Source organism: Pipistrellus kuhlii, unplaced genomic scaffold, assembly GCF_014108245.1.
Source record: "Pipistrellus kuhlii isolate mPipKuh1 unplaced genomic scaffold, mPipKuh1.p scaffold_m20_p_12, whole genome shotgun sequence".
Lineage (NCBI taxonomy): Eukaryota > Metazoa > Chordata > Mammalia > Chiroptera > Vespertilionidae > Pipistrellus > Pipistrellus kuhlii.
In genome coordinates, this window is record NW_023425427.1 from 21,000,602 (window position 1) to 21,144,780 (window position 144,179).

General features: G+C 41.1%; 1 protein-coding gene, 1 non-coding gene and 1 pseudogene across 2 annotated transcripts; 2 read left to right on the forward strand and 1 right to left on the reverse strand.

Annotated features, from left to right (window-relative positions):
* Positions 1–7,767: 7,767 nt before the first annotated feature.
* Positions 7,768–8,509, forward strand: LOC118716703 (annotated as a pseudogene).
* A 2,707-nt stretch (positions 8,510–11,216) lies between these two features.
* Positions 11,217–70,195, forward strand: SLC28A3 (solute carrier family 28 member 3). Its single transcript, XM_045580294.1, has 19 exons — positions 11,217–11,312; positions 14,376–14,648; positions 38,520–38,615; positions 43,048–43,130; positions 46,291–46,382; positions 48,405–48,594; positions 49,724–49,868; positions 51,567–51,680; positions 52,559–52,636; positions 54,879–54,959; positions 56,539–56,619; positions 58,558–58,683; positions 60,206–60,336; positions 61,978–62,146; positions 62,545–62,742; positions 67,063–67,144; positions 67,856–67,954; positions 68,186–68,306; positions 69,144–70,195. The coding sequence occupies exons 1-19, from the start codon at positions 11,217–11,219 to the stop codon at positions 69,268–69,270; spliced, it is 2,382 nt and encodes a 793-aa protein (XP_045436250.1). The 3' UTR covers positions 69,271–70,195.
* A 3,901-nt stretch (positions 70,196–74,096) lies between these two features.
* LOC118716817 lies at positions 74,097–74,203 on the reverse strand. The gene has a single exon (XR_004987275.1). It is a non-coding gene; the product is annotated as a U6 spliceosomal RNA (small nuclear RNA).
* Between the last annotated feature and the right edge of the window lie 69,976 nt (positions 74,204–144,179).

A 144,179-nucleotide genomic window follows, 5' to 3' on the forward strand; every position in this document is an offset into this window, starting at 1 on the left:
AACTTAGTAATGAGACATTTATATAACTTACCAAGGGATCACCCCAATAAACCCATCTGACAATCACACATAGTTATTACATTATGATTGACTATGTTCCCTATGTTGAATTTACATCCCATAACTTTGTATAACTGCCAATTTGTACTTCTTAATTGGATCAGAGAGAATTCAAAATTTTGTTTTTATTTTTCTTTTTTATGAAAGTAAGGTGCTAGAGAATTCTCTGGCATACTGACTCACTAACAATATAAACCACAAGAGAGCAAGGCCTTTGTTGTGTCTATAACAGAGTGACTAAGACCCAGGGCTCAGCAGAAATAAACCCATGCATACACAGCCGACTAATACTGACAAGGAAGGAAGCCAAGAATATTCCATGGGGAAAGGATAGTCTCTTCAATAAATGGCACTAGGAAACTGGACACTATCGCAAAAGCATGCAACTGGACTCCTATCCTACCCTACTCACAAAAATTAACTCAAGATGAATTAAAATACTTAAATGTAAGACATGAAATTGTAAAACTCCCAGAAGAAAACATAAGGGAAAAACTCCGAGACATTGGTCTTGGCAATGATTTTATGGATATGATACCAAAGGCACAAGCAATAAAAGCAAAAATAAACAAATGGACTACATCAAATTTGAGAGCTTCTATACAGCAAAAGAAACAATCCAAAAATATGAAAAGGCAACGTAGGAATGGGGGAAATATTTGTAAGCCATATATCTGATAAGGGGTTAAGATCCCAAATATAAAAAGAACACATATATCTCAGTGGCCACCACAAAAAAAAAAAAAAAAAAAAAAAAAAAAAAATTCAATTTAAAAAATAGGCAAAGGACTTAGATAGTTTTTGAATGTTTCCAAAAAGACATTCAAAAGACCAGTAAGCCCCAGCCTATACCTTCTTTAGTGAAAGGTTGTAAGCAAGCCCTGTCCATTATTCTTGTGCATCTAGGTTATACACCTTTTAAATGTAATTCCTTTAAAATCAATGCCCCCATCTCACACCTGTCAGAATGGCCAACATCAACAAATCAACAAACGACAAGTGTTGGCGAGGTTGTGGAGAAAAAGGAACCCTCGTGCACTGCTGGTGGGAATGCAGACTGGTGCAACCACTGTGGAAAACAGTGTGGAGTTTCCTCAAAAAGCTGAAAATGGAACTCCCATTTGACCCAATGATTACACTTCTAGGAATATATCCTAAGAAACCAGAAACACCAATCAGAAAGGAAATATGCACCCCTATGTTCATAGCAGCACAATTTACAATAGCTAGGATTTGGAAACAGCCTAGATGCCCATCAGCAGAAACTATGGTACATCTACACATATGCTGCCATAAAAAAGAAGGAATTCTTATCATTTACAGCAACCTGGATGGAATTGGAGAACATCATGCTGAGTGAAATAAGCCAGTCAATGAAAGAGAAACACCACATGACCTCACTCATTTATGGATAATAAAGAACATTATAAACTGATGAACAAAAAGATAGATACAGAGACAGTATATCAACAAGTAGACTGTCAAATTACAGCGGGGAGGGGAGGAAGATCTGGAGGAGATAAGAGATCAACCGAAGGACTTGCATGCATGCATATAAGCAAAACCACTGGACGAAAAACTGTGGGTGGGGGGGAGGAGGGGCAATGGAAAGATATGTACACATATAATACCTTAATAAAAAATAAATAAATAAATAATAAAATAAATAAAATCAATGCCCCTTTAAGGGAGTATTAACCCTCAAGAGAGCACAGAATCTTAACTCTGCTATAATCCAATCCCCACCATGCTTTCTCCAATCTTCCTTACATCCCCGCCTTAATTTCAAATGCATAAAAGAAATTGCAAAACTGCTATTCTCTGGAACATTTGAGATCTTGTTCCCTGGCATATGTCATCAATTTGACCTAAATAAACTCATGAAAATTCTCTACAACTTTGTATGTTTCTTACATGACCCACCATTTCCCTATAAGTTATTCTAAGATTTTTCTTTTCTGACACTGCAATGAACATCCTTGCACCTGTCCCTGAGGATTTGTGTTGTTTCCATAAAAAAAGAGTGGTACAAGTCAAATGTGGGGTCATGTGAAATGTGCATTGTTTTAAATGTTCGCCTGTTTGCCCTAGCCAGTTTGGCTCAGTGGATAGAGTGCCAGCCTGCAGACCAAAGGGTTCCGAGTTCAATTTCGGTCAAGGGCACCTACTTTGGTTGCAGGCTCCTCTTCGGCCCGGGCCATGGTCGGAGTTGTTCAGGAAGCAATCAATCGATGTGTTTCTCTCACATCGATGTTTCTCTTGGTCTTTCCCTCTCTCTTCCACTCTCTCTAAAAGATCAATGGAAAATAAATAAATAAGTTAATCTGTAAAATAAAATAAAAAATAAAAAATAAATTCATCTGCTTTATCTGGCTGCCCTGAGCCTTTTGGTGATAGAAGTGCAGAGTAACTGCAGCCTAGGAGGGCCAAGATTCAGCATCAGAATCAAGACTGCCCAGGGTCTGCCGAAACCGGTTTGGCTCAGCGGACTGAAAGGTCCTGGGTTCAATTCCGGTCAAGAGCATGTACCTTGGTTGCGGGCACATCCCCAGTAGGGGGTGTGCAAGAGGCAGCTGGTCGATGTTTCTCTCTCGTTGACGTTTCTAGCTCTCTATCTCTGTCCCTTCCTCTCTGTAAAAAATCAATATATATATATATATATATATATATATATATATATATATATATATATATATTAAAAAAAAAAAGACTGCCCAGGGTGTTTGGATTTGTAAAGAGAGGAGTCAGTGGTGACCTCAGTGGGTGAGGATTCTGTGGAGGGGTCAGGCACAGGCGCAGGGAGGTAACCTGCAGGTGATGGGGTGGATTCAGCCAGTGTAGCCCCTTCTCTCAGTAACAGCCCACTTAGATCGGAGGTCCTTATTCACTATAGGCACTGAGCCCTGCACATGGTAGTTGCCTCTACCCGAGACAAATAACCAGTCACTGCTATCTATATTTAGAAATGGAAGTCAGATTTGCGATAAGAGGACTCTGAAGAAAGAGTGAGGAGATCTGAGAGGACAGAGAGTGAAGAAGAAAAACAGAAGACACAGAGATCTGCATCACAGAGAATCATGACTTGGTCCACATGGATTCATGATTTTTTTTTTCCTTTAATGACTGAAATCTGAGTTGTTTTCCTGTTATGTGTGAAATCAGAACTTAATAAACTTGTTGGGGAGGAGGGGGTTGTTTCACTTAGAGGCAGTATACAGATAAGAAATCATTTCCTCTCAGCAAAGAGAGCAGGAGTGCCTTTGATTTATAAGCTAATAAAAGCAGGAAAAAATCCCTCATCTTAAAAATATGCATGTGTTGAAATAACTTACATTCACAATGAGGTCAGAGTGCACACACAAGTAGCAAGGGTTAAATAGAAAGATGGATGATAAGGGCAGCAAGGAAACTATCATTTAAAAATTGGTTTAGTTCAGTGGATAGAGCATCAGCCTGCAGACTGAAAGGTCCCAGGTTGGATTCCAGTCAAGGGCATGTACCTTGGTTGCGGGCACATCCCCAGTAGGAAGTGTGCAGGAGGCAGCTGATCAATGTTTCTCTATCATCAATGTTTCTAACTTTCTATCCATCTCCCTTCCTCTCTGTAAAAAAATCAAATATATATATAAAATAAAAAGTCTGATTGGATGGAAAGGTATGAAAACAGCCTTGTGTCTTGCTTTGTGGGATTCATGCTTCCTGTACATATATTATGAATTCTTTCGGAAACCTTCCTCCCCCTCCCCACCCCCCAGGATGCATGCAAGCAAATGCTCTGGACATCATGGCTTCAGGGCTTCCCTCCACTCCTCACTCGGGATCTGATTCTCCAAGGCGAACTCCACACACCAGGTCAGCTTCCAGGAAGACTCTGAGCCTTGACGGAACTTCTTGGATCAAAACTGTGGAGTTTCTTTACCGTTAGAAAACCCCACAAATCCTTTTGTTTGTTGGTTACTATAAGAATACAGTAACCATATTCTTAGTACTAAGAACAGCAGCTGCTACTGCTTCAATACTTGTTACTATGTGCCCAGCATAAATGTTTTCTATATAAACTCATTCCATCTTTGTAACCACAAGAAAGGGGAGGTTGGCTGAGTCATTGCCCAGGGTCACACAAGTAATAAGTGACAAAGCAGGAAATGATCCCAAGTTATCTATCCCTACCTACCACCACTTCGTTCTAATCCATATGCTCAACACACACAAAACCCAAGAATCAAATCATAAACAAATCACGTTGCCACCAGCCAGAACTGATGATTACCATTCCATCCAAGTTGCTTGACAACATTTCCTTCTTAAAAGAGTGCTACACATGGGTGAACAACTCTGTCGTCAAGGACCCACGGCCACCGGCCCAGCCTTCCCTCTTTTTCTCTAAAGAGGCAATCAGTGTCGGAGTTAATTCCTATTCTCCCAATCTGATCGGTAGTGATACCATAGACAGTGTCCGGGAACATGGCCTCCTGTCTGTTTCAACCCACGACACTGAAACCCATCTTTTTTCTGAACCACAGACTGTGTGTGACACAGCCCACCCTGAGGTGTAAGGGCTGCATCTGGAGAGCAGGTCCCAACGCTGAGGCCAGGGCGTGTGGAAGGTTGTTCAGGTGGGACAGGGGAGAAGCAAGAAGTTTAAAGAGCTGGACTTCTGTCTCTGAGCCCCAACACTGGCCATCATAGAGGCCCCCGCCTCTCTCAGAAGACAGCAGCTCCATCCAGGAGCTCAAGGCACAATTTTTAATGTGATCTTTGGCTTTTTCCAAGATCAGAATAGGGATCTTTGTTCGCTGATGATGTCTAGAACAGTGGCTAGCTCATGACAGGTGCTCAGTAAATAATTGCTTGGAAGCTGGAGATGGCAAAAGCAGATAAGGGGATGGGGGGTGGGGGAGAGAGAGTACAAGCCTACAAGGCAGACAGCCTGGGTGGGGTGGTCTCCCTCCAGCAGGTTCTAGCTGTGTGACCCAGGGCAGTGTTTAACGTTTGGGGCCTGGACAGAGTGCTCCATCACGGTTCATTGGGTGAGGCACCCCTTTTGACCAGGCAGTTCTGCCTACAACAATGGTTGGCAAACTGCGACTTGAGAGCCACATGCGGCTCTTTGGCCTCTTGAGTGTGGCTCTTCCACAAAATACCCCAGGCTGGGCTAGTTTATTTTGAAGAAGTGGTGTTAGAAGAAGTTTAAGTTTTAAAATGTTGGCTCTCAAAAGAAATTCCAGTCATTGTACTGTTGATATTTGGCTCTGCTGACTAATGAGTTTGCCAACCACTGGCCTAGGATACACCCTGCGCCATCTCTTGCCAAGGCTGTGCTAAGCAGTCTCCACTCCCTGACCCCTTCCTCGCCCTCAGTCCTGAGGACTTGAGATTGACAGCTTTAATAGGCTTCTTGTGGTTAGTCACACACATTTGGAGGAAACCAAGAGAGAGAGGGCTGGGAATCGGAATTTCTACTCACTCGGTGACTAACACAATAGAGGGAGAGTTATGGGGAAACCCCCAAGCTATTGTGTGCAAGGGCACATATCACACCTACCTAGCTCAGGCCTCTCACCCAAGCTCCACAACAGCTCTGGCAAACATTTGCTATGTGTCAGATGCTGTCCTCCATGCCAGGGATATGTTAATGAAGAAAACAAACACCTCTGCCTTCCGGAGCTCACAGTCTAGCAGGAGAACTGGCCAATCAGTGTAGTGATGAGCACACTGTACTGTGTATAAGGAGATAATGCTATAGAACTTCTATTCTGGAATAAGAATTATGATCATAAAAGATGTAAACGATTTAGTAAAACCATGTTATGGAAGGAGTGGACTTTATTTTGGAAAATTTAAGGAAAAATAGGGTCAGTGTGCTGCCTCCTGTTGGGGGTCAGGGGGCACCACATTTTATCCCATATATCTTGTGCACTGGGATTTTTAGAGCATGGTCATGCTGAATAACACCTTCCTGCCCGGGTCTGTCTCATCTGTCTTCCCCATGTGCCACACATGTGAGGTCCCTCCACCCTCTTCACCTCTCTTACAGGTTCATGATGAGGAAACAGAGGCCTTAAGGGACTAACTCAGGTCCTGTAGATGGATTAATTATGGAAGAATCTGGAACCTGGGTCCTGATACCTTTATGGGTTCTCAAGTTTCCCCTGCTGGAAGGCTATGGATAAGGGAGTGGGGAGGACTATCATATTTATTTATTCAAGGAATAACTGGATATTTACAACAATAATAGCTTATTTATTGAGTGTTGAAAGTGCCAGGCTTTGGTCCAACAATTTTACAAATATTCCTATTAGGTCCTCACAGAACCCTAAGAGTCTAGGGAGTGCATACACTACTCAAAATCTCAACCTCAAAGTGGGGGGATTCAGATTAGAATCAAACAGTCTAACTTCAGAACTCTTGAGAAAAGAAACCAAAACATTACAAATGCAAAAAAAAAAAAAAAAAAAAAAAAAAAAGGAAGTGATTATATGTGCTTCATATTGTCCCACATCAGAAGCTCCTAATACCTTGTGCATGTATTGAAGCAAATTGTGCATTTGGATCGGGAGAGTCCTGGATAGCTATTCTCTGTGTTGCCTCCAGGACTCTAGTTTTTTGAGACAGTCAATCCTTCACTAGAGGTGGGCTGGCAAGAGGACTGTGCGATCTGGGAACAAAGCAATGAGAAAGAGCCAGTGCAGAGGCCAGTCAAGCTAAGTGAAAATGCTCTGAGGCAGAACAGAGACCTGAGGGCCTGAAAGACTTGCAAGCCAAGAAGAGACTTGGATACCATGAGGCAAAGGCAGGCCTCTGCCTTGTTCAGAGAACAAAGGTGCACCGTATCCCAGCGCCTGACACCTCAGAAGAGGAAGCTTGGCCTGGGATCTTTTTTTCCTCTTAATAATTGTAATTTGAACTGAGTGAATGAATGAATGAATGAATGGAGTTCTAAATCCTGCTAATGAATACTAACAAAGCAAATGATAAAGTAACAAAATGAAGTAAACAGAAAATTCAGAAACGGGGGTTTCTTCCTTAATTCTACATAGTTTTGTGTACTAGTGATTGTTACATTGCATTTGTAGGACATGGCCTTTTTCTTCTCATAAATTGTTTGTATTATAGCTCAGTTTTTTTTTAATAGAATTAAATATCAATATTTCCCAAATATACTACATCTTGCAGATGTTCTATCATCTGGTTTAAGGGCCCTGACACCTTCTCAAGCTTTCACCAGTGTGTGAAATAACAGGGTAGAGATGAGTGAAGCTGAAAATATAAGCTTCAAGATGTGATTTATACATTTACTTTTAGACTTAAAGCAACTTTTAAGACCAACTTAGAACATTTGGGGTACATCTTAAAGTTCTTTAAATTTAACATCACTCATAATTACTAGGCATCCCTATAATTTTGAGCCAGTAATGGAAAATTTTACCTTTTTATGAATCTGTGAGAGGTAACCTCTGTACTGTACTAGAAACATTAACCCCATCAATAGCAGAATTGTTGTTATTGTTGTTAATGAATCCATCCCAATTCTAACTGAAATAATAAAATTTGCATGAAATCTGTATTTAATTACATTGGGGGAAATGTGTGGGATAATATACTGTTTCAGAGATTTATAAAAGTATGGAATAGGGCTTCTGAGGTGTTGAGGAGCCTGCTCAGGTTGGGCACTGAGCATACGGGGTGGCCTGAAATCTTTCGGGTCACATCTACTTCCTCAAAGGAGATTATGAGCCTTTTACTCAGAACATCCTAAGTGTAGCATGGACAGAAAGCCCATTTCACAAGAGAAGTTGATACCTGAGAGAGCCTTCTTTAGCCAGGGTGAGAAACCGGTGCTCAACATCAGCTGCAGGCCATCTTCTGAGCCCTCCCATTCCTCAACCTTGGACATGGCAACCATGCATCCAGGTTTGAGACCCTCACCAGCCTGCTCCTCGTGGTCCTGCTAAGTGTCTCACCGAGGACCTCTGAGGCCTGCCTGGCCTATCCACACTACAAGTGGATCATCGAGGCTGACATTAGCTTCCACTTTTAAGCAGCAATAGGCACGGTCCTGGCCCACTGTGAAGCTGGGATCTCCCGTTTGCCCACCACCTGCATGACTTACCTCCTAAAGACTAAGCAGCTCCCCCTGAAGGAGGCATTCAATGACATTAAGCAGAGGAGGCATGTGATCTCACCCAGCTTTGGCTTTCTGGACCAGTTCCTGCAACATGAATCTAAGATCCTGCCTTCCACGCCCACCTGCAGGCTCCATACTGCCCAGGGGAGGCAGCCAGCTCTTCATTCACAGCCCACATACAGACACTGAGCCCCAGAGGGCAGGGCTCCTACTAAACATGCACAACTGCCCTACCTCCATGTGGGCACCAGTGCCAGCCCATCCACAGTCTCAGAGCTCAGTCGGAGCCCCAAGGCCATGGTGGTATCCTGCAAAAACTAGGGTGGGGAACCAGGCCAGGCCCAAGAGCAACAGCAATTTTGTTTTTTAAACTGGTGGACATTTCATACTAGTGTAAGACTATGCCAGTGTGACTGAGTAGTCACCAGGCTTACAGACAAATTTCAGGCTGACCTTGGGGGCAAGTCTGGGGACCGAAGGAAGGTCAAGCCTGTGAGAGCACTTGGAAGGCTGACTCATGTACTTGCAAACTTCCTGCCCATTCAAGCTGCCCAGGCTGGCACCTCAGAATTCACCTTTTCACTTCTAGTGTGAGGCAATGCATACCTGCAGCAACAGGAGAGAAACTCTTGCTAGGTTTGAAGAAAGGCTATTACAAAGCCAATTTATTTGGAAGAAAGCACTATTTCCACCTTATTTGTTTTTTACTTTGGCAATCCCAGTATCTGTCTCTGCTTCAGGGCCTAAGCTGATCACCAACATCTGAGGCAAGTAACCCTGCAGGGTTCGTCGGGACACCAGATATGTTCTGATTTGACCCCTAAAATGTTTTTGGAGATTCCCTCTTGGATCCAATGGAGGCAGTTGGTTGAAGTAGGGAGACGCTGGCCCTTCTGGGTGGCCTTTTCACTGTGGGCTCTTCCTTGGACTTCATGATTCTTATTCACATTGAACCTTTCTCTCTGCACATCTCCTTCCAGCAACTTTTGGGTCATTTGAAAGGAGTTCTTCAGACCTTAGATTCCCAATCACCCCTTCAAGGTGGTGGCAGTGTGTAGGGGGAGCTTGTCGGGGGGCAGGAAAAAGAGGTCCCTGCTGTGTATTCTGGAATGAAAACTATGGATTTCCCCAGCTTTCAGTCCTTACTCGTGCTTGTCTGTCTCCTGTGAGACTTGTTTCCTTCCCACCCCCAGGGTTGTCTATAAGCTGTTGACTTCTGGGATTTGCAGGTTTCATAATGTGGCACTACTTCTTTTTTGTCTGCAGGTATTTCTCCAGAGGAAAAGGCAGTAATTTCCTCAAATCCATACAAATGTGAAGAAAAGCACCACTACTGGTTGTTGTTCTTTATAGTACAAATTAAAGATAGTAAGAGGAAATATATCTTATATAAATTAACCATTTCATTGTCTACATGCATAACTGACAAAGAGTCTAAATTTATACATTTGCATAAATGTGACTAATTCAGAAAACATTGTTGTAATTTTTCACTCTGATATAATTTCAAACTTGGAGGAAAGTTACAAAAATAACAAAACTCTCATAATTTAATCAGATTCACAAGTAACAAGCTGCCTCGTTTGCTTTCTTTATTCTCTCAGAGTTATTTACATTTACATGGCATTGCTTTTCTTTCTGAACCATTTGGGAATAAATTGCAGACATCATATCCCTTTATTCCTAAATTCTCCAATGTCTAACTAAGGACATTCTCTTACATGACTGAGAAAAGAAAGGATGCTTCAGTTTAATAACCGAGGGAAAACAACGAGCTGCCCTAACATTTCTTTCTAAGACACAAACCATGTGGGTGGTTATATCTTTTATAGTTTCTCTTTTTTTATTAACTTTTTAAATTGAATTTATGGAGGTGACATTGGTTAATAAAATTATATAGGTTTCGGGTGTACAAATCTATAACACATCATTTGTATATTCTGTTGTGTGTTCACCACCCCAATCTTTTACAGTTTCAACCCAAAAGACCTATAAGTATGGAAATCAGTGCCCTGTTTTTGGTAAATCCTGATAAAAATTCACCTGACAGGGGAAAAAGCAACTTAAATGTATATCTGAAATAAAAGTACTTTGCGATTTGTTTTTGTTTTGTTGTTGTTGTTGTGTGTGTTTAATTAGACATATTAATTTATTTTATTTTAATTTCTTTACTAATTAGGGTATTACATCTGTCCTTATTCCCCCATTATCTCCCCCAGCTCTCCCATTCATGCCCTCACCCTCCTGTTGTATGTGTCCATTGGTTAGGCTCATATGCATGCATACAAGTCCTTCTGTTGATCTCTTCCCCCTTACCCCCATCCTCCCCTACCTTCCCTTAGATTTGACATTCTATTGATGTTTCTCTGTCTCTGGATCTGTTTTTGCTCATCAGTTTATGTTGTTGGGATTTGTTTTTCTAACAAAATGACCTTTGTGGCTAAATTTTGCTTTTCCATACTCCTCAATTAATATTGATATTTAATTCCATTCAATTTACTGTGCTCTGTGGTCTGGAAATACCAGTAAACTAGTTTCAATGCAGTTTAATTACTTTCAGACACTATCCCTGGACTCCCTGACACAAGGGGACACCTCATCTTTCTTATACTGTACATTCCTTCGATTTGCTGTAAAACTGTTAATCATGGAAATGTATGCACCGTAATTGAAATTTCTGACACAACAGATGTACTTTTTGCTTACTCCTCTGCCTAGATAAGCACCCCCCTCCCCACTTTTCCAAAGTTGGGGCACTGCTTACAATTTATTGAAGTTATTCTCTTGGGCCATAGTCCTTAGCAAGGCCTAAAAAAATATTTCTAATACTTTCAGAGATTCAGATTCTTTTTATTGACATAACCATTGTACAATTATCATGATGAGGAGACTTGATATTGAGACATTACTCTGTGCAAAATTTAAATTTGGTCAGTTGTCCCTACATGGTCCTTTATAACAATGGACCCACTCCAGGAGCGTGTGTTGCACTTACTGGTCATGTATCTTTGGTATCTTGCGATCTGGGATGGTGTTTGTCTTCTTTGTCTTCCATGACTTTAACAATTTTGAAAACTACTTACATTGTATTTTGGGCAAGAATACCACAGAAGGTGTCTTTTGGGCAAGAATACCACAGAAGCTATGTGTCCCCGTCAAAGCATCATATCAAGAGGCACATTCTTGGTAGCCTTTGGTTAAGATGGTATATCATAAAGCTGAAAGGGTCTTTCACCCCATTGTGCTTGTACTCTTCAAATTTACTGTCTACAGCCAAGAGGCAGAAAAATCAATGAGTTGTTGCATTTTTATATTTAATCCTCACCTGGAATGTATTTTTATTGATTTTGAGAGAGGGAGTTGAGAGAGAGAGAGAGAGAGGAAGAGGGAGGGAAGGAGATAAGAGAGATCTGTTGCCTCCCACACACACCCTGATTTGTCACTTTTTGGTGTACGTGACACCACTGTAATCAGCTGGGCCACTTGGCCAGGGGGGTTGTTGGTTATAAAAGGTTCATGTGACAGTATCTACAAGAATGTTAGGCATCTGAGTCATGTTTCTGCAATTACAAATAACCATAAGTGGCAGAATGAAGATTTTCCTTTTCCTCCAGAGACTAAGTTTCCACTATAATCTTAAAGTAGACTGAGTCTTGAGTTCCTCTAACTGGTTGCAACAACAGGGTCTGCTCTAATAATGTTACCAAGTAGTTTCCCACATGGTTTGCCCTCTGTTTCTCTGCCTCTCTCTTGATCACTTCCACGCTGACGTTTTGTATTTGGTAACACAGGGACTACTTATTTTGGAAAACCACAATATGGGAACAGAACTGAAAAAAATTCCCAAGTCTTTCTTCATCAGAGAATCCATAAAGAACCAATACAGAGAGAAAGCATAAAGAAAGCACAGATAGTGTTGATAAATGGGTAGCGCTGGGAACAGGGGTCCCGGAACTCAAAGTAAACAAGAAGTCAGGGGTCATCTTTCCCACAGTGCCAATAGGGATTTGGGGGAGATAGTGACCTGACCCAATTCAGCCGGGGGTGCTACGCTTTCTTGTGTGAATGCAGCATAACACTTGGTATACCAGGCTTCAACTAAAAACTGCACCTAGCCTTGGCAGGGTAGCTCAACTGCTTAAAGTACCATCCCCATACACCAAGGTTACAGGTTCCATCTTCAGGTTGGGCACATACAAGAATCAACCAATGAATGTGTAAATAAGTGGAACAACAAAACAAGTTCCTCTCTCTCTCTCTCTGTCTCTCTCTCTCTCTCTCTCCCTCCCTCCCTCTCTGAAATCAATAAAAAAAATAAAAAGATGTACCTAAAACACATGCAAATCACTTTGTAGAGATCACTTTGCCTTTGTAGCATTTTAAGGTATTAATATTATCTTACAACAAATTTACTATATGCCAGGCATTATTCCACTTGTTTTTAAGTATATTAACACATTTGCCATCTCAATAATGGTTCCTGTTATTCCCATTTTGTAGATGAATAATCTGAGGCCCAGAGAATACAGTGACTTGTCCAGGTTCACATGACTATTAAGCACAGAATTTCTGTAAAAGGCCAGGAAGTGAACATTTTAGCCTTGAGCCATGCGGTCTCTGTCGCAACTACCCAGCCCTACGTTTGTGGAGCAATAGCCATTAAAGATAATATATAAATGAGTGAGTATGTTTATGTTCTAACAAAATTTTATTTATGGACACTGGAATGTGAATTTCATATCATTTGCATGTGTCATGAAATATTTACCCTTTTGATTTTTTTCAACCATTTAAAAATCTAAAAAAGGCATTCTTTTTTTTTAAAAAAGGGGATATGCATCTTATTTTTTATCATAATTATTAGTATTTAATTCTCATCCAATCACAGTCTTAGAGAGAGAAAGATCAATTGGTGGCCTTCTGCAGGTGAACCCGCAACCTAAATATGTGCTCATCCAATCACAGTCTTAGAGAGAGAAAGATCAATTGGTGGCCTTCTGCAGGTGAACCCGCAACCTAAATATGTGCTCATCCAATCACAGTCTTAGAGAGAGAAAGATCAATTGGTGGCCTTCTGCAGGTGAACCCGCAACCTAAATATGTGCCCTGACCAGGAATTAAACCAGTTGGGCAACCTTTCAATGCACAGAACTACGGTCCAACAACTGAGCAACTCTGGCCAGGCTAAAAAGCATTCTTAACTCCCAGGTGGTATAAAAATGTCAGCAGTCTGGGTTTAGCTCTTGAGCTGTAGTTTCCTTCAGTAAGTGGCAGGGCCAGGACTTGAACCCAGGCAATGTGAGTCCAGCAAGCTCTTAGCCATTGTGTGTGTGTATGCACATGTGCACATGTGCATATACAAGCTATGTCATGATGATAATATACAGTGCTCTTTATTTAAAAAAAAAACACACGAAAAAACAAAAAACAGCCAAGTATAAAGTATATAGGAGAAACTAACAACCATCCATAAAATCACAGCTCAGTAATATTGGATAGTTTCTTTTATTCTTTTGTCCCCTGTATGTAGTATTCAATTTATTAATTCTAGTTTTTCACTTCTCATAAGCGTTTTCTACATTTCCACACAGGCCACATAATCATCATAGTTAATAGATTTATAATCATTCATTTTATTATAAATGTATTATTTTGAAAGTATCCTACAGCTAATAATTTCATAAAGCCAAGGATCCTTTCATTAAGTGAGCCATTGGTCACATTTCATTTATCTCCCACATAGTTGCGTTTCTAGGAGTGGATTTTTAAAAGCAACCGGTCTAGAGACAGAGATGGAGGAAAAAAGGCTTTGAACTCCACCAAACCTGGATTTGGCTTTTCTTCGTGCCTTGATTAGCCAAATGATCCTGAGTACATTGTTAACGTCCCACACCTCCGTTTTGCCTTGCTTTGAAAAATAAACCAAGACCACCATATACCAAGTCCTGAGCATCTTCCCAGCACAGCACGATAGTCGCTTGGTTGCAGCCAGCCCTTAGGTTCCCTGCCACCCCCACCACTCCTACTCCCCAACACCGCCCACAGGAAACAGACTATTTCATTCATGGATGTAAAGAGAGTGTCCTTTTCTGTTTCGTGCAGGACATGTGAGCTTTCTCCCCGAGGGAAAATGGGCTGGCAATCCTGGGGAAATAGGGAGGGTTAATGAGGTGGGTGGGGACCTGAGTTGACAGCTCCACCCCACCCACCTTTCCTGCCCCGCCCCAGGGAGGAGGCTACTCTTGAAATTTTCAAACTGAAGCGGTGCCCGGGTTTCTACAACAGCAGGTGGCATTCTGACAGCAGAGACGGTGCTCCTTTTCCCAGGTACAGAGGGCCTCCAACCAGACATCTGGAAGGACTGCAGAGACCAGCCAACTCCATGAGCAGCAAGGAGCCCATAGAGCTGAGGGCTGTGACCGCCTCTGAAGCCGAGGGCCACAGAAACACTGCCTTCCAGGTGAGCAGAACTTCCATCTATTTTTTAAGACCAAGTTAGTGGCAATAATCCTCTTTCCATGCCTCTTTGGCAAGTTTCTTAACTAAAGCTATGTAGTTATTGGGACCCAGTAAGATTTTTTTTAAGTGGCACTTTTTAAACCCATTGCTTTTCCTTCTTGCGTGGACAAACCTGAAAAGTCTCTTTCAATTGGAACCTGTTTTGATCCCTGGCTTGGCTTATCACTTGGAAACAAGATTATTCTCCTGCTTTTGTCCAACTAGCTCCAGGCAGGGACACAGTATATGCCTGCAGGCTGGGTGAGAGAGGAAGAATAGAGAAAATTCAGATCCTGAATGTAGTTCACACTTCAAAGTTTCTTTCTCTTAAACCAGGTCCACAACTCTCTGAGAAAAGGTGGCCTGGGTGCCTACACCAGTGCAGCCAGGTTATACAAACCAGTCTCATGTCATCAACCAAAACTCACTGAGTGATTAATGCTGCTTGGCCCAGGAAGTCCCATCATTGGGAAACTCCAGGCTGCTCCGACTGGGTCTGGCCTGGGGATTTTTCAGGGCTGTTCCTAAATGTGCTTCCCGGGAGCCTGCAATTCCTTGGACTTCAGAGTCTTCAGAGACACTACACAGGCAAAACAAACTTCTAGGCATTAGCAAAAGAGGAACAAGGAAGGTAAAAGGGCTGTGACACAAATTCTGCCTCTTTCACCAGTTATTAAAATTTTCCTGAGCCTCAGTCCAGTTGCCTGCACAGAGATCACAGTGACGCTCATCCCATAAGTTATAGTGTAGGGGAGGAAAAAAATATTTTCTCTACCCTCTTAGATTCAGTGCCTGGGGTCTGTGAATTAAACTGATAAATGATAGATTTACAGGAAAAGTTATACAAATTTTATTAATATTTTTAATTTTACCTGCACTGGGATTTATAGAAAAGACCTAAGATTCAGGGGCTTATATACTTTTTTAAAAATACATATATATGTGTGTTTTTATTGATTTATTTTTTAGAGAGAGAGGTAGAGGAAGAGAGAGATAGCAACATCCATAGAGAAACAGGGCATCATATATCTTTTTAACAAAGAACAGGTAAATGTGAAGAAGTGTCTATACGAAGGAAAGAGGTTGGGCTTTTAGGGCCAATATGTTGTGGGGAACTGACTGGGAAGTAAATGGTGGGGGGGACCAGTGGAAGATATGATTTGTTAGTGAGGTTTGTTTATGCAATCTTACCTCAATGTCATCTCTGTTTCCAGTGATAAGGGTTGTTCACCTCTTTCTGGTTTGGGAGAGGGGGACACATGTACAGGGGAATGTATGCCCTGCTTTAGGGCAGATAGGGGAAAAGAAAGAGCTCTTTCTGTGTTTCTGTGTCTGCTTTTTGTCAATTGCCTTTAGTTCAAAAAATTCTTATGCCCAAGTGTCATCTTTGGGGTGGCTTTTTTTTGTTTGTTTGTTTCAAAGAGGAAGGGAGAGGAAGAGAGAGGAAAAAACATCAATGATGAGAGATTCATTGAATGGCTGCCTCCTGCACTCCCCCCACCAGGGTCCCAGCCTGCAACCCTGGGCATGTGCTCTTGACAGGAATAGAACCTGGGACCCTTTAGTCACAAGGCAACGCTCTATCACCTGAGCCAAACCAGCTGGGGCTGGGGTGGCATATCTTTATCACCTTCAGAAGAGCTAAGTGAGAAGAAAAGCAGAGAGCAAAGGGCCTATTATAATCCAAGAGAATTAAGGGGATGCAATGGGATAAAGAGGCAATGTGAACACAGCGGCCAGACGGAAGTGTCTGCTAAGGAGAAAGGTCCATGCTATAGCAACTGGCTGCTCCGTCAGCGAGGAGGACACACCAACGGTGGCCCTGCTGTTTTTTTCTTTGTGTTGTTTGTTGTTGGAGGTGGTGGTACTAATGACTGAATGCCCTGTTTTCTATCCCTCACCTTCTTCTATCAAAGCAGAGCATCTATAGTCTTCAGGGTGCAGAGCAGGGCAGCTCAAACCTAGCACACAAACACCAATCAATGGTGACCAGGCTATTACTTCCCATGCTTGCTTTTCCACAAAAATTTCCAGGGACAGGTACTTACTCAGCAAAACCATTGACTACCCTCTAGACATGGCCACCACTAGGAAGAGATCCCAGCTCAAGAAGCAATAATACGCTATATTGGCCCTCAAGGAATAGGGCAAGCAGAAACAAAAGAGCAATTGTAATTATAATATAACTTGTGGCCTATTGCAGGAAGATTCCTGCAAGTGATCGCTGCTCCACCGGCTTCCCTCCCTTCTCCCCCAGCCCCTCCTGCTTTCCTTCTCCCCGGGCCCCGCCTGCCTGCTTCTCCGCAGCTTGGCTCCCTTCTGCAGCGCTTGGCTTCTTTCTACGCTGTCTTCAATCTTTGCTCTGGCCTGGATATGCAGATTAACCACCATATTGGTTGGGTTAATTTGCATAATTGCCCTGATTGGCTGGTGGGCGTGGCTTGTACTGTCAATTTGCATGTTTCTCTTTTATTAGGTAGGATGTGATGGAAAATAAAAACAAACAAAAAAATATAACCCTGGAGGTTGACACCAAATACCTTGTATATAAATGTAGGTGGAGCTGGGTGACTGAGTGTGTGACAGCATCACAGAGGGAGAGAGAATATCAGATCGGGCCTATAGGGTAGGCAGGGGTCCCCAATTGAACAGGGCATCGCAAGCAAAAAGAACTGTTTGTGCACAGGCCCAGGGGTCTGAAAGAGCATGTGTGCCAGGACAAGAGGGTAGGCTGACACTAGATCACATGGCTTCTGTGTGCGATAAGGTATTTCTGAAGGAGCCAATCAGAATTAATACTATCAATTTTTTTAAAATATATTTTATTGATTTTTTACAGAGAGGAAGGGAGAGAGAGAGAGAGCTAGAAATGTCGATGAGAGAGAAACACCGACCAGCTGCCTCTTGCACACCCCCTACCGGGGATGTGCTCACAACCAATGTACATGCCCTTTACGGGAATCAAACCTGGGACCTTTCAGTCCGCAGACCGACGCTCTACCACTGAGCCAAACCGGTTTTGGCTCAAATTTTTTTAAATATATGTTTTATTGATTTCAGAGAGGAAAGGAGAGAGAGAGAGAGAGAGAGGCTAGGGGGTTGACAGTTCTCTACTGTAAGAGAGAGAGAAACATCAATGATTAGAGATAATCATTGATTGGTTGCCTCCTGCACACCCCCTACTGGGGATCAAGCCCACAATCTGGGCATGCGCCCTTGACCAGAATCAAACCCCATACCCTTCAGTCCACAGTCCAATGCTCTATCCACTGGACCAAACCAGCCAGGACTATACTATCAAATTTTAAGAGTACTTTACTACCCCTGTTGAAGGTGGGCAGAAACAGAAAGAGATGTGTGTGTACATATGTGCAGTGGGACACCAGTTAGGAGAGGAGTATAATAATCTAAACTAGGTTCGAGGCAGTGGAAACCTATGTCAGGTGGGGAAGCACAATTGCTGATAGAGGGCCTTCAGCAATAGAACTTTTTAAAATTAAATTTATTGGGGTGACATTGGTCAATATAAACATACATGTTTCGGGTGTGGATTTCTATGTTACAAGATCTATATATTGCACCATGTGCTCACTACCCAAAGTCAAATCTTCTCCTCTCACCATGAATAATGAACATAGGGCATTTGCATATATCTTTGCAAATACATGATTTTGAGGTTTTCGAGTATATGTCCAGGAGAGGAATCAGCACTGGAATTGACAGTAATCTGGAATAAGAGCTGTTGGCTCTGAAGATTTCAGTTTTCTCCTCTGTAAGGAAGGATAATAATATCCTATATTAGGGTTGTTGAGAAAATTAAGTGAGCTAAATAAGTTTTTTAAATATATTTTATTGATTTTTTACAGAGAGGAAGGGAGAGAGATAGAGAGCTAGAAACATCAATGAGAGAGAAACATCGATCAGCTGCCTCTTGCACACCCCTTACTGGGGATGTGCCTGCAACCAACGTACATGCCCCTGACCGGAATCGAACCTGGGACCTTTCAGTCCACAGACAGACGCTCTACCACTGAGCCAAACCAGTTTCGGCTAAATAAGTTTTTTAAATGTATATCATAAATATGTCATATATATAAAAAACAAAACAGTTCTGTCTTATACTATTCAAACTGTATAACAAAATATCTGTGTGGCTTATAAACAGAAATTTACTTCTCACAATTCTGAAGTCCAAGATTAAGGCAACAGCAGATTCTGGGTCTGGTGAGGACCCACTGACACTGAACTCAAGTTTGACTGCCGCTTCTATAGCCAATACTCAAGAGTCAGATGCTGGTGCAAGGAAGGACACAGTTTATTCAGGTGCCAGCAGCCTGGGAGAGGGCAGACTCCCATCCCAAAGACCACCTTAACATCTCAGTGCACGCCGGGGTTTTTATTAGGAGGGAGAGAGAAAGCAGAACAAATAAATGAGTGACTAGGGGGTTGACAGTTCTCTACTGTAAGTTAGCACAGTCCATTCTGATGATTATCTCAAAACTGGTCAAGGGAAGATCCAGTTTTTATGGTTGAGAGTCAGCAAGTCTCCCGGAGCCAGAACATCCAGTTGCTGGAGTCAGCCTCCTCCCTGAAGCTAGTTCCAGCAACTCTTACACACATATGCTTGCTCATCCGTGGGGTACATGTTAGTTAACAATTCACCTTTCACAAAAGCGCTTTTAACAGGAACAGTATTAAAAGAATAGAGGGGTGAGTTACCCTATCTCCTCAGAGACAGCGGTCTTCTTCGTGTGTCCTCACATGGAAGAGCGCTCTCCGGGGTTCTTGCAGGCGTCTTCAAACTACGGCCCGCGGGCCACATGCAGCCCGCAGAGGAGTCTGATCCGGCCCGCCAGGTTTTTTGGGCAGTGAGCGCAGCCAAGGTGTTACAGTAGGAATTAGTAGTTCATATAGTCCGGCCCTCCAGCTCTCTGAGGGACCGTGATCTGGCCCCCACTTTAAAAAGTTTGAGGACGCCTGTAAGGGCACTTGTCCTATTCAAAAGGGCTCTTCCCTCAGGATGCAATCACCTCCTACATCACATTGGGAATGAGGGCCTCAATATATGGATTTGCGGGGGACAGAAACATAAGACCATAGCAAGAACCTAGTATACAGAATGAACTTAATCATAGTGGCCTTTGGTGCTGGGGCAGGGTAAGGAGAGTGGGGAGTAACCATTTCTAGCTTCAGATGTCAACGTGGCAGTTTATTTAGTTAGGAAATCCGGCAGTAGGGTTGGAGTGAGGAAGAGAGTGAATTGTTTTTGAGGCCAGCTTTGAAATCCAGGTGGATAAAGAAGGAGATGAAGCAGGAAACGGATGCACAGCTGTCTCTGGAGCCTAGAAGGGGACATCAGCCATCTGGGGGCCATGAGCACCGAGATGGGCCACAGGTGTGGATGTGAGCCCTCCAGGAGGGAAAGCTGGGAGGCTCCTGTGTTGAGTGAGCGAGCAGAAAAATTGGAGAAGTCAGATGGAAGGGTCAGAAGATTCGGGGGAGCCAAGGGAAAAGAGAGCTACCAGGTCAACAGCAAAACCTCCTCTGGGGAACAGAGGAGCACATCGAATGAGATCAGGTCATTGATTTGCCAATTGCTCATGACCTGGGAGAGAGGGGAGGGGCAGTTTATGTTATGAGTGGCAGTTAAGAGATGAGACAATGAGGGCAGAAGGGACATTCCTGAGGGGACTGAGAGAACAAGGGAGGAAGAGAGAGAGGGAGAGAGAGAGAGAGAGAGAGAGAGAGAGAGAGAGAGAGAGAGAGAGAGAGAGAGAGAGAGAGAGAGAGGGAGAGGGAGAGGGAGAGGGAGAGGGAGAGAGAGAGACGGGCTCAGGGGAGACAAGACTAGGCATGTAGGCAGGGAGAGATTTTATTTAATAAAATTATTTCATTGTGAAATTGACATGCCGAAATACACAGCGCCAAAGAGACAACTTATTATAAAGTGCCACCCAGGTTAAGAAACAGGATGTTGCCATGCCTCCGCTCTGAGGCCCCAACAACGAGCCTTCTGTCATAACTGGCGCCCTCCCCCAGGGTCCAGCTGCCCCAGCTTTATGGTCATTGCTTCCCTGCTTAACTGCTAGTTATGAAGCACTGCCTTTTCCTGTGTGTGTGTGTTTTTTGTTTTTGTTTTTTTACCTTTTTTGCAAGTAGAAACATACAAGAAAAATGCTTTGCTCACTGTAAACTGTTTCTATGGAAGTAAGCAAGCCGAATCATTTTGTAACTGGCTTATTTGGTTCAGGTTAAAATGTCTAAGATTCAGCTGCCGCAGTGTTGCATGTAACTGGAGTTCATCCAATTCCACTGATGTACTGTATTCTCCATAAATATTACAGTTTATTTTTACTGTCAGTGGACAGTTAAATTTGGAGGTTTTGGGAGCTTTTACAAACAACAAAGCTATGGATACTTTTGCATATGTCTCCTGATGCATATGTAACACATTTATTCTGGAGTTATGTCTAAGAAGTAGAATTGCTAGGTTATTGGAAATGCATATGTATGTTTTCAACTTTAGTAATAAGACCAAACTGGTTTCCTAAGTGGTTTTACCAAGTTACACTCCCATCCACCGAGGGGAGTTCCTATTACTCCATAGCCTCACCAATATTTATCTGGCTTTTTCATTTCAGTGATTCTGGTAGGTGTGTGTATAGAGGTATATCACTGTTAAACAAAATTATAATTAAACTTTAATTCCCGTATGTTATTGGCCATGAGATGCCTCTTTTATGAAATACTTGTTCAAGTCTCTTGCCCATTTTCCTTACTGGATTTTGTCCCTTTTTTTATTGTTTTAAAAGAGTTCTTTAAATATTTCAAATACAAACTCTCAGTGATATGGTTTGCAAATGTCTTCTATCACTGAAGCTGTCTTCCACTGGAATATTCTGATGAACAAAGTGAAATACATTGTGTCCCATTTATCAGGTGTTTTCTGTTTTGTATATCCTGTTTAAGAAATCTTTTCCTTGGCCCTGGTGGATAGCTCAGTTGGTTAGGGTATCATCCCAATATGCCAAGGTTGCAGGTTTAATCCCCAGCCAGGCACATTACAACAATCAACCAATGAATGTCTAAGTACGTGGAACATCAAGTCGATGTTTTCTTTCTCTAAATATCAACAGATTTTTAAAAATATGTTTTGCTCAGAGAGAAAAAACTAATAGTTGCCAGATGGGAGGGATTGTTGGAGGACTAGATGAAAAAGGTAAAAGGGCAGAAACTGGTTTGGCTCAGTGGTAGAGCGTTGGTCTGCGGACTGAAGGGTCCCGGGTTCGATTCCGGTAAAGGGCATGTACATTGGTTGTGGGCACATCCCCGGTGGGGGGTGTGCAGGAGGCAGCTGGTCGATGTTTCTCTCTGATCAACGTTTCTAGCTCTCTATCTCTCTCCCTTCCTCTCTGTAAAAAATCAATAAAATATATATTTTTTTAAAAAGTAAAAGAAAGAAGAACAAATTGGCAGTTACAAAATAGTCACAGGCATGTCAAGGACAGCCTAGGGAATGTAGTTAATAATATTGTAATAACCATGTATAGTGCTAGGTGGGTATTAGATTTATCTGGGGATTACTTTATAAATGTTATAAATGTCTAACCACTCTGATGTATATCTGAAACTAATTTAAAACAATATTCCATGTGAAGTGTAATTGGAAAATTTACAGATTTCTTAACCCGCAAGATCATGAAGCTCCCCTCCCACATTTTCTGAAAGCTTATCCTTGCTTCTACATTAAGGCTTCTAGTCCCCTGGAATTAATTTTTATGTACAGTGTAAGAGGAGTCAAGTTTTTTGTGTTTTTTTTCTACCTGGATACCCAATCTTTTCCCCATTTGAAAAATACCACATTTGCCAAGTGTTCATATTTGGGGCATGACTTTTTAGAATACAGTGACTAAAAGATTTTTTTCAAACTCAATGGAGGTGGACGGGAGAGAAGAGAAGAGAGAGGACAGCAAGAGAGGTCAGATAAAGTTCCGAATTTCCAAGGGTGAAAATTCAGGCAGATTTTTGAAAGAACACCTTTACTGAAGGTGTCCCTCAGAATCCCCAATCAGGTTGCTTTATGCTCATGAGGAAGTCAGTTGGGTGGAAACCACTTGGGAAAGTCTGGGGGCAAGACCAGACGGGAAATGTGCCTCCACCCTGCTCACACACAGAGGAAGGCTGGCCTGCTCTGTGAATTGTCTGGTATGGCAGTCAGGTATGGTGTTTGTTCAATGGAGGTTAAAATTTGAGAGGTCATATAAGTGCTAGAACATTGGCATGGGCTTCTAACCCAGATTCTTTGAATATAATAGTTCTGAGGTTGGAAGAAATTATGCAAAGTGAAGAGGAAGAGTATTGTTTCTCCAACACACTAGTCAGAGAGGTCAACGTAATTACACTCAGGTTATTAAGTAGGTTTTCACATAGGTCAGGACAAGCTTGGCTGGAACTCTCCAGATGCTTTTTCCCCATCAGTGAATTAAAACACAGAAAAACCATGGCAATACAGTACTTTGCTTTTGTGAAGGATGTTTTAAAAAAAATTGCATTCTCTATTTTTCCCCTCAGATATGTATGATCATCACTAGACCTACTTAATTCTAAAGGGAAAATAACCTAGATGACTATAACCCATGTCATTTCCATGACATCTCAAAAGGGATGTGTTTAATGATTTTGTTTTTTCCTCATTCAAGCATTCCTGAAATGATTCCCTTCACAAAAGGTGTGTGTGTTGTGGGGAGGAAAGGGACTTACTCATTAGTAATTAAGGCATTGGAATGTGGCATAATAATGTGGATAACAGAAGATATTAACTGAAGATCAACTAGGGCAGATCTGTCCAATATGTATGTACAAGCCACATATGTAATTTTACATTTTTCTACAAATTCATTAAATATGTAAAATGAGCTCTAGTCATTTTGGCTCAGTGAATAGAGTGTTGGCCTGTGGACTGAAGGGTCCTGATTTCAATTCCAGTCAAAGACATGTACCTCAGTTGCAGGCTTCTGACCTTCATAGAGGACATGCAGGAGGCAACCAATTGATGTGTCTCTCACATTGGTGTTTCTCTCTGTTTCTACCTCTCCCTTCCACTCTCTCTAAAAATCAATGGAAAAAATATCCTTGGTTGAGGATTAAAAAAAATAGTAATTAAAAAAAAGTAAAATGAAACAAGTTTAATTAATTTTAGCAATATAGATTATTTAACCTGAAATAATGAAAATATTATCATTGCAACCTGTGATTAATGTAAAGTTATTGAGATGCTTTCTTTACATCCTTTGTTTCATACTAACTCTTTAAAATCCAGTGTGTTTTTATACTTAACAGTACATGCCAATTTTAATGCTAACTTTTTTATCAGAAATACTAAATCTGCCGGAACCGATTTGGCTCAATGGTAGAGTGTCGGTCTGTGGACTGAAAGGTCCCAGGTTCGATTCCAGTCAAGGGCATGTACGTTGGTTGCTGGCACATCCCTGGTAGGGGGTGTGCAAGAGGCAGCTGGTCGATGTTACTCTCTCATCGATGTTTCTAGCTCTCTATCTCTCTCCCTTCCTCCTCTTTGTAAAATATCAATAAAATATATTTTTTTAAAAAGAAATACTTAATCTGTATTTACATTTCATAAAATGTATAGTTGCAAAAGTAGATTCATATCCAAGTTTCAAACATACTTAAATATTTTCCAATGAGTGAATCTCTCATGTTCATTTAAACATTTAAATTAGTTAAAATTTAAATAAAATTGGCCTTAGTTGGCTTGGCTCAGTGGATAGAGCATCAGCCTTCGGACTGAAGGGTCCCAGGTTCGATTCCGGCCAAGGGCACATGCCTGGGTTTCAGGCTTGATCCCCAGTAGGGGGTGTGCAGGAGGCAGCCGATCAATGATTCTCTCTCATCATTGATGTTTCTATCTCTCCTTCTCCTTTCCTCTCTGAAATCAATAAAAAATATATATATTTTATTAGAATTTTAAATAAAATTGACTTTCAGGTTCTCAGTGGCACTGTTACCTTTCAAATACTTGGTAGACACATGTATTGATGACTTAGGTAATGTACATATTTTTTGGTTTGGGAGGATACAAAAAAAACAATCTGATACTATTTACCACTTGATCCTACAGATTCTCCCTTGTGACATATCTGACTTTTCTATTTAAATCTGAGGTTGTTGGTGACATTAACAGGATGGTGGAGTAATGACCTTCAAAGGTCTCATTCATAAAAGCAACAAGAATGCTGGGAAATTGTCCAAATCACTTTTTTAAAACTCTCGAAATTAATCAAAGCCTCACAGCAATGTAGAGAGTGTCTTGTGTGTGTTGTTTTTTTCACGTAAAACAACTAAATTCCAATCAGAACAGCAAGCATTCCAGTGTCTTAATTCCCTAGTCCTATTCCAATCTCCCCTGATTCACGATAGTCTGGAAAAACAACTCTGAAATCAGAGTGAAAACCAGAAGCCTAACAACAGCCTATGGAGGGGGCAAAATTCCCAGGTAACCGCCGTTATTTGACTTGTCTTGCAGTTCCTTTGGTAAATCCCACAAGGCTTGTCTGTCTTTGATCTGACTTACAACTCACCCACCACGATTTCCCTGGAGCCAACCATTATAAAGGCGTTTACCTGAAGCAGTGATAACAGTTGTGGGGGAAAAGCCTATAACAAGTAAAAAGACTGGCTTATTAATCACACACTTCCCAACATAGCAAGGTCCAGAAAATTTTTTTAAAAGACCAAAGTGAAAAAAAAGAGAGAGAGACAGAGAGAGAGAGAGAGAGAGAGAGAGAGAGAGAGAGAGAGAGAGAGAGAGAGGGAGAGAGAGAGAGAGAAAAGATAAATTACTAAAAGCAGGCAAATCTGAACTTGTTATTTTACTTTTGGTAACCTAAACTTAGTGGCCAGGTCCTTAAAGGGCAGGACTAAAGCTTTTGTTCCACAGTCTCTTAATTTAAAATGAGGATGGTGGTGCTTGCTGACTCATCTCATCCAGACACTGCTGATTTTGATGGTATTGAGCCTTGTGTGCTAGCCAAACTGTTATTTGTCAAATTAATAAATAAATAAATAAATAAAAGGAGGGAGTATTTGGAATTTTATATAGAACAGATTATTGTGAGCATGAACCTGAACTCCCTATTGTGCCATAGAGTATAGAATTCTTTCTTCAAATTGCAGATTTAGGCAGACAGAGTGCAGCATGATTTTCATTCTTAAGCTGGGATCTGGATCTGAAGGCATCTAACTGGACTCTACACATGGGCTAACGTGTTTGACCCAGAAGCCACTTATAGCCTTGGCATGTCTAATTGTTCTTTCTTCTTCCTTTGAGAGAGAGAGAGAGAGAGAGAGAGAGAGAGAGAAGATGCACACCATGTGTCCTTTGGCAGGAAATAGAGATAGATGTTTCTTAAGAAAACCCTCTGAGTCACATGGTTAAGGAGCCTCCCAGGGTGTTCAGGAACAAGATAGATGATTACTAGAAAAGGTTAAATCAGGAAGCGGGGAAACTTCTTACTATTCATTCCAGTTTCCTGGTTTTGCAAAGTCACGGTTCTGTTTTGCTTTTTCCCCCCCAAAAGCCAACATTCTTGATATAAACCATGACATTTATTGATTCAACAACTATTTATTGAGCTCTGACATAGTGCCAGGCATTATGCATGGAGACAGAAACAGAGAGCCACTGTTTGGTTAAAAGCAGTTAGTAGTGGCCAAGTCATACAATGCAGAGTGAAGGTGAGCTCACCTAGGTTGGGGGTTGGGGAATATTTCCCCACTATTCCAAATGAACCCTTACAGGTCTTCATTAGTTCCCACATTTATTCCAAATATACATTGAGCATTCACTGTGTGGTAGGTGGAAGAAAATACTCAGTAAAGCAGAAAGAACTCCCCAAGCTACCATGTCAAGAACCATTTTTTCCATATTGTATCATATGGAGAAGGCAAGGCCCTGGCTGGGAAGGCATGAGAGACAGAGCTGGTGAAGACAGGCACACAGGAGTAGAGAGGCCAGGCAGGACTGATTTATGTCAAAATCCTGGTCCAAAGGATCCAAAACCAATGATATGTTTAGGTGTAAAACTAAATTTCTATACTGTGTGAACTCAGGGACATTTCAGGAAAAAAAAAACAAAAAAAACAAAAAAAAAAACCTAGCCTGCCATATTATAAGGGGTTGTAACTCCTCCATGAAACATGATCAGAAAGTAATTCATTAATGTGAGGCAAGGCTCACCATGATGAAATGTCAGTCATAATCCAGAAGGGCCAGCACCAATATATCTGCTCTTCTGCCCCACTCTCCAGTCGCCTGACCCCCCTGACCTGCTCATCTTCGGGAGCATACCAAAGTCCCTCATATATATAACTTTTTAAAAAAATAAAGATTGCTTAATTGGGGGCCAGACCCATGCAGATAAAGGAGGTGGAGAACAAAGACCCAGTTACATGGTATATTGGATCTAGCAAAGAGGGGAAAGAGACAAAGGGACACACATAGCCAACAAAATGTTAGGCTTCCTGTTGGCCCACATGTCCACTTCCTCATTCCCCTGTGGACCATGAGGTCTTTAGGTCAGAGAGTGGGAACAAAGAAATAGAGGAGGAAGAATGTAGTAAGCACAGGTGGGAATAGGAGGTAGTCTGTCATGTTCTAAGCACTGATTCTACTGTATGTGGAAATGACGAGGCGGCTCTCATTAAAGAGGAAGTAGGAGAGCGAGGATAAGGGTGAACCAGATGGGAGGCCGAGAGTGTGAGAGGGGAAGGGGAAGGGTGACAGGCCTGCACAGATGCTGAGGCTAAAAGCCACATACAGAATGAATCATGAGGACAGTGAAATTTTGATCCCTTCAGACTATTAGAGATTTGCCTTTAAAAACAAATCAGAGAAGGAAATAAGGCTAAGGAGAATTAATATTGTGTGCAGGAAGAGACTGAACAAAAATCATACACCTACGGATGAGGACAGTGGGGGGGGGGGGCAGCAGTAAGGGCAGAAGGTGGGTGGGAACTGGTGTAGGGGATCTATTGCGGGGGGGGGGGGGGGGGGGGGGTGGAGAGAAACAATTGCAATAATCTAAATAAAGATTTATTTTTTAAAAAAATAAAAGAGGAAACTAGCAAAACATGTTATCACAGAAATCAGGGACAAAAGTATTTTAAGAAACACTTAATACAATGAAAATTGGATTCAGGGAAGTGGAAACCATTGATGACTTTGACAAGGGTGATCTCCATAGCATGGTAGGGGTGAGAGCCATACTGGATGGGTTGAAGAATGAATATGAGGCAAGATATCGACCCAGTGTCTTAGCCCATTTAGGCTACTACAGATGAGGAAGCTAGAAATCTAAGATCAAGGGCACCATGGTGGCAGTCTTGTGAGGGCTCTCTTCCTAATCCACAGCCAGAACCTTCTCACACTGTGCCCTCACATGATAGACAGGACTAGGGGTCTCTGTAGGGTCTCTTTTATGAGGGCACTAATCCTATTTATGAGGGTTCCACTCATAACTTAAGCCATGCCCAAAAGCCTAACCATCTAATACTATCATCTTTGGGGGTTAGAATTTCAACATAATGAATTTTGAAGGAACACAACATTTAGATCACAGCAAGCAGTAAGGGTAGAAAGAAGACTGATTTTTTAAAAAATATATTTTTATTGATTTTTTACAGAGAGGAAGGGAGAGAGATAGAGAGCCAGAAACATCGATGAGAGAGAAATATTGACCAGCTGCCTCTCACCCCCCCACCACCGGGGATGTGCCTACAACCAAGGTACATGCCCATGACCGGAATCGAGCCAGGGACCCTTTAGTCCGCAAACTGATGTTCCACCACTGAGCCAAACCGGTTTCGGCAGAAGACTGATTTTTAATGGGAGGAGAAAGGATCCTTATCTATGAATTCTTGGCTTCAGGGTAATAAAAATTTAATAATGATGCAAATAGCCGAAACCGGTTTGGCTCAGTGGTAGAGCATCGGTCTGCAGACTGAAAGGTCCCGGTTCAATTCCTGTCAAGGGCATGTACCTTGGTTGCGGGCACATCCCTGGTAGGGGGTGTGCAAGAGGCAGCTGGTCGATGTTACTCTCTCATCGACGTTTCTAACTCTCTATCTCTCTCCCCTCCTCTCTGTAAAAAATCAATAAAATATATATTTTTTAAAAATAATAATGATGCAAATATCAGGAAACAAGGGAAGCTAGTGCATAGAAAAGCACAGAGTACTTTGCCTATGCCTGGCTCAGAGTAAAAAGTCCAGGCACTTCCATATTGTTCTTGGGATTAGCTTCTCATTGGGTATCTTGAGATTTAGTTCTGGTCTTCTCCCTCTTGAATATATAGTAGAAATCCTTACGGGAGTATTTTTCTTTATTCAAACAAATCGGACTAAGTCAAAGGAACAATAGCAGAAAATTAGAACAAAGCTTAAAGGAACAGACCTTATCAAACACAAATTATCAACACAAATACCAAAAGCATAGTGAGAGTGAAAGGCAATCCAGCAGAATAAGGTCAATGATGTCTTGGAGTGTACAATTCTATTTTTATGTGACTTTTAGCTAGCTCCAAGCTCTAAAAACTCCAAATGTAAAAAAGAAATAAATACACATACATGCATTTGGAGGAACTTAACTCCCCTCTTGATGATGACTGAGATAGGGTGTGATGAGCCAAGCACTTTATTATAAAGGTATACAACTCTCTTTCTAATCAATAAGCAATTTGAGGGGTGATACTTCAAGGCTATGTGAATATCCAGTTTCCCACACACTTCATTTTATGATTTTAGCCACCATGGATGACCTTTCTCTGAATCAGTTATTACTTGGGATCTGTAAAATGATGATTTTTCACTTCTTCAATATTCCTTACTTCACATTCTCCTGAAAAGAATAGATTTCCCTTTTTTGTCTCACTCTCACTTTTTGAGTGTCATTAGAGACTAACATTCCCTTTTATTCAATATTATATAATCAATTATCAATATTTGTTTCTTTTAATATCTATACTAATAAAAGAGTAAGATGCAAATTGACCATACCTTCACGACACCCACCGGCCAATCATGAGTGAGTATGCAAATTAACCCAACAATGATGGTGGGTTATATGCACGCACAGAGTGTTTCACACCACCCCAGCCGCTCTGGGCCTCTGGGCAGCATGGAAAGGCGGAAAGGTGGCTCCGGGCTGGAGCGAAGGTGATGCCAGCAGCCAGGGTAAGGAAGGCCCATTCTTGCACAAATCTTCATGCATCAGGCCTCTAGTTTTATTATAAAAAATTTAAAACATACAGAAAAATTAAAGGATTTCATAGTGGGCACCCATATAGCCATTACCCTCATTCTATAATTAATATTTTGCTATATTTGCTTTTCATATATTTATTCATCTATGCTACCCTTTATGCACCCATCAATCCATCTATTTTAGACACAAGTTGCAGATACTTTACTCATATTTTTTTACTTTCGGTGCTCAATTTGTACCAAACTTGGCCAGCAATCTCAGAACGCCTTTTGAAAGGACTGAATTTACTAGATATATCCATCCTAGACAATATATGAAATAAACATTTATAGTATATAAAATTGAGACCATGACTTAGCATATTAATGCTTTTTATTGTTGTTGTTATTGTTAACCCTCACCAGAGGATATCTTTTCCATTGATTTTTAGAGAGAGTGCAAGGGAGAACGGTTGAGAGGGAGGAGAGAGAAACACTGATATGAGATAGACACATCGATTGGTTGCCTCCCAACCAGGGTTGAGGATCGAACCTGCAACCCAGGTACATGCCTTTGACATGAAATCAAACCTGACACCCTTCCCTGCTCGGGCCAATGCTTTAACCATTGGGCAACATCGACCAGGGTGCATATTAATGCTTTTAATCAGGTACCTGCTTCCAACATACTGCTGCAATCAGAAATGGGGCCAACCATTGGCCTTCATGGTAGCTGAATCTTACAGCATTGGTGGAATGGTGCCATCCAGTGGAGATTTTTTGCAGCGACCACTTGGGTCCAGCCTACATGACCCTGTCTGGTCTGGCACCTGAATTACATTGGTTAACTTGCATTTCATCTTCTACATGGAACTTGGGACTCTGATGAAGTCAATGGAAGTCAGCCTTACACACAATTAAGCAAAATGCTTAAACATTACTCATTTGCTGTCTACTTCAAGATTCTATGTGAAGATAATACCTTTACTTCTGGGTATTATTTTATTTCCCCCACTTACATTTATGAACAGATCCATAAGTGAAACCAAGATATCCAATTACAAATAAGAAAAAAGATCTATATTGTTACCTCATAACTAACAGATTCTTTGAGTGAAGAAAGGGTGGGACTTCCACATAAGTCTGAGGGGGAAAAGGACACACCAAGAGGAGGTAGAATCCCTAGTTTGAAATGAATGTTCAAGGTGCAAAAGCACCCTCACTCCATGGAGTTAACACATACAGGTAGTAGAAAGCATTCATATCTGTTGCAGATATGTCGAAATAATGAAATTATCACTTTATTATTTTAATATTTTAAAATTATGTAAAGGCATTGAAATTAAGGTAGTTATTAAAACTTCCCACTGGGCCTTGTTGGGATTTTTCCTTGTTTTTAAATGTGTTGATAAAGACTCATATACACTATTCTATCACAAATTTTAGTAACTACTTCAATATAACTGGTTTTCTTTGACTCCTATATATTTAACTTTGTGTATTTTAAATCGCCTAGAAAAAGGTCTAGAGGCTCCACTGCCTATCCTACATGAGAACATTTCCCAAAAGTTGTCCCCAGCATCAACCACACTGGCAGAACAACACTGAAGCCACAGGGAGCCTGAGAAATGTATCTTTATTCTGGGAAATCTTACGCTCCGTAAAACTCAGAGTTCTGTTTTTAAAGGAAATTGGGAAGAATAGATTTGAGGATAACTAGAGGTCTTGGCCAGAATATATTTTCTATCCAGGTTATGGAGTTCAATAGATGTTAACTATTTCTATTATTATTTGTGATTTCTATTATTCATTGTGATTTTGTCTTCCTTATCTTTACCTTTGTCCACTTGATCTGTCATAGACGGAAGTCTTTCTAAATGCATTTCTAGATATTTCTCTGTGTTTCCTTTATGCTAATCTATACCATTTGTATCAAAATGTGAGATTGTATCTCGCCCCCTTCCCCCAATCCCACCCTTGCTTCTTTTTGAACATGTTTATTGGTTGGGAGGTTTTTGTCCTGTATTCAGCTTTGGTGGCTTAAAGTCATACCACTGCATGTTTCTCTTCTTGGATCATCTTCAGTATATGCTTGTGGTGTGTTTGCTATATGACTCAATCAAATCTGATGATTAATTTTCCAGATATATTTGTTTGCTCTTAGCTGCTCTCATCATATTTTATGTTGTGCTTTTAAAAAAAAAAATCTTTTCACTGTATAGTTTGTGTTCTTTATTTTTGTTTGGTTTCTACTGAAGATTGGTGTGGTTTTTGTTTGTTTTGTCTTAATGGTTCCTTTCATAACCAGCTTAAGACTAATACAAAATTGGTAGGTTTTCCACCTTCCATAATTTTTCTTCCTCTTTCACCACTTGATTTTAACTGACTATATATCTTGTAGTGTTTACCTTTCTTTCTTAAACAGAGCTATTTATAATCTCTTTCAGCTCCCAGAAATTAACAGATGAGGAAATGGTGTTTTACCTGTGTACTTCACTTTCTCCCCCTTCTTTCCTTCTCCTTCAAGTAGTGTTCATCTTTCTACATTGTCAGAGGTAGAATGTTTAAAATTTGTTCTGAAAACTCTGGAAATGTGTGTGTGTGTTTTTTTAATTTTACTTCACTAATTAGATCCAAAATACACTGAGTGGCCAGATTATTATGATCTCTGAATGCATAATAATCTGGCCACTCAGCGTGTGAGTGTGTGTGTGGGGGGGGGTGTATGTTTATAAAATTACTTTTTGCCATAATTTCTCCATCTTCCTCCATTTGTTTGGCTGAAGTTCTCCCTCTAATATTTTTTTTTAAGAAAGGTCATAGAAACCATATTCTATGAGTATATGAATACTTAAAGCTATTTATATATTTTTTTTTAATTTTTCAATTACAGTTGCCATTTGCAACAACATGGGTGAACCTAGAGGGAATTTTGCTGAGTGAAATAAGTCAGAGAAAGACAAATATAATACAGTTTCACTTACATGTAGAATCTAAAAAAACAAAATAAATGAATAAATAAACTTATAGGTTACATTTATTTTTTAAGCTGATGATTGTAAACCTTTCATTTTTCTACTTTTGGGACAGAACTCTGCTATTTTCCCTTTTTCTTACATGGTTTTGTTTGCCCTAGCTCACAAAGAGCACAAGGGGAGAATGTTGCATCCAGTTCAAAGCTCCCTTCAGAGCATTCAGAGATGACAGGGAGCTGTGGCCAGGCAAGTGTGACAGTGCATCCCAGGCTTACCAGGTGGTTTCCGCCCACAGCACTGCTGCTCCTTACCAGTCTTCAGACCTCACTGGCTTCCAAGAACAGGAGGAAACGCAGGGAGGAATGGTCCAGCCAGTGCCCATAACTCACATTTAAGATTGCATAAACCCCAGACCTGTGCCAGAAGGTTACATGAGCCAGAGGCCAGGAGCAATAGATAAAGATGAAAGGCCTCTGGAATATTTCTCTATATTGCCTTTGAAGGTGCAATCCTTCAAGATACAGGCCATGCAATCAATTTAGAGGACAACGTTATAGAAAAATTAATTGCCTTAAAATATTTGACATTTGTAGCTTTGGGAAACAAACAAACAAACAAATAAGGAGGGGAAGGAATGATCTCAAATAATTTGGAGATCAGATTTACAAAACAGATGTTGACTTTTACAGGCCAAATCTTAAAAGAGAACAAAACGACTATACTAGTACATGTCACAGAGCAAGCAAGCAAGTACCAAACTAAGCTATAAAATTATATAACCTACCAGTCAATGACCTCTGACTATGTGTGGCTCTGCAACAGCCACATAGCCTCACAGCCCCACAGACAAGTAATGAGTGCTATATTCCCATCTAACAGGGCACAGGGTCTCAAAATACTAAGGCTGGATTTGAACCCAGGTATGACCATGGAACCAAGCTTTATATTGCAATGCAGCATAAATTAATATAGTAATTAATCAATATTCCAAACAGCAGTCATCTTAAGGCATATATTGAGCCACTCCCTACAATCTATATGGCATTTTGGAATTAAGTATTATTTGAGGCAGTTGCTGTAGTCCAATCTCATTCAATGTTCAGAGAAATGAACACAGAGAGGTTACATCAGAAAAACAACAGAAATTAGAGATGTATTTCTAACACTTTTATTTAGATACCTAAGGCTTAGAATATTAGAACATACCATTTGGTGTCTACTTAATTGTAGAGACATTGTTTCAGCTGCTACTATAATCAGCTCAACAGCCCCTGAGAATATCTTCTCCATTCATTCAAAACCAGTATTGAGCATTTCTGTGTCGGGGCACATGCTATTCAGCAGAGAACAGGGGACAAAGTAAAGTATCTGGCTTCTTAGTTTAATAGGCGAGTGAGTGAACTATATAGAAGTAAACAGTCCCAAGTTCAATTGACATCATATTCCCATTTTTGTTCTGAGGATTGAGACTTTGACATCCATGGAAATATTTAAGGCATCATTCCCTCTCAGAATGTTCCACATTGACTGTTTCTAGGGAGATTGCTTTAAAGGTATACAGAGAAGTGTAAATGATAGCTAGACAGATACATATATACATACATATACACATACATGCATAATACAACTTTAACCACCAATCTAAATCTGTTCTGGTGATATGCCTTTCAGCTAAGTTATATTATCAAACACCTCATAGAATTCACTGTGAAGTATCAAGTGCTAAAATCAGTTGAAGATCTTTATAGCAACTCCTCAGGTTCCATGTCCACATTACACTTGCCCACTGGAATCCCCATATTCCATAAAGTCTCCCTATGTTATGGAATTCCCATATTCCATAAACTTACATGATCTATGTTCCAACAAAGGTCAGGATGAAAGTCTCCCTGGGGTATCAGTTGCCATTCTTGCCCCAATCCTCAAGCCCAGCTGTATCCCCTCAGCCATTCATACATTCAGACAACACCAGGCCGTAGCACTTTCTATAGAGAAGGGGAAACAGAGGCTCTCCTGTCACAGTAGAAAAACCCTGGTCACAAAACTGAGAAACGGAAGTCAGCTTGTGAATTCAGGGTCACCGTGGTAGGAGAGACTGAGTGAGTGCAGCAGACATGTTGGAAGGAAAAATAATGTCAAGCTAATCACAGAGACATGACATGTCCACAAATGCAAGAGTGTCCACTCACATCGTTTAAAGATAGAATCTACTTAAAATCAGACTGTATGGTGGGGCTTGAAAATTTTTGGCTTGAGGAATGACTTCCAGAGCCCAAATTTGTTCAAAAGGGGCCACGACCAATTCTGGAATCTTTCACCACCTCTCTCATTTCTATTCTTGTCTTTTAGGTCTAGAATTCAAATCAAGTTTCCTAATCAGAAGGGAATTTACTTAGTCGGTATATTTACATATCTCCAAACCAAAGGGCCTTGGCCCAAGGGCAAAACTCTGCAGACACAATGTGGCCTGAGATCTCATCACAGCTATTTCTGGTTGTGCAAACCAAGTCAAGTGATTTACTTATTTTTGTTTTAGTTTCCTGATCTGTAAAAAGAAGAAAATTTATACAGACCAGGAAACCTATATCACAGGCCTCTTAGGGTCAAATAACAAAACCTTTAAAGGGTTTAACCTAGTATATTAGTCTAGGTGCAAATAAAAGCAAAACCCAAAAGAGACAAAAGGAGACATTTGTTTTCTGCAGATATAAGTCAGGAAGTGGGTAGTACAGAGCTGGGGTGGGAGCACTGCTCAAAGCTCTCAGGGACCCAAGTCCTCCCCTCTGCCCCACCTCACCTATCAGCTATCACTTGGATGGGCCCTTGTGTTCTTGGTCCAGACGGAACCATCCACACACCAGGCAGCAGGACAGAAGACAAGAAGACAAAGGGTACCTCCCACTTTTCCTTGGCCAGAATCTAGTGAAATGGGACTCTAGGAAATGTAGCCTTTATTCTGGGTGACCATGTGTTCAGCTAAAATTCTATATAAGAGGGTATCACAAATAAGTTAGCGGAGGGAATGATTTCAATAATTTCCTATATTCTAGAGGTTATAATATGCTTTGGAAACTGAGTAAAAGAAGAAATCAATAAAAAGGTCTTTGTCCATCTGAACTCCCCGTAACATCCACTGTGGATCTGTAGTTGCTCCAGCACCATGGAGAATGCAACATCAAAGAGAAAATCCTGCCCTAACTGGTTTGGCTCAGTGGGGAGAGTGATGGCCTGCGGACCCAAGGGTCCCAGGTTCAATTTCTGTCAAGGATATATACCTTGGTTGTGGGCACATTCCCAATAGAGAGTGTGCAGGGGGCAGTTGATCTGTTTCTCTCTCATCGATGTTTCTCTCTACCCCTCTCCCTTCTTCTCTGTTAAAAATCAATTAAAAAAAAAAATTTTTTTTAAGAGAGAGAAAAACCCCAGGCACATGTTCTCCTTGGTCAAGGATCTGCCCTTCAGAGGGGGCTCTATCCAGAATCATCAACCTCAGAATTCCAGCAGCAAACATTGATTTGAAAAATTAAAAGTGTCATGCTGCAAACTGTTTAGAAATGCACATACACCCACCGTGTTGTAACTCATTCTGTGCAGTGGCAGGTTTGCACTTAGAACACAGTCAGAATTGTAGGAGTCCAGGGGACTAAAAACTGCTAGTAATCTGAATTGCTAAGTAGATGGAAAAAACAATGGGCTCAGAAGTAATTATGAGCCACCTATTACAGCCTCCTGAGTCCAGTTTGAAAAGAAGCTGAGAAGCATGTGTTTTAAGGGTCATTTTTCAGGCACCAATCAACACCCACACAACACTCCCATTATTTGTTGGAAATCCTCAAATAGGATGCATTTTTCTTCCTGAAAATGCTAAAAAGCTAAGGTGTGCACTCTACTGGGGGTAAAACAACCCCATTACATGTTGCAAAATACATTCAAAGGTACCCTTGTCATCATTCATGACCACTCTGCACCCCCACCTCATACACCACCACCACCACCACCACCACCACCACCACCACCTCCACCCCCCAACACACACACACACACACACACACACACACACACACACACACTTCCACACCGCTTCCTCTCTTTTAACTCTGAAAAGGCAGGCTCCACCCTTGTGTTTCACAAGGAAGCTTCAGATTCTGCCACCAGGTGGCAGGAATAATCAGCATCAAGAAGCTGAAACTCCTCATGGAACAGGAAAATGTCAGGATTCTGGAAGAAACCATGAAAACACCGAATCGAAACTGTTGTATAGATGGGTGAAATGAGGCTCACAAAGATATGACCTGCCCAGGATCACACTTGTAATTAGGGACCCTGAGGACCAGGCCCTTCTATTACCCATGTCCCATTTTTCTACCAACTCCTGCTGGATTTTATGTTTAATGTTTTGTTAAAGCAAATTTCAGCATCCATGAAAGTAAAAATAGTAAAATGAGTCCCTAAGTACACATCAGCCAGCTTCAGCAATTAGCAATATTTTATCATCTTTCTATATTATACATATTGTCCCCACACAACTATCAGATTTGATAGGAAATACCAAGAGACACTACATTGCTGTACCAGTTAGTGCAACATTAAAATCACTGAGGCTTATTAACGTAACAAATAATTGTTCTTGTCTGCTAAGCACTGGGAATTTTGCTAAAGTAAAATATAAACATCTAACACAAAAGAGCATTTTGGCAATAAGACTTATGCATAAGTCATGTATGTGCTAGAAGTTAGATTTTATTCATGTTTATATACTCTTACGTTTCAATCAATGGAAAATGCAACACAAGTTGGAAATGCAATATTCTTTAGATCCTTGGGGCCATCCAGAGATCGAAAGTTAAAATCAAAGTTGGGGACTTGTTCTTTTTTCAAAGATAAGCTCTCAGCCAACAGAGCTAGACATAGGGACCTATCTGGCACTATTTATCTATCATTTGCCTTGTTTGGAATGAAGTACCATATAAAAAGGCAAGTTAGGATGAGATGAAAAAATGATTGGACGCTCAAAAAAGGTAAAAGAGAAACAAGCCAGGTGTTTGTCACATCTGGAAACAGCACTAAAGGATCAGGAGATCCCTCCAAGAGCAAATTATACTCAGTTCCTTAAAATAAAATCAAAAGGGCCTCATAGAAGGCATTTTCTAATTCTCATTTCTACCATAGATTGCTTTAAACCAAACAAGACACATTTTTAATATCTCATAAATCCAATGTCTATGAATAAAATTATCTAAAACAAAATACTATATTTTGCTTTAGAAGTTGAAAGCCTGTGGGATATGATAGAAAACAAACAAAAACATATATACTCAGACAGACAACAGTGAAGTGGTTATCAGAGTGTAGGGGATGGAGGCGGTAGGAAGGGGTAGAGGGTATCAAATAAATGGTGATGGGAGATGGTTGACTTTGGGTAATGGGCATACAATGCAATATGAAGATAATGTATCATAGAAATATACACTTTCTACTCTTAACCAATCTCATCCCAATTTTTAATTTAAAAAAAAAAGTCTTCTAGGCACCACCCACTGAAAGAACATATATTTATTTGGCTCTGAAATTTTATCTTGCAAACTGTACTTTGTTTTCAGAATGAAGAAGACATTCATGAAAACCAGAACACATCAGGAAACAACTCCGTAAGGAATAGAGTTGTGCAAAACAGAGAACATGTAAATTCCAAACAGGTATGGCCCGAGATTGGTGAGTGAGTATGTTACCATGGTAACCACTGTGTGACAGGCACCTGAGAGCTACGGGGACAGAAAGCATGGTGCTCAGCTGGCACTCAGAGGAATGAGTTAAGTGGTACTCAGAGTGTGTAAAACCAAGTCACGAAGAAGACATTCGTGCCCAAACAAAGGTCTTGTTTACACACCTGTCCTCAGAGTTCTCTGATGGGCAGCGTACATGTCACTACTACAGAGTTCAAGCTCCATCCTGTGCAGAAATCACGGGCTCAAATAAAAGCATTTTAATTTTAAGGTAAAGAAGGCAGGCAAGAAAGATTCTAAGAGGTGGTTCTAAAACTGTGTCCATCAAGCCCTAGGGCTCCTCAATGACACCTCCGTTACATAGCAGTCCAAGGAGCTCCATCACAATGCCACTTTTGTTTCTCTTATATGTTGGATCTGGGTAGGAGCTCATTTGAAGAAAGCCTTCTGCTATTAAAAGTGAGCAAATTCTGGAGAACATATTTGCAAATGATACCACTGATAAAGGTTTAATCTCCAACATCTACAAACAGCTTATACAACTAAATAAAAGGAAGATAAATAATCCAATTAAAAAATGGGCAATGGACCTAAATAGAACATTTTCAAAAGAAGACAGAAGGAAGGCCAAAAGGCACATGAAAACATGCTCAAAGTCACTAATTGTCCGAGAGATGCAAATCAAAACAACAATGCGGTACCATCTCACACCTGTCAGAATGGCCAACATCAACAAATCAACAAACGACAAGTGTTGGTGAGGTTGCGGAGAAAAAGGAACCCTCGTGCACTGCTGGTGGGAATGCAGACTGGTGCAACCACTGTGGAGAAGAGTGTGGAGTTTCCTCAAAAAACTGAAAATGGAACTCCCATTTGACCCAGTAATCTCACTTCTAGGAATATATCCCAAGAAACTAGAAACACCAATCAGAAAGGATATATGCACCCCTATGTTCATAGCAGCACAATCTACAATAGCCAGAATTTGGAAACAGCCTAAGTGTCCGTCAGCAGATGATTGGATCCAAAAACTGTGGTACATCTACACAATGGAATTCTATGCTGCCATAAAAAAAGAAGGAATTCTCATCATTTGCAGCAACCTGGATGGAATTAGAGAACATCATGCTGAGTGAAATAAGCCAATCAATGAAAGAGAAACACTACATGACCTCACTCATTTATGGATAATAAAGAGCATTATAAACTGATGAACCAAAAGATAGATATAGAGACAGTATATCAACAAGTAGACTGTCAAATTACAGCGGGGAGGGGAGGAAGATCTGGGGGAGATAATAGATCAACCGAAGGAATTTTATACATGCATATAAGTACAACCAATGGACACAAAACTCTGGGGAGGGAGGGGATGTGTGGGAGGGAGGGAGGGAGGGGGGCAAAAAAAAAAATCAATAAAATATATTTAAAAAAAAAAAAAAAGAAAGAAAGAAATGGGGGCAGGAATGGGGACAAAGGAGCATGTAGCGTTTGCCGATTAGTGTTGTGTAAATACTGCCATCAAGGTTGATGACACCACTGAATGCAGAGTTGGGAACAGATGTGCGCAATCAGCTCCATAATTGGTATAAGGCCGCTCCAGCACACCGTGGATGTTCCACACTTAGGCTTATGCTACCTTATTATTTGTTTTTTTATTATATCAAGTGTGCCTATAAGTCAGCCATTGTGCTAGACACTGGGGATAAATAGGGAGGAAAAGGAAACGTGGTCCTCATTCTGTTCAAGCTCATGGTCTAGAAGTGAGATAAGCATTTAATCATAAAAGCATGAAAGAAATGTAAACTCATAACTGTAATCAATATTAAGGAAAAGAAGTACCATATTTTTTCATGTAAAAAAATGCTATTTTTTTTCTAAAATCATTAGACTGAAAATCGAAGGGCGTCTTGTACATGGAAGTCAGCCGAGGAGGGAGCCTTTTGGGTGCATAGCTGCCCATACTTTGTCAAACAGGCTTCCTCCAATCACGAGCCTTACTGTTATTGGCATCAGCTGATGCTGTAATTGGAGGTGGAAGTGGAGAGTGCTGCAGATCCAACAGGGACCTGAGCGTTCTGAGCCCAGAAAGATGTCAAAAAATAAAAAGATAAATACCGGTAAGCGATTGTCTTACTCTGCAAAATTCAAACTGAATGTAATCAGCTATGCAAGAGAGCATGGAAATAGAGCAGCAGAGAGACCATTTGGACCTCCTCCCACTGAGTGTATGATCAAACAGTAGAGAAAACTAGAAGAACAACTCCTTAAGATGCCAAAAAAGAATAATGCCGTAAGAGGAAAACCAGCAAAATGGGAAAACTTGGAGCATAAGCTTAAGACTTGGATTATGGAGCAGTGCCAGAGTGGCTTATGTGTGTCAACCAAGCCTATTCAATGTCAGGCAAGAATGTTTGCAAGTGAAATGAACATTGTTGATTTTACAGGAAAGGCAAAATGCTGCTTCAATTTCATGGGGAAGAAGGGTTGACCATGAGAACACAAACAAAGTTAACTCAGAAAATGCTACCAGTTTATGAGGATGATTTCACATGTATAGACAGTGACTCAAAAGACAGGAGTGGTACAACAGAAGTTGAAGAAATTGATATGTCTGCAACTAAAAGTGATGAAGAAGAGAGCAATGATGTAACAGAGACTGAATAAAGTGATATGCTGCATAATATCATAGTACTGGTATGTGAACATTACCTGCAGTGATTACAAAATAAAAATGTGTTCTGTTTTATGTTTAAAAAAAAAAAAAAAAGTGAGCAAATTCTTCCTGTCAGTCATCCTTTTTGTTGTTGTTATTGTTCTTTTTAGTAATTCTGGCTCTATAGTAATTGCCTACTATGGAGCCATTTCTTTTCTTTTTTTTAATATATTTTATTGATTTTTTACAGAGAGGAAGAGAGAGGGTTAGAGAGTTAGAAACATCGATGAGAGAGAATCATTGATCAGCTGCCTCTTGCACGCCCCCTACTGGGGATGTGCCCGCAACCAAGGTACATGCCCTTGACCGGAATCGAACCTGGAACCTTTCAGGCCAACACTCTATCCACTGTGCCAAACCGGTTCCAGCTGGAGCCATTTCTTAGGGGATAGTTATTTTTATGATAAAAAATAACTTGTTTGAAATAGGGAAACAAAAGGAAAATTATTGCAGCAAAAGTTAGAAGACAAAAAAATAATCTGTAATTAAAAAAAGATCAGTGCATGGCTTAAACAAAAGCATTTCCATCTTAAGAAAAATCATGTAATAAGGCAAATACTCTATATACACCCACATGCACATGTTACCTAATTGGGTTCATGTTATACATATTATTACTGTCTATTTTATTTACTATATAATAAAAAGTATAATTTCACTAAATATTATTCAACAAAAAAAAGAGAAAACAAGACTTCTGTCCACATAAAACCTGCATATGGATGTTTATAGCAGCTTTCTTCATAATCACCAAAACTTGGAAACAACCAACATGTCCTTCAGTAGGTGAATGGTTCAATGAATTGTGGTCCACCCAGACAATAAAATATTCTTCAGCACTAAAAACAAATGATTTGTCAAGCCATGAAATGACATGTGGAAGGGGGGGACACACTGAATGCATATTACGAAAGAGGCCAATCTTAAATGGCTACATAGTGTATGATCCCAACTATATGACATTCTGGAAAAGGGAAACTGTGGAGACGGTGAAAAGATCAGTGGTTTTGAAGAGGGGAGGGAGGATGAATAGGAACAGGATTTTTTAAGGCAGTGAAATGACTATTTATGATGGTTGATACATGCTATTATATTAAACACTTGTCTAAACCCATTCTATATAATAAAAGTGTAGCATGCAAATTGTCCCCTTGATCGGGAGTTCCTCCATAAGTTCGACCAGGGGGCAGGGCTGGCCAGGGGAAGGGAGAGAGTACCCGGCCAGCAGCCCCTAGGACCTTACCAGTGCACAAATTTCATACACTGGGCCTCTAATAAAATATAAAACACTGTTAAACAAATACCTTTTGGCCAAAAGATTTTCTGAAAGAAAGTGTCTATTAAGCCACATGCCAGCCCAAAAAAGACTGGGTCTGGGGCACGCAGACCAAACTACCACCAGCAGAGCTAGATGGACAGGACAACATGAGCACCATCCTGAGGCCAAGAGGGCTCTTTTGTACAATGAGTTTAAAAAGAAAGATGTAAGTTGTTTTAAAAGAATTTACATTGGCTAGAGACAGGGAGGGGCAGGAGAAGGGGAAGCAAAGAAAGTTCTGGAATAGGTGCATAGTCCATAAGGAAGAAGTGTTTGCTGCCTTTGGACTGATTGTAGGCAACAGTCCAGAAAGGTTTCATTATGCCCAAGATTCTCTTTATAGCATCTCTGTTCCAATGCTTGATTTCCAGGGTGAAGAGCAAGTCACCATTGAGCAGAATTCTCTAAAAGGCGAAGAAGATGAGGAGGAGGATCAAGTGATTCGTCCAAAAGGGTACAGGCTTAAACCAGAGAAATGACTACACATAACTTCTAAATAAATGGTTTTGCTCCTTTGTGGGGGGGTTTTTGGGAGAAGGGTGGGGAGCAATATGTTTTTATTGATTTTAGAGAGAGAGAGTGAGAGAAAACCATCTATGTGAGAAAGAAACATCAATCAGCTGCCTCCTGCACACTCCCTTCTGGGGATCAAGGCTAAAACTAGGGCATGTGCCCTGACTGGGAATCAAACCAGCGATATTTGGGTGCATTGAACAATGTCCAACCAACTGAGCCACACTGGCCAGGGTACTCCTTTGTTTATCCTCACCTATTTTTTTTTTTAAATGTTTTTATTTATTTCAGAGAGAGGAAGGGAGAGGGAAAGAGGAATAGAAATATTAGTGATAAGAGAATCTTTTTTTCTTTCTTTTTTTTTTTACAGAGAGGAAGGAGAGGAGAGATAGAGAGAGCTAGAAACATCGATGAGAGCGAGGCATCGACCAGCTGCCTCCTGCACACCCTGCACCAGGGATGTGCCGGCAACCAATGGACATGCCTTTGACCGGAATCGAACCTGGGACCTTTCAGTCCGCAGACCAATGCTCTATCCACTGAGCCAAACCGATTTCGGCCTCACCTAATTTTTTAACATTTATTATTTATTATTAGAGATGGTCACCATCACCAATTCTATTTTCTACCATTTTCAAAAAAAATGAATGGAGTTCTACAATAATCAATGTGGCAAATTCAAATTGCTGGTGTCCTGGAAACTGAATATCCAGGACGGTCTTTTAATTACAGGTGTAAATTACCCACAAATTGCTCCAATCCACACAAAAGCAGTTAATTCGTCTTTTCAATGTTAATCAATAAGCAATTGATTTATCAAAACCCAATCTACTTGCTATTACTTTGAGATATCCTGAAGGTATTCCAAGTCTTTATCATCCTGTGAGTAGGAGAGGCAAATTGTATATTGGGGGGGAGGGGGGAAAGGGGGATATGAAGGGGGATAGAGCAGAAAATGAAGCTCAGAGAAGTGATTTACTCAAGGTTAGTCAACTAGAGAGGAACAAAGCTAACTTACAATTTCAGCCTCTGATTCCTAGTCCAGGATTATCTGGCACTCTATCATAAGACTCAAATATTTGTCAATTTTCTAAATTCTGATTTAAAGTTCATTTAAATTCCTAAGTATCTGAGGAACTTTGCTTTGATGTATCAGAGGATATCTCTGGAGTTGTTCAGAATTAGGGTTGAAAGATCTTGTCACATATACTCCATCAAAAAATATTTACCACCTGAGAAACCTGAGCCTAGTTCCATTCTTCCTTGCACTTCATGAATCTCTGACCCTGGGAGCTGAGAAAGTCTCCTGGGTGGTCAGATAACTCAGGTTTCACTAATGTTAATGGGACAGAAACAACCATGGGATGGTTAGAAGTGGCTTAACCCAGATAACCAAATGGCAGAAGCATCTATTTCTAGCTAATTTGTGCAGTGTCAGATTGCTTTAATGGGCTACCCACATTCCATGCAATTAAAAAACCTGATAAATCCAACCTAAAGCAGATAGATGTTCCCTGTGAAATGTTGCCCTCTACCATTGCTACTTTTTAACACTATATCCACAGCTGAGGATAATGCATTATCCTCAATTAGATGTAAAAACTTAGACTTTACTGCACTTCTATTACCTCAACATCTTCTAAAATAGTGTTTTTAATTCTCAGTGCACACATTCACACATATACATAACGACAGAAGTCTCATGAAATAAGACCTGTCATCACTAAAGGTGATCCACTCTGACATGTCTTATTTCTTTCAGTGATGGTTATCATTCACTAGTGGGTCCCCACCCACAGCTATAAAATACTGCTCCAGAAAAGCAATATACACTCCCATTTCATTTCTCCAGTAATGTATTATAACAATGCCAATGCCTAATGTCCAAGATGCTGGCGCTATAGGCTCACAGAGGAGTATTCCCCAGGAAGTCAGTCAGATCAAAGCTTCATAACAAATGCAATAAAAAACAAAAAGACAGTAGGGCGAAGTGCAGAAGAATGCCTCTGTCTGAGCTTATACAAGAAGGACTTGTAGAAGAAAAGAACCTGAGCTGTGTTCTGAAACATGAAGGGGGCCCAGGCTTGGATATGTGGGCATTACTGCTGGAAGGAAGGGAACTCGAGGCACCAACCAAGGGGAGAGATGTCCCAGCGGGGATCTGTATCCTTTGAAGTCCTAGGTATCGTCTACATGGACAAGAAGTGCTTGTTTTAGAAATGCTATCCAGTGGCCTGGAAGTGGCAATGGTTAGACGTGTGAGTAAATTCCTTCTGCCCAGCCTCAGGTGGGAGGAGAGGGCTCCGTTAGATGTGGCATTGAAGAAAAGAGGCACCTGTAGGGAAGCTAGATTTCAGAGCAGGTGTGAAGGGACCAGCAGCAGCCCAGGAGAAGGAGAGGACAGTTGTTCTGGGCCTCACCTGTGGCCTCTCCAATCTCACTCCCTGGTGGTCATGATCTTCCCAAAGAAGTGATCACATGCACACGTTGCTCACACACTACCCACCACTCCACAACAAAGCCCTGAACGGAAACACACAATTCTAGAACTGTTTGAGGAAGCTTCAAAACAATCTACTGGTTAAAGTTCTCCAATCCACAGAATCCTGCTTTATATTTCGAGCGCTCAATGAAGTCTGAGTGTCGTGAGTGAGGACAGGGAACCACCACATTACTCAAACTTTGTAGAAACAGAGAGATGAGAGTTCATTGGGTTTTTTTTAAAATCAACATTTCATAACGGTGGCTTAAAAGCTACTGGAGTCCCTCAAGGTCCAGTGAGAAACAGTCTCGTCCCATGTATTATTTCCAGCTTTTGGTTAGTTATCAATCTTCCCCGCTTTATTTCCAGGAACATGTTTTCTGTATCTCTGGGATCTCTCAGTGCTTGGCACATCCATTCAGCAAAGGTGGATCCAAATCATGGCTGTGTTTAGCCTACCATAAAATTAGTTTTCCATTTCCATTTTGTAGGGCATACATGCTTTGTGAATTTGTTCGCTTGCTTTATTTACAAAGGCTCATCTAGCCGTAGCATATGGGTTTACTTCATTTTTTGGCATATACTTCTTGCCTGTCATTTTGTTTTTGTGTTGTTGCAGGTGTCTGGCAAGGAAGTATGCTACAGTTTGTGATTTTTGTAGAAAACATAGAACTACCATTCGGTATATCATCTGGGGCATCTTATTAGCAGGTAAATAACAAAAGGAGGTGGGATATCAGTGTCTCCCTTGGAGGGTCCCCCAAATATTATGCTGAGATTTCTGTGGAAAGGGAGTAAATCCTTCCTTTGCTCTGGATCTCATGAATCATTTAGAGAAGCATATCAAGAAGGCCCTGAGCCAGAACTGGTTTGGCTCAGTGGATAGAGCCTTTGGACTGGAAGGTCCTGGGTTCAATTCCGGTCAAGGGCATGTACCTTGGTTGCGGGCACGTCCCCAGTGGGGGCTGTGCAGGAGGCAGCTGGTCGATATTTCTCTCTCATCAATGTTTCTAGCTCTCTATCCTTCTCCCTTCCTCTCTGTAAAAAATCAATAAAATATATTTTTTTTAAAGAAGAAGGCCCTGAATTTCAGGTCTCAGCATGGAGTACCTATCTATCATAGATAGGCTCCCTTGTCTGGTTAGCTTAATTTATGTCACCTACTCTGTGGCCTTTGTTAATGTGATGTGGATGTGAAAGTTGGTTAACCCAAATCCAGGTAACTGGAAAATATGGTAATCAAAGGTAGGACTCTACTTGCAGGAGGAAAAGTAAGCAATGGATACTTTATGTAGATACAATGCTAGGTGCTGCCTAGGGCCATGTAGCCAGCCCACTCCTCTTGCTTGAAGGCAGAGCCATAACTGTTTACAGTTGACTCTTCTTTAAAAAAAAAAAAATGTTTTGTTTTGTTTTCTTTTTCTTTTATTTTCATGTGCGCATTTTTTCTACCTTTTACAGTTGACCCTTGAACACAACAGGGGTTCAAGGAATGAATACTCCTCATCCTCTACCACATGGTCAAAAAATCTACATCTAACTTTGACTCCTCAGAAACTGTACTAATTGCCTCCTGACGAACCAAGGTCTTACCAATAACATAAACAGTCGATTAGCACATATCTGTATGCTATATGTATTACATACTGTAAGCTAGAGGAATGAAAATGTTATTAATATCTTAAAGAAAAGAAACTATATTTAAAGTTTATTTTTAAAAATCCATGGATAAGTGGCCTCACGCAGTTCAAACCTGTTGTTCAAGGGGCAATGTACACAGAAGAGCAGGTTTTTTGTTTTCACTCCCTCCAAGCAAAGGGTTCCACCCATTTAAAGAATACCCTATCTATAAAACATGAACTCTACTGCCCAAGTCTATAGATATTAATCCAAGAATGCTGTACCCTCAAGGGCAGTGGTTTTGCTGGTGCTCACACAGCCTCAACAGGGAAGAGCAGGGTTGTAAGTTTCCTCTGAACTGGGTGGGCCAGGTAGTATTTTACAAAACCACACATCTCTGCCTTCAGAGTATGAAAGCAAACAGACACGCATGGCTGTGTTCCCAGGTGACTTTATTTATAGAATACAAATACAAATATACAAATACAATGGTACTTGCTACCTGCAAAAAGAAGCAGCAGGCTAAATTTTAACCTTGCAAACAAAACGGTGTTTGCTGACCGTCAATGGGTAACCTTGTTGTTCTTATTTTAGAATATTCTTTACAAAAACAAAAACAAAAACAAAAACAAATGGCTACCTGATTACCACCTCCACAACTTTCCTTTAGAGATTCTGTGGCACTTAGCCATTTTCCTCCTCAAGCTGAGGCCAAATCTGAGCTGCAAAACAGGTGAATCAATATCTTTTTGCCAGTAGTTGCTTCAACACCTGGGTTTTCTCTGATAAAAGTTCACCTGCTGAGTCTGGATGGATACCAGAAAAAAAGATGGTTAGTACTAAGTGGGAGACCCAATGACCAAGCAACAAGATTCAAGAATTCAGAAGGTTACATAAGGAAAAGAGACCTAGGACCCTGGTCTCATGGCATTCAAGGGGAGATAGTTAGGGACTTATCAGAGGAGACAATAGCCATATCAAAAATCTGAGGAGCACTCTTGTGTTCGGTGGTCTGTTCCCTGAACCTGCCCTTGGCTGAGCCAGGTCAGCGCCAGAGGCTGGTCTCCAGCCAATGTTGGTGATGTTCACTGTCTGCCTTTGCTTCCTGGACAGGCTTCCTGGCCATGGTGATTGCAGCCTGTGTGCTGAATTTTCACAGAGCCCTTCCTCTCTTTGTGATCACTGTGGCTGTTATCTTCTTTGTGATCTGGGATTACTTTATGGCCAAATATGAACATCAAATTGATGAGTTCCTATCTCCTGGCAGAAGACTTCTGGATCGCCATTGGTTCTGGCTGAAGTGGTAAATGCATTTGGTTCTCTTATTACAGTTGAGAGGGAGTTAGTTGTTCTGAAATTGCCTTCTCACTTATGAGATATTGCAGCTAGAAACAATCTAGGGGGTATCTGTTAAAATGCCTTCATTTTACAAATAGGAAATCAAAGTTTTGATAAGACAATGACTCATTTGAGATGTGTTCAAATGTTTCTATAAACTGTCGTAATTTCAAGTGCTACTATATAAAAAAAACATATGTATAAATATATATGTGTGTGTGTGTGCACATATATATGCACATAAATTTTCCATATATATATATATATATATATATATATATATATATATATATATATTCTAATATATGGGATGATTCTACTTAGGAAGGTGGCTGCCTGCTCTGGCCTCCTTGGGAGGAAAATCCTGTAAATTCCTAAAGCCAACTTTTCATCTATAGGACCCTGTGTCCTGCAGGTGACCCCTCAGGGCTCTTCCCTCAGTCTCTGTCTCTGGGACCTCCTCTCCCTCCAAGTGGCCCTACAGGATAGGATCCAGGACCAGTTTTCCACAGCATAGCCCACATAGGATCTACTAGAAAACTTCACATATCCTTGGCCTAATAAACCAGGATTGTGCAATACCAACACAGTACCCTTTCTGGCTCTGCCACCCAAGTCATGAATCAGACTTGTCATACCTGCCAGATTTCCCCAGGGACTCATAACCCAGTCTAAACCTATCTCTCTGAGGCTCAGATAAGTTCTCTCCACTGCAGAGAACACATTTCAAGTTCTCCCTTAAAAGGTATCGCCTCATTCATCTCCCACAACAGAAGTGAGGACTTCCAGGAGATCTCTCAAAGAAATCACCAGACTTCCTGCTCCAAACATTCTTTCTCCTCTCTGACCCCTTTATAGAGCCTTGAACCAGCAAAGAGCCCAAGACTTGTGGAGTGAGGGAGACATGTTGCTTAATATTTTGGCTATTTGCCTGTATAGCCACAACCAAAAAGGATCTGTTGCAATGTCTAGAAGCACTACTTCCTGGTGCCAGGGTTTGTTACTCTTGTTTTTGTTTAGTAGTTTTAGCCTGACTTGAGATTTTCAAGTTAGCACAGAAAATGAAGCCAATGCCTCTTTGCTGGTTCTCTTAGGGTGATTTGGAGCTTGCTGATTCTGGCGGTTATTTTCTGGCTGATCTTTGACACTGCCAAACTGGGCCAGCAGCAGCTGGTGTCCTTCGGGGGGCTCATCATGTACATTATCCTGCTATTTCTATTTTCCAAATACCCAACCAAAGTAAGTACAAAATCGGTCTTTTTTGTTTGTTTTTTTCCTTTTTCCCCCTCATGTGTAAATTGTTCAGATTAATGAGTGTGAGTGAATTAAACTGTTATTCAATATTTATCTCACCTTACTATTATATTTTAAGTGGCTAGGGCACCCTTCTCCCCGAACTTACATTGTACAGTTGCGCTCTCATTTTTCACTTTCAGAGATTTTTCAGATACACAACCAAAGAGATGTTCTCTCCTGTCAAGTCCAATTGCTACTCATGTACCCCACTTCCCCCTGTGAAACACACATATAAAGAAAACTTACCTATTTTCATTCAGATTCCCCAGACCAGCAATTAATCTAATAGTCTACCACTGAATTCCACATTTTCTCAAATTTCCATTTGCAATTTAGGCTGTTATATCCCATAACTTGTCCTTGAACAGTTTTGTTCTTATGGAATTCAATTCTCATCCTTGCCTGTTAATGCATTCAATGGGCAAGAATTCTGAGACATTGAAACTTTTGCATATGACTCATATGTGCCAATTCTGGAAGGTTTTACTGGCTGAAAGATTGACCAAAGGAATAAAAAAGCCATCTAATATCATCCCACTCCTTTGTCATGTTCTGGTGGACTCCTCCTCTGTGTTCTATGCCTCCAATCCCATGGTTCTTTGCAAGCCACTCATCTCTGCACCAAAAATGAAAGCAGATCATTGTCCATTACCGCTGCACTCTCTGGGCCTGCATTAGAGTTAATTGGTGCCTTTTACGGTGAAATGAGAGCCCCTCAACAGGGTGGAATTTCACTGAATTCACTTACAAATTGTCAGATCAACAAACCTTGGGCACACAGAGAAGTCATGTTCTGCCTTTCCATTTCCCAGGCAGAGAAATAATGGCACATGTCTAATATGAACAGCATGATAGGAAGGCCAGGTCTTTCCTCCTTTAATGATCCTTCTAAGCCTGCTCTTGTGTCTAAGTTAATTTAGCATGACATGATACACTGTTTCCCCAAAAATAAGACAGTGTCTTATATTAATTTTTGCTCCCAAAGATGCGCTAGGTCTTATTTTCAGGGGATGTTTTATTTTTCCATGGAGAAAAATACGGTACACATTTATTGTTAAATGAAAATAAAGGAAATTTATTACCTGTATATGGTACAGTAGTACGGTAGTTGTCAACACAAACCAGACAAACTGTGAATCCTACAGTATCAAGAATTTACTCATTTATTCAATGACAATCATGTCATCATCTTCTGGAACATCATCATAACAATCCAATTCCTGAATTTCCTGGTGAATTTCTTGTGACTCCATTTCTTTCAGAATCAGTGGACCAAATCTCTCATGTTTAGCTTAGGGGGGCCTTTTTTTCGGGGGATGCCTTATATTTCACTCAGAAGGAAACCTGTAAGTAGGTCTTATTTTCGAAGGATGTCTTATTTTTGGGGAAACATGGTAATTACATACTCTCCCAAGACTAAAGGCTTTAAACTCAGGATTAGGAAGAGAGAATGCAACCCTGAGATGTTTAGGTCTGATTCGATCATGGGATTCTCTGCTCGGGACCACTTTGGCCTCCCACAGAAAGCTGGTCATAGGCTGTATGAGAGAAGCTTCCAAGGAAACAGTGATCCTTTGGTCATTGACGCTGAGTTCAGTTTTCACTTTCTAATGAGTTCTTTCTCTTTATCTTCCTGCGTAGGTTTACTGGAGGCCTGTCTTTTGGGGAATTGGGTTACAGTTTCTACTTGGGCTCATAATACTAAGGACTGAGCCTGGATTTATAGCCTTTGATTGGTTGGGCAAACAAGTTCAGGTAAGTTGGGTTCAACTGAACACCTTGCATTTAGAATGCTTTTAACATGTGGATACAATTTTCAAGACATGTCAGAAATAGATTTATTTGTCTGCATTAGTTGACCCAAATTTTAATTCTGTAGCATGAGTAAGACAAATAATTTGGCTTATGTAGAATATTAACAACTGCCTAGTTTATTATTAGTATGGGTGTCCCTTACCCATATCATCCACTACATCACACCCTATCCTAATTGCCTCGTTTATTCTGCCCAGAGGGGTTCACATTTTTAAAATGGTTCCACAGGTAGTGAAGAAACAGGCTTTCTTTGCATCTAGTGATAACTAGTGCCATCTGTGACTTGCTGGAACAATTTACCACACCTGACTCATTCTTGAGCATTCTGAAGCCAGATTGAATGTCAGAAATGACAGAAAATCTGTATGCATGTAGAGTTCAAAAATACACTTCCAGCCCTAGCTGGTTTGGCTCAGTGACTAGAGCATTGGCCTGCATACCAAAGGGTCCTGGGTCCAATTCTGGTCAAGGGCTTTGTACTTTGGATGCAGGCTCCTCCCCAGGCCAGGCCCTGGTCGGGGCTTGTGCAAGAGGCAATCAATTGATATGTTTCTCTCTCTTTGTCTTTCCCTCTATCTTCCAACCGCCCTAAAAATCAATGGGAAAATATCCTTGGGTGAGGATTAACAACAACAAAATACACTTCTATGCCATCTACTGGAGAAGGGGAGAAGCTGAGAGATTAACTTTCCAAGTCTATCCACCAAATCCAACAAACGTGCTGGGCCCCAGCCTCTGCAGCGCCTGGTAGGTCCTGTGAATTGTAACCGCCTCTTCAGTAGTTATAATGACCTTCTCTTTTCCTTTCTTCAACTCAGACGTTCTTGGGGTACACGGATGCCGGTGCTTCATTTGTCTTTGGTGAGAAATACACAGACCACTTCTTTGCATTCAAGGTAAAGCCAAGCTCCTTTTCTATATAACCACTTTCTGTTCAATGACTTCTGTCTGTGTAGCTGTTCAGATAGAACCTAACCTGCCATAAGCCAGGTATAAGTTATAGGTGTACAGCATATTGCCCTTCTTCATTTACAATGATTTCTGAAGTCAGTGGACTGTAAACATTTTACTTTGTAACCATAGCATTAAGGAGAACAAGAGGAAGTCAGAAATATTTTTTTTAAATCCTTTGGGGAGTGGGCTTGTAGAATGCCTCCGATACTTATGAAAATCATATGGGGTAAAAGTATCTGAGATTTCAGAGTAGAAGCTTCTCCCTGATCTGTGTAGCCACTATGAATAAGGATCTAAGGGTGCTCACACTTAATCTCCACCACTGCTGAATGGTGGCACCCATATCTGCTAAATATCAGAACAAGTATATCTCCCAGTAGCACCTTCAGTATTACAAATTCCTCTCAAACTTCATTCCTTTTCCAAGAAACTAGAGTAAGAAGAGCTCATTGTAGCAGAGGGAAAAAAAAATGTCAATTTTCCTATGAAATATACTCATTAGGTACCTGGCAGTGAATAGGCCACTCATGGTTCCAGGTCCAGGATCGGTGCTCTGTGCTCAGGAAACCCCTCAGTCCACATCAACCTGGTCTTCTGGAACCATCCCCATGCTAATGCTTTCCCATCTTTCCTCGAGTACAGCTTTTGCCTATGCAGGCCTAGAGGCAGGGCCTTCTCCCAACCAAAAGAGGGATGTTATTCTACAAGAGAAAGGCCAGCTTGCCCCATGGCTAGGCCTAATGGGTTCCCTCCTAAGGCTCCCACAAGCCCCTGGAAGCTCCCCTTCCTTGGGGGTATCCCTATAAATCCTTGTTGATGAGCCAGAAAGATGCAGGTGGCTTTTCATTCCACTCTATTTTTTTGTGGTATGTTTTTGTTCCTACACTTCTAAATTGTTTGCTCACTTAGTGACTCCAAATTTACCTCCAAAGAACCTCAGCATCAGTTAGGCCAACTGTTAACAGTGAATCTTTTTTCAACTGCTGATTTTTTAAACCACTGATTTGACGCTTTGGTGCTGAGATACCTAAGCCATCTTGGAAAGGTCAATTGTTTATAAATTGAGACTGAAGTGTGCTCATATCATGAATTTAATTCAGAACTGGAAAAAACAAAGCCACAAGGAAGGTGAAATTTGCTGTCCAGACTGTCTGAGTGTCTTCAGATCTTGTTCTCCCGGGGCAGCAATATCTATCCTTTCCACCGAAGCAGAATCCCTGTGGGAACACTGGAGAGATGAACCCCTCCAGGTCCCTGGAGCTTTCAGAAAGGCTCTGCCTTTCCATTAAAGCCAATAAAAGGACTTGAGTGAGCTCTCAAGAATGGCACAGAATGTCTTTTAATATATATTATTAATAGATTTTTCTAAATTAGATCTTGTACAAATTGTCTTCAGTCATTCTGTGCCTCTGGCGGAGGCTTTTCTCCAGCCATTTAGCTGGGGAGCAGAAGGCTTGGAGTGGTGCGATGGGGTAGGGGTGGGTGCGGAGGTCATAGAGCACAGTTCTTTGTGATCTCCGCAGGGTAGAAGCGGCTCCCTGTAGACACATAGGCTGCATTGAAGGCACCCAAAGAGCGTCAGGAAAATAGGATCCAGAAAAAAGACAACATTTTGTTGACATAGACGTTAACTAGTTTCCCAAGTTTAATCATTTCAGTGATTCAAAAATCTATAAGTAAAATAATTATTACCTTCAAAGCCAAATGAATGAGCGTTTATTCTATAGGAGGTACAGTGTGTAAGCACTATCACGCTGTAGCTGATCTGGGTAGCCACTATGAATAAGGATCTAAGGGTGCTCACACTTAATCTCCACCACTCCTGAATGGTGGCACCCATATCTGCTAAATACAGAACAAGTATATCTCCCAGTAGCACCTTCGGTATTTACAGATTCCTCTCAAACTTCATTCCTTCTCCGAGAAACTAAAGTAAGAAGAGCTCATTGTATTATAACAGAGAAGAAAAAAAAAAGTTAATTTTCCTATGAAATATACTCAAGCTTACCCGGAACCAATTAGAATAAGAGACAGTCAATGGGGCAGCTGCCCAATAAAATTGTTGTTTTGTTCAAGAGGAGTTCCTAGTATTGTTATGATGCCTCAGAGGGAGGCAGGAAGGAAATCTACTAACACCAGGAGGGCCAACATTAACCCGTGATCACTTTCATCTCCACCCACCAGATCCTGCCCATCGTGATTTTCTTCAGCACTGTGATGTCCATGCTCTACTACCTCGGGCTGATGCAGTGGATCATTAGAAAGGTACCTGGACTGGGAAGGATTGGGTGACAGGTGCTGGATTAGTTCAGGGACAAAGTCTTACCTGCCTTTTATTCAGGTTTTTCCAAGTACTTTTCTCTTTGTACCAAGATGCACCACCACCACCCATATTATTTTATTGAAATGCCCCAAATCACATATTTCCATGGAGGGAAGACTATCTCAGGGACTTCTATTAGCCATTACTTCTTTAAGTCAGACTTGATGCCAACAGGTCAGATACCTGCTGGGAAAGGAGCATTGTTCCTTCATCCTGGCTCCCCATCTGGCACCTTACACAGAGTAGGTCTATGTAAGAAGGTCACAAAAGTGGGCGCTCCTGGTCTAGGAGCTGCTAGAGAATCAAAGCAAGACGGAGGCAGGGAAAGCTGCTTTTCGCTCCTGGGGGAGTTTTATAAGCACACAATGTTTGCTTTAGATCTGAAAAGTTTATCTCCTTCATTCTGCCTCAGTAACTGTCAGTCCCACACTCATGTTTGATTTTAAAAAGTAGGAAATTTGTAACAGCTTGAATGCACACAAGAGTGAAGCAGTCCATACAGGGCCTTGGCACAGTCATGGCCCTCCTTTTATTTCTGTAAATAAATAAAATTGATAAAGGGTGGAAGGGAGAGAGGGAGGGGAGGAAAGAGGTGGGAAGGAGAGAGAGAGAAAAAAAACCAGAATGAATACCAGCAGATTCAGAATTCAACAAGAGAGCCAGGGCCCATAATTATCTGCTTGTTAATTTAAACATTCAGAATTACTGTGTCTAAACAGAAAGGAGAGAGAATGAAATTCGAAGTCTTCATCCTGAGGTTGTCCCACAAGCTCTGGTTGGAAGGACAGAACAAAAACAGGACCATAAGCTATGTTCATTGAGTTAAGTAGGAAAGGCCAAACCTCAACTACATGCCACTACTTAGTACTTGGGTGATCTTTGACAAAACAACTAAACTGCCTGTGCCTTGGTTTCCCCTTCTATAAAATAGGTGTGGCACAGGTTCAATTCCAAGTCAAGAGCATGTACCTGGGTTGCAGGTTTGATCCCCAGCTCTGGGATCTGGGCACATGGGGAAAGCAACCAGTGTGTCTCTCTGACATTGATTTCTTCTGTCTCTCTCCCCACCATCTCTCTCTCTCCATTCTGCTCTCTCTAAAAAAATAAAGGAAAAAATATACTTGGGTGAGGATTAACAAAATAATAAAATAAAAATAAATAAAATGGGTATAATTATGGGACCTCCCTTAAAGGGTTATTATGAGGATTAAATGCATTACTCGGACAAAGAGTTTAACATAGTCCTTGGAACACAATAAAGCTGGCATGACTGTTTACACTATTTCAACAGAAATTCATTTGTATAATGTTCAAAGTATATACAATGACTCAGACTTATGGCTCAAACAGGAGGATCTGATCAGCCTACCCTAGACTAGATAGGATATATTCACATGCAGCACCATTACAGGGTGCCCACAATTGAAGGTCACAGCATTTTCCTCCAGCTTGAAGATTCTTATCCCTACTTTTAAGTTTTGTGCATATGCAAATAGTTCTGCGTTGACTTTTCCCATGTAGGTTGGATGGATCATGCTAGTTACTATGGGATCATCTCCTATTGAATCTGTCGTTGCTGCTGGCAATATATTTGTCGGACAGGTAAGTTGTAATGTTAAAAAATAAAACATCTGCTTAAATGGACACTCTCTTCCCAGAAAGTAGGATTTTAAAATAACTTATGTTTATCTTTCAGTGTAAGGGGAAGGGTGTCAAAATAGAAAACAGTCAGTATTGACAATGTCCAGGATTCCAGAGAAAGAGGGAAAAAAAAGTGGGAGCAAGATAGGGAGGGGGGATTGAAATCCATTCCAAGAGTCTGGGAGCACTAATATAGTATTTCGGTTCTTGAGCGTTCATGGACAGGAAGAAAGATTGACTCATTTACCAAATATAGCTTCTCAGTACATCTTTTCTGAATTTTTGAACTGGTGAGGTCTCTGGCTCACCCTCCCAAGGCTAGCCGCTCATCCTCTGGATGGGAGCTCACCGTGTGTCTCGAAGCTGCAAACATGCACAGCCATCCCTCATATAGTGCCCGTGGCAATGAAAGAGACCAAGAAAGGCTTTCAGCCAACAACCAGGCAGCTGTATGAATACTCAAACTCATGCTCCCTTTTCTGAACTGGCCAACACGCTATCTTTGCAGAGCCTAAAGAAACATGCTGATGAACAAAAGCATTTTCATCTCTCTGACCCATCCAGCAAAGTGTCCTTTTGCTTGAAGTCCATTTAAGAAAGAAAGGGGGGGAAAAAGTGCCAACAGATATCCCTCAAAACATCAGCATTCCTGAGGGGTGGACACGTAACAAATGGTACTGATCGTGTCTTCACTCAGATATGTAGCTCCGGGCAGAATGACATCATATACCACAGAAGCCTCGTATGAATGCTTGCCGCCAGGGCTGCCCAAGGAAACTGGATTTGAAGTGAAAATGAAGTCAGCCAGGAAAGCACATGGCCCACATCCTAGGCTTGCCACTGCCCCAGGCAGGCTGGGCCTTCTTGGTAAGCCCAGCTTGCTAGCCTGGAGCAGAGTCTTTAGAGCGGGGCCCATATTCCTTCCGTAGAAACTGAAATTATTATAATTATAGTCATAAACTCTCTCAGGACTAATTAGGGCACCATCTTGAGTTGATTACTCCTACCTGCAGGGTAAGAGGGCTCATGTACTGAGTTTCAATTTAGTCCATAAATTGGAGCTCAACACATTCAATCTTTTAGAACAATTAGAAATAATGAGGGGAAAATTGTAAAATTGCACACATGCCTCTGTGGTGCTCAATTTGGCACTTAACATGCTAAAAGTACAGCTATTATTTATGGAGAGCCCCGCGCTGCAGGCACCGGCTCTCCTTAATGGGACTCAAGCCTTTACAACTGCATCCTCTCCAATTCCTTTCTGCCCAAGAGGAAGAGCGGTATCTCTGATTCTCAATGAGAAAAGGGCCTGTGGGCCCCTGACCTTGTTATTGCTGGTATTTTTTTTTATACTTGTGTTTCTACCTCCCTGTGGTATTAGCAAAGTGACTTGGGGCCTGTCTCAAGAAGCTGGAAGACGGGGAAGCTACAGAAGCTTGGGAATCACAATTCACAAGGCCAGGCCACTGGGCGAGTTATTTGGCCAATGATGTTCCCACCTTTGATAAGTGTACACAGCCATCAGAATTCAATCCTAGGTTAGGTGGGGGGGCCTTAGGTGAATTGGCCTTGCAAACTTTGCAAACAATACATGACTCTATACTGTAAGTGCACTGCCCTAGAGTTCAAATGAACCAGACACCTATGGTGGGGGTCCTCAAACTCAGTATGCATCAGAGCCACCGGGAAGGCTTATTAAAACAGGCTGCTGCCCCCCCCCCCCTCGCCCCCCGAGTCTCTGATTCAGCATGTCTACAAAGTTCCCATGTGCTGCTGATAGAGCTGGTCTGAGGTCCACTCTTAGAAATACTGCATTTAGACAATGGAAATTTCAGAAGGTTGTCATAAATGCCCAAAATTTAAAAGGGAATGTTTAATCTGGTCACACTTTCTTTCCAGTCAGAGTCCCCACTGCTGGTCCGACCTTACTTACCATACATCACCAAGTCTGAACTCCACGCAATTATGACAGCTGGGTTCGCTACCATTGCCGGAAGTGTCTTGGGTGCATACATTTCTTTCGGGGTAAGAATATTTTGGGATTGACTTATGGAAATACGACCTTGTCTTTCTTTGCTATTATTTCTTTTTCTTTTCTTCCCCATTGCTGCTGGATAAGGAGACAAAAAGAATATCCTTTTTGCTGGATAGTTGGTCACAGTTCCTTTAGCATTTGAACAGAATGACCTTTTGAGAGCTTCACTTTCATATCCCTGTCACTTAAATGAGGATTATATCCACCCATAATAAAATGAAATCATATTATGAGGTTACTTTTGCTGAAAATTTAAATTTTATTAAAAATTAAAGTATTATTGACATTAGTAGAGGCGATCTAGACCAGGGTCAGCAAACTAGGACTCATGAGCCAAATCTAAATCATTCCCTTTTTTCCCTAATAATGCTACTTGCATTCATCTCTGTACAGCAGCTTTCATGCTATAGCATTGAATAGTTGTGGCCCCCAAGGCCAAACTTATTTACTTCATCACCCTTTACAGAAAATGCTGTCTGACCCCTGGCCTAGAGCAATGGTTCTCAAACCTTACCATACATTAGAATCACCAGGGAGCTTTTAGAAGCCCTCATGCCCAAACCCATAACCCAGAGTAATTAAACCAGAATTTCTTGGGAGGAGACCCAGGAATAAAAAATTTTTTTAAAGCTCTCCAGATTCCAATGTGCAGCCCAGTTGAGAGCTGGTGGCCTATGGTATGGGGCTGGAGAATGTTATGAGAGCTGGTGCACAGAGCTGCACATAGATGGAATCCCATATTGGAGAAATGGAATAAGACATCAGCTGTGTGAACCAGTGTTTCATTCCAGGACTTCGCCTGGGCCTTGGAAAGCCAGCCAATAAAAAGAAGGAAGAAGAAAAGGAGCAAAGAGACCTCCCTCAGGAATAGCAGTTTAACAAGATCCCCAGATGGGAGTAGGGAGAGAGATGCTGATTCTAGAATTCTGAAACTATAAATGAGAATGCAAAAAAAAAAAAATAAAATAAGGGTAAGGGGAAGGAAAGGGGAAAGAGTTTAAGTAGACCTGCAGTGAGGAAAACAAATAGTTTACAGATTAAAGGGATTCTGGGTAAATGAATATTATGTAAAGACTCAAAAGGATAGCAGAAGAAAGATGGAGAGGGGTACATCCATGTCTGTACCCCCAGGTAGCCCCTATCTAAATTGATGACATAATGAAGTATGGGCTTTAGGGACTATTTGAACATTCCAAAGGAAAACAGAGAGGTGGAGGAACTTCTGTGAAAGTTTCTACAGCACAAGATAAATTATCTTCTGAAATGATCTGAGTCATTTGTACTTCTCCCCAAGGATGTGATTAATTCACATAAATTCCTCTCTTCTCCCTCTGAATCTCAAGATGATGCCGACTTGGCTAAGTGAGCTTTCCAAGCCTCCAAAGAAACATTGTTTTTTGGTATAGAATCAATTCCTGTCCATCTTCTCCCTTGGAAGACTTTTGGGTCATTTATTCTGAACACCACAGAAGAGATATACCTAAGTTAGTCTTTTTCCCCCCGAAATCACAGGTTTCGTCCACCCACTTGTTGACGGCTTCAGTTATGTCAGCACCCGCATCACTGGCTGTTGCTAAACTCTTTTGGCCTGAGACAGAAACACCTAAAATAACCCTCAAGAATGCCATGAAAATGGAAAGCGGGTAAGTGGAACACATGCACCTAGTTCATCACTACACAGCCAGAGGGGTTGGGATATCCAAATTCAAAGTGATCATCAGAGAGCACAGTGAATTATGACAGTAAACCGAATTTAATTTCCCAGTGACTTGTTAGACTTCACCCAAAAAATCTTGTTTTCACAAGAGAGGAAAACCTTTCTAAATATCTGAATGTCAGTACAATTCCTTGAATGTTAAAATGTAGAGATTTCACTTTAAATATAGTATGGTGTTCGTTGAGCTTAAGACCATTGGAAAGCCATGGGATAATCATTTCTAGAAGTTTATTATATAACTAGAGGCCCAGTGCACAAATTCGTTGCATGGGTGTGGTCCCTAGGCCTGGCTGGCAAACAGGGCTCATCAAGGCCAGCAGGCCAGGGGAGGGACCACAGGAGGTTGGCAGGCCAAAGAGGTTGGTTATGAGAGCACACTGACCACCAGGGGGAAGTTCCTGCATTGAGCACCTGCCCCCTGGTGGTCAATGCGTGTCACAGCAACCAGTCGACTGGCTGTTCAGTCTTTCAGTCACTTAGGCTTTTATATATATAAAAATATATATATAAAAGCCTAAGTGATAGGGCAGAGACAGTGTGATATAATAACCCTTAGCCCCTCATTGGTTCATTTTCATTGGCTCTGTGGAAAAGAAAAAATAGGTGGAAGAAACTAAGGGATTTAGTATGTTTAAGAGTGTTTCATGAAATCACAAAAATTAACCAACATGTTTTTGAGATTCATCCTTTATTTGTATTATAGGGAAAGTCCTAACCATGAGTGAAAAGCAAGTTGTTGAATGTATATATAAAATATGTGTGGTTCCACTTATAAAGTTAGCAAATGTGTAAAGCTATACAGCATATTATTAAAGGAAACAGACAAGTAGGGAAATTGAAAAGAAAGGCAATGATAAGCTTATTTTAAGGGAGAAAGATACTTCTGAGATTAGAGAGAAGAGGACGAGACTAAGAAAGAGCACTGTGGGGAGGGGGGTAGGAAGGTGGGACTCAAAGATGATAGTCATGTTCCATTTCTTAAGTGAGGTTAGGGATATTCAGACCTTCCTTGAACTGATAATTGTTATATAATGAATATTTTCTAAATATTTTCTGATAGCTATTTTTAATTACATATAATTTTTAGAAAGTTTTAAAAAAATATTTCTATTGATTTTTTACAGAGAGGAAGGGAGAGGGATAGAGAGTTAGAAACATCAATGAGAGAGAAACATCAATCAGCTGCCTCCTGCACACCTCTTACTGGGGATGTGCCCACAACCAAAGTATATGCCCTTGACCAGAATTGAACCTGGGACCTTTCAATCCACAGGCCAATGCTCTATCCACTTAGCCAAATGGTTTAAGGCTAGATGTAATTTGTAAGACCTAAAGTTTTATATTTTCCTAATTTTTATATTATAATGAAAAGAGTAATATAACACATACCCACCACCTATTCTCTGCCACCATGATTTCATAGAATTCAGGTGAGTGTTTTGACTCAGATATGGGCCTGAGAGCTGGTCTCTCCATCCAAATGAGCTTTGATTAGGCCATTCCTTTGCATGTGGTATCCATCCATGGAAAACTCGTTGGTAATTCTGGGATCACTATTTTTTGATAGTGATTCAAGGAATCTCCTAGAAGCTGCATCACAGGGAGCCTCCTCATCCATCTCCCTGGTGGCAAACATTGCTGTGAATCTGATTGCCTTCATAGCCCTGTTGTCTTTTATGAACGCGGCGCTGTCCTGGTTTGGAAACATGCTAGACTACCCACAACTAAGTTTTGAGGTATAATTCTACCATGTTTCTCCTCCGTTTTATTTCTGCCTATCTTTCTTAAAAACAAGAAAAAGTTTCTGAACAACTTTCCCTAACGGCCTATAGCACACTCTTACCTAATGTATGCACTTACTGGGTAACCCCCATCTTCTCACCCTCACTTCCCTCTCTTAACATCCTCCTACCTCCAACATTCAGTCATTCTCTCCTGACCTCATCCCAAGAATCAAGATTACTTCAAATGACCAATTCTAACTTTGATTCCTAATGGATAAAGATGGGCAAGGGTGTGTGAAGGGATTTTTATGCCTCAAGGAAGCACAGAAGGGACAGGAACAATCTTGTCCAGTGGGTAAATCAGAAGCTAATCGCCACTCTAATTAAGTATCTGTTTTTTGTTTCTATAGATAATATGCTCCTACATCTTCATGCCCTTCTCCTTCATGATGGGAGTGGACTGGCAGGACAGCTTTATGGTTGCCAAACTCTTAGGTTATAAGACATTCTTTAATGAATTTGTGGCTTATGAACAGCTCTCAAAATTGATCAATTTAAGGAAAAAGGCTGGACCCAAATTTGTGAATGGTGTGCAGCAATATATGTCGGTGAGTAAATATTTTGATGTTCAGTGCACCATTTCATCACGTACATACATTCATCAGATAATTACTGGTGCCGCTGTGTGTTAGCATGGCAGGCACTTGAGAGGCATCAAGAAAACAAAACATATCAAAATCCCTGGTCTCTTGGAGCTCTTTGTGTACTTAGCACCTCATAATTTTCAGTTATGCTGATTTAATCAGTGTGTGTGTGCAAGCAAGTGTGTGTGTACAGAGAAACACAACTAATCCTTTCACTGTGATCATTTACTTTTGAGCACTATGGAGCTGGGACAGAAATTAATCAATCAACAGATACTTATTGAATACATGTACAGCATACAGTACTTAGCTATTGAGGCCACAGCACTGAACAAGTGATGAGGCCTAAGCCCTAATGGGGCTCATGGTCTAATGATCTTCAAGGTCCCTTCCTTCCAACTTAAGCCATTCTATGAACACTGAGAAACCACAACATAGTGCCTGGACATCCGAAGCACAGTCGCCATCCTCCAAGTGGATGAGAGAAGAGGAGGTCAGAGCCTGTGGTTGGAACCTCTGAGACAAGCATCCCATAACTATGTCAGAATTCAAGGTCAATAGGCTGCAAGGAGATGCTCATTTCTGCTAGATGGGATAATAGAACTCAGGAGAGGCCATTATTCAGGCCCTTTTTGCAGATGAGTCTCCAACTTTTACTTCCTAGAAGGACAGAATTGTCGCACAAGGAAGCTCTTAGGGAAATGGTGAACATTTCTGACCATTACTCATTGAAACAATCCATTTGGCATTAATGTCCTAGGCCAGTGATTGGCAAACTCATTAGTCAACAGAGCCAAATATCAACAGTGCAACGATTGAAATTTTTTTGAGAGCTAAATTTTTTAAACATAAACTTCTAACCACTTCTTCAAAATAGACTCACCCAGGCCGTGGTATTTTGTGGAAGAGCCATACTCAAGGGGCCAAAGAGCTGCATGTGGCTCACGAGCCACAGTTTGCCCACCACGGTCCTAGGCTTTTAAAGGAAAGGGGGGGAAAGCATGCTGCCCAAGGTTCTAATGGAGACAGACAACCCACCTGAATAACACCACCATCTCTCCCAGGCCCCCAAAGACCAAACATGCAAATTTACTCCCACATATTACACACATGTAACAGTATAACCCAGGAGAGTACTTTGCTATTTTAGGTTTGGAGCATTTTGACCCACATGTTTGGTATATGGGCCTGTAAGTCTCCTGTTTCTCAAATATTCATTCTTCAACTGGCAGCACAGTGGTGCTTGGCCCAGTGGTCTCATTGGTTAGATGCCACCACTAACCAGGTTGCTCCCCTGCCAAAAGTAAACAATAAGCTAGATTAGGGGTGTCGAACTCAATCAGAGAAGGTGCCAAAATCTAAAATCCAGCCTAAATCGCAGGCCGAATGGTTTACTGAACAGTCATAAACTATCATTGTGATGGAAACGCAGCGGAGTGCAGTGAAGACAGCGCGGTGCGGGCCACATTGCAAGGCCTGGCAGGACGGATTTGGCCCGCGGGCCTTGTGTTTGACACATGTGAGCTAGATGAAGAGAAATGTTTTCCATCCCCAGCTGCCAGCTGCCAGGAGAAAGTGGTTTTGTTCATGAGCACAGCAAGCTCACAGTTCTGGCAATGCTGGGCAGGTTTGCCAACAGGTTATGAAGGGGATGGAGGAAAGAACAGTAGAGCTGATTTGGGTTGGTGGTGAGTCCAACCAGAGGCAGGCGCACAAAGGACATTTGAGCTCAATGTCTCTACTAATGTTGAGTCGTAATGGAGAAAAGCGATTTTTTTTATTTTCCAGAGCTTATTTCCAATCAACAAAATGGGGATGGGTCCCTGCAAATTCTTGCTTACTGACCAAGAAGTGTGTGTTGGGGAAGGGGGAGGGGGCCAACAGGAAAGGTACTGTGTAACTGAAACTGGAGTGTAAGATCTGAGTGCAAGAGGCAAAAACCCAATGTCACCCGTTGAATTATGACCACTGCTGATCTCCATTTTAAGAGATCAGAGCATGTATGCAGCACCCACATACACAGAATGAGCTCTTTATTTCTCAGTCATGTTCGCTTTCTTAGCCATAATATCTTGCATGTTTGGTTACATGTAATACAAACTATGGTACAGAGTTCAAAGGGTACAAAATGATATAGAGGGAAAAGTAAGGCATGCTCCCTATTTCTCTGCCCCCAGCCCCTCTCCCTGTAACATATTAGGCTCTCTGTTCTTTTTTTTTTTTTTTTTTTTTTTTTTTTTAAACAGAGAGGAAGAGAGAGAGCTAGAGAGGGGGATGTGCCCACAACCAAAGTACATGCCCATGACAGGAATCAAACCTGGGACCTTTCAGTCCACAGGCCGACACTCTATCCACTAAGCCAAACCAGTTTTGGCAGGCTCTCTGTTCTTAACCTTGCTCATCCCATCTAATGACATATTTCAGATGCCTTTCCATATTGTTGTCTGTGACATGGTATTCTATTGTACAAGCACACTGCAATTTATTTTAACCAGTCCCTTGCTGATGAACAATATTAACAATTTTTTGCTGTTAGAGGTAATGCTGCAATGAATGTCCTTGTACATATGGCATGTTTGCAAGGAGAGCCATAGGATCTATTGATATTATTGCTTCCCTAGTACATGCAGCTCATTTCATCATATAATCTTGCACATTTATAAGAAAAGGCAAAATGCAATCATCCCAGCCTCCTTTTCCTCTTATTATAAAACCCTCCATGGCCACATCTGTGTACCCCGTTCCCATCACTCCTCAGAAGGGGGAAAGAGGAATCTCAGTCCTTTATGCCATTTCCCTCTCTATGGTCTCTTAATAGGCTTGCCTGTTTTTTACGAGGACTGAACTAAATGAAAAGCACTAGAGAAAGCAGGGGATGAGAATGAGCTTGTCCAGAAACATTGGACTGCTCCAATCCTTGAAATATTTTTTCCTGCCTGCTATAAGCACACTGATTGAAAACCAACAAGGGAGTTCTCAGAAACCATGAACATGAAGAGGGGCCTTATAATTAACAAAAATTGCAATGACCACTTGAGTCTTAAATGTGAGCTTTTAAAAATTTCAGTTGCCCTGACCGATTTGGCTCAGTGGATAGAGCATAGACCTACGAACTGAAGGTTGCCAGGTTCAATTCCAGTCAAGGGCATGTTCCAGTAGGGGGTGTACAGGAGGCAGCTGATCGATGTTTCTAACTCTCTATCCCTTCCTCTCTGTAAAAAACCAATAAAATATATTTTCTTAAAAAAAAGTAGAAGAAGAAAAATTCCAGTTAGTGCCCTGGCCAGTGTCCTTCAGTTGGTTAAGCATTGTCCCATGCACCAAAAGGTTGCTGGTTCAATTGCAGTCAGAGCACAGGGCTGAGTTGCAAGCTCAATCCTGCAGTTGGGGTGCATGCAGTGGACAACTGATTGATGCTTCCAATTGCTCCACATCTTCACCAACATTTGCTATTGTCCATCTTTTTAGCCATTTTAGTGGACTCAGTGGTATCTCATTGTTTTAATTTGCATTTCCTGGTGAGTAAGGATGCACATCTTTTCGTGTGCTTATTGGCCATTCATAGGTCTTTTGTGAAATCTCTATCTGTGTTTTTTTTAATTGGGAGCTTGTTTTCTTACTAACGAGTTGTAATAGTTCTTTATACATTCTGAATAAGTCCTTTGTCAAATAAATGACATGTGGATATTTTCTGGGATCAATTTTGTATCTTTAGTAGTTAGTACTGTGCCTGGCACATAATAATAAGTGGCCTGCTCACATGGATGTTAGAAGCTATCATTGTAGGGAGAAAGTAGCAATTTGTAGAGGCCACAACCACCAACCTCAAATATTTCTTTTTCTTAAACAACTTTTTAAAATCTCTATTGATTTTGAGAGAGAAAATATTGACGTGAAAGAGAAACATCGATCGGTCGCCTCCCATATACACCCTGACCGGGGATCAAACCCACAACCTGGATATGTGTCCTGACCTGGAATTGAACTGGCTACCTTTCAGTGCATGGGATTATGCTCAACCAACTGAGCCACACCAGCCAGGGCAGACCTCAGGTATTTTATAGAGACTCTCTGAATCCACATAGTCCCTATCCCTCCCTCAAAATTCAAGAGGAGTTGGGAGGGGGGGAAGTGTCCAGGAAGCAACAAGTGTTGGACACCATGCACTGCACATTTAGTTGTCAATCCTGTTCCCATAGTCACACTAGGAAGCCTGGTTAGGAAGTCATATTTATAAGCTGGGCCATACCTTATAGACACCTGTGTGTTTATGCTTATTTACAGATTCGTTCGGAGACCATTGCAACTTACGCTCTCTGTGGTTTTGCCAATATTGGTTCCCTAGGAATAGTGATTGGTGCACTCAGTAAGTGGAAAGAATATTATTCAACAATAGATGTGATATAAACATGTTTCGGCTCTCCGTTTTGTTCTGTGACATTATTCGTGTTAGAAAAAAGAAAAAAGCCCTGCCACAACAGTAAATCTTTTGGAGTCTATTTTTTATCCCTGCTCTGCAGTGTAGTTTTCCTGTTATACCCAAGCGAACTTGAGCAAGAATTTGCTCCAGTGGACAGGGTCTTTCCCACCTGAGGATGACACATAGGTTTCACTTTGCGTGCCAGCTCCCAGAGATTTATAATGGCCACCTGGAGAAGGATGCAGGGTTCAGTGAAGTTCAGTGGGAAAATGCTATGATTAAATTGTGAGTTCTCTCATGGGCATAGAAGTAGATGATGATGAATGGATTGCAAATATTTGCAATGCATCCTTGCAATGCAATTTCTCCATGCCCCCACATACCAGGAGCCTTCTGGATGAAACTGAGGACTTGTGTCTTTGTGTGGACAAACGTAGTCTCTTCCTCACACACCAGAGAACTTCTCTGGTTGTGGAGCTCATCACTAAGTTCTTGAATCTTGAATTTCCCAGCTTAGTATTTTGTTTTGTTTTGTTTTGTGTTTTAAGTTAGCTGACCTGAGACCCCACCCCAGAACGATTCTCAGAGGCTGGGAATTTGGAATTCTACTCAGTAGTCTCGACATTAATCTCTAATTCTTGTTTCTATGTTTCCCAGCATCCATGGCTCCTTCTAGAAAGCGTGACATCACCTCAGTGGCAATGAGATCTTTGATTTCAGGGACCATCGCTTGTTTCATGACAGCCTGTGTCGCAGGTACGGCCTCCTGTCCTCTGTGTCCTGTCTCCCTGTGCCCATAGGATGGCAGCTTTCAGGAGGGCAGTGCTTCCAAGCTGCATATGCTGCTGCAGAAAGTTGAGAAGCAGAGCTGCCTATAAGCGGGTTGTAAAGTGAAATGTGTGGGGCACGGTGGAGAAGCTAAGGAACCAAGGAGAGTTCCGGGGATTTGTTAATGAACACACTGAATGGCATCTGTTCCACTTCCAGGCATTCTCTCTGGCACTCCTGTAGACGTCAACTGTTACCACATTTTAGAGAATGTCTTCAACTCCAGTTTACCTAGAAACACTACCAATGTGGTATCTTGCTGCCAGAGTGTAATAAGCAGGTATTGCATTCTTGATTATTATTTCTTTAGACCTCATTCACTTATCTTTATGTCTTCATAAATCTTACTTATTTAAATATAAGAATGTGTGTGATGATTCTAACCACCTTTCACTTTGACTTTTCTCAGCTAAGCCTAGGAATCATAATATTAAACAGTGCTGCTCAAGCATTTTATATGGCCCCAGTTATATATTAGGCACTGTGTCTGAATTAGCTCTCCTGAACTTCGAAACCACTGTTTAAGTTAGGCACTCTTGCTTGGGTAAGCTTCGGGTAAAAATGTGGCTTGGAGAGGCTATGTCACCTGCCTAAGAAAAACGAATTCATGCACAATCAAGACAGAAAGACCTAAGAAAAATTGGGTACTTCTGCCACACAACCCACACCCTTAACTAGTATCCTAGTTTCATTACTTGGTACTGCCTCCCTTTGAAGGAGATCATGCAACGCAGGTTAACCTGACAACATGGTGATGAGCTACAGTGCATGAGGGCCCACCAGTGGTCCATGCCAGCCACCCCCATCCAGTACAGTTTCTATTTACAAAATCAATATCCCCACTCATCTGCCCTTCTTAATATGTAAATGTTCTAGAAGGATTGATTTCATTCTCCCTTTGTTTATTCTGGAGGAATTAGGGGAAGTCCTTGAGGCCAAATAGGATTTGAGAGTTAAAACTAATTCTATGGGGCCTCCGTCCTTAACCTGCCCTAACCAGAATGTGAGAGGAAATCAGCTTCCTCCCCTATGCATTTTTTTGATGTGTCATCTTCTGATCATCTACTGTTTCTGTTTTCTAAGGCTCAACTAACTATTTCATTCCACTTTCCACTAGCACTGTTGTCAACGGTCCCAGCAAGATCATTCCAGGAGGAAACCACAGCCTGTATTCTCTGAAGAATTGCTGTCAATTGTTGAATCCATCATCACTGAACTGCAGTTGGATCCCTAATGCATTCTGAGTTCAGTTACTTCTCCAATGGAACTCTAAGTACGGGTGCTGAATTTTATACATTGGAGAGAGAGAGAGAGAAAAAAAAAAAGCTATTCTCCACAGATTGATACATCCATCATTAAATCAGCTTTAATTGGAAAGAAGAACAGGGGTGAACCCTGGCATGTGTCCTGACTTGGAATCGAAACGTGACCTTTGATTCCTGAGTCAACGCTCAATCACTGAGCCACACCAGCCGGGCCATCACGAATGCTCTTCGTACCACAAAGACCATTTTTTGTGAGAAACACAAACACTAATGTCTGAACTCACAAAAAAAAAAAAAAAAAAAAAGGAATGTGAAAAAGGTTTTGAAATACTTTAAGTAATTTATTTATATTTTCCTTTTTGTTAATGTACAAGAATAATTTTTTAAAGTCTATGTGTAAATAGTTGATTTTCTTTTGTGTTGGTGTTGATGATGAAAGAGCAAGCTAAATACCCAAAAAACTCTTTGTCAGAAACATAATATGCCAGGATATTTCTAGTTATTGATCATTTGTATCAAAATTTTCTTGGAACTCATTGCGCCCTTTTGGTATATAGACTTAATTTTAGGGAAACATATTTATGTGTCTTTTCCCTCTGTTCTTATGTTCTGGGGTCAACCTTCATAAAAGCCTTTGGCTTACTGTGTCATGGATGCCAATTATTCACATGTTGGTTCTCCTTTGTCTGCTATGTCTATTGTTTTTTTTCTCCCTTTTTAACTCTTTGCATTTTGTTTCTATTCTGCTTTATTTTAAGGAATCTCTAAGAGAATCTCTTAGCTGTTTCTAGGGTCTTTCTCTGACCAACTAATTTTTAAATTATGTCTGTTACCATTACTATTCCTTGGATGTTTGTAGCTCTTAGTTCTTCTCTGAACTCCTTTTTAAAATTATTATTTCAAGGAAAATAATTACTGCCCTGTTTTTTTGTTAAGCATTTTTTTTCAAATTACAAATAATAATACCAATTTTAAAATGATGTAATTTTAAAATGGTGATGTTACAATGGTGTTACATCCCAATAAACTTATTATAAGTTGAAAATGTAAATCAGCCAAAACCGGTTTGGCTCAGCGGATAGAGTGTTGGCCTGTGGACTGAAAGTTTCCGGGTTCAATTCCGGTCAAGGGCATGTACCTTGGTTGTGGGCACATCCCCAGTAGGGGGTGTGCAAGAGACAGCTGATCAATGTTTCTCTCTCATCAATGTTTCCAGTTTTCTCTCCCTCTCCCTTCCTCTCTGTAAAAACTCAATAGAACATATATATTTTTTTTAAAAAAATTTTAAATGTAAATCAAAAATGCATTTAATACACCTAACATCATAGCTTAGCTTAACCTACCATAGATGTGCTTAGAACACCTACATTAGCCTATAGTTGGACAATCATCTTTTGTTTCATCTCAAGAGTAATTGCCTTCCCCTTCTCGCCAGACTTGAAGACACAGATGGGTATTTTGTAGACATGATAGGATGGGAAAATACAAAACACAGTATCTAAAAATGCTAACAACACAGTACACTGTAGAGTATCAGTTGTTTACCCTTGAGATTGTGTGACTGACCAGGAGCTGTGGTTCACTATCACTACCCCACATCAAGAGAGAGTATCTTAACATATATTATTAGCTCACGAAAAGGTCAAAATTCAAAATTTGCAGTATGGTTTCTACTGGATGTAAGTTGCTTTCACACCATTATAAAGTTTTAAAAATCGTATGTTTAGGACTATCTGAATACACACACACACACACACACACACACACACCTTTCTCCTCACCCTATTGACTCCAGCTCTTTCCAGTACCATACCCCTGAGACTAATATTGTTAATTGACTGCCATATGCAGCTTTCTCCAAACACATAAGAATGTTGAAGATCGTTGGTTCTATGCAAATAGAGTCAATTTGCATATCACCTTCAACTTCTTTTCGCTTGGTAATATAACCTTGCAAATTTCTTTTTCCCCCCCCAAATATGTTTTATTGATTTTTTACAGAGAGGAAGTGAGAGGGATAGAGAGTTAGAAACATCGATGAGAGAGAATCACTGATCAGCTGCCTCCTGCACACCCCCTACTGGGGATGTGCCTGCAACCAAGGTACATGCCCTTGATCGGAATCGAACTTGGGACTTTCCAGTCCGCAGACCGACGCTCTACCACTGAGCCAAACTGGTTTTGGTAACCTTGCAAATTTCTATAAGTCATTATGTATAGTTTTAGCTTTATCCTTCCCTTCCCACCATTATGTGTGTGTGTGTGTGTGTGTGTGTGTGTGTGTGTGTACAATTCTACATAAATGAGATAACAAACTACATGCTCCCAGTAAAACCTCTTAATGGAGGTTTTTGGTGCATGGTAAAGTCTACACTCTTTTTTTTTTTTTTTTTTAAATATATTTTTATTGATTTCTGAGAGGAAGGGAGAGGAATAGTTAGAAACATCAATGATGAGAAAGAATCATTGGTTGGCTGCCTCCTGCATGCCTTCTACTAAGAATCAAGTCCGCCACCTGGGCATGTGCCCTTGACTAGAATCGAACCCAAGTCACTTCAATCTGCAGACCGACACTCTATCCACTGAACTAAAGCAGCCAGGGCGTCTTCACTCTTCTTTAGCAAACATAGAAGCTGAAGGGATGTTTGCACACACACCCAGTTTATCTTTCACCCTGCTCCCCAGTGTTCTAAGATGGTATGTCCATGTGTTTCCTATGTGCTTGCTCAGTTGTTATCTGAGGTCACTCAGTTCTGACAACATGTTGCTGTCAGCCTAGGTACCTGGACCCGGTTTTAAGCCAAAGCTGTGATATCTATAGCGTGTCCCCAAAATATTTATACACACTTTAACACCTGACAGCTCAATTTTGAAAACAAAATGTGTTTTAATAGACACTGCTTTGTAATTATTCAAAATTTGTGTATACACTTTTTGGGGCAACCTATATTTTGAAAAACTCTGCACTCTGTCTTATTGGCCCATGAAATTTGAAGCCCCCAGCCTTTTCTCTGAGTCTGTGTTTATACTAATACAGTTTTCACTACTCTGAAAGCCCTTTTCAAACACAGTATTATAAGTCCAGATATGAATGTCTCCTAACTTCAATAAAGATGGAAGTTTGCTCTACTGCTTATTATTCTCCTTATTGTTTTCCATTGTTTGCCAAAGGAGAAGGGGGTAGAGATGGCATTTCTTTCCCCAGTGCAGAAATTATGGTTCTAAACAAATTTTCTGACCCTGTGGGAGCCTTAGGACCTCAGCCAAAAATAAACTGGAATCATGTACTATGGAGAATTTTCTTTGACTCCTCCCAACCCCCATTGGTAAAATCAGAACATCCAAGCAGTTAGACCTGAGTGGCAAATTCTTTGCAACTACACTGATTACTAACATGCATTCATTTTGCAATTGCTCACAACTAATTGTTTTTATATTTCTGTAGTTTATTTAAGCTGATAAGCTACTGTGAAGGGCTTAAGATGTGCACTTGCCCAGTGAAGCTGACTTCCAATTACAGAACAATTACAGAATTGGGCATGCTTTTAAAGAAGGTACTGAAGGACACAGCGTACCAGGAAGGATTCAACTCCCCTGAATGTCCTGGAGTGGAGAAGGGGAGGCAATCATTCACATTTAAACAGGCGGGAGCACAGGACTTAAGGAAGAGATGTCTGGTACAGGCACCGCCATATGGAGCTAATGAACCACCTGGTCCTGAGAATAGCTACTTTCTACAACCATTACTTATTTTTTTTTAATTGTTTTAAGCTCAAGCAGGAAGGAAAGTATACATTTACCAATTCTTTTTCTGGGTCTAAAGACAACACAAGCTTGTAACAATTGTTTGTCTTTAGGTCACAAAAACAATGTGACTGCCTCCTGGATGTAGAGTGAGTATTTTCAACTGTGGTCATTAGTGGGACTACGTGGCGTTTTCATTTCAAAAGAGTCTAGAAAATAAACAAAGAATCTGCACCAAGTCAGCCCCTCTTACTCATTATATCTTTTGCAAAATGGGAAGACAGTGACTGGTGTTGAGGAGGATATAGCCAGTAACCATGCAACGGAGGAAAGCATTCAAATGACAACCTTAAGATTTAGTCCTCCGGCAACTGACAGCAACTACTTGACCAAGAGAAATCAGGATTGGAATGAAACGTATGTCTTACAAGCCATATTAACATGTAAAATCAGCCCTACATCTTCCATGTATGAACATGCTTCTGGTAATACTCATCAAATAAGAGAATTGTAGAACTCTACATCATTCAGAAATGTTTCAACTCCCCTCAGCCCCCTTACTCCCTCCCCGAGATGTGTAGAGCCACCAAACCCATAGCTAAGAGCAGAGTTGGGGCAGTATTCCTGGTCTAATCTAAATCTCTTCAACTGCAGAGTAACCACCTCATTCTTTAATTGTTTATACACATGTCTGTCTGACCACTAGACTACTAATTCCTATGTATCTCCAGTAGCTAGGATCTGGCATCGAGTAGACATTTGGTAAATTTCTATTTAATGAATAAATGAAGATTGCAAAATGGATAACCCTCACATAAGCAGTTAATTGGATCACTATTGAAAACTTTTAAAATCTCATCAAAATTACCCACTCATAAAAATTGCAAAGGTTATACAAGCGTATAATTGAGAAGTTGGACACTGCCTCCTACTTCAATCTCATTTCTAATCATAAGTCAGCCACAGTTAACACTTTGATGTCACCGCTAATTTTTCTCTATATATAATAAACAGTACTATAAGTGATACCTAGTAAATGGAGTGGTGAGTCGTCTTTATTTCTAAATATGGAACATTTCACAAATTTGCATGTCATCCTCGCACAGGGGCCTTGCTAATCTTCTCTGTATCCTTCCAGTTTTAGTATGTGTGCTGCCAAAGAGAGCACAGGTGAGTCTTCTTTCAAGCTCAATGCCAGAAACACTTCACCTTCCACCTCTTAGCAATGTCAGGATTTTGCTTGTCTTACAGGAACTGTGTTGTACATAATGAGCAAACAAAATTCAGGAGACTAGCCTTCCTCATAATCTATCTGCAAGGCCAGCCTGCAACTTAGTAGTGTTGTCTTTGTTGAAGCTAAATGGAATCATTACAAATATCCCAACACCCAGCATAAATAAGTGTATTTACCATAACCAGATTCCTTTGGCTTATATGAGCCATTGTCCTATCACATTTAGAAAAGCTCTTTCAAGAAATGGAAAACAACCATCCAGTTGCTACTTCAGCAGCTAAGATTTCAGCTCTGGAGTGGAACTACCAGTGTTCAAATCCTGGCCCCTTTACCTTTGATATAACCTCTCTACCTACTCAGTGTCTCCATCTGTAAAATGCAAATAAACATAAATTCTCTCCCATATTTTTGTGATAATTAAATAAGTTAAATTAATGTAAAGCACTTAGAAGCATGCCTCACACAGGAAAACTATATAATATACTTTTTTTTTCATTGAGGTATAACTTACATTCAGCAACTACACAGAACTGCAGTGTACAGTCTGATGACTTTTGACAAATGTATACACCAGTGTACGTGACTTCACCCCAGTTGAGATGAGTGCATTTCCTTCATTTTAGAAAGGTCCCCAGTGCCCCTTCCCAGTCAATCTCACCCCTGTCCTCCCAGTTTAGCGTGATTTATTCTCTTTCCCCTGGAGACTAGCTCTGGTGGATTCAGATGGAACTTCATATCAATGGAATCATACAGCACATGCTCTTTTGACTCTTGCTTTTCTCATTCAGCATAGTGTATTCATTTTTTATCCAGTAGGTCTTTCAGCTTTTATTCCTGAGTGTTATTTCCTTGTATGAATATAATACCATTTATGTATCCGTTCCACTCTTAATGAACATTTAGATTCTTTTCAGTTTTTGCAAAATTATTTTTTGAAAAATAACTTCTATTTACCACAATTTGCTGAGGTGTTTCAGAACATCTTAAGTTTAGGAAACGTGAATTGGAAGGTAAAGAAGGTGTGGCTTACCCACATTGGGGTTTGCTCCTTCACGCCCTTACTCTCCCTCCACATCAAACTGAATCTCTTTATTCACATGTTGTTTTTCACAGGTATTTTCAAAATCATTGGCTTCGGGCCACAAACTGGAAGGTCAGTGATAACTGAGCCTTTAAAGAGAATAACAGGGTATAAGGTTTGAGGTGCAGGAAACTGACCACCAAGGAGTTTTAAAGTAAAGTTTATTCCCCAGTAATGAGTGGGACTCATTACAGAGGTAGGGAAATCAGAAGTGAAGGAGTTGGGAGGGGGGATGGACCCAGCCGGGCTACCATCTGGACATGGAGGATCAGCAGCACGTGGCTGGTCTGGGGGTCCTTTTAAGGGGAGGAACAGGAGAGGGTTGGACCCAGGGCAGAACAGGAAGGGGTGGGCTCCAGGACAATTTGGCATGCGCTGATTGATGGCTCAATGTCTTGGAGATGTCTCTGTGAGAGATGCCAATAATGTCATAACTCCGCCCACCAGTTGGGAGGAGGGAGAACCTTATACAGGGAAGCTGGAGTACCTGTAAGGTCATTCTTGGTTGAAAAGGATGGTGATTGATCTGTTCCTACACACTATATAACAGCACTTTCACTGTATTGTGTTTTTAAAAAATTCACTTGGCTTTCCTAACTCTCCAATAGATCTACTTTACATTAGCATTTGACGTCATTGGGCTGTAGTGCAGAAACTTGAATTTTTAAAAAGATAAGTAATGTAAGAAAACACTTTGTACTTTGAAAGTATTGTGGGCAAACCTGGAGTGCACGCGAAATGAGCTCTAATCATATCATAATATTTTGGCTCCAGCATCTCGCAAGATACAAAAGCATCCATCAGCTGAAAATGTTGTTACTTGGGAGCTACAAAAAATGTAATCCCATTTATGGGGATGGCTGGCCGGTTCTTAAAAGCACCTGTGTGAAACAAAAGACTAATCCTCAAACAGAAGGAAACACGGTGTTCTTGGGGGCTCAGGGGAAATTCTCCTGTCAGTGTGACTTGACTATTGTTTCCATAGCAACAGACTCTGGGATTCTCAAAAGCTGCCATGTGCTCACAGGAGGCTGCAGCTGGACACTCAAAAAACTTCTTTCTCAGGTTACTGAAGTATTCAGAAAGAATTCAATCAAAATTTCATTTAAAATTGGCCTTCTAGATGACTTGAAAGTATTTCTTAAATATTCTCTCTACCTTCTTACCAGTAATATCAGGAATGTGCTTGATGGGAATTGTATTCCGGGCTTAGGTATTTACCCTGAAGTGAGGACAGAGCAGAGATCCAGATAGTTCCTGCAGCAACTGGCCAGAGCCCGGATGGCCATGGGGGACAAGGCAGAGATCCCGGTTCTAGGGGTGACTCTGCGTTAGCCGCTGTAACTGGATTGGGAAAGGCACTCAGAGGCATTTCTGTCTCTACCACTTATATTAGAGGCTTCATTGCAAAAGTAATCAATCCTTTGTTATAGAAAAATATTCATAATGTTAAGGACAAAATAAAAATTTTCCAGTACCCCCTTACAAAAAATATACCTAATACTAATAATCTATAACATATAGTCATTCAATGTGCACGTGTGAGTGTGTGTGTGTGTGTGTAACACCATTGTGATATATTTTGAGATCAGCTTCCTTCCCATCTCCAATGTATCATGACCACTTTTCCATGTTGTTAAATATTCTTTTCTTTTCTTTTTTTTAATATATTTTTTATTGATTTTTTTACAGAGAGGAAGAGAGATGGACAGAGAGTTAGAAACATCGATGAGAATCATTGATCAGCGGCCTCTTGCACACCCCCTACTGGTGGGGATGTGCCCGCAACCACGGCACATGCCCTTGACCGGAATCGAACCTGGGACCCTTCAGTCTGCAGGCTGATGCTCTGAGCCAAAACGGTCCCGGCCATGTTGTTAAATATTCTTGTATGCCGGAAACCAATCATTGTCTCACTAATAGAAAGAGGCTGGTCAACCTTGAAGCTCTGAAAGGTCAGAGCCAACCACTCCCTATCTAATTGAGACAATGGTAACTGAGGCAACTTCCCCATCTTGTAATCATGTAAATCCTTACTGATATGATAATCTGCTTATTACCTGCCTAAGGGCTATGGGTGTTTCCCAAAGCTGCTTAAAGGTAATGGGTGTATCCCATAGCCTCAATAAAAGGGATAGCAAGGTCTTCCCACTAGAAGTTGACTCGCCTGGCCCCCCATTTGTCCCAAATTAACTCTTTTCTAGTCTCTCTTCATTTTAGTGTGTGGCCTCCTCCAGAAACCGAACCCTGAGTGGGCCCTGAATCACGCGGGTCTTGTTAAGGATTCCCACACCTGTACATTGTTTTTAAATGGCTGCAAAGCATTCCATTATATGACTTTACTATAATTTAACCTACCTCCCATGGCTGGCCACTATGGATGTTTCCCCTTTTCTTTCATTAGTTTCTCCCATATATTTACCTTCCCACAATTTACTGTGCCTAGAAGCAGTTTACTTCCTACAATTTATCCCACTCCCTTTGTCTTGTTATTTCACAATCTTTGTTAGAATGAGATAGGAGTCTCCACATCTAACCACTTCTTTGGGTTTTTACTTCTTTCTTTTTCTTTCTTTCTTTCTTTCTTTCTTTCTTTCTTTCTTTCTTTCTTTCTTTCTAATATATTTTATTGATTTTTCACAGAGAGGAAGACAGAGGGATAGAGAGCCAGAAAAATCGATAAGAGAGAATCATCGATCAGCTGCCTCCTGCACACCCCCCACCGGGGATGTGCCCACAACCAAGGCACATGCCCTTGACCGGAATCGAATCCAGGACCCTTCAGTCCACAGGCCAACGCTCTATCTACTGAGCCAAACTGGTGCCGGCTTTCACTTCTTTCTTGTGAAGTCCCCATATGCATGTCATATAAATGTTTCTTTTGTTAATCTCTTTTGTTAATTTAACCTGTGGGCCCCAGTCCCAGAACCTAACAGGGTAAGAAGAAAAGATCCTTTTTCTTCCCCTATAATATCTAAAATGGAGATCATCATATCCAACCCCGAAAATTAGCCTTAAACATTAAATAAATGTGGACTGTCTGGCCCATAGAAAAATTTGATAAGTTTCAGCAATGATGACAAAGAAAAGGAATGTCGCCTGCTTCACCCTTGTGCAAAGAAAAGCAGATACCCCGAGGGTTCACAGCTAAGGATAGCCTTTCCACTGGATCTGAACTAAAGACGTCATTACATGTGGAAAATTGTATCATCGATGATCTGGATAATAGGTTTGAGATTATATTAGTGAATTTTTTCACTAATTCAGTTTGAAAGTGAAACTCAAGGGCTGTTATTTCTCCTGAGGTTGGCCGGCCAAGGCAAAATGTCAGGTACGACCAGATTTGAATTCTAGCTTAGCCATTCATCTCTAAGACTCCATTTCCTTCTCATTAAAAGAGGGATAATTTTACCTCTTCTCATTCTGACAAATAATGTGATAATAATATAAGAAAAGTGGCTAGCACTATGCTTATCATATATGTTCAATAAATGATAATTATTTTTATTATTATCACGTTCTTCACTGTATCATTAAGAATTATGGCTATGGATGGATGAGAACAAATAAAAGGTGGGGAATAAATGAAGAACTGGAAGGAAAGAAAGAAAAAAAAATAATTAGAATATTAAAATCAAAACTATCCAAAAAAAATAAGATATATTGATGGAGGAACAGAGGGATATACAGATGGATAAAATGTGATCAAGTAGCTAAAAAAAAATATTAATGATAGAATCTAACCAGTATGTTTCACTATAAATTCTTTCAAGTTTGCTATATATTTGAATATTTTTTTATATTAAAATGTTGGAAGAAACTCAAGGCTACCATGCTTCTCTCCCCTCTAGTTCTAATTTTACCACACCTCCCCCACCCCTCACATATACTCAAAAGTAAAGGGTGATGGGTTTTCTTTGTGTCTTGATCTTTCAGGAAGAGTGCAGAACTTATAATTCACCTCCTGGCCTAAATTTCCAGCTGTCTTTGTGAATGTGATTCATTCCCTTCCCCTGAGATTCATACTTATTTCCTGCTGGTCCAGCTGACAGCTCCAATTTACACATCTCTGCCACCAATTTTGCTCATGTCCCAAAATCCCGCTCTGACCCTGTTTCTCTCAGGCCCCAATTCCCAGAGTCCAAACAGCTTCTCACCCAGAAAGTGCAGAGAAGAAGCTGGAAAGCCCTGTTTCCAGGACAGTTGGACCACCAAAGCCGGCTGCAGCTTCCTCCTGCCGCTGTGGCTCAGGCGACCCTGTAGAGTTGTCAGCCTGGAAACTGACAGAGATCAGTGCGCACTGGTTGCCATGGTGAGGAGGAACCTAAGGATGATTTCTCCATGCACACTGCTGCCTGGCATGTCTGGTGCCCAGAGTTGCAAGAGAGTGCTAAAAGCCCCTCATCAAATCATTGACCTTTAGGCAGGAATTCAATTGTAGGCAATGGGTCTGAGGGTCAGGCTTCACAAAAGAGATTGGGAGGCGGAGGAAAACTGGACCCTTCAGAAACCTAGAAAATTTAGTACTCAAAGCAAATTCTGTATTTTTTCTTACTGTTTCTATACCTTTTTGTGTCTTTTAGACTTTTTTCAATTACAGTTCATATTTAATGTTTTAGGTATACAGCATAGTGGTCAGACATTTATATAATTTTCTAAGTGAGCAAATTCTGTATATTTTTAATGACATGTTCTTTTTTGAAAAAACAGAAGTTTAACTCCATTCAGGAATGTTAAACTTTGAGCAATCAGCATCCTCCAGTCCAGTATTTGTCAACAATGCTGACCCCCAAACTATAGAATTATCGATAGAATCTCTGGGGATGGGTCCCAGGTAACTGCAATTGTAACAATGTCCCTACGGTCTTCCATACAGTTTGAGAAATATTGCTCTAGGGTAGCTGTATAACCTGAAAGTCTCATGACAAAACAATTCTAGTCAGTAGCACCCAAACTTTTCACTATTCTGGATCCTTTCTGTCATGTTCTTCCATCCTATGGCACCACAAGAGTCACACTCTTTGAAGGATATTTTTCTACCAAACAAACTGCATGATTCACTTAGCTACAGACCCAAATCTCTAACTTTATCATACTGATCTAGTTGTTACTAGCAGTGGTCCAAAGTCATCTTTTCATTCATATATTCAATTTATTTCCAAAAGGAATCACTTATTAAAATCAGCTTTGTTTGAAATTATACAGCAAATGAGGAAATTAGAGGACATCAGTAATAGCAACTGCAAATAGCTTTTAAATCATCTGGATATTTCTCTCCAAGAAGTCACTGTTCTCTTCCATTTAGGAAATAGAAACATTTTGCCTGCATTGGCAACAATCTCAACAGCATGCATAACAACAGTAACAATGATAATTTTTAAAATATCAATTAACATCTGGGTAGATCTTTTTCAATACAAAACACTTTAGTTGCATATGTATCTCCCTTGTGTGCAGTAAAGTAGGTGTTTTTTCATTATTTCACAGACACAGGACAGGGGTTCATAGTGGGAGCTCACGTCACTGGGGTTTGGAACTCAGTTCTAACACATATCATCTCAGTAACCTTGGATAAGTTACATAATGTCTCTGACCCTCAATAACCCTATAAAATGAGAATAAAAATAGAATTTACCACAGGCAGATGCTGTGATATGCAGTACAGACATGCAGTAACCCTGGTAAAATGCTGTAACTATTCGTTGAGGACAGAGAAGTAAGTTGGTCTTCCCAAGGCAGAACCAGGTCTGGCCTTACCTGAAGCAGAGGGGGTACAATGCAAACATGTGGTGATCAGTGGAAGAGTCTGTAATGAATAGAACCCACAGAATCTCCAAGCCTAGAAATGCCTGTCACAGACTACTTCACCGCCAGGCTCACTTAGGGGACAATGCACCATGCTAAAGTCCACAGCTGGCCACAAGGTGGCAGGATGTCACCAGCAAGGGCGCTCAAACCCAAAGTTCACTGCAGAACAAATCTCCATTGCTTAAGCCCCAGCTTCACCATCGGACCCGGCAGATTGATGTCTGATGTCCAAGATGACAAACTGAAATACCCCAATTAAATCAGCCCTAAACCTAAATTAGTGACAAAATTTCTGAAAATGTCATTATTCTGCCTTAATGCTCAGCTCTTTTAAAAAATACATATTTTAATTGATTTTTCACAGAGAGGAAGAGAGAGGGATAGTTAGAAACATTGATGAAAGAGAATCATCGATTAGCTGCCTCTTGCACACCTCCTACTGGGGATGTGCCCGCAACCAAGGTATTATACATGCCCTTGATCAGAATCGAATCTGGGACCCTTCAGTCTGCAGGCCAACGCTCTATCCACTGAGCCAAACCAATTTCGGCAATGCTTCAGCTCTTATTTGAGCCAGTACCATAGGTACCTCATCAGTCTACACAAAAAGTACCACAGACACCTCATCAGTCTACACCTTAAGGTGACCAGGAACTTATTCCAACACAAATGACCACTTCTGTTTGCATGAATTCCAAGCATCAAATGAATAAAGGAATTGAGAAACTTTAGATATCAGCAGCAACCCTCTAGAATCTCTAGAACCTTCTTATTAAAGCATTTTTTAAAAAATATATTTTTATTGATATTTATAGAGAAAGAAACATTCATGTGAGAGCGAAACATCTATTAGGTGCCTCCTGCGTGCCCTCTACAGGGGATGGAGCCCACCACCTGGGCATGTGCCTAACTAGGAATTAAATTGGCAACCGTTTGGTGCACAGGACAATGCCCAACCAACTGAGCCACACTAGTCAGGGCATAGAACATTTTCTTATAAAGATGAAAATGTCTTCTAAAATAGTCAAATTATTTTCATATAACTCAATTACCATAAACATTTTAAAACCTGGATTTTCCTATTTCTGAGCTATCTTTTCTTTTACTCGTTACAAAAAAAATGAATGTCTAAGGATAATAGAATAACTTAAATAGAGCCTAATGACATACAAGTTTTTACATAGACTCATAATGTTTTACAGTCAGATGGTAACTGGGAGATTATCTACTTTAATGGCTTCATTTTCCCAAAGAAATGAAATTTCTTCAATTTCCAGAAGTTAGAACTTGCCTAAGATAACACAGAAAGCCAGTTCAGATCTGAGGCCCAAACTTGTGTTACCTGAATCTCAGGATAGTTTGGACTAATGTGGATCTTCTATTTAACTATGCCAGGAAAGCCATGATTTTCCTTTACCCTATAGTGTAGAGAACCACTAACAAGAAGAGAATATCAGTCCAGCTCTGTATCAGAAATTCAGTGGCAGTTAGGACAAAAACTATCTGAGAAGCATCATGATTATCCCAATAGCAAGGCCTTAAAAACCACAACAACAAACCCTGATGATCCAGGGCTAATCTCTTTGGAACCTGAAAAAGAACTTGCCAGGCAACAGCCACTCAACTAGGACGTGTGATGGAATAAAATCCAGATGGAAGGAACAAAGTCACTTTCCCTGGACCCTGGAGACCCTGAGCCAGTATCACAAGGTGTGACAATAAAGTAATGGGTCTGATGATAAAAGAAACACCGCCAGCGCTTTCCAAGTGGGCCCTGTGTCCTCTGAGGCAGAGCTTGGGAAGCTGTGTGTTAGTGCCAGATACACTGCAGCAGCTCAGATGTTAACTCCCCTGCGGGTCTTGCCCTCAGAGCTTCAGCACGTTCCCCAAATCTCTACCCCAGCATAAAGCTTGGTCACGTGAGCGTGCAGTTGTTTCTGGGAAATGTGCAGAATCAACTCTTGGGAAAAATGTGGGTGGTCGAGGCAGATAATGACATTTTCAGATAAAACTGAATTGCATGTAGTCATTGGGTAGATTTCCCCTGTGACTTATAAACTGAACCATATGGTCCATCAAGTGAGAAATAGATTCACCTTCATGGAGGTGGTCAGGAAAAAACCTTACAGTATTCCTATCACCGTATGCATTACTGGCTTCAAAATAAAAGCCTCTGAATTCCAGGTCTTAATCATATGTATCCATTGATAAGTTAAACTTCTGTCTCGCAACTCATATCTAAACTCCTCTCAGGGAAAGACCACTTACTAGCTGGAGTTCTATGAAATTGCGGCCATTTCACCATATTGACCTACAAAAATCATATGGTTAATTTGACATCTTAATATCTTACACTTGACACCTTATTATTTTAGCATGATAGTGAAAAGGAGTCCAACAGTGTTGATTAATAACACTGTGCTGACATGGACAATCCTGACTGTCCATATTGACCTGCCAGAGAATGGGTGAGGGATGATACTTCAAAACTGAGTAACAACCTGCAGATCACGGTCATGATCCACATGTCTGAGAGCAGGTTTGCTGGCCTGGTTTTTCTAGGTCCTGGGACTCAGCTAGATAGGCCAGATAATCTGATTTGCCCTTAACCAATTTCACTAAAAAACAAAGTGTGCTCTCTGTCTTCCCACCTCTCTCCCTCGGGACAGATATGACCCGGCAAGTCAGGGCTGAAGTCACTGTGCTGCAAGCCATCGTCTTCTTTTTTTTATTTTTTTAAATTGACTTCAGAGAGAAAAGGAGAGGGAAAGAGAGAGACATCAATGTTGAGAGAGAATCATTAATCGGCTGCCTCCTGCACACCCCACACTGGGGATCCAGCTCACAACCAGGCATGTACCCTGACCTGGAATCCAACAGTAACCTGATGCTCAACCACTGAACCACACCAGCTGGGCTACAAAAGCCATCTTTTCCCTCTAGTTCTTCTTGCTTTTGTTTCTCCTTATTCTAAATTTACCACCAAAGCACAATGAGAGCAGCTGCCCCGCCATCCAGGTGTCAACCAGCATCTCTAACCTACCTGGGAGAAAGGACTCCTGGATTCGAACACAGAACCTTCTGGCTATTATTTCAGTGTAAAATGTCATCTAATGTTTGCATGGAAAACTGTGTGTCATCTATCTGCCTCTTAGAGAGTACTCTTCTAAGAGAAGGCATTGACCAAGGAAAAATGTCACTGATCAAACCTGGCCTGAGGCATTTACCAGGTGAAAGGCAACGCCATCTAGATGTTTGAAGAAATGCTTCCCATCTAGAACACAGCCTGGCCCAAGCAGAAACAGGCTGGCAGCACAGCCACCGCCCACCTCTTCCTGCGAGCATGCCCTGCAACTCCACCTCCATGCCTCCACGCCTCCAAAGTCATCATCGTGGGGAAGTCACTGCACATTCCCCTTACATTGTGACAGATTTTACACTGTTCACCCACGCCTCAAAAAGAAGCACGTAGGGTTTCATGGTTGTAAGATCATGGTCTCCCTGAGAAATCCCAGGCTCAGGGGGAGGTAGTCACGCGTTCTTTGCGGTAGCCCACGAGCAGCTGGGCTGACTGGCTTCCAGGACCCCTGACATTGTTGCTGTCCCGAAAGATAGGTCTTATTATTTTTAAATAATGTTTTGTGACTGCAAAAGCAATATTTTTTCAATATTAAAAAGTGAAAACATTTTCCAATATATCTGTCAAGTCATCACACTGTACACTTTAAACGTACACAATGTTATATGGCAATTACATCTTCATAAAACAGCTTCAGCCGCAATCCCATGGGCTGGGTGTTATCACAGCAAGTTTGCAACAGCAGGGGCCTGATCCCACCTCCCACCAGCCACTTCAGTCTCGCTCTCCATCCTGGGGGCAGCGACTCTGTGACAATAGCCCCCATGCACTGAGGTTGGTTATTGAGTTATGGTTGCTGAGTTTACTGCTACATAGGATGTGTGGAATGAGTATAGGCACCATCAGGCACCAAGGGGCAGGGATCCAGAGGTGATCTGCTGGTCTTGATAGCCATGCCCAGTACAGATGTACTGCTTGCTCTTTCAAGATGAGAGTGGCACAATATTGAAGACGGCAGTAAGGGGAAAAACAAAACAAAACAGGATTTGTCAATCCTATGAGCCAGTACAACTGGAAAGCCTCAGAAGGAAGAAAGATGCCTCTGCAGACATTTGACCCTGAGCAAAACATTCCTGCAAATCCTCAGAGCCAAGGTGGCTGTGTCTGAGACTGCCAGGATGGCCTGGTTTCCAGAATAACAACAAAGGTGTAATTAACCTGGATACAGCACATTGGCTTAGAGTAGGGGTGTCGAACTCAATCAGAGAAGGGGCCAAAATCTAAAATCCAGCCTAAATCGCGGGCCGAATGGTTTACTGAACAGTCATAAACTGTCATTGTGATGGAAACGCAGCGAGTGCAGTGATGACAGCGCGGTGCGGGCCACATTGCAAGGCCTGGCGGGACGGATTTGGCCCTCGGGCCTTGTGTTTGACACATGTGGCTTAGAGCATGGAAGAAAAATAAATAGATACTACCCAGGCAAAGCCCACTGCCCCCCTCACCCCACCACACACACCCAGCCTGAACTTGGCCTCCAGCCAACATAATATAGATTTAGACAGTCTGCTTCAAGTGAAATTCATAAGTCATCGCAGGGGTAACTTCCCTGACGTATAGAAAGAAGACTTGAAACGGCTCCCGGGACCTCTTGGTGAACATCAGACTGCAGGAGCCTTCTGAGTGCTCAGTTAACGGGGAGTCCTTGGCATGCCTGGTGGACACACGGCTGTCAGCCAAATGGAAACTCGATAACTCTGACTAAACGATCCAACCAGGTAAATTTCCCCCTAATGGACATCAAGTTGAAAAGTTAAAGAAAAAGAGCACGACATTTAGAAAAATGGGTCCTGGAGGCTGTTCTACCTGCTGCTTCCACGCTGGGAGGGCTCCTCCAGCCTCTGCTTTTAGTACAAGAAGCTTGTGCAACCAGTTGGGCTGGAAGCGTGCCTGCCGCCCCCGCCAACAGCCCTCATTAGCTGCCTCTGGCCTGCGGGAATGCTGAAAATAGAACCTTGGGCCATTTTCTCTGCAGCTCAACTCTTAGATTCCCCGTCTTTCTAAATACTAGCAGCAGCCCAGTAATACCATCATTTTTCAAAAGTACTGACACCCCCCGACCACCACATACACAGCTTTACTTTAGAAAAAAAGCTCTTACATGTGAAGTGCCTTTCTTTTGTTTGTTTGTGTGTGTTTTTCCCTATGTACCTAGAGATGCCACTTTTTTTTTTCTTCTTCTTGATGGCTTTTATATCTGGTTAAAATCACCTGGAAAAATTAGTAGAGAAAAATTGGTTATTTCCTTAGTTACCCAGTGGCCATAGTAACTAAAGTCTATAGAAATCCACTTCCTATTTCCTATTTAAATTTATAAACATTTAAAATATTCATTTGGATGCCATGTTTTCTTTTACATCCCAGCTGAGCTTCTTTCCAACTCTTATGTCTAAAGGCTGGCTGATTTCCCTCTGTTGATTTACTCACTATATATATATATATATATATATATATATATATATATATATATATATATATATATATTTACTAATAAGTAAACACCCAATTCTGTTCATTAAATCAGTATCCTTTGGCTTTTCTGACATGGTTCTCCTCCTAAACTGGAGCCAGTTCTTAACAGCCCTGATGGGCACACACAAATTAAACCCTCTGCCCAGGATGTATTTTTTCTCCCTGACTTAGGGGGAGAGGGCATGACTATGTCGAGAGATGGCATATACATTAAACCTGAAAGAATGTGTAGTAATTCAGACACATGGAGGGAGAAAAGAGAAGGCAACCTGAGACATAGCAGATGTGAGTAATGGTACAGAATGAAGAAGCATGGGGCTGTGTGGGGAAGAGGGAGACATATAATTGGCTGGGAGCCCAGGGGACAAGAAGGAGCATAAAAGCAAATGAGCTTATAGAAGAGACTTGTAGCCAATCCTGGAGGGTTTGAATGCCAAGCACAATGCCATGGTCCCCAGAAATGCGTTGGGGTGCACCTGGCAAAGGAGTGGACTATGAGCAGAGTTTCAATAGCCCCAAGCTGCCCTAAGCATGTGGCATCACGGTGGCCTGGGAGATGGGAAGAAAGTCTACTGAGCTCTTCTCTGTAAGGATCCCTCACCCCTGCATCCAGTCAAAAGCTTCAGACCTTATTCCTCTGACTAAGATGTTCATTGTAAGCTCACACCTTGCCTCTCAGCAGCCCATTACTGTTAGAAAAGGGCTAGAACTTTTATCAGTGGGTTTTACCGCCACAGAACCTACAAGTGCCCCTTGTGATGAAAGGATGAGGGAAAATGCAGCGTGTTCTCTAATGCTGTCACACTTTTATCCTCTTGAGAACACTGCTGCCTCTCCAGCTATGCTCCAACACACACACACACACACACACACACACACACACACACATACACACACTGTGCAAAATTGAAGGGAGCCTGAGATAGGCTCTCCTGCAGGTTAAAAAGTCAGAACACAATGGCACTAATATTAGACTTTCCCTAGCAAAATTTCCACCCCCCGTTTAATGAATAGGTTTTACTTCTGTGTAGAACACTTTATAGACTTGCAAGGCTTTGCAGCCTGCCTGGCAGCCCACCCCGGAAAAAGGTGCGCCATAGCTATTAAAGGTATCGTGCTCTCTGCAGTCATAATAGGTTCCCCTCAGCGATACCGCCATCCTCAGCTAGAGTTCCTCCATCAGAGGCCGACTCATCATCTGCATATCAAAGAATCCCGTGGAAACACATCATTTCAAAGCTAATGCCCCAGAATGTATTTCTGAATCACCAACAGCATAGATTACAAGAGTAAATTGTACCAATAAATTAGCTGCCACCCTACTTTTCACCTTAGTCTAATCAGAAATACAAAACAATACGTGCCAGAGAGAAATGAATGCAGACAATCAGAAGCAGGAATGCAGAAGCAAATGGGCACCAGGATTACGTGCCCAGGCAATGGGTCATTTCTTCCGGGAAACCCAATCAGAGGTGAGGGTAACGTACTTTTTCTTACTTGCTTCATGACAGCAGCACATCCTTTAACAGGTGCAGCAGGTCCCTTGAATTTCTTTTGCACATCAAGAATCACAGAGAGCCATTCTAATAAGAGTTAAGGATACAGCTCCCGCTGCTCTCTGCTGGTTTTGCCAACACATCAATGGATCGGCTGCCTGGTTCTGCATCCGGGCTGGCCCATTTCTGTGTATCCAACTTCTGGAGAGGCCAAGAAGATCTGAAGACTCATGTCCCCCTTTGTATGAGTGTGCACTGACATACATATCCTCAACCATCTCTGTCCACCGGAGTGTCAACCACACTGTGGTGTTCCCCCACAACTTAATGAGGAACTGGCAGAAAATGCAACTTCTCAGTGCAAATCAGACCTGACAAAAATACAGTTCCCTGCCCTGACCCAGTGAAACATCACTGTGCCGTCATTCTCCTCACTGTCCTACTCAGCAACTGTCACCACAGTGGTGCATGATGCTGGGGTGGCTCCCATGCAGGTGCCAGTGAAAGCATATCAAAACAGAATGTGGGACGACAGTCAACCATACTGTACTGTACACTTCAAAGATGCTATGAGGGTAGAGCTAACGTTCTCACCATAACAACAACAAAATGGTAATTACATGAGGGAGTGGGTATGTTAACTAACCTTATAGTGGTAAACATGGATAACATATACGTCTGTCAAATCATGGTACACCTTTTTTTTTTTTTTTTTTAATATATATATTTTATTGATTTTTTACAGAGAGGAAGGGAGAGAGATAGAGAGCTAGAAACGTCGATGAGAGAGAAACATCGACCAGCTGCCTCTTGCACACCCCCTACTGGGGATGTGCCCGCAACCAATGTACATGCCCTTGACCGGAATCGAACCTGGGACCTTTCAGTCCGCAGACCGACGCTCTACCACTGAGCCAAACCGGCTTCGGCTCATGGTACACCTTAAACTTACACAATGTTATACGTCAATTATAATCTCAATAAAGCTAGAATTTTAAAGCATCTTACCTAATAATAGACAAACATGTAAATTGACCGTATCTCTGCTATGACCACAGCCAATCAGAGTAAGTATGCAAATTAGAAGGCCAAAGATGGCGGCCACCCAGCTGCTCCAGACATGGAGTGGCCAGAAGGAACAGGATGCCTGCTATGAGAGGGAGAGCAGGGGCTGCAAAGACAAGACTGCAGCTCCAGAATCTGCAATGAAGACAAAGATGGCAGACTCTGGCCTAAGCAAAGGCCTAGGTCTCAGGTGCCGGAGGACCAGTGCTGGAAGCCAAGGGAAGGAAAGCCTATTGCACGAATCTCTGTGCAATGAGCCTCTAGTATATTAATAAAATGGAATGTGGACCTCTACAAGTAGACACTGGCTTCTTTGCAGATCGGGAATAGCTGCCTGCCAACATTGGCAGGACTGGGGGCAGTGACGATGGATCTGTAGCAGGAGATCAGTTTGCAAGCTGGCTCCTATGAGATGACCTCTAGGATCTGCAAAAACTGTCCCTTTCTCCCTGGGCATCTGGGATGTCTGCCAAAGCTGCTGGCCCTGCCCCATTGCCCACAGACACAGCATAAAAGCTCATGGAGGCAACCCACTCACACACACACACTTCCTCACACATATGCAAACTGCCCAGCTATTTGCAGATGCCTTGAGCTGAGATTAGTCAATCCTGAGCACCTCAGATTTCAGAATCCTGGGGCAATGGATCTAGAACGATGCCTTTCAGTATGGTAGTCATCAGTCACATGTGGCTTCCGAGCCCTTAAACTGGGGCTAACCTTCAGATCTCAGAATCGAGATCTGAGCTATACTTTAAGTGTAAAATACATGTGAGACTTTGAAGACTTAGCATGAAATAAAAAACATAAAATATCTCACTGATAAGTTCTATATGTTCAAATGTTGAAATGAGAATGTATTGGATTGCGTTGGTTTCTTATTGCTAGTGTAATAAATTGTGACTAAGTATAGTGGCTCGAAGCAATACCACTTTTTATATTATAGTCATGGAGGTCAGAAATCTGAAATGGGTCTCATTGGACTAAAATCAAGGTGTGGACAGGGCTGTGTTCCTTCCAGAGGCTCTAGAAAAGATCTGTTTTCCTGCCTTTCTACCTTCCAGAGGCTGCCATTCCTTGACTCGAGCCCCTTCCTCCATCGTCAAAGCCAGCAACCCTTCATCTGTCTGACCATTCTCCTCTAGTCACGTCCTCCTCTGACCCCAGCCAGGAAAGGCTCTCAACTTTAAGTATCAATGCGATTAGATCAGGCCCAGATAATTCAGAATTATCTCCCCATCTCAAGGTCCTTAACTTATTCATATCTGAAAAGTCCCTTTTGTCAAGTAGGATACAGACCGTGAAAATTAAGATGTGGGCCTCTTTGGAAGCCATTGTTCTACCTACCACATGGAATGTTGGATTAAATATAATGTATTAAGGTGAATTTCACCAGTTTCTTGTTTACTTTTTAATAAGCCTACTTAGAGAAAACGTTCAGTTACATGTGTAGTTGGCATTGCATTTCTATTGGACAGCATTCCGTAATCTAGGGCCTTTCTAATCACCGAAATTCACTAGATGGACCATTTTATGGGATAGCCCTGAAGAGACCACTCCTAGAATACAGGCACATGGCATGTACTCAGGGCTGTGTGAGTTTCCTATGCTTAAGACTGACCATATGCCTGTTTGCCAAGACAGGCCTTATTTACACTGAAGTCCCAGCAGAATAACTAATGTTCCCATTTGCTCAGAATGGACTGCCTTGGCCAATACATTAAATGTTAGCCCTCCTCCTGTGTTACATGTGACGATTAAGCTGCTCCCTCACCATCAGTCAAGGAGAGGTTCCAATCGATTTGCTAGTGGTGGTAATGGGATGGCATTGATCTGCACGTCCTGCCCCACTGGCCTTTCCCAGCCCTCTGTGTGAGCCATGGCCTATCAGCAAGCACAGCTGACCCACACATGCACCTCTGAAGGCCACGTCAAACTGATTCGCTAGAAGCTAATCGACTTCTGGGTTTTTTAATTATACTTTGTTGTCAATTCATAATTACAAAAAAATAGCACACTGATTATGAAAGTAAATCATTACAATAATCCATCATGTAGAAAACAGAGGCATCCTATAATTCTACTCACACACACACACACACACACACACACACACACACATGCACACAGGCACATGCACACACACCATAGATCACCTCTGTTAACAGCCTACTGAATTTTCCTTCAGGTATTCTCCTCTCTGTGCAATAGGTTGGGTTATGTGAGGCTTGCTTTACTGTTCTTTGATGGGTTTTCCACGCCTGTTCCACATCAGGAAGACTGAACATAGCTCAATCAGTCAAACTCAATCATCCAGTAATGATTAAATCACATCCATCTTAAACTTTATCTCTCTCTCTAGCTAACATGTAGTGAATTTCTCCAAAACTTCTCATGCATCCTTTTTAAGGACTTTAATGAGGATGAATCCTAACAAAATAATAGCTGATATATAACCAAAATTTTATTGTTAATTTTCAAATATATACAGAGAAAAAAAGATGACTAATGAGAAGTATGGAAAAAGACTATTAACTCAAATATATGGGGTCTGACCCATTCTGCATTTCTAGAATTCAGATATGTTAAATGATTTTTTGTATATATGGTATAATATAGAATATTAAATATGATGATATTTAATAAGTTTAAAATATATAGTCATTAAGGACCTTTCATTTACTATAAAAATATCAAGTAAATCAATTGTTCAACCCTATGTTTGTATCTCATGGCTTTAAAATTAAAAGACTAAAGAAAAATATAACCTGATGAGCAAAAAGATAGATACAGAGGCAGTAAAGCATCGAACAGACTGTCAAATTACAGTGGGAAGGCTGGGGAGTGTTGGGGAGGGGAGGAAGGGGAGAGATCAATCGAAGGACTTGTATGTATGCATATAAGCACAACCAATGGACACAAGACACTGAGGGGTGAAGGTAGGAGAGGCTGGTGGAAAGTCAATGGGAAAAAAGAAAGGAGATATATGTACTACTATAAGTAATACTTTAAACAATCTAAAAATAAAAAATGAAGTTATCATTTGGATGTCAGGCCTAAAATTTTTCATTTAGACTTTTTTTGAATTTTCTAAATTTGCTTCAATTAAAATACATTGCTTTTCCAACTTAAAAAAAAGTTTCAAAGAGAGAGGGAGATGTTTTTAAGACCTTTGTTAATGCATTTGAGTTTTAAAACTAGATTCAGAAACTACTCTGATAAAAACAAAAATTTAATTAGAAAGAATTAAACTGGAGAAATTTCTTTTTTAAAGAATAGAAAGGAAAATGTTCTTGTATCATACAAGGATATTTCATTTTTCTAAGTGACTCAAACCCACCATAACACACACCAGAAGATTTTCTTCCACAAGTTTTATTGTATGGGACTCTCACCAATGTTGCTCAAAATGACAGGCAGTAGTTGAGGATTGGAAATCCTCCATTACCTAAATAGACACTGCTCATTGTACTAAAAAATGGAAAGAAACCCTGGCTGCCTCCTGCCAATGTATAATTCCAAGAAGGAAGGGAAAGAGAAGAGAGTGAAGTGATGGACAAACTCCCTGCCCTTCATACGCCTCCCCAGGCATGAATCTAAGAAACCCAGAAGCCCCCCAAATGCCTCCTTCTCCTTCTCTAGCCCGAGGCAGGGCTGTTACACAGAGGGCTGCAGGGAGTTTCAGGTCAGAAGGTGACAGGATGGAACCCTCTTCCCTCACCAGTAATTCACTTAAATGTCAAAAATCTTAACGCAGCCCGTCAACAACTCCATATAGCATTTAACACGTGTGGCCTCAATTGAGTCTCTAACTCTCCTTAAGTACTTTAAAAACACATTATCATCTCATCTCAATTTATAGCAGGGCCTTAAAGAAGTGCCATTTCTTGGAATAAAATGTTACATGAATCATGGCCGCAAAGTGCTGTGGCAAAGCCAACCTGAGTGCCGGCATCCCTCGGCACACACAAAGGCAAGAAGCCTGCTCTCAAGACAAAGAGATGTCTGTCTGTCTGTTACAGAATGCCCTACATCAGGGAGTAGCCTCAAAAGGATACAAAAGATTCCTGTTCAAAATAGAATGCAGTTCCTGGGTAATCCTGCTATGTTCCTGAAATCACCACACAGCCATTCTGTGGCAGCCAGTCTGTGACAGGATATAGTAAGGAGCTGGGGAAATTCCTTGACACGTGGAATAAGGGAAACTAAGACAATATAATTAAACAAGGCCAAATATTTGAGCAGTTTACAGCCGGTTAATGATTCACAAGTTTATCTTCCTTAACCAAGGACACTTAGGGGCAAATGGTTTACATATTCCAGACCTTCCCAGGACAGAAGGGCCTCAGGCCCAGTCCCTCTTCAATGATGTTCTTTGAAAATAAAACTATCCAGAAAATAACCCTGACTCCTCTATGCACACTTTTTGATGAATCGACATAGTGAAGGGCACACCTGGAAAGTTAATGAATATTCTGTTAAGCTCTCCCCTGAGATTTCTCTTGGGATTCCAGCCAGCCCGAGAAAGATGAAGAAGCCTCAAGACAAAGGACCCAAGGAGAGTTCTTGCCAGAGCCCACCCACGCCTTACATCTTTGTTCTTTTTATCCTCCAATCTAAGGGTTCCCATGAGACTAGCAATGAGGGGAGCAGTGGGCAGCAGCAGCTCCTCCCGGGCTCACCCCCTGAACCTGTCCCCCTGGGCCCCCTTTTCTCTGACTCCCCAGTGAGCCAAAGCAGCCCCGCCTAGGCTCTCTGCTGCTGCTCCTTCTACCTTCTCTGTTCCAGCTTTAATAAACACTCTCAAAATCACCTGGACTCAAGTTGTGACATCTTTCCTGCACAAAGTCAGGAACCCACACACGACTGGCCGGCCCAAGACAGGCCCACTCTGGGGCCAGTCCCCGTTTGGTAACAGCTCGAAGTGTGGGGAACCCTTGGAGAATGGCCCTGGGATTTGGGATGCCTTCCAAGGCCAGGAGACGGCCTGGAATAGAGGAATGGGGCTTAAAATGTCCCTAGAAAATCTGGTCCAATACTAAGAGCACTGATCTCAGAGCACCTTGGGATAAAGTTCTGAAGAAATGACTGAACGAACCTTGAAGAAGATCCTCTAGTACCTTCCGGTAAGCGTGTGCCCAGAAGGCCTGCCGTGATAACCTGCAGCTCCCAGGGTGAGCACAGGCTCTGAGGAACCCCCAAAGGCAATGGGAGCATCCGAGCAGAGCAGCACCAGCCCTCATGACAGAAAACCATACCAGATGGTTTATGGCATCTGTTATGACAGGCCTAGAATAACCTGACACTTCTTAGAGTCCATACTCAGCTTTTGAACTTGTTCTTCCAGTGACTACTTTCTGACCGGTCAGCATCTTCCCCCAAGTCCTGCCGATGTCCTGGGTGAAATTCAAATGTTTTCCACGGGCTTCACTGTCCCCCTATGCCTTCCAGTTAGGAAACTGTAATTTCTCACTTGTTTTAAATTTATAATTTCTTGGGTTCTATTTTCTCACTTTAAACTTCTGGAAAGTTTTTATCCTTTTCCTTATATAAGCACCCCAAAATTGTACAAGTTCCAAATAAACTGTTTGCCCATCTGGTGGCCCCACAGCCCTGTGTTTGCTCAGCAAAGGGGGAAGGAGAGGTGTCACAGTGTCCTGGGGCACAAAGAAGGCAGCTGTCAGCCACTGCAGAAATCATCCTTTACCTCACTCACCCAAAAGGGAAACCTATAGGTAGGTGTGGTGGCTCAGTGATGAAGCCACTGGTTTGATTCCCAGTGAGTCCCAGTCAGTGCACATGCCTGGGTTGTAGGCTCATTCTCCAGTAGGAGGTGTGCAGGAGGTAGCCAATCAATGTCTTTCTCTCATTGATGTTTCTATTTCTTTCCCTCTTCCTTTCTCTTGCTCTAAAATCAATAAAAATGTTTTAATAAGAATAAATATAAATAAAATCAAACAAATAACACTTAAATTTAATTTTTTTAAAAAAACACTTATTAATTGATTTTCTACATGCCAAAGAATAAAACAAAGACCTTCAGTGCCAGGGGGAAATTTGCTAGGCAAGGAAACACCCACTAATGAATAAATGAGCTGAGGAACATTTAAGTGTAATGAAGGCAGTTTCACCATGGTTATTAAGGATTGAAATCTCTCTAGATGACTGAATTAGTTGGTTATACCAGCCTCATTATTTATTGGTCAGGAAAGTCTTCAGTTAGGCCTGGTGTCCCCCAAGCCACTCTGCAGGCTCATGGTCACTTATCTGCTTCATAACCAACTTTTTTTCCCAACTGTCTGCCTAATGGACCTACAACCACTTCAGGCCAATCTCTAGGCAGCTCCCCTCCATGGTCCCTGGTTGGAAATTTGTCTCTGATACTCCAACTAAACTCCTTCCAGCACTTGATTTCCTTAGCACTTCCATAATTATGTTAAGTCTAATCGTTATAACAAATCCCTTTATCCACCCACCCACACAGGTTCTGTTCTCCTGACTGACCTCTGACTGATGTACTACTGAGAAAGAAAGCTGCTGGGGAACAGAGTGACAAATGAGCTGGAGAAATGGGACTCCAAAGCTCACCTTGTTAATTCCTGCAGTCAAGCCAACACTCACTTGGGAACACAGGCAGAAAGCAAGTCAATGCACCTCATTCCTCACAGTCATCAAACTCTTCATATATTTTATACTCTCTGATAGAGCCATTTCACCCCTAAGAATTTATTTCAAGGAAATAGTTATGGATTATATAACATTTTGATAAATCACTTGGTGAAACTTTCCAGGGACATATTTTAGTGAAAATAGATGCTCCAGGAATTGCTGTGTCAAGACGGGTAGTTCTGCTGATGGCAGAACTTTTTGCATTGCTGAGGAAGAGCGTAGAGATGAGTAATTCTGAACTCCAGACTTCATGGGAAATATTTGGAAACTGTGTCCAGGGAGGAAAGAGAAGAGAGAAGAGGCTGTTGTCTGGGAAGAAGAAGAGAGGGTAGGAAACATAAATACCAAAAGACTATTGAGCCTGAGTTTCCGCTCTGTGCTATATGCTGTGTGTTTCCCCATGAAACATTCATGTCTGGTTCTAGCTGGAGGCAAGTCAAAGTGCTGAGTCCTTCAAAATAAGCAAAAATAGAAAAAATGAGGAAGTACTGGGAACAGTCTAAGTGTTGAAAATTAGGAATGATTTAATGAATTATGTCATTTTCAGAAAATAAATATTGAACCACCCATCAAAAAATAATAGTTTAGTAAATGTAGCTTAGTAATTAGAAAATACATCTTAAGTGAAGAAAGCACATTTCAATAGAATGTAGAGTGTTAGCAAACAAAAAAGAGAGTAAATAGCAAATACTGATAGTTATGGTAGGGTAAGCTGATTTTTATTTTCTTGTTCTTACTTGTAATGTCTATAATAAACAGGTATTTCTTTTGTAACAAAACAAAAACAGCTCCTTCATGTGAATTTTTGTAAACTGGGTTAGTCTTATACCCAAAGCAAGGGCTCGGTAGGCAGACTTAGGCAGGTGTTCATGTTCTAGAAATTGCTCATCTGATCCAGCTGTGCCCTATCACACTTCAGTAGGGTCACGGATCAACACTTTCCTTCTCACCCCAGACAGGTCAGACACCCCAGAAGGTGCAAAAAATGCCAGCATAGAGGTTGGACTTCTTGTCCTCAAAGTGAGGCAATCTGAGTCCTGACCTGATCTCTGTCTGTGGCTGCCATGAACGCTGGGGAGCCCCTCAGCATAGGCCAGGGAAGCTAAAGCTGCACTTCTACGTTTATGACCTGAAGAGCAATGTACCTGCATGTTCACTTCAGTATTGCATTCTTTGCATTAATGTGTTTTCTAAGGGAAGTTACAAACACATACAAAAATTTACATAGACATTTAATAAATCCCCACATATTTGTCACTCAGCTTCAATTATAATAAGTTCATAGCCAATATCATCTCATCTACCCACTCACCACCACTCCTATATTATTTCAGAGCATATCTCAGACATCATATCATTTCACTCAAATATTTCAGCATAGATGTATCACATACACTAAATAGATGTATATAAAAAATATAATATATACCTCAAAAGTAAAAACTCTTAAAAATACAACAAAAACAACTATAGTATTATATCTAAGACATAATAACAATCTTTTTTTAATATCCTTCATTATCAAGTCAGTTTTCAAATTTCTAATTTTTTCATAAATGTGATCATTCTTGTGACAATTGGAACTCTAGAAGTCATGGAATATTTAATAATATTTAAAAGCTATTATTAATTTTTAAGCTATGATAATGATTTAGATTGTTTTAAGTATCGTGCTGAAATATTGGAAATAAATGATATTTAACTGGAATTTGCTTCAAAATGGGATAAGGGAGGATAGAGATGAAACAAGATTGGTTATGAGTTGATCATTGTTGAAGTTGAAAGATGGGTATATGAAGTTTATTATTATACTATCCTCTCTGCTTTTTATATATTTGAAATTTAAGTGAAAAAAAAAAACAGATCTAAACAACACAGTGTTTATACATATAAAGAAATATAGGAAGACAGAACCAAAAAAAAGGGGGGGGGGAGAGAATAAACATATAATTAAGGCCTGGTTACCTGGGGGCAGTCAAGATTATTGGAAATGTTCTTACTAGTTCTTAGTTGCCAGTGACCTTTATATTATTTTTAAATTAAATTATTAAATGATACATAAAATAAGAGTGTTTCATGTACCAATGCCAATATGTGATGTCACAAACTAAGGTTTAGCACTGGTTCAATTTGGTGTACTTGAGGCTTCTATTCCAGTTTCCTTTTTTAAAATGCTGGTCAGGATGCAATAAACTGATTTCCTGACCATCCATGACCGACAGTGGAAACACACATGATGATTGGTGTCACTCCAGACTCTCAAACTCTAAAGGGCTAAGCTGGTTTAATCTACACAATAGGCACTACCCTGATTACAAATACCTGCAATTAACAGGGATTTCTGCTGTATTTCCATTTAAGAGAATATAGGGAACTGCTCTCTTTTGCTGGATCCTCAGCCTCTTCATATCTCTAATTGGTCAAAAAACCCTTGGACTCGGTCCTCAAACTCTTTTCTTCTCTTTCTAAACCCAAGCCTAAATGATATCATCTAGTTCCTGGGTTTCATATGCCATTCACATGCTAGTGACTCTTCCTGCCTGACTTTTCCTCTGAATGCCAGATCCCTTTATCCAACTACCTGCATGACAGGATATCAAATACTACTCTTAAACCAAATTCTAGATTCTTCCCCAAATCTTACCAGTCCCAGCAAATAACCATTGTTGATCCAAACACACAAACCAAGAACTGTGCTATTGACTCCTCTTTCTCTCACATACAATCCATCAGCAAATCCTCCTGCCTCTACCTCTCATAACTATAGACATCTCTATTGCCTCTCCCTCTAAGACATGTTGCAGATCTGAATGCTATTGACCATGGCTAGCGATCACCGCTTCCACCTCAGTCCACCCTGTCGATGTTCAGAGTTCCTGGAGGGAATGTATTTCTGTACATCTTCCTTTCACAACTAGAATGTTTCCCTGCACTCCTGACCTCTTTTTATACTATTCCCAGTTCCCTAGCAGGAACCAAGTAGACACCTGCACATTCTTCAGGGGCTTCTATTTCCTTCCTATCTCCGTCCCTTTATCCTACACCCATCCTAAGCCTACCCTTATGACTCCAGCCTGTCCTTCTTTTCCTTGATTCCTTTTATTCACCATAGAGCTAATCTCCCACCCACCCTCACCCACGCATTATTGGATGCTATCCCTTACACCTCATCCTCTTTCCCTCTTCCAACTCCTGGCTTAGTTTTCATGGTGAACAGCATGCAGAGGGTTTGCCAATAAGACAATTACTCATCTGGATAGATGACAAAAATATTTATGCCCACTGTGCTCCCTAAGCATTCCCACACCTGCTCATTTTCACCCAGGTCAGATTTGTGAAAGGCATGTGATTACCGGGTTTCAGTGGAGTGCTTTATTTTCTCACTAAACTTTTCTCCAATAAGATTGCATGTGCAATGTATTAAAAGGGACCATTTGCTCCTCTTCCTTTTATCTCTCCGGTGAATTAAAAGAATGTTCACCCAGCCTTAGAAAGAGCTTTAGCCTCAGGAAACCTTTCCATCTTCCTTTACCTAGTCCCTTCTGCACCTTCCATCTTTTCCACGGTAGTGTCTCCTCACCCTGGGCTCTAACACTCAAGAATGGCCCTTGCCTGGAAAATCTATTGCTTGCTCTGCAGCTCTCTGTCACCATAGCTGCGACTTCCTTTCCCTGCAGGTCCTCAGCCCCTTCACGCCATTGGCTTCCTCTGTCTTCACCCCCCCACCCCTTGCTTTCTCCAGCTCCTTCCCAACCAGCTGCCATCGTGGCTTATGGTGTCCCAGTGATATCTGCTCCATTTACAAACAGAAACCTGAAAAACTGAGCCAGAGTGACCTGCCGGAAGACCACAGGGTCAGCTGCCACCTGGATTTCACACCAACACTTTTTCATTCACAGGCCACCGGAGGCTGGGATTAGAGCGGCAGCTCCAGAGAGCCCTGATTTAGTCATCACCTTCCTGGCTGATTCTAGGCACATCCATGTCTGGGTCTCTTAGTCCCAAGCTGGCACAAGCGCTTGGAACTGCACAAGGAGCCCAAAGCAGATGCACTTCACCATTTAATAGGAAATATCGTTGTTCAGTCCTACCTTACATACATGTTGCATGTGGACAGCCACCCAGCAGCAGGCTGGAGAAATGTCCTTTATATCTTTTGTCCTGACCATGACCCTTTTAATAATGCCACACAGACAAACAGACTTCTGTGGAAATTTGTGCCTTCAGAGCCAGTGGCTGCTACCTGCCAGCATCCTGAAAATCCAACTTGGTGCTGATCATAGACTTGCCTTTCTCAGGAACAGAACTCTGTTCACCAGAGAACCCTGTGAGAGCCACCTGTTCTGTTCCTAAATTGAATTATGAAGCCACAGAGACTGGCTGACCATGTCCCCCCGTCACCTGACTGGCCACACATGCCACACTTGCCGAGGAAAAGGTGCAAATAAGCAAACCAGATTGTGGTAGCCGGCTCATATTTGTCTTTGCACAACCCCTCATCCTGTCTCCTCCCCATCTTGGGTCCTCCATACTGAGGGCTTCCACCAGCCAAGTGGCACATCTCTGGCTTCTTCAGCCCCCAGGCAAGGCAGGAGCCCCATGCAGGCTGTAGAACTCCAGTTGGAGTCAATGGTGACCGAGCCCAGCTCTAATCCAGGCACATCAACATCTTTCATGTTAACTCCACCAAACCAATCTGAGCAGGACAGAGCCCCCACATTTCAGAAGCTTCTAGAGTCTACTGGGAGATCACACACACACACACACACACACACACACACACACACAGCCCCCAGAGGTATGAGGAAAGTACAAATAAAGTGCCAGGAGTTTAGAGGCGAAAAGTCACATTTAATTGGAGAGATGCTTTGTTTCTAAGATAGAATGATCTCTTTGTGAACTCTGTGTAAAAAGAAAATAACATTCATGACACAGAATCATATTTACAAATTCAATTTCCTATGTTGATTATGCCCACTCTACTTGCCATCCTGAGGAAACACTCAAATTTCCCATTTATGTAAATCATGTACTTTATTTACTAGCTGAGGCACGTCAGTCAGTTTGATGGGAATGTTACAAAGAACATGGGTCGTGGCCACAGGCCATCAGAGATTGCACTGACTAATCTCTATTTCTTATTTTATTATACCAACACTTCCTATTTTCTAACGCTTTGAATTCTCACAAGCATCCAAGAGGTACTTCTGCCCCCATTTTACAAGTGATGGAACTAAAAAGCACAGATGGACTTCATAACTCACCCAAGGTCATCTAACTAATATGATTTAAATCCTAGCTAATAGGATGGAAACCCATGCAGTCTGTGATCTTAACCATGACATTGCTTATTGGCTTAATTAGAATAGTCCTCTTAGGTGCGATCTGTGGTGGGTCTCTTGCGTTCTTACACATCTTTGCGCAGAGGCACAACTTTCTTCGTTCCTGCCTATTGTTTCATAGATGGAGCAACGGGCAGACATACTCCTGCTCATTATAAATGATTCAGGCTTCCGGAGAGGTTTCCTCTCCTCTAAGAGAATCAACAGGTGACATCTGGCCTTCTTCAAATTTCTTTGTAGAATGAGGCCTCAGGAGCAAATGCTGGTGCTGTGGCTACTACGGCTGCTAGGAGTAATGACGTCCTTTGTCTCTGAGCTGTGTGTCTCTGGTCTACTGCAACATGCGTGAAACTGCTCTGCTACCTGTTCACTTGCAAGTAGTGTAAAATCTCAGGCCCTTTACAGTCTCAACAACCTGTATCCCCATTGGGAAGACAGACCTGCTTCGCAGAAGACTTTTGAGAGGAGGCAATGTTTGAGCCACGTCTTTCAGGAAGTGATGAAGATGAAGGGCCTCCTGGTAGGAGAGTGACAGGTAAACTCAAGAAATAGGAGGATGCATGCTGCTGCATGGAGTGGCCAGGCCTTGGGACTCAAAGTCACTCTCTCTCCAGTAAGCTCTTCACTGGAAGACAAACTTATTTTTAGACAAGTCCTTTTCTATCTATTTCTCTTTGGAAACTGTAACATAGTGTGTGTTTTTCTTCTTTGTCAAATGGGCCACCCATGAGCTGAGAAAACCACACACTGCAACTTCATCTGCCTCCAACATTTCTGACTGCCCGGCCTCTGGGAATCAGGCTTGCTGAAACTAAACATCCAGGTTCAGAAAGAGCTGGTGGAGTCAGGGACAGGCTGCATCTTCCAGAGCCCTCGATCTCTTCACACCAGATGTCTGCCTGCCATTGGACTGAGGTTTATGGTCTTTGTTACGAGTTTTACTCTAAACATTTGTTGCAATAAAACATCTTGGAGCTTAACTGATGTCACTCTTGATGGTAATATCTACACTTAGGGTAATACTCCCAACCTGAGCATATATTATAAAAAAGCATCTTAAAGATTAAAATGGGGGCTTTAGTTTATTCCAGCAAAATGTGACTGTCTGGTATTGGGCTGCCTCCAGAAGCAAAGCCTGAAACAATGTGAATGATTTAATCCTGCCGAGAAAACCCCGCGTGTCAGTGCAGGATCCACACCTCAGAGTTGTCCCTCCCAGGAGTGGAGGAGCTGGAGTATGTGCATGCCAGCTCCTGTCAGTCTTGGTGAGGTGGGAGGACTCAGGAGGAGAGTTCCCAAGCCCCGCTACTGCCCAGGCAAAAGGCAGGCATGGGCAGGGGGACAACACAGCCCCCCGCCCCCCCTGCAGAGGGGAGGCCTCTGAAGAACAAAATGGACCCTGCTTTAGAGGAAAGTTGCTGCTAAAGGACACTGATTCTCCCTCCCTAGGAAGGAAAGTTACCTGGGGGGAAAAAAAATCTAATGGGATAGCTAAAATTGTAAATATACAATTTTACAGTTTTCTGGAAGGATTCTTGCCATATAAGCAATAAAAATGAAAGATGTCTCTGGCTGGCCATCCACCCCAAAACAGCTGCTTGAGCAGCACACCAGCAAGGGAGGGGGAGAAGAGGCAGGTCAGCTATGAGGGGAAGAAGAGGCCATTGGTGGAGGGGGAAGAGGCACTGGAAAAGTTCTGCGGGACCAGATCTCCCGGGCCTTTAACTGTATCTGAATGGGGCACAGACACTGCTTACCCTGCAGTCAGAGCAGGAATCAGCCCCTGAAGCTGGGTGGCCGCTGAGGCAGGGTGTTTGTGTGTGAACTAGCATGATGTCTTCAGGGAACTTGTCCAGAACACCGTCGCTTTCTCCTGAGCACAAAGAAGCAGGCATTTGCCCAAGATGATTAACCAAGGAGCAAAGAAGAAACATGGAAACAGCAGTGGCCTTCAAAATGCAAGTCTGTGAGAGGAGGGTCTGTGGAATAATCACCACCTCTGCCTGGCAAGGCTCTCAGCCTTAAAGAAGCTGTCACTGCTTGAGCACCTTCCTTCACGCAGCCTCTCCACACAGCTAGACTGGGTTTCCTTACAGCATGGTGGTCTCAAGACAGCTAAGCCGCTCACATGATGGCTGAACTCCCAAGAGGGAGTATCCAAGGAGACACAACAGAAGCTGCAAGTCTTATCATTTAGAAGATAAAACAGTGTCACTTCCACCATATTCTCCTTGTCAAGAGCAAGGCTCAGGCCAGCTTAATTCAGTAAGGTGGAGAATGGTTTGTAAATGTAGGGAGGGAAAGAACTGATGGTTCCCACTTTGCTGTAAGCCACCAGCCTGTCCATCCATCTCTTCCAACAATGTTAAGATGGAATGGAGGACTGAGAAAGTTAGGTCTGACCAGAGTTTCCTAAATGGATAATCATAAATGTTTACATTATTGTTCTATAAATAATGTGTGTGGGTTGTTGTTTTTTAATTAGCAAATAGAAATGGGTAAATAAAAGTAACAATCACTCCTGTCACCCAAAGGGGGTGGGGGGTGGGGGAATCACTCCTACTTTGGTTATAGGCAAAATTAATATTTATCTCATTAGGAAGAATTCAGATAATTTTTCAGCTCTCTCCCCTTTGAATACCAATTTAGTCCAGGAAATTACTCAATGTTACTCAGCTTTGTTGGATGGGCAAAGAGCCAGCCCCCAGATGTCAGGGCAAATATTGGGGCTTAGGAGTTGAATGGGTAAGAGGAGACAAATGATTTGAGCAGATGCCTCGCTGAAGTTGTGAGCGGGAACATCTGCTGTCCTATTTGCGAAGGTGTTTGGTAATCAAGAAGCCGGTGTGGGTGCACAAGTGGAGCGACCTGCGTTGAGATTCAGAGCATGAACACCGATGTCAGAGCTTTGTAGCTAATTAGACAGAGAGTATTACATTGTGCCTCTAATTTTACAGAATGAAATCAGAATGTCCCTCTCCATCAGGGTTTACTCCCAATTTTCAAGCAGAGTGTGGCCTTGTTCCCATTCCTTGGACAACGTAATGAGCAACAATAAACCACAGTAACCAAACCACAGTTACTTACATGAGTTAGCCCAAATTTTTAGGCTTTACAAGTTTCAAATAACATAATAAAGTCACATCTATTCTGTAAAAATGATGGCACCTCAGGTTCCTATCCACTTGGCTCCAGAAAGGTCAGTTCTTCTACCAGCTTCCTGTTCACCAGCATTTCTGGGATTCCCTTGGAATCCTTTCACGCACCATGATGCCATTTCCGCGGCTGACTGCAGCCTAACCTCTGATTGCGGCTGGTAGCTCCGCTGTGGCCCCATGTGGTACTTCAGGGCCACTCTATCCGTACAAAGCCATGTTCATTTAAACTTGGCCATATCTCCCTGATCAGTGGGCTTACAGTTCTCTGAGTACACTTATTTGCTATTTTTAGATCAAAGCTCCCATTCTTGTCCCATCTTGGACTTTTGTTTGATTTGATCTTCCCATTGAGGTGATAAGTTTGAGCTAATGATTTATACTGCCTCACTCATGGGCTTTTCCTTTTTATCTATCTTCACTCTCCGTGGTCTATCCAGTCTCATATATGTCTGCATGCTTAAAATTCCCATGTTTGTAATTATATTTGGACTTTCCTGTGAACTTCTGACTCATATCTCCAGCTATCTACTCAACATTTTTATTTGGGTATCTAATGAACATCTCAAATTTACCATGTCCAGAACTGAGCTAAATTTTTCAACTATTTTTTGCTTTATTAAGACATAATTCACATAACATGTAATTCACCCATGTTAAGTCTACCACTCAATGGCTTTTAGTATACTCACAGAGGTGTACAGCCAACAGCACAATCAATTTTAGAACATAATTTTCATCAACTCAAGAGAAGCATCATACTCTTTAGCAGCCTACTCCTCTAGCCCTCCCATCCCTGTACAACCAGTAATCTACCAACTGCCTTTATAGATTTGACTATTCCAAGTGTTTCATATAAATAGAATCCTACTGTCTTAAGTAACTGGCTTCTTTCACTTAACATAGTTCATCCATGTACGTATTGGTATTACATTCCTTTTCGTGGCTGAATATTTCATTCCAATGAACATGTCACTTGTTATTTATCCATTCATTATGATAGATATTTGGATTGTTTCTACTTTTTGGCTATTATGAATAATGCTACTATGAACATTTATGTAGAAGTTTGGGGGTAGACATATGTTTTCATTACTACTCTTGGGTTTATAACTAAAATAGAATTGCTGGTTCACATGGTAACTCTGTTTAACCATTTGAATAACTGCCAGATTGTTTTCTAAGTGCTGTACTAATTTTATATTCACAACAGCAATTGCGTAAAGCTTCCAATTTCTTCACATTCTCACCAGCACTTACCATCTACTATTTTTATTGTAGCCATACTGGTGGGAGTGAAGGGGTATGTCATTGTGCTTTTAACTTGCACTTCCTTGATGGCCAAAGATAGTAAGCATCTTTCTATGTGCTCAGTGGCCATTTGTGTATCTTCTTTGGAGAAATATCTATGCAAATACTTTGTCCATTTTTTTAATTGAGCTATTTGTCTTTTAATTATTGAGTTTTAAGAGTTCTTTGCATATTCTAGATATGAATTCCTTATCAGATATATGATTTGCAAATATTTTCTCCCATTTTATAATTTGTCTTTTTACTTTCTTAATATGCTGAAGCGCAAAAAAAGTTTTCATTTTGATGGTATAATTTATATACTTTTAGTCTGCTGCTTGTGCTTTTGATGTCATAGCTAAGAAACCATCCAAATCCACAAAAATGTATCCTTATGTTTCTGAGTTGTTGATCTTACTCGTAATGCATGTTCCTCATAGTTCCTTAACACAGTTAATGGCATCTTCATCTTTGCAGTTGTTCAGGCCTAAAGCCTTAGAGTTATTCTTGACTCCTCTTCATCTCTCCTATCTACAGCCCTTCAACATTTCCTGTCAGCTCTAACTTCAAATATATCTGGAACCTGGCCAGGTTTTACCCCCTTCCACTGCTACCATATCTCATGTAGTTATCAGAATAAACTCCTCATTGGTCTCTCTTCTGCAGTCTAGGCTCACACAGCAGTTGGCTTGATCTATTTAAAATTTTCAGCAGCTATGTCATTCCTCTGCTTTACAACCTCCAGTGGCATTCCATCTCACTCAGCAAGAGCCACAGTCTTTGCAAGAACCTAAAAGGCCATGTTCTCTTTCTTTTTTGTTTTTTTTTTTGTTGTTGTTGTTTATTTTTAATAATTTTTATTGATTTTACAGAGAAAGGGAGAGGGAGAGAGTGGTAGAAACATCAATGGTGAGAGAGAATCATTGATCGGCTGCCTCTTGCACATCCCACACTGGGGATCAAGCACGCAACCCAGGCATATGCCCCGACTGGCAATCAAACTATGACCTCCTGGTTCATAGGTCGGCGCTAAACCACTGCAACCACTGAGCAACACCAGCCGGGCTTCATTGTTTTTGTGTTGTTGTTTGTTTGTTTTATCCTTATTGTTTGAAAGTATTGCAGATATCATTGACTTCTTCTAGCCTGCACCTGCTCCCCTACCTCAGCCCCAGGTCTTCATCCTGTTCTCTTTCTGATCTCCATTCCTATTCACCACACCCTTAGGACACACAGGGTAGCTTGATGTGCTGGGACATTCCAGGCAAACTCCTATATGAAAGCCTTTGCACTTGTTATTCTCTCTGACTTGAATCAAATCCCCAAATAATAATAAGTATCACTTTCTAATAAAACCTTTTATGGTCATTCTACTTGAATTACCAGCCTAATAACCTCCTCTCCTTTTTCTCTCTCTATAACCTTTATTGCAATCTAACAAACATATTTTTACTTATTATCTTGTTTATTATCTATCCTTCTTCTCTAGAAGTTAAGTTCCAATAAGACAGACATTTGTGTATGTGTTTACTACTATATTCCCCAGTGCCTAGGACAATGCCTGGCACATTTAAATGGTCACTAAACATTTGTTAGACAAACAAAGGGTATGACTATGGCTTTTGTGTATAACATCACCCATGAATTCAGAGTTCCGGAGCTATTTTGGTATGAATTTAATTTTTTAGAGTAGTTTTTGGTTTAGCAAAATTGAGTGAAATGTAGATAATTTCCATAGACTCTCTGACCCCACCCACACACTCAGCCTCCTCCACCATCCACATCCTTGTTATGAACTTAACTGTGACCCTTCAAAATTCATATGTTAGAATGTGAATGTTTAGAGATAAGACATTTTGAGGCAATTAAGGTTAAATGAGGTCAAATCGGTGGGCCCTAATCCAATATGACTGATGTCTTTATAAGAGGAAATTTGTACACACAAAAAGATATCAGGGATGTACTCACACAGAGAAAAGATCATGTGAGGACATAGGGAGAAGACAGCCATCTGCTAATCAAGAAGAGGGGCCTCAGGAAAAATCAACCCCATGACACCAAGCTGTTATACTTCAGCCTCCAGAACTGTGAGAAAACAAATTCCTGTTGTGTAAGCCACGCAGTCTGTAGTATTTTGTTATGGCAGCCCTAACAAACTAATATAATCCTGCACCAGAGTGATACGCGCATTCCAACTGATAAACCTATATTGGCACATCATTATCACTCAAAGTCCATAGTTTTCATTAGGGTTCACTCTTGGTGTTGTACATTCTATAGGTTTGGACAAATGTATACACCATTACAGTATCATACAGAATAGTTTCACTGCCATCAAAAGCATTAAATATTAAAAATGTGCTCCATTTATTCACCTCTTCTTCTCCCAACCTCTGTCAACCAATGTTCTTTTTACTGTCTTCACAGTTTTGCCTTTTCCAGAATGTCATATAGTTAGAATCCTACATGTAACCTTTTCAGATTGGCTTCTTTCACTCAGTAGTAGACATTTAAGTTTCCTCCATGTCTTTTCATGGCCTGATAGCTCATTTCTTTTTAGCATTGAATAATAGTCCATTGTCTGGATATACCACAGTTTGTTCATATATTCACCTCCTAAAGAACATATTGGTTGCTTCTAAGTTTTGACAGTTATGAATAAAACTACTCTAAACATCAATGTGCAGGTTTTTGAGTGGCCATGAATTTTCAGCTGTCTTGGATAAATACCAAGAAGCAAGAAGTGTGGTTTCTGGTTCCTATGGAAAGAGTATGTTTAGTGTTTGGGGGGAGCGGGGGGGGGGGGGGGGACAAAAAACAACAAATGCCAAATTGCCACCAGCAATAAATGAGACAGCTCCCGCTGCTCCACATCCCTGCCAACATTTGGTATTGTCAGTGTTTTCAATTTTCATCATTCTAATAGGTGTGTAGAGGTAACTCATTTTAATTTACAATTCCTTAATGAGATAAAGTTGAGCATCTTTTCATATTGTTTGCTATCTGTATATGGTGAGGTGTCTTTCCAAATATTCTGTACACTTTTTAATTTGGTTATTCATTTTCTTATTGTTAATTTGAAGCTTTTTAAAAATTAAAATTAATAAATACTGTTAACCTGACTGGTGATGTTGAGCATCACCCTATGAACCAGGAGGTCATGGTTCGATTCCCAGTCAGGGCACATGCCCAGGTTGTGTGCTCAACCCTTAATAGGGGATGTGGAGGAAGTAACTAATCAATGATTTACTCTGATAATTGATGTCTCCATCTCTCTGCTTCTCCCTTCCTCTCTGAAGTCAATAAAAATATATTATTAATTAATTAATTAATTTTAAAAAATTGCTGTAATATTCTGACTTCAAAGGACTCATTTAACCAGAATAATCTGGTATATTAGCTATAGCAGCATGAATCACAAATTGAGATTGTGAATCATGTGGGAATGGAAGATGAGTATGGTAAAGAGATTTCAATTTCTTAAAACTATACTACTTCTTCCTTTAATTGTTTTTACACAAAAAGAACATCTATTTGCCAAGCCAGACATAGAATCTGGCATCTGTTGTCAAAACTAAGATACCAGAGACTGTGAATTTAAAGTAGGTCTCTGCTAAATATGAAATCCACCCCCAGGAAGGAAAAAGGGCAGTGCACACACTTCAGTTTCTTGCCTGCCTTGCAAAGATTCATGAAGACTTTCTTTGGATTCAGTAATACCTATATAAACCATCAGGACAAACACAGTACAAAAATGTCTCAATGTGTTGGTTCACAGCTATTTGTAAGGCATGCAGGCAGCATATATGTTCAAAAGGTCCTAATAGTTGTCTAGTACAAAAGCAACCTATAAAAGAGTCTTGGTGTTTGTCCAGTAAAACAAGAGACCTGTCATTTTGCTGACATTCTTTTATCTTTCTCTGATTTTTATCTCCATGCTTTTTTCATGGAGGCTCTTTGTTACAGCAGAAGGGTTGATGAGTATAGAGTTTCTGTTGCAGAAAGATGTCTCCACTTCAGGATGGAGCCTGCAGATCTGGCCGCCTTTGAGACACCCCCACCTCCCCAATGAGCAGTGTATCAGAACTTGCAATTTACAGGGAATTGGGTGCAAGGGATCACTTCCTTGGGACACTTGCCAGAGCTCCCGCAGGTCTTTTTACTTAAAGCAAATAAAATAAAATAAAATAAAATAAAATAAAATAAAATAAAATAGCAACTTCCAATATTTTTAATAATTCGAATCTCTTTGTTGACAAAACAAGTAGTTCCCCCAAATAAAATTGAATCAAAGAATAAGGCAAAGCATACCTTATGTTGGTCCCCTCATAAATGTCATGGTCTCATTCACCAAATTCAGCTTTTGAGGTGTACATGTTTTTGTTTATTTGCTTATTTTGTTGTTTCATCGAATGAGGAAATGTACAACCACTTTGAAGAACTCTTTGGCGGCTTCTTATAAAATAAAACCTACACCTACCACAAGATCCAGCAATTGCACACGGAGTTATTTACCCCAGAGAAATGGAAGCAAATATCCATATAAAATCTTATGCATAAAAATGTTTCAGCAGCTTTATTCAAAATAGCCAAAAAGTGGAAGCAATCTATGTTTACAAACAAAAAGAGATAAGTTGTAGTGCATCCTTACAATGGAGCACATCTCAGAAACTAAAGGGAACAAGCTATTGGTTCAGGTAGCAACACAAATCTCAAAAAAAAAAAAAAAAAAAAAAACCACAACCAACCTTGCTGAGTGAAAAGAAGCCAGACCTAAGAATGCATACTGTATGATTCCATTTATGCAAGTATAAAAGCAGGTAAAACTAATCTATGGTGATAACAATCCAAACAGTGCTTACTCTCTGGAGAGGGGTTGGATCAGGACAGGAAATGAAGGAACATTCTGGGGTAATGGAAATGTTCCATACCATCTTTTTCAAAAATATGTTTTTATTGATTGTTTTGTGTGTTTTTTCTAAAAAAAGAGGAAGAGAGAAACAGCATCGATGGGCTGCCTCCTGCACATCCCTACCGAAGATAGAGCTGCACCTTTCCATGTACAGGGTAACACTTAAGCAACAGAGCCACACCGGCCAGGGCAAAAATGTTCTATATCTTGGTTGGGATGGTACTTACGTGAGACTGTACATTTGTCAATCCTCAGCATACTGTATGCTTAAAATCTGTACATAACTACTGTTGTAAATTATATCTCGATTTTAAAAAAGAGACTATGAAGGAAGGAAGAAAAGAATATCCGTTCAGGTAAAAAGAAGGGCAGTAGTTTCTGGTTTCTGTGGCAATTTGAACTCCATATTGGGTCTATGTATTCAAATGAATTTTTATTACCCTGGGATTATTGAAAGTCGTCATCAGCCAGATGACAGCAAAAGAAAGAGGAAACAGACCTTCCAGAAATCATTTTCCCCATCATGTTTTTAAAGCGCATTTTTCAGTCATTATCTTGAGAGAAAACAAGCAGCTGGGTCGTTTAACAAAGAGGCATAAATAGGCTACAAAAAAAAAAAAAAGAGGGGAAGTTGAGGGGAATAATGCCTGTTTTGGTGCCAGTCACACAAAACCAAGCCCGGTAAACTGATGGCTCCGGTCTGCCACTAACATCGTTAGAGGCATAACACTCAGTAACCAAGGGTGCTCCAATTATTGGCGTGATTTGAGGCATATTGTTCAAAACATTCTAAAACCTGAAATTACAGCCGCAAGTGCATTGACGGCCCTCACCCTCATCTGTGAAAATAGATGTAAATGCAAAAGGAGAGATCCGAGGCTCTTTGTGTCCCCGTGGGCATTGTCAACCGGCTCAGTATCTCTTTGCTTCTTTTTACCTTCCTTTGCCAATTGCAAACCCATCTGGGATTGAGTTGCTGGTTTCAAAGTTTCTGTCTGACCTCCAACCCAGTTTATTTACCTCTTACCTTCTTGTCAGGTTTGCAAAAAATTATCAAAACACCAGTAATTGAAAATTTGCAAAGACATCACACAACGTTCTGAAAAGGAAAAATAAGGGAGGCGTGGGTTTTGTTCGGCAGGTTTCTCTCCTCGCCCGCCGCAGACCACATGCATATGCTGTTTAATTGCAAAATTCAGATGTCGAACGCGGGGTGGGAGAGGAGGTAGGAAAGCCTGTAACAAAAGGAACACTGAGATGCCTTCTAAAATTCTACTTAGACTAAATTAACTCCGTGGGCAACAATACAGGTGCTGCTTTTTCCCCCTAAACATATGTATTAGCAGAGCTGCAGGCTAAATAAATAACTGTTTAGTGGGAAATGAATTATGTAAATGTAATTTATAGCATTAATTTGGGCTTATAAATTTAATCCACTCAGACGTGGAAAGATTTCCATGCAATGAATATTTCTGAGGTTGTTTAATATGTTAAAATAAATACTGAGTAGCCGACAGAAAAACATGGCTTCCGCATCACAAAAGCTATTCTGAAACAATAAATTAAGGGCCTGCTGAATATTTACAACCATGAGTTTTTAACTCTTCGGTAAATTTTCTTCATAAAATATTCAAGCAGCAGGCAGATTTGGGTGGCAGCCATTCAAAATCGTGCATGCCGAGAGAACATTGTAGGTAAATAAGTGCTCCGGTATGAGATGGGGAAAGGCACTTTCTGTAAAATAGGTCTTTTTAATGCCACCTGGAGGTCTGCAAGTAACACAAATATTTGGGGAGCTTTATGCTATCCCAAAGCCCTTTTCATTAACAATTCACCCTGGTGAAGCATTTACAATGGTGGCTTAAATAGCATTAAAGGGGAAAACGAATAAGTGCTTTAAAAACATTTTATTTGAACATAAAGTTGAGACTTTACTCAAGGTATTTTTTAAAAATAATGATAGAGTATTGGGCTGAAATTCCTCATTCCTGTTCTTGGAGAGAAAAAGGAGAGCCTAAAGGTCTTACATGAAAAAGTACCCAGCTGGCAGACATAGGGGAAGTCAATGCCTTCTGCTGGTTACATGGTTGACCTGTGTCACCAAGTGGGAATGTGGGTTTGGGAGCAGGTCACAAACTCTCTCATCTTTACTATGAAGGTTTGTGTTGTGGGGTCGAACCCTGGGTTCAAAATAAGACCACCGGAGGCTGATAATTTATTTTAAAAAAAGCAAACAAGGATTTATTGACTGGCCAGGGCAGACGCAAGAGTACCGCACACAGGCAGACTACAAATGACTGCGAGGCTTTAGGGGCAGGTAGTTATTTTTAAAGGTTCTGAGAAGGAAAACCCCCATTCTGCAACAAACTGTTGTTTGGAATTTTCTGCTGTTCTTCCTAGATAAAATGTTGCTTGCTAGTTTGCTTTAGCCCGTTTGAAGAATGATGAAGAGAAACTTAGCTGTCTGACCTTACAGGCCAGAGACCAGATATGCCCACAATCTCAATACCATGCACTTTTCTTAATTGGACAGAACAGCATTGTTTTTGAGGCCAGCATCGAGATAACTACTAAGTGTATATAGGGCTGGCTCTTTAATGAAAAAGAAAGTTCTGCCTGTAACCTTGCCCAGAACTTGGACTCATCCTCCCTAAGCCCATCGAGCAATGAATAAAGCAAGTAAGTGAAGGTCGAAGTCAGAATAATAGGGTTAAAATTCAAACAGTAGTTTTTACCCAAGTATGATTGCTACCATATTTCAGTTTGTTGCCTTTTATTTGGGAAGTGATCATCATTCTCAGATTGATAGCATCAGGCCAGAAGGCTCCCCGAGAGGAAAAATGGAGACCTTATGGTCTCTACTTCTAATTTCCTTCCTCCTGTTCTCTGCAGCAGTAGCAGCCCTCTCTGGAGTGCTCATTACATGCTCAAAAGAAGCACAAACTGTCTTTCTCACCCTCCCTCCCAGTCGTGCAGCAGGCTAGCACTGGTGAATTAACTTCAATCCGCCCTTCCCATCCCCACACTCACAACTGGTTTTCTTGATTCTCAAATGTTTTTAATCTCTAGGACCTAAAAAGAGGGGAAGGGAAGGCCTGGCAGCTCTTTGGCCACTGGGGGTGCAGAATTTCTGAGTTCCCATCTCCAGCCATGTTTGCAAAGATGCAGCAAGTGCAGAAGAGGCAAGAACAGATGTAGGGGCCTGGTGTGGACTCCCAGGCCCAGGGCATTGGTATGTTTTGATAGAGAAATACTTCAAACAGTGCTCGTCATAATTGCATGAATCCATTTGATTAAACTTCCTTGGAAGGGCACAAACTAGGAAAAGTAGACATGAAAATGCAAAACATGGATAAAGATCAAAATTTTCTTAAAGTAAGTGTTAGTATTCTCAAGAGGAAGGGATGCCATCTTGAAATTAAAATAGGATAAATGGAAAAACATGATTTGATATAAAAATTCTCTCCATCTCTAGGATTTTTTAGGCACATGTAATGCATTAAAATAAAGCAGTTTTATTGCCAAAGCAAAGTCGCATCCTGCCCTTAAGTAGGGTCCCCTAGGACTGTGACAGTATAACTTCAACAAGATTAGAAATCGTGACTGGTACTGGGTGTAAGGGTGTGCTGCACTGTCCAGTATAGCAGCCAAGAGCCACAGTGGCAATTTAAATGTAAATTAATTAAAATGAAAAAAATTTAAAATTCACTTCCTCAATCGCATTTGCCACTTTTCAAATAATCAATAGTCACATGTTATTAGGGGCTGCCTTATTAAATAGCACAGAGAATATCCCATGACCACAGAAAGTTCTATTGGACAGTGCAGGCCAAGAGTAAACACAAAATGACAGCATTCTACCTCAGAGAGGAAGTATTTAGACCTTAGCATTCAGAGCTTAGAAAGAAGATTATTAGGCATCAAAGAGACAACATGTAATACATTAAATATGAGTGATAAAGATTTACCTTAAGATCACACCAAAGTTTTAAAATGAGTTTTCCACTTATGGGTAACCATAAGCTTTTTAAAATTGCTAACATAAAAATAAATTTCTAAGTAATGAAAAAAATAAAAATATATAACTGAGAGCTGACATCCTCCAGTTTTTATTGGTTAGCCCTTTGGTATTTGCAAACTGTGCAAAGTATTTACAGTCTTATACACAGGCTTTCACTGGTCCTTCACGGCCACTGTGTGTGCTTGCACAGGTTGTGTACCGAACAATTCTAGAGGCGACATCCACATCCTGCAAAGTGGACTCTTGAGTATTGCAGGGTGTAAACTACCCAGCATACAGCAGCCTGGGCCCCTCACAGCACTTGTGATTTAGAACATTGACAACAGCACACTTTTCTAAATTCAAAAAATTCCTTTGGATCACATTATCCTCGTTCCTGGGGGGGGAGAAATTGCCCCCTCAGATGGAACACTGCAGGTTGGAAGCATTGTGAACCTGCCTTTGTTCCGGACACCCGAGGAGAGAGCTTGTGTTTAGATGAACGTGCTGCTAGCCTTTTATACATGCACATTGTTCAGAAAGCAACACTGCAAATAGTCATAGAAATAAATGGTAGAGTCATATCATGTGTCTCCCAAAGAACGCAGGAAGCAGGCATTATTGTTTCATTCAGACTGACAGCTGCCTCGCTGATGCAAGAGCATAGACACCTCCACTGAACTTTCACAGGCTTCAGCTACAGGGGGAAGGGGGCGGATTCAAACTATCCACCGAGGCTGTCTGCCCTGTGCCTGAAATATGACACTGGGAGCTGACAAAGCTCTTGAAAGCCAGATTCCTGCCCAGCCTTCTGATGACAGTGGTCATGAGGGGCAAGGCCCGTTTCTAAGTTGTTTGGCCCTGAGCACTCAGAAACCGATCAGAAACCACTGGGGCAGCGCATTGGAGTCCGTGAAGGCTGGCAGGAGGAGACAGGCAGAGCACACAGGAACAGTAGCTCAGGGAGATGAAGGCCTCAGGGGCCTGGCAGAGCCTCGTGGCCACACCTCTCTCTGTTCACCAGTGTGTAACGTGAACTAGGGCTTTTTGGATCCCAGTCCCACTTTCACTACTCTCTCGTGACCTGAGTCACCAGCCTTGGCCTGCCATAGAGCAGGTGGCACACACACCTTGTGGGGCTCTATCCCTCAGCCAGCCCACTGATGACTAAGAGGTGACCCGCCCATGTCCCGTCACCTGTGCCAGCACCTGCATGCAGGCTAGCTTCCAACACCACACCTGCATTCATTTGCCTCAGCACTTTTGCTGGCTCACTGGCGTATAGAACCTGCCTTGCCACCTAATAACAGGCCAGAAGTGCACTGGAAGCAACACCCTTGGAAGCAACAATTATAAACACCCTGCTCTGGGCACATGGTGTTTCTGCCTTCAGCTCCAGCTGTCCGAGTCGGTGACTTTCTTGGAAGCACACCACTTCCTGGCTGCCTGCCCTTCCCTGTCTCACTTCCCATGCCCCTTCCTGTACTTCCTTCAGCAGCTTGTAGCAGGATCTGCTTCCAGGGGACCCATATTAAGGTAATGACCCAGCAAAAATCTTCAAAGCAACAGATGCCTTTGCCAGGATCTGCTTGCTTCCCCTCTCATCCTACAAAGGCAGAGACGTGCTAACTGGCCCTGCCGGGCCCAGAGCTGTCCACAGTCTCCCAATAAGGGTGGACAGTGGGATCAGGATCCAGGTAACCTCCTGTCCTGACCTCCGCCTGGGCCCTGACTCTCTGCACACTGGAAGCGCTCCAGCCTACCTCATTGCCAGACTCTCCGTGACAGGCAGCCTGTGACCAGGAAGAAATCCTGACCTGCCACCAAGTTACATGACTTTGGACCTTAGGTCTACATCTCTCAAATAAAAAGGTAATATTAGCGGACATCAAATGTCACCTTCTCGGTAATTCCAGAACTCCTGTGTGTTTCTTCTCCACTTTGTTCTCTATGAAACACAGAGGAGTTCTGGAATTACTGAGGAGGTGGCATTTGGTGTCTGCTAATATTACCTTTTTATTTGAGAACAAAATGAAATGATCAATTTCTTGACTTTTTTTTTTATATGCATCAAATAACCAATTTTTTGGCTTTTTTTTATATGCATCAAATCTCATAACCCGTGCCCCCACCCCCATTAGATTGGCTCTCAGAATTTAAAGGCATTGTCCGAGAAGAAACTGTTAGCACCATGGCTGCCACAGAGCAAGAAGGGAATACCTGTGAGGCTCTGTTATTCTATCCCCAGCTGGAGGAAGGTGGGGGCAGAACAGTGTCCCACTCAAACTTCCACCCAACTCAATGACTGTCTCCTCTCAAGCACCCTAGGATGCAAAAAAAACAAGGAAATGTGGTCCTGAAACCATCCTTGCTCTTTTCAAGTGTTCTGGAGTGAGAGCATTGTCTCATCTTCTACATGCTTCCTGGGGCTAAAAGTCCTGGATGCCACTCTACAAATTTCAAGTGCCTCCTAAGTGCTGGCTAATAACAACTCTCAAAACCTGGGCGGGCAGAGAGCCCATGCGGAGCTGGCTGCCTAGCACTCTCCGAACCTCTTCACTTTGTTTATACCTTCGAGATCTACTTTAGTCGCAGCCAATGTTAATGTAAAAACTTGCTCTCCCATGGCGATAGGGTGCTTAAAAAACTCATGGTGAGATGGAGTCTGTGGACTGAGTAGTCCAAAGAGCATGGCTTGGGGGTCAGAGAGGTCTTAACTAAAATCTTGGCTCTGCCCCTTAGTAATAGGTTCTTTTGGCAAGTCTCTTCTCTTCTCCACAGGGGAGTGGAGGGGGGTGGCATCACCTTCCTCACAGGGCTGTAGCCACAATTACAGATGGCAGTGAAAAGGAGCTTGCCCAATGCCTGCATCAGGGACTGTTTTATAAGACAGATAATCCTACAGCCTGTATTACTTAATTTATAACTCTTTTGCTTTAGCCCTTCTAGAAACATTGCTCAGAAGCGAAAACAGTTGTTCTAGACTTCATTTCTTTCTCATCCTTTTTCTCTCTACTTGAGATTGTGACTAATGGGAAATTGGTCAAAAGATGTTGAACAGAAAGGATGAGGGAATGGAAAGGGGTCTCAAGAATCCACAAATAAGATATGCTGTTCCATGTGGGCTGAATTTTGTTTAGCATCAATCAGACAGACATTCAAAATGTTAAAAATACTCTTTATTTTTTAATGTCAGTATAGATTTCATCAGAGGGAGCTCCAAAAATGGATGATTAGGATCAAGCAATTGCACTGGCACATTAAGTAAGATTTGTAGTTGCATGTTATACCAAAGTTAACCATTTGGAACTATCTATCTGTAAAAACTTTCAGTAGCAAAGACTCCTAGTAACTGTCCTCTTTTTCTCCCACAGCAATAAAACCTTCAAGAACAAAGATTACATTTCTTACTTTCCCTTACTTATAGGTGTGGTCAAGTTATTATGTTCTGAGCAAAGAAATGCAGAAGAGAGTGGTGTTTGCAACCTCCCACAAGTCTCTTTAAAGAGAACTTCTCCTGTTACTCCCTTCTGCTGGCCAGAATGTGGACGGATGGCTTGAACTGGAGCAGCCATCATGGACAATGAGGTGAACACCGTGGACAATGAGAATAAAGAACAAAGTGGAGAAGAAACATAATATTTCCTGGTATTGTGAGCAACCATGCCAACCCTGGACCTTTACCCAGAATTTCACATGAGAAAAATTAATTTTCATCTTTTTTCAGACACTTGTTATTTTGGATTTTCAGTCTCTCACAACTGATTCTAATCTTCTCTTATTCGGTCTGGATGGCACAGATACACAATTTGGTATGAAATGCTCAATTTCCTGACTTTTTTAATACGCATCAAAATCAGGCATTAAGATGCATTAAGTTAGTTTCCTGTATTTGTTGGTTTTGCTATTAACAGAAGTACTTTAGGTAGCAACAAAAACTGTCTTGATTATAAAATTTGCTTTGCATGTACAAAAAAAAAAATCTAATTTACTCTTGCCATTTGAGACCTGGGAGATTTGGATGTCTAATGGACCTTTCCTACTGAAGATTTTCCCCCCTGGATTGTACACAGATGCTGCTCTTGGCTTTATTCATCTTCCCAACAAATAAAAATCCTCAGAATATATTCCCATTCTTTTTAAGGGGGGGAAGGGAAGGTGAGGGTGGATATTTTAACTCTCTGAAGTTACCAAAGAACCCAATCCTAGAAACACATTTTTTTTCTCTTTTTGTTTTGTTAATGTTTTTTGTTACAAAACAAAAAAGGGAAAAAAAATGTGTTTCTAGGATTGGCTTCCTTGGTAACTTCAGAAAGTTAAAATGAAGAAAATCTAAAATAACAAGTCTCTGCAACAGAAACAGATATCTGAGTTACATTAATAAAGTAGAAAAACCAAGAATGCTTGCTTGTTTGTTTTTATTCCTTCCTTTTCTTCCCCCATCCCGTCCCTAAAGATTTTGAGACCTTTGAGAGATGAGGAAAGAATGGACTTTGGGTAGGAGAAGATTCAAACACATAACACTGCATAATTCTCAACAGCTCAGAGACAGGTGGAAGCCTTTCCAGAAACCTTGCTTTAAGAATCAATTTTATGCTGAAACCGGTTTGGCTCAGTGGTAGAGCATTGGTCTGTGGACTGAAAGGTCCCAGGTTCGATTCCGGTCAGGGGCATGTACATGTACGTTGGTTGCAGGCACATCCCCGGTGGGGGGTGTGCAGGAGGCAGCTGGTCGATGTTTCTCTCTCATAGACGTTTCTAGCTCTCTCTCTCTCTCTCTCTTCCTCTCTGTAAAAAATCAATAAAAAAATAAAAAAATTAAAAAAATTAAAAAGAATCAATGTTATTTTGCAGAAGAGAACATTTTAGCCCTGGCCGGTGTGGCTAGTGGGTAGAGTGTAGGCTTGTGCACTGAAGGGTCGCAGGTTCGGTTTCTGGTAAAGGGCACATACCTGGGTTGCAGGTTTGATTCTCGGCCCCGGTCAGGGTGCATGTGAGAGACAACTAGTTGCTGTGTCTCTCTCACATCGATCTTTCTCTCTCTCTCTCCCTTTCTCTCTCTTTCTAAAAAGCAATGGAAAAAATATCCTTGGGTGAGGATTAACAACAACAACAAAAGGCCATTTTGGTCAGTGGGGTAGGCATCTAGCTATACTACACAATTTTAATAAGAGTGTCAGAAAAGATTCCCTCCACAGAGAGATCTCTTTTTGAAATTTCTCCCCCTCTACTACTTATTTTCTTCTTGAAGTTAGGTGCTAAAGCCTTTTTGGCTGCAAATGTTATTTGGGAAGAATAAAATATTAAGTTATTAGCAGCCAAGAGTTTAGATGTCATTAGTTTAACAGATGAGATAAGCTGTTAGGCCCTAGCTAATATTTGTAATTATTTATATCACATCTGCCTTCCCCCTCTCCTGAATGTGTAAATTCCACAGGGCCTGAGCCAAGCCTGCTCTGTTCATTGCTGCATTCCCAGGGCTTAGCCCAGTGCCTGGCACAGAACACCGCTCAGTTAACATTTATTAAATGGATGGCTGCACAAATAGAGAGAAAAAGAGAAGCAGGTTTTGATGGAAGAAGGAAAAAAAGTGGGGCACGGGGGCGGGGAGTGCAGGGGAGGGGCCATGTGAGGGAGACAAAGAACAGGTAAAAAGGATAATAGGTGCTGCAGAAGCCTCTAAAAGAAGTTTGCCTATTTCAGGTAAAAAATTCTTTGGGGAATAAAGTGTCCATACTTCACTTTGTGTATCTTCATGGTACAGACCGTTTCTAAACACCAGGAAGCACTATTGGAGCAACTCAATGACATTTTTGCAATGCAATGTGATCCTGGCTTGGATATCACCATCTTGATTCGTATTCTATGTCTTTGTGAACTTGGGGAAATGTTTAGATGACTAAAGAATGTAATAAGCTATACTTTTTTACTGATTCAACCAGCACATATTAAGTACTTCATGCCAATCACAGTATGGAGGAGTCCTCAAACTGGCTCTGCCCTGGAAACCCTTCAGGTGCTATTTAAAACACAGATTCCAGAAGCCCCAGTACCCTAATGGATAAAGCATTGGCCTCCTAAAACACGGATTCCCAAATAAGTCTACAGAGAAAGACAAATACCATATGACTTCACTTTATATGTGGACTCTAAAGAGAGAAATAAATGAAAAACAAAATAGAAACAGACTTATAGAAACAGAGATCAGACTGATGGTTGTCAGAGAGGGGAGGAGTTGGGGGACTGGGTGAAAAGGGTGAAGAGGTTAAGAACCACAAATTGGCAGTGACCAAACATGTAAAGTACAGCATAGGGAATGTAATCAATAATATTGCAATAGTCGAAACCGGTTTGGCTCAGTAGATAGAGCATCGGCCTGCGGACTGAAGGGTCCCAGGTTCGATTCTGGTGAAGGGCATGTACTTTGGTTGCAGGCACATCCCCAGTAGGGGGTGTGCAAGAGGCAGCTGATCGGTGACTCTCTCATCGATGTTTCTAACTCTCTATCCCTCTCTCTTCCTCTCTGTAAAAAATCAATAAAATATATTAAAAAACAAAAACAAAAACAAAACCCACTTCAGTTTGAATTCAATATTATTTTATATGAGTTTCAGGTATACAGCATAGTGGTTAGATAATCATGTATTTTACAAAGTGGTCCACCTGATATTTCAAGTACCCACCTGGCACTGTACATAGTTATTGCAATATTATTTTTTTAATATATTTTACTGATTTTTTACAGAGAGGAAGAGAGAGGGATAGAGAGTTAGAAACATCGGTGAGAGAGAATCATTGATTGGCTGCCTCCTGTACACCCCTACTGGGGATGTGCCTGCAACCAAGATACATGCCCTTCACCGGAATCGAACCTGGGATCCTTCAGACCGCAGGCCAATGGTCTATCCACTGAGCCAAATCGGTTTCGGCTAAACTGAAGTTGAAAAATAAAATTTTAAATAAAATAAAAGGCTAGAAAACTAAAAAATAATAAAATACAGATTCCCTGGCCCCTCCCTCAATCTCTATATCAGAAACTCCTGGGGTTAGACCTGGGAATCTCAATTGTTAAGTTCCCTGAATGACTCGAATGCAGGCAATCTGCTATAGGTCAGTCAACCAACAATTGGGAATCTTTGCTACTGAGAATACAAAGATGGTGCTGTCGTTTTCCACAAAGGAGTTTGCAATCTCAAACGGAATTACTCTAAGACATGGACATAAGTAACAGAATAGAAGTTAGATGACAATTGTGACAGACTGCTGACATCCGCTTGGGAAGAATGCATACGGGAAATACCATTTAATCCTAACCATGACAGATAGACAGAGACGAACTGGGGAGGCAAGGATTAGGGGTAAATAAACTTGAGGAAGGAATCTGGTGAAAGTCTAAATTCCAGCAAGAAACTCCTTTTAATTATCATAAGATCATAGAAACTGGAAGGGGCTTTAGAGACATCTTTTTCGGTCCCCTTCATCTGCCTTTCAAAAGGAGCCCAGGGCTCAGAGGGCTAAAGGGATCAGTGCGGAGTCACACAGCGAGTTGCCATGAGGCCATGTGCTAAAATGCACGTCTCCAAACTCCCAAGCCCAGGCACTTCATTCCACCTCCCTGACTCCTGTTGGTCTGGCCAGGGAGTGAGGAATGTGTTTCTGTTACTCCTCGAGATTTCTTGGCTCATGTCAGCTGAGAATGCACTGCTATATCGGGCCAGGTGTCAGGCACGGCCTCCGGGGGGCCAAACAAACCACAGGGCCAGCTGGCAGGCTTCCGACCTCTCCTCTGAACAGGCGCTGTTTCACTCCACTCTGTCACTCAGAATTTCTATGGACAACAATACTGAGGAAAGTGAGAAGAACACACATACACAGCACCACACACACACACACACACACACACACACACACACAGAGTGTGAATGAGTGATTCGGAGACACTGAGAGCCACCATTAACCAGGTTGGACTCACATCCAGGGAATTTCTGTCACAGGCTTTGCACAGTGAGGCCTATGGCAGACTGCACATGCCCGTCCACGCTCACCAGGGAGAACCTAAAGGGCCACCTGGTTGGTGGTGCCAGGACCTTCAAACACACCAGCAGGAGTCCACCAATGAGCTAGGGGTCCATGTCCTAAGGGATTGCTCCTGAGGTGGTTGAACTTCTGTGAGCAGTAAAGGTTCCAAGAAATTCTTAAAGTAAAATTTGCATTGAAATGTAACATTTAAAAACATGCACAAAGTGTAAGGATCTGGCCCCCAGAACAAGAAACAACATTTCCAGAAGAATTTCTCAGGCCCCTTTTCCTCCCACCAGGAGTAATCACTATGCTGTCTTCTAGCACAATGTTAGTTTTGCCTGTTTTTGAAATGTATGTAAATAGGCCAAAACCGGTTTGGCTCAGTAGATAGAGCATCGACCTGCGGACTCAAGGGTCCCAGGTTTGATTCCGGGCAAAGGCATGTACATTGGTTGCGGACACATCCCCAGTGGGGGGGAGAAGGGGGTGCAGGAGGCAGCTGATCAATGATTCTCTCTCTCATCGATGTTTCTAGTTCTCTTTCCCTCTCCTTTCATCTCTGTAAAAAATCAATGAAATATATTTAAAATTTTAAAAAAAGAAATGTATGCAAATAGAATCATACACTACCTTACATCTTGAACATTTAAGACACGTGGATAGTTAACAAGAAATCGCCTACAAATTTTGCAGGTTTAAGGAGCTAAAAGAGTAGAAAGTACAGTTAACTTGTTAGGCTTACTTCAGAATCAAGAGCTGGAGAGCTGTTTGGCCCAGACCTCTCTCTTTCAGGAAGGGCTTCAAATTTAGATCTGTGACATCATCTCCAAATGACATTAACACATATTCACAGAGATGCACAACAGGATGGGGAAAATAGTCTCATCAGACAATTTTAAAGCTGTGCTCTATTTCTGGATTACATTACCTATCATGAATTAATATTGTAAAGAAATCTTATTCTCACCTGTGAATCCAAAATTCTATGACCTCAATTATTTTCAATGTTGAAAGCATTAATTTGTTGAATGAAAACATTTTCTATATACTGGTAGGTAGGTTGGTAATCCTGTGGGCTTTCTCCATTTTTAACATATGAAGGTTGCCCCAAAATGAGAAGTGGCCCAGGCCTTGCTTACTTCCGAAAAGGTGCTGCTTAGAATGGCTCTGGAGGAGCTACTATACATCTGGACAGGGCGGGTGCTGCCAACACAACCTGTGATTGGAGAAAAAAGGAGGAGTCCACAAAGGAAATGATGCAATTGACTTCCTAACAACTTCCTGCCGCTGAGAAGTCCCTTTGTAGTCCTTCCTTCTCATGGTTAATATGAAAATTTCTGCCCTAACGGGTTTGGCTCAGTGGATAGAGCGTTGGCCTTCGGACTCAAGAGTCCCAGGTTCAATTCCTGCCGGGGGCATGTACCTTGATTGTGGGAACATCCCCACCAGTAGGGGGTGTGCAGGAGGCAGCTGATTGATATTTCTCTCTCATCGATGTTTCTAACACTCTCTCCCTCTCCCTTCCTCTCTGTAAAAAATCAATAAAATATATTTTTTAAAGAAAATTTCTTTCTCTAATATTTGGGAAAGATATTTATGAGTATTTGTACTTTTAATTTTTAATATATTTTATTGATTTTGTACAGAGAGGAAAAGAGAGAGATAGAGGGTTAGAAACATTGATGAAAGAGAGTCATCGATCAACTGCCTCTTGCACACCCCCTACTGAGGATATGCCTGCAACCAAGGTACATGCCCTTGACTGGAATCGAACCCAGGACTCTTCAGTCCCCAAGCCGATGCTCTATCCATTGAGCCAAACCGGTCTCGGCTGAGTATTTGTACTTTTAATTCAATGAGCCATCACATCTTCATTATTTGCCAAGTGCCTTTATGCCTTCAGTTTTTACCCATGCTTCATTGGTGTCAAGATGGTCAGCCTGCGTAAGCTCCCTCTTTCCTTCTGAAGTGTGGTGTATCTCAATCTCAACGTGGGGCCCTTAGATCACCTGAATCAAGTGAGCCAAGGTGCTTACTCATGCATATTTCTGGACCCCACCACACCCCTCTTGAAGCAGACTCTCTGGAGGTGGGGCCCCGGACCATGCTTCTTATATTCAAGACCTGTAAATTATGTGTCACCTCATGTTCCTCCTTTGAAGGAACTGCCTAGTATCTGCCTTTCTAAAATTATTGTCTGCTATATTTCAGTAGCATGAATACCCAGTCTAAATGCAAGTGCACCATTGATGGAAGTCTCACACTGGAGCTCCCAATGGTCAGAAAAGCAAGGGTGAAGGTTATAAAGCTTGTCCCTGGTTTAAGATCCAGCTCTCCCACTACCCAGCAGTGAGTCTTTGAGCAAATAACTCAACCTCATTAAGCCTCAGTTTCTCACTTGTAAAATGGGAAATCTAACAGTACCTGACTCATAGAGTCATTGTGAAAATTAGATTAGTTAATGCTCTTAAGAACATAATGTGCCTTGCACACAAAAAATACAGTAAGTGGAAGCTATTCTTATCATTACGACTACTTGCAATTTAAGTTTTAAAAGTGAAACTTAAAATTGGCAAGAAAGACTCGATGTTCAGGCCATCTGGATATAGGCCAGACCTGATATAGCCAGATTTTAAAGTTTTAATAAAAATGGAATGATAACATCCAAAGCTGACAAGTGTAAGCTAACACTTGTCTATGGTATGCTGCTCCTGGGAATGTACCATAATAAAAAAAACAATTTGGCAGTAGGCAACAAGGCCCTCCTGGGGCAGAAATCTCACACATATATTATTAAATTCATCCATATGAATGTCATGCTTTTGATGCTATTGTAAATGTCATTTTGTTTCATTTCTGATTGTTTGCTGCTAGTAAAGAAATAAAATTGGTTTTTATATGTAGGTCTTGTATCCTGAAATCTCGATAAACTCACATATTAGATCTAGCCACTTTTTAATAGATTACTTAAGATTTTCTTTAGAGATGATTATTTCATTGAGAATAATGATAGTTTTACTTCTTCCCTTCCAATACATCTGCCTTTTATTTTTTTAATATTTAAAATTTATTAAATTGATTGGGGTGACATTGGTCAACATGAACATACAGGTTTCAGGGGGACTCTGTGTAACAGGATCTGTATATTGCACCGTGTGCCCACCACCGAAGTCAGCTCTTCTCCTGTCACCTTATATGAGGACTCTGCCTTTATTTTATTTATTTTATTTTATTTTTTGGCTGGCTGTACTGGCTAGAACCTCCAATACCATGTTGAATAGAAATGGTCAGAGCTATGCTTGCCCTGTTCCCTGTCTTTCACTATTAAGTATGATGTTAGCTGCAGACTTTTGTATATGCACCTTATCAGAATGAAGAAATTCTTTTGTACTCCTAATTTCTTGAAGTTTTTGGATGTTGTTGTTTTTCACAAATGGGTACTGAATTTGTCAGATTCTTTTCCTGCATCAATTGTGATATATGGTTTTTATCTTTCAGTCTATTGTTATGGTGAATAACATTGGTTGGTTTACAAAAGATAAACCAACCTGGTATTCCTGGGATAAGCCCACTTAATCATGAGGCATTATCCTTTTTATATAGTGCTAGATTAGCTTTGCAAATATTTTGTTAAGGATTTTTGCCTCTAAGTTTATGCAGGAGAAAAACATGTTTTTATTTCTTAATGTTTTGCAGCTAGCATTTTCCTAGGTCTATGGTATTGCAGAACAGAGAGCAAACTGCCTGAGACACACATTGCATTTCCTAGCAGGGACTAGGCCTCCATCAATGCTGTCACTCAATGACAGCCAGCAGTGCACAAGATCTTATTTGTGAATGTTTATAAATAGTATATAGTACAGTAAATAGGCATCTAGCTGGTGACTTTGCCAATAAGTGTTCTTTATCAATTCATAACTTTTCCCTTTTGCAATTCCAAAGTCTAAAGGCTAGCTAGCCCGGCCAGCGTGGCTCAGTGGTTGAGCATCAACCTATGAACCAGGAGGTCACTAGATTCCTAGTCAGGGCACATGCCTAGGTTGCGGGCTCAATCCCCAGTGCGGGGCATGCAGGGGCAATCCTCAGTGCTTCAATAATTATGAATATTTAATTATTCTCTCATCATTTATGTTTCTCTTTCCCTTTCCCTTCTTCTCTGAAATCAATAAAAAATATATTATAAAAATAAATGCTAGCTCATATTATCTTTTATATCTGGACCAAAATAGTTTCTCTATTTAAAAAATAGAGAATGAATACCATGGACCTTTATAAGTAGCAGTTAAATATACTAATGTAAACACAAATAACTAATCAACACTTATATTTAAAAACATTATATAGTAACAGTATAATATAGTAATGGTCATGATAATACTATGCAGCTTGGAAAGCAGTTTAATATAACTTTATCTTATTTGACATGAGTACAGCATTATTAGCCCATTTTGCAGGTGAAAAAACTAAGGCTCAGAGAGTTTTCAGTTCTTTCTCATGGTCACTCAGTTATTTAGATTCACACTGTTTGGAAATAGAAAATATTTTTATACCCACAGACAGAAACAATCCATAAAGCATAAATTCCCTTTATTTTAATTCTAAAAGGCTAACTGTTATCGTAAGTCATGTTTTGAGGCATGAAATGTTTTCACATTTTAAAAATAAACATTTGCTCTGCTTTGCTCCCCGCTGTAAGATGATGACATACTTAAGGAAATACAAACACAATATGATTTGCTAGCGGGCATTAATTGTTCTAATAAAGGCAGAAGAAGTTTGTTCAAGCAAATGGCAGGAGAGGTAGCAGTCCTCCAGTAATTATGAATATTTAATTATTCTTCCTCAATATATTCATTAGTCTTAATTTGGTCTTTAGGGCATATCTCCACACAAACAGCTCTTTCCGGTCTTAAATTACATGTTCCTAATTCTCTCAGCCACTTGACCTCCAGAGAAAACAGCTGCCTCTTCTTTCTTTGGACTCTTCTGGGAAACTACACCCAAACACCAACAGAGCAGTCCCCTGGTGCGTCTGAGCCGAGCCCCAGGCTGCCAGACCTTTGCCAGTGACCATTTCCAGACCCCACTGGAAAATGTCTCAAGGGGCCCTGGTTTTAGGGGGCTCAGAATCACCTCGAAGACCCACAAACACACAGCTTGCTGAACACAGGTTTGCAATTCAAGAGGCCTGGGATGGGGCCGGAGGCTTGGCATTTTTACAAGTTCCCAGGAGACTGTCATAACACTGGTCCCAGGACCACACTTGGAGAACCTCTAAACTAAATGACTGATTGGGCATTTGATTTTTCCACTTCCTTATATTCCCCAGAAGAATAGAAAAGAAGTGGAAGTTTTTAGGAAAGAAGAAACCTCGGCCTAGAAGAGCTTGTTTTGTGTTTGATTTTTTGCTCTGTTAGCAGAATAGTTTACAAACTGCAGGTTTACACCAGAGCCCAGGCTGCTATGAATTTCATAACGCTTTCATTTGGTTATATCTCATGGGAGAGCTCTTTCAAAGACACCCTCTTAGGAATCGCATTTGTTTTTTTCATTTGCCAGCTAAAAGAATATATACAAAAATGTCAACAGTAGTTATCTCCAAGAGACAGAATAATTTATTTTTCTTGTGGCTTATTGGTATTTCAGGTCTCTTCTTGTTACAACAAATATGGTTGACTTTTGTAATACAAAATGCAGTTGGCAAAGATCAAACAAGTAAAAGGTTTTGGCAGGCATGTTAATAATGGCCTAAAGAATCATCAAAATGTGTTCTTATGCTAACACATTTCAGAGTTCATCTATTTTTCAACAAGAATTACTCTGCCCAACCCTCCACATTGCAGCTCAAGATTGGAGCCCAGTGGTAAATCGAGGAGTAAAACTAAGTTCTGGGTTCTCTGGTCTATGGTGTGGCCTTTGCAGTTGATTACTTCCCACTAATGCTGGTCTGGGTGTGGGGAGGGAGGGACAGAGGTTGTTTTTTTTGCATTCTTATAAGTTCCCAGGTGATTCTAATAATACTGGTCCCAGAACCACACTTTGAGAACCCCTAAACTAGATGAGTGTCTGAGCATTTGATTTTTCCTCTTCCTTATGTTCCCCAGAAGAATAGAAAAGAAGTGGAAGTTTTTAGGAAAGATGAAACCTGGGCCTAGAAGAGCTTTCTCTCCCCCTCCCCCTTCAGCTACCTTTAGCCCTTTCTCCCAAACCTTCTCCTGGAGCTGCACTTGGTGGACAACCCTCCATTGACCTCATTTCCATTCACAATCTCAAAGAAAACTTTATCCCACTAATTCATACATTTTGCAAATTTCTTACAAGAACGGACGAAGTCACAAAAAAAAAAAATAACCAAGGTAACTTCAGCTACTGAGTGAGGAAATCAGTTTTGTCCACTTAAATTTCCATATGTATTTGGGTAATATGTCATAACAGGAAAAACAACAAAAGCTGGGTTTTGCCACATTCTACTTCCTTGTCTATGAAAAATCATATTAATTTTTCGTTACTACGCCTGCTAATTTTAAAGCCTTCTTTGTATTTTTCATCACGGATTTTTTTTAAGTTGCAAAATGAAATATTGAGTTAAAAATTAGGGTAAGGTTTTAATATTTCACATGCCAATATTTTTCCTTCCTGACTAATTCACTTTAAAAATTCAAACAGCAGCCCGCCTGGTGTGGCTCAGTGGTTGAATGTCGACCTATGAACTAAGAGGTCACAGTTCGATTCCTGGTCAGGGCACATGCTTGGGTGGCAAGCTCAATTCCCAGTGCAGGGTGTGCAGGAGGCAGCTAATCAATGATTCTCTCTTATCATTGATGTCTCTGTCTCTCTCTCTCTCTCTCTCTCTCTCTCTCTCTCTCTCTCTCTCTCTCCCCCCCCCCCTTTTGCTCTCTGAAATCAATAAAAATATATATTTTTAAAAAATCAAATAGCAAAGGCTCTTTTTCTCCGGCTTAAGTAAACAGGTAGATCTGAACTGTGTAACAGTGGATAAGCCACATTCTCTTGATTATTGTTAATTCATTGCCAAATTAAAATGTATGCAGCCACTTCTTCCTACCACGAGTTATGCCTTGAAGAAAATAATAATTCTGCTTTGTTAGACAAAAACACCATCCAAATCAAGACAAGGTTTTTTTTAATGGTCTAAAATATGTGTTTTCTCTAGAGAAGGAAGAAATTTAAAAGGCAATGACAAACAACACAGTGTTTTTCCAGGAAATAGCAATTAGAAATGAATTAGAGTGAAAACTGGGCGGCCCTGTTTACATGCTGTGCTAACTACAGCCTGGGCTTAGGAACTTTCATTACCGAGAGTCATCTCTCAACCATAGCCTACAAATGGGCGTGATTTATAGCTTTAGCTCAACTGGGATTTGAGATATGTGAGTGGGTTGTTGGTGTGTTGCTTTTTTTTTTTTTTTTTTTAATCTTAAGAAGGGCGGTTTGGTTATATCTAAACCAATTTCTGCATCAAAACAGCAGCAGCTACACTGCATGCTCTTCTGTTATCCCTTTTAAAGATATGTCAGCGTCATCCTGAGAACTTTCCAGCAAACACACTGAGACTCCACTGTAAACTTCTGCGATTTTGAACAGAACACATTTCTGGAAAGCCTTTTACTCTGGGCATTACAGTTCATCCTTCATCCAAATGGGAAAAGCAATTTACAGAAATAAACATGTGTATTGAAAGGCTGAGAGGATAAGAGCACAACCCTCTGGGAGGTCTCCTTCCCTTGGTGCCTAGAGGGCTTTGGGTCCCACTCCCTCCCATATTCCCACAGATTGGGTTGTACCAGCCCTCCAGCCAGCCTCAGCCTCCTGGAAAGAGATGAGGAGAATCAAAGATGAGGCGATGTCATCATCCAACGTGGCTAAACTGGTAGCAGAAAAAAGCTAAACCCTGTTGGCCCCAACACTGAAAACTCCAAGAGGCAGGAAAAATGAAGGCCATGTACTGGAGAGAAGAAACCATAAAAATCAGGCGCATGGAATGGCAACTTGCACTGAAGGGAAGGCTCCCAGGGAGTGCCAGAGGTACAGAAAGGAGGGGAAGCACATACTAGACCAGCAAGGCAGTGGGGGGACATCCACTGGAAGGGCGTGTGCCCACCCAGCACCCCAGCGGCGCTCAATAATTATCACTGTGCCACATCACTGCTTACTCTGGTGTCAGCTCGTTAGCTTATTGGAGCTTTGTTTTCTTTTCTTTCTTTTTTTCTTTTTTTTCCCTCCTAAATGTAATATACTGTAGAAAGCTTTCCTTTAGCAATTCATTTGGAATAATTTTAACTAGTACTCAGTTATCTAGAAAATTCATTTTTCCAAACCCATTTATCTCCAACCCATTTTGATAACAAAAGTAGTTTTATCATTTCACTGCTCTAGGCTGTGTGTCCCGCCCCAAAAAAAAAAAAATCAGATGTTTAAACCTCATCCCTAATGAAGGTATTTAGAGGTAGGGCCTTGGGAAGGTGATTAGGTCATGAAGATAGAGCCTCCTGAGTCAGGTTAGTGCCCTTAGAAAGAGACCCAGAGCACGCTCTTGCCCCCTCTGCCCCAGGAGGACCCAGCAGGAAGATGGCTGTGCATAAACCTGAAAGCTCTCAGAAGCCACTGAATCTGCGGGCACCTTGATCTCAGACTTCCCAGCCTCCAGAACTGTGACAAATAAATTTCTGTTGTTCATAAATCACCCAATCTCTGGAGTTTTGCTGTGGCAGTGTGAACAAAGACATTCACCTGGTACAGGAGGAGTTCTCTCTCTTTTCTTTTCTTTTTTTAAATATATTTTATTGATTTTTCTCAGAGAGGAAGAGAGAGGGATAAAGAGTTAGAAACATTGATGAGAGAGAATCATCAATCAGCTGCCTCTTGCAAACCCCCTACTGGGGATGTGCCCGCAACCAAGGCACATGCCCTTGACCGGAATCAAACCTGGGACCTTTCAATCGGCAGGCCGACACTCTATCCACTGAGCCAAACCGGTCCCGGCAGGAGGAGTTCTCTTAATTGTAGCTCCAAGTCCCTGGGAAAAGGAGGCTCTCCTCTCCAAGCGAAACCCTCCGACGGGTACCCACAGCACACTGAACCCGGATGCCTCCAAGCAGTGGACTTCTGAGTTTACCAAGGATAGGCTGTTTGAACCTATTGATGCCAGTACTATTGTAATGATGGAATTAAATTTTTAAAATATATAAACTGATGAACAATGAGCGCAAGAGAAAGAGTTCTCATATAGATTGAATGCGTTGAAAAAATTAAGCAAATTGTTCTTTTAAAGTGGTTGAATTTTAAAAACGAGAAAAAGAACTCATAAGCATTCTGATTTCTACACTCAAAGACTTAAAGACAGGAAATTACAGAGAATGCAGGGAAAATGCCAATTCACAGATCTAAAGTAAAAGGCAAGGCTTTGATCTCACATCAAAAGTCTGGGGAACCACTGTACATGTGTGTGTTTTAAGTTAAAGTGTTTAAGGCGTTACCATTTATGACTGAGTGCTTGCGCCAGGATTTTTAAATCATCCTATCAGCTATTGGTCCCAAAGACTCAAGAGAAGATGGTTTCCACTACATTTATTTTAAAAACTCTGGAACATCCCCCCCCGCCCACACACACACACACACACTTTAATTTTTAATCTTCAAAGTGCACAACAATGCTGATCAATGTCTGCATTTCTGATGTGCAGAATAGAGTTTTAACTCATCTGGCCACCAACTGGGAGATCTTTAGGGTGAAATTCGTTCTTTGGTTGGTCAACGGTCCTGAAAGTGTAGTTGTACTTCTGTTGTTTTGCTCAGGAGAGGGCTTGCTGTAGAGACAGTTTTGTGTCCTTCTGTCACTGGAGCCGGCTTGTCCTGAGGCTGTCTCAGGGTGGACACGGTGGGGATTTTTTTCCAGCTCTTGGACTTTCTCCTGAGCCGTGTGAGCTAGCGGAAGAGGGGCACCTCACTGCGACCATCTTCCCAGGCCCATCTCTCTTGCAGCAGTTTCACCATCACTTTGCATTTGGGAAGCACATCCCTTGTCTGGTTTGATTTCTAAACTGATTTTAACATTTAGTGCAAACATTCCAACCTCAGTTCTGGGTTTACCTTCATTTACACTGAGTCTGGAAATATTTGAAATGGCTTTTTTCCTGCCGTGATCTTTTTTTACCCTGGCCCATAAATGAGTAAATAATAAACTTGGGAAAGCAAGTTGAATTTTAAGAATGAGAAAAAGAACTCATTGCCATGGTGGGTGTTCTGCAGTAATTTTCAATCACTCAGAAGAGTGGTTAAATAAAAAGCCTCCAAAATGGAATTCATTTCTGCTTATCTGACAGGAATAGCAGAAAATAGAGAGAATCATGTAGCCCATTGTGCAAGAACCTTGGTCTCTATCAGTTAGAAGGCTGACCACCAAAATACTGAATAAAACTACAGAGGCATATCTTGTGAACTTGACACTCATCTGGATCCTTTTTTACAGTCCCTTCTTTATATAAAATTATTCTCTGCAATAATCATTATTTTCTTGATCTGGGTGTTTAATTTTAATTTTAAAAATACATTCTAATTTTGAAGCTGTTATTCAAGTTCCATTCAATACTTTACGTAAGAAATAAAATTGGCATTTGCCAAACAAGAACATTATACCTCACAGTTCGCCACTGTTTCACTGTTTAAATTGTAAATACAAAAACTCTGTGATGTGTGAAATGAATTTCTGTAAAGAATGCCTCAGCCTACATTTACATAGGAGTGAAAAATCAGTTTTTGTGCAAACTTTCCCACCAAAATATGGTACTTTTTTTTTAATAATTTTTTTTTCCTCAAAAGTAGTTAAAATTGTAACTATATATGCTCTAGGACACATAAGCAAATGGCTGCCTCGCTTTATATTAACTTCAACATTTGTTTAGAACTCAGTACAACAAATCTGAGTGGGGGTGAGGAGTGTTTTATCCTTGACATTGTTTAGAATTGCCAGCATATGGCAATAATAAAAAAAACAGACCAAATTCCAGTCAAATTTTTATTGCTTTTAAATTCTCTACAAACCACGTGCCCCTAATTGTTTACTCCAAAGGCAGAGTGCTCAGAGATTCTGCCCTTGGGTTGTCCCTGGCACCAGGCAAGGGCACAGCCATAATCTAAGGTCTCACAAGAAAACTGCCCCTCAGCCAGAAGCCAGGCTCATGGCTGGTGAGCACAGCAGCGATGGTGGGAGCTTCTCCCGCCTCTGTGGCAGTGCTAAGGATGTCTGACTGCCGGCTTAGGCCAGCTCCCCATCAGTTGGACATCCCCCAAGAGCTCCCAGACTGTGAAAGGGCACAGGCCAGGCTGAGGGGACACCCCCCCCCCCAACCCGAGTACATGAATTTCAGGCACTAGGCCTCTAGTGTATATATTAAAAATAAAAATAATAATTTTTTCAAAAGAACCAGAAAAGGATACATACAATGTATGGGAGGAGAGGGGACTTGTACTATAAAGTCCAGTACTTTTGATGGGTGGGAATGTTATAAAATGTGATTCCAATTCTCACATCTTGATTAATGGAGAAATGCTCTTTCCAGTTCACTTTTCATTCTGGATTGTAAACGTGTATTGAATGAATGAAAGGACAGGTGATCAGGGTGAGTCTATTAGAGGGGAGCTATATTTGCACATTGATTTAAAACCACATCTCTCAATTTACTAAAAAAAAAATAAAAAATAAAAAATAAATGGTGATGAGGTTCCTCACACAGAGCGTTCCCACCAAAACAAATTAATGGGCCACTTGAATGCGTGACTGAAAGCTCAGCACCAAACAAATTCTAAGTCCAGACCAGGAATTGAGTCTGTGAGCTCCAGAGCACCGAAGAAGCCTAAAGCCTAGGACGGCCACCTTTGCAGTAAATGCCAGATATGACAGATAGCTCTCCACCTTGTCCTGTGGCCCTCCCCGCTGGCATGAGAAAGAGGGCCAAGAAACAAGCAAGCACAACCTAATTGAATCTTTCACTCTGGAAGGTTCAGCGGATTCGACATTAAATGCTATGCTGGCCATGAAGACAGTCCTTCCGACCATGTCCTGTTTTCTTTCACTCGGCCATAAGCTCTAACCCTGAGCATTTAGAGAACCCATACCAAAAAGTGTTCCTCTGAGCTGTCAGAGTATAGGGATTCCTCTCATTTAGACTAACCCTCCCACTAGCAGAGAATAAAGATTTCTCATTTCTTTCTCTGTGATTTTACTCTGAATCCCTTTGTAAAAGGGAGGAAGTCGGGAAGAAACTTTTTCAGATGAAAAATTGCTCCATTACAAAAAGAATAACATACACACACACTAAAATGGTAAACTCCAAGGTTTTTTTGTAATGAATATTTTTTCCTCTTTATATTGGATCGTGGGTACACTACCAAAACCATGAGAAATAATAAATGCAATATATATGAAGTCTCTTTTGAAGGTTTTATAAAATCTCCAGCTCCAAAGGAGTTGAAACAAATTTTAGCTGAATTTGCTGCTCAACTCAAATTGCAAAAATCCTAGTGAACATGTAACATAAAAACTAAATCCATACATGAAATGTTTACATAGTCAGATAGGCAATAATATGCATCAGTAGCTCCTCAATGATTTCTTAATAAGTTTATTATAGTTGTATTATCGAATAGCTAACGTTTTCTATTTAAGAGAGAAAGGGGGGAAAGCTACAGAGGTGGGTTTTTTTGGGGTTTTTTTGTTTGTTTGTTTGTTTTTTTAATCTGGAAGACATATACTTTGCTTCAACACTTCCTACTCACTTAAGTGATTTCAAATATTTACAAGCCATTTTTTCATCCACATAATAACCTGAGTTATATTTAAGAAACAGCCCTGGCCAATGTAACTCAGTGGTTAGAGTATTCCCCACATACCAAAGGGTTGCGGGCTCTATTCTCAGTCAAGAGTGTGTGCCTGGCTGAGACCGGTTTGGCTCAATGAATAGAGCATCGGCTTGGGGACTGAAGGGACCCGGGTTCGATTCCGGTCAAGGGCATGTACCTTGGTTGCGGGCATATCCCCAGTAGGGGGTGTGCAAGAGGCAGCTGATCGATGACTCTCTCTCATCGATGTTTCTAGCTCTCTATCTCTCTTCCTTCCTCTCTGTACAAAATCAATAAAATATATTAAAAAAAAAAAAAAAAGAGTGTGTGCCTGGTATGCAGGTCCAATCCCTGACCCTCAATGAGGCACGTGCAAAGGCAACTGATCAGTGTGTCTCTCACATCTCTCTCTCTCTCTCTCTCTCTCTCTCTCTCTCTCTCTCTCTCTCTCTCTCTCCCAAATCAATAAAACTAAATTAAAAGAAAAAGAAACAAAGCTTCCCTCTTTGAGCCATTCTCTACGTATTTAACAGTATCCTAGCCTCAAAAGGTCTGTGCTAGTTCTACTCTTGAAGATGATGTAATATGAGAAGAGATTTGCAAACCTGCCAAGGGTTGATAAAAGAGGAAAAACATTTACAACATCTAAGCATTAGAGATCAAACACATACGAATAGAGCAAATCATGTGTGCCAACATTTGCATGTGTGTGTGCAGAAGTGAAAATGTATACCTATGCACAGACATTTCACCAATTATTTCAAACCTTAAAAGTGAGATTGTATTTCCAGAGCAGCATCTTACTAACCTGAAAAAAAAAAATGGAATATACATTCAATAGGGAGGAATCAGATATAATCCTCTTATCTTATCACTCACGTCTCTGTAACTTCTTAAATTCTCTAACTTCTTAAACTAGCACGTCTCCAAAATCTTCAATTTGCTCTCACATAAGCCATTGCTCATTGGGTCTAGAGATATACAGGGTGTGGGGGGAAAATGTGTTTACAGTTGAGGGTACACAAAATAATTTATTCCTGTTTTACTATTTGTTACTTATTATATTTGTTTTCATACCGAACAACTGTAAACCTAGTTTTGCTCCACACATACAGTTCAAAAGGTAAAAAGGCTGAAGAACTGATTCTTACCAGAGAAAAGAAATAATATTTCCCAGCTTGAATTTCCTCCTCCTTTTTCTGAAAACTGAAATTCTTGCCCTAATCAGGCTGTTCCCAAATACATATGAAGTGACAAAAAAGGAAGAGGAATTGAAGCATCACAGAGCCTGCCTTAGGCACATAATGACACCTACAAAGGTTTCTTGAACCCAGACAGTGATCACCTTGTCACATGTATACTTGCTCTTATTAAAACACATTTTCTCCTAACAAATTATAATAAAATTAATACAACTTAAATGGTCATCTTTCTGTTTTCCTTTGCCCTCCTTATTTCCCCTTCTCCCCCACCCTTCCCTCTCTCATTCTCTCTCTCTCTCATTCTCTCTCTCTCTCTCTCTCTCTCTCTCTCTCTCTCTCTCTCTCTCTCTCTCTCTCTTATTACTCTCTCAAGCTAAGAGAGTTATAGAAAACAGGGTTGCTTTGGTTACCATTGAATCAATCTCACCTCACATCCTTTCACAAGTATAACATTAATTCTGAGTGATTCTGATTATAGCTACTGTACCCTAGCCCTGATCAGGCCTAATTACAACGTGATGCAGGGTCCCCCATTGTTGTGTGTAGGTAATGGAGCCTGAATTTCAGCAGCAGAGCCTTGTTAATGAACAGCCGCGATGAGAGGCCTGCTCATTGTCTCCAGTGACCTCTTCTGCATCACAGAGAGTGAACGGCATTGATAAACACTCTAAGATGGTTATTATCCATTATTCCGTTTTTCAATCAGCCAACACCTGGCGCAGTGGCAGCCAGTCACTCTTTAATTCCCTTTCATATCTATGTGGGCCCCAAACTCTGACACAATGCGGCATGCCAATTTCCCTTTATTAAAGGGAAGGAGTTATAAAGGAAGGGCTGGGGGGTCCTCAGAGAGGTGCTGTTGCTGTTTTTGAGCCTCCTTGCTCTTTGCAAGGAACAGATATTGGCAGCAATCCTGCAAATGTCAGACATGGTTTTCAGAGAGGTGGTCTTTTAAATATTGCCCTTTTATGTCGGAAGGACTCACAGGCCAAGGAGCTCCCCACTCGCGCCCGAAACATGGTAGGCTTCCAGAGGAACAAGACAACGAGGGCTTCAAAGAATAAAGACATGCATCATTACCATCTTTGAACCCAGGGAAAAGGGAAATATCTGCATTTTGCTTAGTCCCGGCTGCTCAGGGACTTTCAATTAACCTAGTTCTCTTCTGACTTCACAAATCTTTATCACCAGCATTCGACTCACCTTAAGGGAGAGGGCTACCTGTCTTTGGCGGCAAATGTATTTCAAGTTTCTTTTATCTTTGAATGATCAGAGTTAACTTATTTATTTAAAATATTTTTTTCTTTATTTCAGAGAGGAAGGAAGAGGGAGAGAGAGATAGAAACATCAATGATGAGAGAGAATCATTGATTGGCTGCCTCCTGCACACCCCCAACGGGGGATCAAGCCCACAACCCAGGCATGTGCCCTTGACCAGAATTGAACCTGGGACCCTTCAATCCACAGTCCATCACTCAATACACTGAGCTAAACTGGTTAGGGCTAGAGTTAATTTATGGTCATTCTATTATATAAAATCATTTGAGTAAAGATTGCTTTTCAGCAAACATTATTAGGCAAGTTTTGAGTCCACAATACAGAGGACCTCTATCTCCTGGACAGCACGAGGTACTTTTTCTGTATCTTAACAACCTCAGAGGTTGAAGGGGAAGAGAGGGAATGAGAGGGGATGACAGGCAGTGGGTGTGCAGCCTAAGCTTTAATGCAGTTTTGCCCACTTGAGGCCTCTAAAATCACCTTAGACTTAAGTTCTCAGCAGTCTCTGGATAAACTGGATCCTGCCACCACAACTCACCAAAGAACAAACTGGAATTAGAACAGCAACTTAGATTCAATCTGAAGGTGATATATTGAGTTCATAGGTTCTCACCTAGAAATACACAGACAGGCTTCAAGGCGATAGTGCTCTGCCCTTGACCCAGTGGCTGGAGTGAAAATGGCAGCACCACCATATAGACTCCCTCCCCCAAATCACACCTGGCTCCCATTTTCTCTACATCTCTTTCCAGCACCAAACAACAACAAAAACAGATACTTTTCTAAGACGTGGTCAAGGTACTTCAATTTTTACAATTTAAAAAAAAGACAAATTTTCACCAAAGTTCAAATTAAAGCCTAAAGATCTCAAGTTTATACAAATGTGAGTAACTTAAGCAAGGTCAAAAACTGTAGAGTCCACACCTTAAACTGTGATCCCGCCCTGGCCAGTTTTCTCAGTGGTTAGAGCTTTAGCCCAAGCACCAATGGTCACAGGTTTGATTCCCGTTCAAGGGCATGTACCTAGTTGCAGGTCCCATCCCTGGCCCTAGTCAGGTTGCATGTGAGAGGCAACCAATCAATGTTTCTCTCTCTTTCTCCTCCTCCTCCTCCTCCTCCTCTTCCTCCTCCTCTTCCTCCTCACTCCCTCCCTTTTTCCCCCTCCCTTCCACTCTCTCTAAAAATCATTGGAAAAAATATCCTCAAGTGAAGATCAACAAACATTGTGATCCTATTATTTTTCAAAAGCCCTTGAAGGTAAGAGAAGCACAAAATTACAATATACCAAGTGTCCCTCCAAAGGTCAAACTATGCTGACATCTGTAAATCAAGCCTTTTTCAAAACTACTTTTATCCCACCCTCAGAAAGGGACCCGTGAGAAGCAAGAAAATATGAGTCAGGAAGAATGTAACCTTCCTGAGGTAAAATGGCTACATTTTGCTCAGCCAAATGGTAATATGCCACTTCCAAATATACGTGTATAGAATGACCACTTTGTTAACATCACAGAGACAGGTTTTGTTTTGGTTTTTGGCTTGCAGTCCTATCACAGTTCTCACAGAAATGCGTGGCCAGAAAAAGAAACTGAAATCAGACTGCCCAGAATCAAAGCGGTGAGAATTAAATCTCACACTTCTTTATTCTAGGGTGACTCAGACCAGGCCCCTTCAGAAAGGGGCCTTCTTTAGCAGATGAGATAAGAGGAGAAGGCAGTGCTAGTCAGCAGGCTTACTTTGCTCACATCTGTTTTTATCCACTGACCAAAGACCTCCTGCCTTCTGTTTTACCGATGCTGGTATCTCCCGGGATAGGGTCACCAGTAAGAAAGAAGCAAGTCATGGAAGGGCCTTAAGAAATCATGAAGCAAGATTACTGAGTAGACCTGGCCTTGGTGCTGCCGTGAATATGTATTGCATATGTGTATGTATATGTATGTGTGTACTTGTGTGTGTTTGTGTGTGTGTGTGTGTTTTCATGGTAAAAGGAAACCATATATAGCTTTCCCCTATTTATTCATTTGAAAAATATTTATTGAGAGCCTACTGTGTCTTTGGCACTATTATAGATGCTGGGATACAAATCAACCCCCCCTCCAAAAAAAAAAAAAAAAATCTTGTATTCATGGAACTTACATTAGTATGAAAATGTGAGAAATATAAGTAAAATATGAGGAATACAAATATATCAATGAATGAAAAGAATAAAACATCATCAAGTATTTTCATAGAACTAGTTGTAAAATTATAAGAATATTATATAGCCAAAACCAGTTTGGCTAAGTGGATAGAGCGTCGGCCTGTGGACTGAAAGGTCCCAGGTTCGATTCCGGTCAAGGGCATGTACCTTGGTTGCGGGCACATCCCCAGTAAGAGGTGTGCAAGAGGCAGCTGATCGAAATGATTCTCTTTCATCGATGTTTCTAACTCTCTATCCCTCTCTCTTTCTCTCTGTAAAAAATCAATTAAAAAAAATATATATATAAAATAATACTGCACGTATCCATAGAAAAATCTAAACTGAACTGAACAAAAAATAAACAAATATTGCACCCATAAAAATTTCATGAAGCCACCATTTTTCAGCCATCAAATTAACAAAGCTGTTTTTCACAAGAGTTTGGTGATTGGAGCACCCTCGTGCTGCTGGTGGGAGTGCAGAGTGTACAAGGCTGCAGGAAAGCAATTTGATACCATGTGCCAACCTGAAATCTCAGTATGCATGGCCTTCTGCCCAGCCTTCTTCCTCCTAGAGCTATGGACTTAAACCTTTAGTGTACCTAAACGTCTCAGGAACTTTTCTTTAAAAGGCAGATTCCTGAGCCCTGATCTCAAAAATTCAGGTGGACCCCTGATCTGCATCTATATCTGATTCTGATGGAAATGCTTAGGAAGTCACAACAGAAGAGTTGTCTAGAAGGATCAATTCCAAGGAAGCAATCAGAAATGTAGAGAAAGATTTATATGTAAAGCTCTTGATCTCAATTCTTATTTATAATGTTGGGAAATTGTAAACCACCTAAATTGACATAAATAAGGAAATAATAACAGTAATAATGATAGATTCTTACAAGATATTGTTGTGCAGACATTAAAAATGGGCTTTGGGGGAATATTTAATAATGTGGGAAGATGCTAACTGGGAGAAATCAAGATACAAAATTGTGCAATATGTATACATACATATATATGAAAATAACTGTAAGGAAATACATCAAACTATTAACAGTGGCTATGACTAGGTGGCAGAATTATGAGAAATATTTATCTTCTATGTGTGGTTATATATTTTCTGAATTTGAAACAATGAACAAGTATTACTTTCATAATCCAGAAATAAAGTTGAAGAAATAAAGAAGTCAGAAATCTCTTCTCTGCTTCTAAGCGGAAATATACCCATACACATAGCCGTCTACTGCTCTTCTTACACCCGATTAAGGAAATCTTCTAGAATTAGACAGTTGTCATTTATATCAAGCCTTTGTTGTCCCCGTTGAAATTTAAACCTGTTTCCTCTTACTCTTCCCTAATGGATTTAGGTACCAGCTGTTTGCTTACTTCCAGAAAGGCTTGCTCACAAAGCCGCCCAGGCTGGCTAGTGTCTATATATGGTCTCCAGAGAAGGAAATGTGTGAACTAGCTTTGACCAGGAACTGCTTGGGGAAGGGGTTAGGGTAGGGGTGTCGAACTCAATCAGAGAAGGGGCCAAAATCTAAAATCCAGCCTAAATCGCGGGCCGAATGGTTTACTGAACAGTCATAAACTGTCATTGTGATGGAAACGCAGCGGAGTGCAGTGATGACAGTGCTGTGCGGGCCACATTACAAGGCCTGGCGGGACGGATTTGGCCCGAGGGCCTTGTGTTTGACACATGTGGGTTAGGGATAGAGATCAAACAAAAGGGAAGGTTTCTGGTGTCTGGGGGAGGGTGGCTCTGAGGGCTGAAAAAGGTGTTTCTCAGATAAAATTCTATTCAATAGATTCTTTTGAAGCAATTAATCAATCGATGAGTAACAAGGAGCCGTCCCCACTGAGGAGGGAATGGCAGTGACAACAAATGGGTCCAAGGTTACTTTGTAAGGTGGTGATATATTCTCAAACTGATTGTGATGATGGGTGCACACTCTGAATAAACTGAAAACTATTAAATCACACACTTTAAGTGGGTGAGTTGTATGGTATGTATATTAGTTTCCTGCGGTTCTTGCAACAAACTACCACAAACTTGGAGGTATAAAACAAAACAAAACAATATATATATATATTCTCTCACAATTCTGGAAGCCGAAATCCAAAGTCAGTATCACTGGGCCCAAATCAAGCTGTTGGTAGGGCTGGAAGGTTGAGAAGAATCTATTCCTTGCTTCTTTTGACTTTCGGTAGCTGCTGGCATTCCTTGGCTTATGTCTGTGTTGCTCCAGTCAGCCGGCATCTTCAGATCTCTCTCTGCTCCATCTTCACATGGTCTTCAAGGTGTCCATCTCCCTCTGCTTGCCTCTTACAAGGTTACATGTGACTGCATTTCAATAAATCCAGGATAATCGCCCCATCTATAACCCTTAACTTAATTATATCCGTAAAAACCTTGTTCCCACATAAGGTAACATTTGCAGGTTCCAGGCACTGAGACCTGATATCGTGGTGGACATAGGAGGGGTCAGCCTACCACAGGATGTGAAGGATATCTCAATAAAGTTGTTTTTATAAATAGAGATGGGATGGGATGAGTGAAAAAGGTAAAGGGATTAAGAAGCACAGTTGGCCGAAACCGGTTTGGCTCAGTAGATAGAGCGTCGGCCTGCGCCCTGAAGGGTCCTGGGTTCGATTCCGGTCAAGGGCATGTATCTTGGTTGCGGGCACATTCCCAGTAGGGAGTGTGCAAGAGGCAACTGATTGATGATTCTCTCTCATCAATGTGTCTGACTCTCTATCACTCTTCCTCTCTGTGAAAAATCAATAAAATATATATATTTTTAAATTTTTTTAAATGCTATTTTCTCTGTAAAAAAAAAAAAAGCACAGTTGGCAGTTATATGTATGATGTCAGGTGGGTACTAGATTTACTTAGGGTGATTACTTCATAAATTATATAAATGTCTAATCACTCTGTTGTAAACCTAAAACTAACATACTATTTTATGTCAAGTGTAACTGAAAAATGTTTTCAATTTTTTAAATAATTAATAATAAGTATAGTGTAATTTATACTAAATAAAATTTAGTATACCAAAAAAAATAGTTACATCCATGTTATACTTGTAAAGAAGCTTAAAAGGCACATTAATAAATTAAAAACTTTGTTTTAATCTTGACTTAGACAGACCAACACTAAAAAGACATTTTTGGAGACAAATAAAGAAAACTGGAACATGAATTAAATGTTAGATAATCCTGGGAAATTATTTTTACCTTACTGGAAATGGTAATGGCATCACGGTTATTCTTTTAAGTCCCATCTGTAGGACATTCACACTGAAGCGTTTTCAGATGAAATGAAGTGATGCCTGAGATGTGCTTTTAAGAATTCTAGCAACAAAGGGAGGACGGAGTACATGACCTCTGAGAGGCAGTTGCTGATAACCGCTTCATCTAGGTCCTGGGTATGGGATGGAGGGAAGCTGGTCAATATACTATTCTCTCTGTCATATATGTTTGAGATTTTTCTATAATGAAAAAAAGGAATATTCATGGAAACAAGCTCAGTTTATTTAAAATTGTGGACATTTTATTTGGAAATTATAAACAAATACAATATCTTCTCTAATACTTTCTACATATTTTCTTATAATTCCATAACATTAAAAAAAACTAATTTAAAAAAATTTAAGCCTCCTAGAGATGCTCTCAAATTCCCTTCATTCCCCCCCAAATAGTCTTCCAATAACGTTACTTTCTGTGTGACATGATGTAAAAAAAGGTCAGGAAGCTCTACCTCCCAGAGGAACCGATTTTCTGCAAAGGGCCGATAAATACAGGCTTTCAGAGTTCTCCGTTTCCAAAAGTGCTCAGGGCTTTCTCTTCAGCATCTTTTTAAAGTGCTTTCAGAACAGAGGACGCTGGGATGCCGGGGATTGAAACAATCTCTGCAGCTGCAGCACCGGTTTCAAATGCCCCTCTATTTTGA

Excerpts from the sequence above, each read along its gene's own strand:
- SLC28A3 (XM_045580294.1), top strand. The coding sequence starts at position 11,217 with ATGGTGTTTGTCTTCTTTGTCTTCCATGACTTTAACAATTTTGAAAAC. Across the intron at positions 46,383-48,404 it reads CTGGGGCATCTTATTAGCAG|GCTTCCTGGCCATGGTGATT; the intron begins GTAAATAACAAA and ends CTTCCTGGACAG. Across the intron at positions 60,337-61,977 it reads GCCATGAAAATGGAAAGCGG|TGATTCAAGGAATCTCCTAG; the intron begins GTAAGTGGAACA and ends ATTTTTTGATAG.